The following is a 123,341-nucleotide window of genomic DNA, read 5'->3' as shown; positions in this document are numbered from 1 at the left end:
GGCTACAAAAGAGACATAAATATGAGCGACAGACTTTATCCTCTTTCTGTCTGAATCTATAATATGCATATTATAGATTTATATAATATGATATTGGCCTTACTACAACAGCCATAGTTTTAATATTTTTGAATCACTGTGCTTGTGTGCGCAGCTGAGGACTAAGAGAAATTACATGGCCTTAACGCGCGCGCGCACACACACACACACACACACACACACACACACACACACTAGCGTAGTCGTCAGTTTAGGCACTCACGCCTCTGTTATTGAGTGCCATTAAGATGCTAGCTGTCAGAGGGGTGCAGTGGAGGAGACATAATTATGCACCTCAGCTAGACACAAAGGGCCCAACACCCACACGAGCCCTGACTGCTCCTCTCTGCAACACACAGACAGCCCATTCTCCCACAGGCAGTAGGACTCATCAGGACATCCTCCGCAAGCTGTCGAAACGTTGTGTGTGTGCGGGGGGGGGAACCGAGTAACACAGCGAGAATTTCATCCCAAAAAATGTTCCACGGGCCGGTCGCTGCGTGAATACGTTTAAATGCAGGTTCGGGTGTAATGGGACATGGCGGTGTCCAGAGCAGTTAGCGCGCGAGTGTGTGACTGTGTGTGGTGCTGATGGCTAGGCGGGGTCAAATTCTTTCTCTTATTTACAGTATCTTTCTCTGGGGAACTGGGCAGCTGTTCTGCAGCTGCTGTTTGAGCAGAACCACCCTGAGGTTTTACAAAGCTCTGCTGCTTCGGGCTCATCCAAACCGAACATTCCACACGTCTCCACCTATCAGACGCTGTGTAGGAATAAGAAACCAACCAGTGGAGTAATCAGATTTCACTTATGCTAACAGACCTGAAATTCATGCTGACTTGCGTCATCCAAGATTAAGGTGATGAAAAATGGACATCACTCTTAACGTCATGCTGCAAGGCATTCTCTACTACTACATTTCATTTGAGAAAAACGTATATATGCATATTTGCTCAGGTTCATTGATATAAACACTCACATACTTGCATAGGTGTGTCTAGTCCTTTTTAAGAGGTGCTCAAACACCCTTATATTTAGTCACAGCACCTTTAACAATAAGAAATGGACATTTTTCTCCAATATGCTGAAAAAAATCTTTAAACTATACAAAATATATGATATATTTATATATATATAGCAATCCCCTTGCCTCAGAAATGATATGATACTATTTTCTCTCTCTTACCCCTGCCCTGCTCTCCACAAGGCTGTGCTGAAAATACTAGTTTGATGGTGGATCAAGTAACACAGATGACAATTACTTTGTCGCTCAGTCAGCCATGGTTTTGAATTTTGAGGGGAGAGAGTAAGATTTAGGTGAGAGAGTAAGGTCAAAATGACGTGACTTCATGGTAGTCTGACCAGATGCCCCACAAATCCAGAACAGTTCTGAGTTTAGAGTTGTCTTGTTCATGTGTTGTATGAAATTACCAGTATCAAAAATCTTTTAAATTCATTGCTCATACTTCATTGTATTTTACTTAATAGAATTTGATTTGTAATACTTTGTATAAAAAAAAAATTTTTTAAGTGCTTTTGGGTCAGCTTTAAAGGACATTTTCTCAGATCTGTAGGTGCAGTTACAGTGCTTCTCTGACCCTAAAAACCAGATGTTCTTTCTTCACGAGTGTGTGGCACTGATAGTTAAAAATACTGGGTGCTCACCCCTAAAGCTGCTATCCTGCAATCACCCCTGCACACGTGATAGATCTGATCCCAGACATAAAAAAATCTTTATATGCAGCTCTTGGCATTTAGTCTCAAAGGATACACGATGCACGTATTTTTACAGCATATGAAATGTGTGTCTAGTGCAAGGACATAGTCCTGAACAATGTTGTAGGAGTGAAGACAATGAAGCGGGACATGCAGGAGAGAGAGAGATGGGGGGGGGGGGGGGGATCCAGGCAACACCCAGAGCTGCTGGCAGGTGTGTGTGATGGCTCAGTGGGCCCTGAGAGGGTAGAGGAAGGGTGGGAGGAAGGGGGTAGAATTACAGAGGCTTCTGTGGAGGGACGATCTGGGTCACAGGGTTCCCAGCATCTCCACTGACACACACAGGGGAAAGGAGAAGAAGAAGATTATCATCATCAGCACCATCCTGCCTTTCACTCGCTGGCCAGCCAATAGGATCACATGACAAAAACGAAACAATGATGTCACTAAGCAACTGACAGACTGATTGGAGCTTAAACCAGAACCATGATGACATACAACTTTGAGTCATAACAAAATTCCTTTTCTGTAAGTTCAGTATTTCAGTAAATTAAGTACAGAATCACAAACAAAAGGAGAGGGCAGGTTAAATGTTAACCAAGCAATGCCAGACCCACAAATCTCCCACAAAATAAGCAAATTAAGATTTAAATGCAAAAAATTAAAACGGGGTTTAAAAGATCTTATACTCTGTGTACAGTAAAACATCCTCAATCAAATAATGAAATGTTAAACTGTACATTTCCATCCTATAAACATCATTCAGCTATTACATTTATTTTTAACATGTATGCACATTCAATGGAATCAAAATGTAAATGTTCCATGTTTGATAAATAATGTATTAGTGGGTTAAATAGGTACAATCAAAAACAAATAATATTAGTCATGTCTGAGATTTTCAGGCCCTTTCTTCATGTCTGCTACTATATCAGAGTGACAGAGTGTTTTCAGTCTGTAGCGATAGTAATGACTGACTATCTCCAATCTCCCATTCTTCATATTCACAGTGTGGGTAGACACTGTGGCGTGATGAGCTTGATTATATAGAGGACCGTCTTTTTCATGCAGTTGAAAATGACTTCACTGACACATATACACATTCATTCATACAAAAGAAAAAAAAAAAAAAACCTTCGGGGCATAAAGCATTACACACAGACTCACACCAAGAGGCCTACAGCGAACTGAAGATAAATCCAGTGTCAGTAGATTGTATCTTCTGAAATATGACCAAAGCCATTTTACAAAGGCACACATGGTGCAGACATCCCCTTCCCCCACATTTTACACGAGGTAGAAAAGAGCGTACAGTGAGAAAGAGCAGTGGAGACTCTCTCACCAACACGGCCGCACAGAGAGGCCAGGGTCCACACTACATCCTCTGAAAAGAGCACCCACTATGTGCTGGGCTACTGTCAAAATAGATCAATGAGCAAACACATTTCGAGCCTTGTGGGAGACATTCCAGCGCATTAAGAGGATCTTTAGATGTCTCTGTGGGCTGCTCCCTTCTCCATTAGTACCACTAGAAGCATTAAAAAAGCACAGGAACTGCAAGCGCACACAGAGAATCGGTCAACGTCAGTCGAGCTGCAGGCGTCCCCTTGAATTATTTGAGCCTACTGAAATGGGTTTAGGATATAGACTATTACCATAGAAGAAAGCGGTCAGTTTATTTTAAAAACACTTTATGATTCCTCAGAGACCTCTGAATAAAACATTAATGCCTTAGGTCACGGCTTAGGGCTAGCTACTGGAAACATAAGCCTCAAACTTACAGATGTGCATTCCAAGTGACAAATCTAACAGGAATCAATAGTTAGAAGTCTTTGAACTTCTAGTATCTCTACCCACTGTAACAGAGGTTTAGTACGACAATAAAAGAGTTACTAAGAGTAGCAGTGTGAAGGCCTTCGTCTTCTCCAGAACACTGGTGGCTGTACCTCCAGGTGGATTTTCTGTCTAGTGATGGTCCAAAAGTGCCATAGCTGCCATTTTTTCACAGAAAAAAAAAGACAAAAGAAATGTAAAAATGGAAACACGTGTGAATGAGTAAGATCCATGCCGTCTATTCCAGCTGACTCGAACATGCAGGCGTGCACGAGACAGACCTTCACAACCTCCGTTTCAGTCACCAAGATCTTTGGCAACCCTTCAGTTGAACATTCTTTCTCCTACACACTCATGTCACTTACCAAGTACATTAATCTTACATTGCCCCAGTAGATGAAGATCACACCCACATTCTGCAGCTAGGTCACAATTTTTCTTGCCATAAAAGCAGTGATTAATGCTCCTGTCTGCAGTGAAGCGCTATCTGTAGAGGCCCGTGCTGAATTATTCCTCAGCTGCATTTCAACACTTAGTAGTGTAACAAAAGCAAAAAACAAAAGTCTTTTCTTCATGACTTCTAAAACTAAATGCACATATGCGTATATGAGCTCACCTTCTCTCTGGCATTTCTTCTCTCAGGTCACAGTCAGTCGAGAGGAGGAAACCAGATTGTATCGGTTGTTGACCTCAATTCTTTGTTTAGAAACTGATGAACTGAAGTATAGAGGCAAAGTGACTCACCTGCATGCTGGTCTTATTTGCAGTCCTCTTTTTAAAACTACCCTTCACCAAAAGCCCTCCTTAACATTTAACAGACTTTACAGCTTTAATGGATCCCACCAGCCAGTAAAGTGTACCATAAGTGCCTCAAAATCCACTTACAACTGCATCAAATTTCATTCATCACAGACCAAGTGATTCAGGTCACCACACATTATATAATAAATATAAGTTATTCATAGTTTTAACCAGCCATTGTGTGATGTCATTGTTTATTTGGAACAAGTCTTGTTTTAGTTTCACAAAAATATTTACAAAACAAAAACTAAAATAAAAACATACAAGAAAAAGGTTTCTCACCTTTAAATTCATTGGTCAGTGCTTGCCATTACTTAAGATGTTAATTAAAAAAAAAAAAAAGTTCATTCCCTGTTTCAGAAGACATTTTAACATTTCTTGCAGTTTTATTACTTTGCTACGAGTGCTCAGAAACTTGTTCCCACATGCAGTCAGTAACAAACAGGAAGCTGTATACTCGTCATTTCTGGCACCAAAACGAATGAGAAGGAGAAACAACTACTGCTCTGTGAGAAACGCTGAGACATTGAGCTCAAACTTTAGGATGCATTCTGCTTTTGACAGTCATATGAAAAATTACTGGTTAAAACCACAACTAAAGTATCAAATACTGACATGAGCAACAACAGAATGTACATCCTGGGTTTCACTTAAAGGTTTATAATAATAAAAAAAAACAAAAAAAAAAAAACAAAAAAAAAGCAGGTGGTGTGACATTTTAGGGTGCGAGGCAGGGCCGTCAGGGCAGAACCATGCAGGACAGCTGGTCCGGGCCTGGAATTCTAGTCACAGCTGCACCAAAGAAGCCCAAATCAGAGTGCTGTTCCATTGAGAGAAACTCTCACTAGGGAAGTACATACAATGGTAATACAGAAAATAATATTGCGTCATCAAAATTCCCTTTCATGTCCATCAAAAACTACAAAATTTCCTGTTACAAATACATTTAACCCATAGCAAGTATAGCTTTCTCTTACAAAAAGTCACAGAGAATTGTCCGTTTGCCTAAGGAGGCAGAAAGACACAAGGCTGTGAAAATAAAACCATGATGCTCTCACAAGGATCTTTTCACTTCTCACTGATCTTCTCAGTCAAACAAAATATAGTGGGCTATACTGTCAGTGGTAAGAACAATGTTTTTGTTGACAGTATACTTCAATAAGAGCAGAGTGTTGACTTAAAAATAGTAAAACAATTCTTTAAAATGATCTGGAGTTCACAAAGTGCCAACATTACTTATGATTAACAAATGATCATACTGTTTTGTCTCAATTCATTATGCAAATGTTCTGAATCATTCTGTTGTAGAACTTAGGTTGATGCAACAGCATTAGCTCCTAGGTAATGTGCAAAGTTATGCTTCACTTTTGTAATATTTACTTCTTTTTTTACTCCTTAAAAGAATTATACAGTCCACCTAAGGAACATTAAATGACTTGACTTTATTCTCACTCGCTCACTTCAAGACACTCCGTAAGCGATAAGCATGACCTACCCCGTGACTGAGAGCAGTCACCGGAGCGAGGGTTAACTGGTGACGTAATGCTTGGTGGAAGACTGGCCGTACAGGCCGTAGAAGTCGGGGTGCCGGTGTGGCTGCGAGGCGTCTATCCAGTCACGCATAGACAGGCTCTGGAGGGACTGAGACATGGGGGGCGCGGGGGGGAGAGGCGGGTGTGCGTACTCCTGTGAGCTCACTGACCAAGGGAAGGAGCCTGAGCGAGGGTAGGGCGCGTGCCCCCTGTGGTTGGACACAGACGGCACCCCTGAGCAGTAGCAGTTGTCTACCGTGCACATCAGAATCTTCCGCCCTCCGTACTGGGGCAGCTGCGAGGTGCTGCCGTTGGGGTAATGAGCGTGCGGAAACACCGAGCCGGAATGGCGGGCGGGCTGAGAGCCGGTCGCCGCGCCGCTGCTCCCCACGTGCTGGGCCGAGCCGCAGGGCCCCAGGGCTTGCTGCGAGGACTGACCCTCGCTGGGGGCAGAGCCCGGAGCCAGTCCCAGGCACGGCTGCTTCGCCCCAGGGACGGACGAGGACGAGGACTCCATGAAGCTGGAACCAGCCCTGCTGCTGCTGGTGCCGGCGCTGTCGGCGAACGCCACGGAGTGCCTGCGCTTCTCCGCGCACACGTACGCCGGGATGGTCTGGAAAAAGTTCGCAGGAGCACTAAAAGGAGCTGACGCACGTGTAGAGAAAAAGAGGGGAGGGGTCAAAAGTCAACACGAATGGGAAGAAATATGTTCAATTATGCTGTACCAAAATACATTTTAAAAACAGCCGTTTAAGCATTTTTTATATAATTAACGTTTGAAATATGCATGCATTTTTTATTCATATCTACCTTCAAGCATTTTGCAGAGGTTTTTCTCCCTCTTTGAGATCTCCGAGAGAAACAGCTTAGAGTTGAGGCTGCCCACTTTGTAAGGTGGAAGAGAATTGCCCACAAATGACTGAGACCTGTAGGGCCACACATGACAGTCAGACTACCTGATGTTGACATTTGAAGATCTCTCACAGATATAGGGAGTCAAGCATGAGTACACACCACGCAAGTTCAGAAAGGTTCTGCAGACTCACCTGTCCATTAATATTTTCACAGATTTTGTGTTCTAAAAGAAAACAGGGGGAGAAAAAAAAAAACACCATGTAATTTTTGTAGTGTAGAAGTACTATGAAGTCCAATGTCATCAGAGAATCATTGTGAAGAGTTAACAGAGATCCCAGGTAATTCTGTAGGGAGTGTGTGTTAGTCATTAATGAGAGTGAGCAGGTGACCGTCCAGCTAAGAGTCACCGCACCTGGTAGCCCTTTCCGTTCAGGACACAGAACTACAGGACTGACAGTAAATGCCTGAGAAAGCAACAGCCCATTTTACCCCCATTTGGACAATATATTCTGCTCAACTAAATCGAGCATTTCTGCTAAGGCTAACAGTAAAAAAAAAAAACACGCGAGAGATTTGACTAGTGGGACAGTACCCATTCCACTCAGAAAGAACAGGCGTAATTGTGCTTTTAAAACAAACGAGAAAATCAATAAGAATCCACTGTCTTAAGCTTGTATGTAATCTACACTCTGAAAACCACTATTAAAATATCACATTTAAAAGATCAATTTCACTGTAGTGAAACTACAAACTTCAACAGTAAAAAAAAAAAACCCAGAAAGAATAAATGTGTGTCACCCTCATGAACTTAATATCCTCAGCCTTATCGAAGACCATCTGAATGGAGCTGAGAAGCTTCTTGGCCTCCTGTCGTTTCTGGTTGAGCTGCAGGGACTGCGTGGAGTTCTCCTGACAAAACTTGGAGTGGGCCTGGTCCAGCACGTCCAGGGTCTTACCCAGGTCTTCTTCCAGAAGCTGCTGCATCTTTTGGTAATGCAGCTGAACCTCGTCTTTGAGACGCTGCACCTTGTCCTGAGGAGTCAGACACGAAGCACAGAATGGCTTTTTTTTTGATCAAGAAGAAAATTTATGTTTTTCCGTCTGCCACTAAGCAATTTGACTGTAACCTTGATAAAAAAAAAATTCACCATAAAATTCTAAGAGATACAGCAAGGTGTTTAGTAGAAACATGAATTTTGACAAAACAGGTTTACGTCCATTAAGGTTTTAAAACTGGTTAATGTCGATTTAGCACAAATGATACGGCAAACAACCTTGGTATAAAGTATAAATTAACAGTTATAGGGTCCAAAAGATAGTATGGAAACACACCTCAACAAGACATTTGTCTGACTCAAGCTTGTAAATCTGCTCTTCTATGTCCTGGACTCTGTCCTCAATACGGTCCTGTTGCTTCATCAACGTTTGCTGTAGAAGAAATGAAGAGGAGGATGTCATTATGCCAACAAGGGAAATACCCATCCTAAAATAAATGTCTCCCGAGATTTGCCGAAACAAAGATGCACTGAAAATATGGATGTTCAGTCTGTTTTTAGTCCTGTGAGAACCATGGTGGCTTCATAAAATAATTTCCTTATTGTAGAAAATGAATTATGTTTAAAAAGTGCTTTACTATACAACTACCTGCAGATCATTCTTCATAAATATTAAACCTTGCATTTGTTTGTTTTGCACAGATAAAACTTCCAGTATGAAAAAGCTTTTGTTTTATGAAACAGAAATAACAGCTTTCCAAACTCTCTTAGCATAAGACAGTGAAGAAGAATTTCAAATTACTTTCTCTGCCCTTTCTAATTCAATCCTAAACAATAAAGAAACCAATCAACAAATAGCTTGCAATGCCTAATAGAAGTTCAGTGGTAACTATGGAGAGAAAAAAAAATTAGTTTTAATTAAACTAACGCTTGATACAAGAGGCAGTCACAAAGGAGAATGTGGAGGTGCTGTCATGGCAACAAAGCTGCTTTTTAATTTATGTGTATTCAGGAGAAGAGAGAGGGGGGGAAGAAAGAGTAAAAAGGAAAAAAACTAAAAGCAAAGAGGGGAGGAAAAAGAAGAAACACACTCATTTCACACTATCTTTCCCCATTTTGTCTTTGTCGGCCTTTGTGTCAGAGACAAATCGCCGTGGCCCTCACTGCGAGTGTGCTGGAGCAAAGCTCTGTAATGAATGCAAGCTGGCAGGCAGATAAAAACGCTTGCAGTACGAACCTTAAGCACACTGCACTATCCATGGTTTAAAGCTTTGGAGAGAGACTGCTACTTATTCAATGACATGACAATGAATTTTTTAACACTTTTTTATGCTTTGTAACACCCAAAGCTCCTAAACTGGCATCGCCATACACACTCGGGGCAAATCAGTCACGTGACTGTGCAGACACCCGAACAGCACAAACAAAGGCTCCCTCACTGGCCTCTCTCACACACACGGTTCTGCTATCCCAAAGGAATGGCACTTCCTCTGCATACTGTGAAAATGTTATGATCAATAAGACTGAATATGGATATACCAACAAAATAAGACTTGAAAAAGGAAGGAAAGGTTAAGGCAAGTTCCCCCCAAAAAAACTGAATAACCACTCAATCAACATGCTTGGCTATATTCGTCAACCTTTACAGAATAAGAACACCGATCGAGGTTTGGCCTTTTTATACTCAAGTGCAGAGCTGTACCGGTTCCCTACTTTTAAACAGTAAGCAGCCCTCATTGTTGGATTTCACACTGCACAGTGGTGGAAAAGTGGCTGAAAGGTCTTGGGAGCATGAAACAAACACCATGAAACAAACCCCATCAGCCCAGAGTGGAGGGCTCTGGAGTGATGCTCCTCAATCACGCAATGTGACCGCCTCTGATAACAGCTAACTCCACCCTCAGCACAAAATGAACCACATCAATCACTTACAGGGACTTGCACAGCTGGGCTATTTCTGTCCCAGACAGTTTTTGCAAAACAAACGAATTCATAATGACAGTGTTCTTGGTGACCCTATGATTAAGGAACCAGTATTAGATTAACATGGACTCTATCTTATTAGTGCAGTATATCGCTAATATAGCCTAATATATATATTGTGAAAGTGCATGACAAATGGTACCTACTTGTGGGGGAAAAACTCAGGACAGAATTGATTTGAATGAGATTTTAAGCACATATGTTTAGCCATTTTTAAAGAATATGCATTTCTCTTAATGGCCAAAAGTATTTGCCAAATCATGCTTCAGAAAAGTAACAGTGTGAACTATATCTCTCAGGAGATATCCCATGTTTAACAGCATAACAGCAATATTAGTGTGTGTATATGTATATATATGTGTGTGTGTGTGTGTGTGTGTGTGTGTGTGATATATATATAAAATTAGGATGCCAGATTTACACTTAGGCTCTTTAAAACACATGAAAGTGCATAATATGGAGTCTGCAAAAAGTAAATGGTGTTTAATGTGGATCTGTATGAAACATGTTCTCCACATCACAGCACAGACACTTCAAGCTATTCCAACCAACAAACAGGAAAAGCAGGACGAGAGACAAAGGCCTTGCAGCTTTAGGATCTGAGACTATGATATCATTGTAGTGACTGATGAACGTGGGCTGCTGGCAGAAGCACAGAGGAGGGAACCCAATGGTGGAGCTGGGGTATTGCTATGCAGGGATGTTCCCCTCTCGTGGGGCAGTGGGGGGGGGGGGGGGGGGGGAGCTTGGAAGCACCATAACTGGAGGGAAGCATCTCCTGCCACCAAAAGCCGGGTGAGCAGATGACTTTCATCCACACTTTCAGATACCCCGGGAGCCTGCCATTTCAACCATATGCAGGTACCAATGTGTTGGATGCAAATTTCAGCTGAGCTGCATCTTATAGATATAACCAATTTACACTTTACACCGTGTTGAGAATTGTTATTTGCTAGCAATCTTAACACTCGTGGAATATTTGTAGAGTCCAAGGCAATCGTTAAAAGGTGCTCTCTGACAAACCTTAGCATGAACGAGCTTTTCGCATTCAAGACATTCATTAACTGGCCAATGCTTTGATGACATATAGACCTACAGCAAAAAATAAATACAAAGACCTTCTATGCCACAGTCCATTAGGGTCAAACATAAAGAATCTCCATTATGCTGCAATAAAACCTAAAAGAAATACTGGGATTGTTAACAGCAAATGCAATCCAAATCAGGCTTTTCATTCATCCGTTCCACAGAAAATAAGACTCCTCATTAAACGTAGTCCCAAACCCTGCTCCCTCCCCAAATGCCATGCAAGGATGCACCTGCACTGGAGAGATAAGCCCAGAGGAGAGCTCTGGTATTGTTCACAGGTCTACCCAATTGTTTACTATTCAAATGAAAGCCAGACAGATGAGTTAATAAGAAAAGCTTTAAAACAGCAAATATGGTAAGAGTAAATTAAAAACAAATAAATATACATTTAAAAATGATAGTAAGGAAAATAATTTATACCATACAAGGTTGAAATGAATGCCATATTGCTATAAAAGAAACAAAAAGTAGGACATACTTAAACAAGACACACAAGGTGTAACTAAACCCCTAAAATCCACCATAGTCACTCACCCTGATATCACTGCGCCGCACCTCCACGTCGCAGACCGCGTGTCCGTGGTTGACGGCACACCTGGAGAAGCAGCAGTACTGGCACACGGCCACGTGCTCCGTCTCGCAGTGATACAGTCTGTACTCGTCGTGCTGCGGGCAGCTCCAGGCTCGCGCGTCGCCCGCGTCCACCAGCAGGTGCCCGGCGTTGGAGGAGGGCTGCTGCAGGTGGGTCTGGATGTGGGACTGGCAGCAGGGCGCGTTGCATCGGAGGCAGATCTTCTGTGCGGGAAGCGGTGGTCCGCGGCGACAGAGAATGCACTGCAGCACGGCCGGAGTCTTCTCTACGTTCAACGCGTTAAACTTTTCTACTATATTTGACAGTTTGTGGTTCTTCTCCAAAGTGGGTTTCTGGCTGTAGGCGTTGTTGCACTCCGGACACCGAACCATTCCCGTGTCCTTAGCCCAAGCTTCGTTTATACAAACGCGACAAAAATTGTGTTTGCATGGCAGCTGAACCGGCTCCGAAAACACATGCAAGCAAATCGGACATATAAGCTCCTCTTCGAGACAGTTCTTCCAGTTGTCTGCCATGTCTTGTCACCTTTACCCAAATCTTTTTTTTAAGTGCTCACATGAAAAATACAGTCCTGTCCTACTGAAGGAAACTTGCAGGACGGAAGTCTCTAGGCCCACTCTCACAGGCCCGAACTCGCAGTGAAGTTTGTTCCGATGAACAAACTGGCTACAGTACAGCTGGCGACCACGCAGCACATCAGATTATCCCACATTATACCACAGCTACTTTCTCATTCTTGAGTGCCAACAGAAGTCGATGGAGTTTATATTATTGCCAATCAGAAAGATTTCCCCCAGCTACATTGTGCCATTTAACCATAATAATGCATAATCAAGGTTTCTTAATGCTATTTTAGAGCTCTTTAAAGCGTTAAGGAGTAGGCTAATCCGTGTACACATCTGGATTATACGCCTGATCAGTTTGGTCTGTTGGGACACGCTGACGGGCCTATGTTGTTCAACTTGGGCTTCTGAACGTCACGGTTGTACGAGTTTATCTCGTACAGTCAGTTTGTAGTTACGGACATATAGCCGTTTACTTTAAATTCGTCCATAAATCGAAGACTAATCCATTGAAACCAAACGGTCTAGTTAACCCGATCTACCAATAACGGATTACACGGTTCTCGTGAGTGACGTAGCTAAACTAGCTAGCTCTACTAGCCTAATCGGACTAGCACGATAATATAATCCGAGCCCATTAGCTGTCCTAGCGAGACAGCTATCTTACTTTAATTTAACTGAAAATACCAGATTGGGTAACACGTCCGATCAGTACGACAGATATCGTACTGATAAATCCCCAGTTCCTGATGAATGCCTAGCCAACTTGGCTAACGTAGCTAGCTGGGTTAAGATATGTAGGTGTTAGGCGCTCACTAATCCAGCACCATAGCGACCCGTCTACAGACATCCACGACTACAACAAAGACAATAACATAAACCATACACTGACTTCTGCGTTATACAGTAAAAACCAACCAAACCGGCCGATCTGTTCACTTTTCTTTCCCAACCGGAACACAAAAGGTGTGAGCAGTCTGCTGTAGGCTCACTGTCTCGAACAGGACGGCCAGGTTAAACAGAATCTGCTAAAACACGCAGATCTCTGTGTCGTCATGAACCCACGGAACCTCAAACATACGGATTAGAATCTATAATCTGTGTAGTCATAAACACACGGAGCCTCAAACATACGGGTTATAATCTACAATCTCCGTGTCGTCCTAAACGCACGGAGCCTCAAACATACAGATTATAATCTATAATCTCCGTGTCGTCCTAAACCCACGGAGCCTCAAATGTACGGATTATAATCTAATCCCCGGGTCTCACTGAAGCAGCGCGTTTTTCTTTAAACGTTATTTGAACCCAGCCGCAACTAGCTAAGTGTGCAGTTCAGAAACACACTGCCCAATTTTTGGGGGGCAATCCTTTACGTTTTAAAGGGAACCGATACCGTTCTGTCCGTCCAATTCGGTCCTGTCATCTGCCATCTTGCGTTGCTCTTTAAAAAGAAAACGTCTCTGGTTAAATGAAGTCTCTTGTTTTTACTGCACACGAGGCATTAAAGACAGATATGTAAGAGCGTATCTCCTCAAATCTGTCGTCGTTAATTCCTGAGATTATCCGTCCATGGATTGCCGATCTAAAACGGTGCTATTTCACCATGTTCGCTACAGTTTATGGACCCCCTCGTCTCCTTTGAGGCTTTGATGAGGACAGGAACGCAGACACTTCAGTCTCGGAACACGCAGCGCACGGTCCCACCCCCAATCACCGCTCCACCAATCACCTGACTGCTCACGGCATCCATACAGAAAAAGGAGGCGCCTAAAAAGGAAGAGTCGGGGTTTTATTTAAAAGGGCAACAACATCCACGAACAGCAGATATGGTTTAAAGGTCCACACGTCTAAAGCTCACTGACTCAAAATCCGAGATATGTGCCTGTGTTGAGGCATCTAAATGAAATAAATAAATAAAAAACACTGATGAGTGTAAAAGTTTTGACGATAGTCTCTCGTCCTCGACTGATAAAATAGGAATGTATAATGGCTCCAACACATTTCATTTCGTTCACCCTGTTCATTGTATTTATTGCGTTTAGATGACAACAGTGGATGTGTGATGACTATGAAACTAACTGGAGTTCGCGTAGTTTAAGCACGCTGAGTCACTATAAGGGAAGCAGTAGATCTATTTGTGATAAGACAGGAAATCGGAAATAACTAAATAAAACTCTGAAATATATTATTCATAAAATTAGAGACTATTGACAATAAACATTTAGGAAGCTCTGTAAAAAAAACAACAGAGTTTATAATATGGATGGATCCATATATATTGTAGCAAATTCTAGGGAAAGGCATTTTGTTGCCAGTTTAAAAACGTTTCGCACACTGCTCACACTATGATATTGCCCCTTTAAGAAGGGTAATTGTCATTACCCCGAAGGCGATCTATTCAGGGAATAAATAAGAAATGAATTATGGGTATTTTCTGAACTAGCCACATGAACACTCTTTGAGAGGAAGTAGGTGTTTGTCTAGTTACCCATGGAAATTACAGAAATGGCTCAAACGTTTTCGTTTTACATTAAAATGAAAATTACAGTAAACAGGTTAATTGGGGTATATAATTGCCAATGCATTATCAATATTTCTGTCTTTCTCCTCTATTACGTTGTATGAAAATAAGTAAAAAAGGGATAAACGTAACAGCTTTGAACTCAAAACACTAGAGCCTCATTTGAAAGCTAACAGCCAAAGCTGATTCTTATAGACTACACATTATAGTAGTTGCTAATTGTGCTGGACTCCAGCCTTCTAGATAGGAGTCAGGCACCACTGGTTTTAGGCATGTTGTAGTTCTAGAAACTGAGGTGAAACTCAACAGTGGTGGTCTGGAGTTAGTGGCCTAACCATGCTTGTATGATGAATGTTTGAGTGTGTGTTCCATGAGATCTTTGCCAGAATGGGATTTTGGCTCTTTATTTGCTTTCTCCGTCATTCACTGAAGGCCTTTATTAACACAAAAATGTTTTTAGTAAAACACCTGACCCTCTGACACCAGTGTACACAAGACATCCAGTTAAATAAAAAAAATTTAAATTAAGTGGTCAATGTCAGTGATGTTATGGAGACATACTTATATAGCAATAAGTTGTTTTAATAAAAAATAACTATTTTGTTAAACTTGTCACATAAAATCTATAGGTGCATTCCATTCACCCCAGTAGATACAAACACAAAGTTTGAAGGAAACGTCAAATAAATGGGATGTCAGAGTTCCCACATATTTCTGTGCGATGACACTGCATGACATTTCAAAGGGCACTGATTAGAGACCCTGTGGGACAGCATATAGGATGTGGAACAGAACTGGCTAGAAATGCTTAATTTGCCAGCTCTGGAACCAGCTAATGCGGCTCACCTAAATTCTAAGACGTTTGACTGTGAAATAAATGTTAACATGCAGTGCATCTATTAGTAGAAAAAGAATTGTCTAGAGAGTATGTGCTAAGCACTAGATCCCCCGTCAGCCTCTCCTTTTCTCAACATGATATCCAATTTTTTTTAATGAGGTGAGGTGATGTCCCAAACAAACAAAAAAAAAGCTCTCAGGCATAACAAAGAAAAACTTGCTCGGTGTATCTTTATTCATTACAAAACACATTTTGAACAATGCATGACTTAATAGCATTCTTGGAGTATTACTAAGTGAAATCAAAATTTTATAAATGTCAATTCCTGAGTCACATAACGTTTTAACTGAAACATAAATAAGAATTTCAGGCCTGTAATTGGTAAGAAAAAGGTACACACCAGTTATTGAAAAAACAATGAAATATTCAGGAATTTGTCTTTTGTGACCGTTTCCACATGTAGAAATCACAAATACAAGTTGTATAAATGACTTAATGCCTTAATAAAGCATGATTTTTTCTTTACACAAAAGTACTTCCATCTAGAGATTTTATGAATAAGTGTCACAGAATAATCTTTGATAAATCATCTGAGATTTCAGTTAGCATGCTCATTTTAAGAATAGTTCATGTGAAATATTTAGTATAAAAATAGATACTTTTTATCTTAAAGGAAAGAAGCAACGTGAGGTGAACAAGTTGTCCAAAGTTAGAGTACCACTAAAATCACCAGGAATGTAATGACTGTTGATCAGTTAAGATTAAATTGAAACCTGATCAAACTATGATCACAACATACTGCAACTCCTTAATGGTAAAGAAAAACTACACAAAGACCCATGCAGTTGTTATCAACCAGGGGTGGGTTTCCCGAAACGTTCGTAGCGCTAAGTACTTCGTAACCTCGTATGAAACGTATGAGGTTAAGAAGTACTTAGCGCTAAGAACGTTTCGGGAAACTCACCCCAGATCTGGAATGCAATCGAGCACATACATGAGCTTTAAGGGGAAACGTCCCGTCATATTGTAAAAATGCACAATGAAGAGTCAAACACTGGTATTGTCACACAACGCTCTGTTCAATTTAGGGGCTGTTCTACCCAATTAGTTTTTCTTTCTGTGCAGCCTGTGGGGAAGAGATGGTACTTTTCCATATGCTCCCAAGATTGTTTTTAACAGTTCATATTTGGTCCATAGTTCACAGAGTTAAATAAATACATACATGCAGATAACGTCTTCTTGTAAGAAAATAAGGCAGGTTTCATTAAAATCACATTGTTACTTATTAAGAATAACACCAGACCCCATCTTAAGTGAGTCGGAGGCAGTGAGAAATGTGGTGGGCAGCATCAGATGGCCTTCACATCACCGAGGTGACCGTGGTGGGCACCCTCTCTCAGGGCCTTGATGCCTTGTAATTTGCGACCATGAAGGGTGAAACGAGACCATGCCAGCAGCTGCAGCAGAGCACAGGTGATTGGCACAAACACCAGAAGGTAGAAGCAACCCTGCCGCAGTGGGACCGAGCTCTCCGCACCTGGCACAGGTGCAGCCGGCACAGGGTCCTTGAGAGGATTCCTCTCAAAGATGTCGTAGCCTGAACAGAATGAAAATGTGTGAGAACAGTGAAGATGAATCTATCTTCTCTCACCTCTACCTGAAGAATGACGTTGCCTTGCTATGAATTTGTAGTTTCAGGAAATACCAAATGTAAACCATATACAAAACATGCGTTTCAATTCAAATTCACCAGACTCTAAATAAAGAAAGGTATGGACATGGGTGGCTATATTTAAGCACAATAGTGCAGACAGTATACACATGCAAAAGTGAAATGAAACCATAATGAAATATCAGTATCCACCTTGTACTACCGATTAAAGTTGGATTTTCTGCTTCAAGCTAGTACTAGAGATTTAGTTTTCTTCAGTGGAAATTGCAAGTTAATACTGTCCTGACTGTATAAAAACAATAAACAGGATGACTCCTGCAAAATAAATGGGATAGATGTTTCTGTGCAGCAGGCTAAAATGAAAAAAAATTTAGTTTCCATAAAAAAGTATTGTGTTTAGATAACACCATTAACACTAGACCTCATGATGTTGTGCAATGTGATACTGGATTAAATTTTATGAGATTTATAGATTAGGCATGAAACCTAAAATATCAAAAATTGCAAAAATTCTCTTTTGAAGTGTGATGCCATTAATAAGAGATTGTGAGGCCGCTTCTACATTGATACATATTTTTATGTATACGTACATAAAAAAATTAAATTAAATAAAAAAGAACTTGCTGTCTCCTGATTATCTTGCACTCCAATGTTTTGAGAGCACATGATCATATGATATATCAGGATCTACCACTGATCACATTAGAACTAAATAAAAAAAATCCTATAGGTTTTTGCTAAATGTTATTCCACAGCAGAAAGCTACACTGGCATACAGGATACGTGCTATGATGCCAGGACAGATGCACATCCTCATAAAGTAATTACACAGAATAATAAATCTGTGACCACTTTTATTGCAACACCAAATCCAGACAAATGATTATAACCACTCATACTTACCGGTATATACACACAGCAGCCAGGTGCCAATTAGGGGTGCAAAGGTCTGGCCGGGCTTTGTTACCAGGGCAACCATTCCAAACAGCAGTGCAGAGGCTGCATGTTGTCGCCGGTTCAACACAAAGTCCTCATCAACTAGGTCTGTGATCACCAAGTTCAACAGCTTACAGGTCCCTTCTGTAAACACCCGATTACTGTAGAGAAAGGTTTACACTTATGACCCGATTTAAACTCAGAATTTAAATGATTTATATATGTATTTCTATACATACAGAATGATACATCAATAATTAAATACATTTAAAACACTAATGCTGAACACTGTAATGTTGAGAATTTTGTGACGTGATTCCTTTTCTGAGGACCTATTACCTTCACTACGTAATTCTTAAGATAGACGCAACATAAGGAATGCTTTAAATTAAAATCCACCTATCCAACTCAGATTACCAATCTACACATTAATTTTATTGTAAATTTGAATATCAGGTTAAAATAGGTAAAAAGCAAACACCTACTCTGATAGTGTTTGGATGTGCACAATAGTGAGTGTGATATGCAGTTCGCACCTGGCAATAAAGAGGCAGAGCAGGTAGATGTGGTCTGCTCCTGCTACCAACATCACTATGCTAAGGCCAAGCTTCAACAGAAAAAGCCAGCGGATAACTTGATAGACACCCATTCTTCGGCACAACGTCAGAAAGTAAAGGTTGTTGAGATGTGGAGCTATGTATGATATGCCTAAAGGTGTTGAACAGGAGAAAAAGTCCATTAAGATGATACTTAACATCTTAAACAGCTCATATCCAAAGAGAAACAAGGTTCGATTCCTAGGATTTAGTGAAGAGCCGTTTAGTGCCCTGTAGCCGTTTTAAAACAAGCACTACTAGAGAATCATACACAACTGGCAAACGCTGAAGCCTTAAAAACGACATTAGTTAATATGAGCTGCTCCTTACTGATCAGTTGGTGAAGCAAGTAAGGTTCATATGCTCAGGTCAAATAAATACCAAACAAAGGGGAAAGACCATCTTATCAGAAACATGCTCATACCCAGCAGAAAAGATCCAGTAGACGCAGAGATCTGGTCTGACAAGAGGTGCTCCAGAAACAGAGGGAAGAAGTTGCTGTTGAAGTGGCAGTGAAAGACCTGCAGAAATAAGGTGGTGATATAACACGATGTCGTGCAAGTAGTAGTTCTATCAAAGCTAACTGCCTATGAACACACAACATCGGGAGTACGCCAACAGTATTTACCTGTATAAGGTTCATTGAAACAAACCACATAAAGTTGCTGTGGCGTGAGAGCTGCTTCAGGTACTCCCCGAGAGAGATGGGCCTCTCGACTGGGGCCAGGGGTGCATGACTAACAGTCAATCTGTTGACACAAACAGTGACGGAGACACACATGAACAAAGGCATAATAACAAAAACAAGAGGCACAAAGAAGAAGCAGGCAGATAAAGACAGCAAACAGACTAAAAGGATTAATCTAAAATGCCAGCCTGTCAGAAAGGAACTCACAGGAGACTTGGCCAGCTTGCCTGTAACTTGAGGAGTCTTTCCTCATCTCTCTGGCTGTAAGACTAAGTGCCTGTCCTACTCTCTCTACGTTGCTTACACCTCAGGTACACTCAGCCACCTCTCTTATTACTCCAAACAGTAGCAATCTATAAACCTACTTCAGTAAGTTGGGGGTGTCAATTTTACACCCAGAGATGCGATTTAGTCACTTGAAGCTTCAAACCTCGAAAACACTCAGCTTCTTCTGATTTGTTATTTGTATAACAACTTGTATTTTTCTATCATTAGTAAATCTACCGTAATTGATTTGTTTGATTGTATTTACTCGCAATTTGAACACTTAACCAGCATTAATGATGGTCAAATGTGTGCCACGCGTGTCAAAGGCGTGTGCGTGTGAGCGTACTCTTTAAGGAAGTCCCCTTCGGCCTTTTGTGCTCGAACTTCATTCTGGAACCTGTGACGCAGAAGACGAGACACCACAGCAAAGCCCATCATGGACATGGCCGCCAGCGTAACACAGAAGATCCTGAAGGACACAAAATCCTCCTTGTCCCAGAACAAGTAGGAGAGGAAGACGGACAGTGAGCCCAGCGCGCTGAACAGGGAGCTGTGGAAGTTCAGGCGCGTGCGTTCGTCTGCGGACACAGCCAGGTCGGCCAGCAGGGCATTGTGGTTGAGGTCCACCAGTGTGAGGAAACCATCGTAAAGGCACAGGCAGAAGAGAAACTGCAGGCCAGGGTGGGCCCAGGCCACCCAGAAGGCCAGGAAAGAAATGGCAAAGAGCGGCCCATTCCTGGAGAGCGAACGCAGACGCTTCAGCACCACCTCCGGGGAGGAGATCTTAGAACCGGACCTGCGCCAGACACAGAGGGAGAAGATTTACTTCTTTTACGATATGAAAAATACTCTTTATAAATACTTCCACTTGTGTATTTAGAAGGAGATTCTTCATAATACTACAAATTTCTAATACACTGAAATATTCAGCAAATTTGTAAAATGTTTTGGATTGTGTGAGTGCAGTTAAAAATCTGCTAGTTCTTACTGGTTAGAGCTAAGGAAAGCGCGGTCACTGAGCCAGCCAAACAGAGGGTCGTTTAGGCTATTCCATATCAGAAACACTGTCTGAGGCAGCGAAACAAAGACAACAAACCAACTGAGTAACTGAGAACAACAACAGAACACTGTCACTTTAGTCTTTACTGACGATGCGAAATAAAGTCTCAGAGATACAAATACACCAATGCACATTATATCATCCTTATCGATACATGTACCCTTTCCTCTATAGACACATTGCAAACCAACTTACCTCACCAACCCAGAAAGAAAGTTTGTCGATCTTGTAGACGGACACGAAGGTGTCCACATAGTAAAGCAGGAAGACATTATGGAGGATGGAGACAAAAAGGGAGAGGGAGCCATACAGCACAGCCGTGGAGACGCCCAGGCAGCAGATCCACACCCTCTGTCCCATTCTCTTCACATTCTCTCACTCTCCCCCTGCTTCTCCTCCACCAGCAGAGCTTCACTCACTCCCCAATTCAAGCAGGGTATGGTCATTGTCCTGTAATGGAGACAGTGCATTCTGTGACTGTAACTGTCTAAAACAGCACTTTTTAAAACTTATTTAAATGTTCCTAATAACCCTTTTTTCATATAACGATGATTGATGATGAACATTAGAAAATGATGACTATAACCCAAATTATTTAAGTATTTAAATGTTTGAGAGTTGTATAACTCCAAGCAACCCAAGCCCATAAACAGACAATAAATTCCACAAAATAATTTCGCCCACTGCAATGAAGTTGCTTAATGTTTACATTTATATTTACATCTAGGGCATTTAGCAGACGCTCTTATCCAGAGCGACTTACAAAGTGCTTTGCATTCAAAGAATTCATCCAACATAGTAACATAGATAGACCAGAATTCAAGATGCCATTGAAACAGACTACAGGAACAAACTACAGGAATCAATGTCATTACCTAGTATTTTGATTAAACAGGCTTACTTAAACAATAATTAAACTTTTACCAAGAAGCACAAATAACCAGAGGTGGACATTCAAGGTTCAGAAAATAAAACTCCTTCCCAGGATTCTATTCAAGCTTGCTGGATTTTCTAATTAGTGCAAGCCAGGTAAAATTAGTGGCAATAACACAATCCAGGAAGCCTGAGCAAAATCTTGGTGAGGACTTTTACTTTCTGAATATGGAATGTCCACCTCTGCAAATAACCATAGATAAACATACAATTCAAGAACAAGGACACCAAGTGTTCTCTGTCGAGTTAGTGCTCATTTAAGTACTCAACAAACAGGTGAGACTTCAGTGTATGTTTGAAGACTGCAAGAGACTCTGCAGTGCAAGCATCTAATGGAAGATCGTTCCACCATCTTGGAGCCAGGACAGAATAGTCTGGTATTTTGTCTTCCGTGAGACTTTAAACATGGAGTAATGTTACACATCTACTTTAAAACTGAACAATTGTGTGCAAGGTGGAACAAGCACCTCTGTGCCATAGACCATGTAAGGAGATACATTTGTGTTTCAATTGTTGCATTTAACCCAACAAGAAAACCATAGACAAGCATTCACCATACTCTTGGCACAAAGATAAGAAAGGCATTCTTGTGAAAAATGAATAACATCTCTCAGGGCAAGACACCTGACATCCACAATAAGCAAGTCAGTACAAGCTCCAATCCTGTTTAAAAGCACACAGCGGAGAGTGATTTTTATCAGTTACACAGTCATAATGCATAAATCATATTTAAAGTACAGATTAAAACAAAACTATTTCAGATATTTACTACTCCTATTTAATTCCAATTTGATCCAGACCGTAAAACAAACCATCTCACTGCCCTTCCTTGGTTCGCATTGCACAGTGATATCAATCTCTCCTCATCTGGTAGAACAGGTGGTTGTCTTCTAGTGGCCGTGATAGAGAGCTCTCTGATCTAAACATAGATCATGTACAGCTATGAGAGAGAACCCTTGTATATTTATTTGAGTGAGGAGAAACATCTGTTATCTTTCCATTCTACCATTATAAACATGCACATCGTTACCTGTTGCAAACTAAATGCAGCAATTCGGTATTGCAACAGGTACACGAAATATCTAACTAGATACCTAGCTAGGCTGTTTATTTGTCTAGCTGGCTAGTACATTTGAAATTACTTTGGTAACTACGTATAAAAACAACAGATTAACCACCTCATTAACTAGTCATTAAACATTAGCTAGCTGGCTATCTTTAATCCACTGCTGATAAGGCTTGAAGTGCCATCACCATCAGACTATCTAACGAAAACTGGACGCAAAGGGTGTTATCTCCACTTCTAGATTAATGTGAGCTAGCTAGCTAATCCACTGACTTCCGATGCCAACTTGTTAAGCTTTTTAAATGGATACCCAACGTCGGATTATTCTAACTGTATGAAACTAGTAACTAGTTAACACTAGTAACATAATTAGATAAGTAATAGTGGCGATGAAGTTAGTAAACGTTAATTAAATTGTCACCTACTTGTATCGGTAGGTTAGCTAGCTAGTTCACCATAGCAACTATCCGGTTTCACATCCGCGTTCACGTCACCAGCCGCCCAGCTGGCAAACGTGTACGACCACCGCGCCCGCGTCTTACCATCACGGTGATAATCGTGACATACTCACCGGGTGTACTCAATGACTGTGTTACAGCAACCCAAACGACAACCGTGCTCATATCTGTTCACAATTAACAAACACACGAAATATCCACCACCCCCCAAAAATCGACGTGCCTTTTCGCTCCTAGTGGCGGAAACCCCAAAGCTAAATGAGCGCATCTAACCGTGACGTCAGAAGACCGGGCTCTGCCCCACCTCATTAATCCTTATTTAGTTCAGTTTACATTGTTTCCTACCAATTTTCTAATACTATGCTAAGACTAAACTAGCTTTTACTTGTGCTATTTTGTACTAGCTAGAAAGGGGAAAAAAACTAACTTGTTACTGATTTGTCCTATACAGTATGCTATTCATCTTAATGATCTGACTTACATCACCTGTAAGCGCTAGTCCGGATCTGGTCATCAGTCCAGAGGTCACAGATTTCTTTACCAATACTGTATAGTCCAAATGTGGAACAAATGCTTATTTCAGATATGGTTCCAAATTAGATTTTTATTATTTCCATTGATGTACTCCAAATTCTTTACTCAAGATATATCCACTCTTGTCAGAATATGGATGATTTGATAGATTTGACCAACTTGTCTATTCATTTTCTATCTACTGCCTGTTGTTTAATGATTTTTTAAATTAATCAATGAGTTCTTTACCATACCATTACCACATCCTAACTGTACATAACAGTATTAAGTGACATGGATTCATACACCAAACAAATCCACAGCTGTCCAGAAATATTCAGTGTTATTTTCAGTTGATTTTGGCAGTGTTTTAGTTAAGTCTGATTAATCTAAATTGTTACCTCAGCCATCCAGTAAATAAATATAAAACTGATTATTTACGTCCCCTGATGTCATATGAGATTATGATCTCCCAACACATGCCTCTCCCAGTTCCTAACACCTGTTTTTTTTTCTGCCAACCTTCCCTAAATCAAGCCTTACATCAGGAGAGAGATAATGTGACTGCAGCAGTATAAAGTGGAAGACCACAAATATTTTTGAGGTAGGAGGTCACACTTCTGAAAAATCTCTGATGCTTTAATCACTTTAAATGTCATTGGAGAAAATCTTAAGTAATGGGATAATTCAAAGCCTTCAGGAACAGGTCCAACATAATGCTACAGGTCCAACTTAATGTCTTAAAAGATAGTCTTAATATGGACTGATGATAAAACATGCACCACCTTTTTCTTGGATGTTATTGTTTGTTATTGTCCTTGAATCCTTGGACCGTTGACTGGTACTGCCTCAGTTCTGTAGGGAGTGCTGTCAGAGCACTCCTAAAACTACGCTATATTGTACAGCTTGATTCGACAAACTTTCAACAAGGAGGGCTGTATGCTGTCAAATCCGATTCAAAAATCGTGAGAGCGGAAAATCACTTCACGTAAGGAAAACTGCTCACTCATGCAAGCGATACTACCCATGAGCAAAAATGCTGTCACGCACAAGAAGAGCTGCTCACACGAGCAAAAATACTCTCACTTGCGTAGAGAGCTTCCTCGCAGGAGTAAAACTACTCTCATGCGAGGAAAAAGCTGCTCGCACAACAAAAATTTCACACCTTTTCCAATCGCTTTTAAGTTCCTGCTGGCGCAGCAGATCGGACTTATTTTAACATACACAAAGAAACATTTGTGGATATGCCATTTGGCAAACAATATGACAAGATCAGTGATATAATATTTTTTCCACAAATGGATAATCAGTAAGGCGGCGTGGTGGTTAGCGCTGTCGCCTCACAGCAAGGCGGTCTGGGTTTGATTCTTGGTCTGGGCTGCTCTGTGTGGAGTTTGCATGTTCTCCCTGTGCCTGTGTGGGTTTTCTCTGGGTATTCCGGTTTCCTCCCACGGTCCAAAGACATGCGTGTTAGGTTGGTTGGTCACTCTAAATTGCCTGTGGGTGTGCGTGTGTGTTGGCCATGCGGTGGACTGGCGACCTGCCCATGGTGTACCCTGCCTTTGCCCGGAGTTGCTGGGATTGGCTCCAGCCCCCCTGTGACCCTGATTAGCGGGATTAAGCGGTTTGGATAATGGATGGATAGTCAGTAAAGCCAAACAATACATGCTCAATGTGGTTCAATACAGGTACTAGTCATGTTGCAGATATCTTCCCATAATTTGGTAGAAAAAGGGCAAGACCAAAATAAATGGGAAATGTCCTCAGGATGAATTCCACAGAAAGAGCAATTCACTTCCATGTCCTTTATAAACCGTTGTAAAAAAACTTTTGAGCAAGCAAGGTCCAGATCTCTTTCCAGTCGAGGTTGTTAAAGATAGTGTTCCAATAGGCCATTACTACACTACAGGAGTAGATAGAACATCTTTCTGAAACAGTAAGTGTATACGATGATTACTAATGCGTGATGTAGAGAAACTAATTTTCCCTATTTCAAGATTAGTTGGGTCAATGGGTAATAATGATGGATCATGTCCTTTTGCACTTTTAAATAGCATAATCACTACAGCAGATATAACATTTATAACAGTGCAGAATTCAGCCAATCCTGTCTGGGTCCCTCCCATGATCTGCTGTGCGAGCAGGAACTTAAAAGCATGCAGAAAGGGTGTGACAAATTTTTCTTGCACGAGCAGCTCTCTCCTCGTGCGATAATAGTTTTGCTCGTGTGAAGCTAGGGCTGAATCTAAAATGTCATACTTCCCTCCTATTCAGTACCCCAAAGCAGTACAAGATAACAGGCAGTATGTCTGAGGTTATGAAAAGTGCCCAGTCGCCTACTGAAAGAACACACAGCTTTAACGGTTGAACTGAACATACTGCATCAAAATCTAGTGCCTACTGCTTAAGTATGGTATTTTGGATTAGGCTTAGGTTTAAACTTGACATCTTGCGACTGGCGTGAGGGTCCGCATGGCAAAAATTATGCAATCGCAGTGGCTCCGCCCATGCGTGAGGGCCCTGCCCATGCCGCACGTCAACGCAATGAACAAAGTCATGTTTGGAGGGTTCCTACACCTTTACAAGGTGGAATTCAAGCATTTGTACAAAACTTTCAAGGTGCATTTGCAATATTTTCCAGCACCTTGAGCTTAGTTAAGTTACATGTTTATACAAATACACATATACTCAAAATTATTTGAAATAATTAGCTTTTTTATCACATTAAAAGAGATGGTACGATGTTTGGTAATAGCAGAAGAATAAGTGTATTACATAAGCTTGTTGGCATATTAATGTATACTTAAAATATATGCTAGTTTGGTTATGATTTGTTCTGGTAGATAACTTAGTTACCAAGCTAGCATATATTTTAATGCTTGTTAATTTTCAAAACGCCCAATCTTAACGTTGTCACGAACTGGAATAGCGGGCTGAACGCAAGTGCGGACTGAGCAAAGATTTATTAACAACACAGATAAACTTATACAGAGCACACAGACCTGACACCAAGAATAATCAAACACCAACAATAGGAACCAAATAACACTAACAGAAAGAACTGGGGAAACATGGTTAAGAAGAAAGACAGACATGAACAAGCAAACAACTAGAGAAACCAAAATCACCCAAAGTTCTTCTAAAAGAGAATGCAAATACACAAAACAGGGAGTACATACAGGCTAGTATTAATGACACAGATGAACAAGATCGCAAACAGCATACAAACAAGTGGTACTTACAATAACCGACAATACAAGAGTCAAAACACAGGACTAAACAAGAAACTCAACAAGACATACCAGAAAACAATAACAAGGGGCGGAGAACAAGGCAGGGGTGTGAAGACAGACAACTAGAAATTTCTAAATAAAAGGCACAAACACACAGAGAACAAAACAGAAGACATGACTGACAGGAGGGAGGCGGGACCAAGTGACAAACGTCTTCACGTTCTCTCATGTTTTGCCCTGGAATTACAGGGGACTTGTATTTTTTAACATAATACAATCAATCGATTCAGTCAGATAGCTATTTGTTGTGAAATGAAATATAGTTACAGTTTCAGGCATTTTTAAGTACTTTAGCCAAAATTCCAGCACTTTTCAAACCTGGAACACAATGCAACATTAAAATTCGTCAGGTAAATATGTTCAATCCCCTGTTTTTAAGAGCTGTTTCTTTATACTACCACATATTGTTTCGGAGAACACTGCAAAGAATGTGACGCGTCACATATGAATGCTTTCTGTCAGACACGAAAATATAACTGAGCCTTGAGGAAGCTCTCTCCGTGTGCAAGAGTATTTTTGCTCAGCCCTCTCCTTGCACGTGATAGAATTTTTGCTCGCAGGTAGTATAATTTGCTTGCGCAAGTGATCAGTTTTCCTCGCGCCATTTTCCGTGCTCGCTAATTTTGAATCGGATTTGACTCCATATATTTGCCTACATAGGTGGCGTTGCGTACCACAATTCAACCTTTAGATGGCGACCGAGTCAAGATGAAGGATGCGTGAGCGTGCACAAGGAGCGCGCGAGAGTGTACGCACATTTATAGAAATGAGTTACAGGAGCAGGCATAAAACATAGTTCCAAGTAGGCTGGCCGACACAGTGAAATAATAACTGATTAATTAGACTAATGCCTAATGACCCTATACGGAGACAGGCGGTTGTTTCATCCTTTTAATAGGTTGCCAAAAAGCGTGCAATCCAGATGGACAGTTACACATTCAGTTAATGCAAACAGTAAGTTAACATCTGACCTTTTAATTGATGTGAGGCAAATGCGATTTCTAGAAATACCTAGATATGCTTGTTTAAGTTAGCTGTGTTTTGCAGCTCAGTGTTACATCGCCTAAGCAGCATGAGGGAAACGCCAGGAGGGGCGGGGGGCAGCGGCGGAGGTACTCAGTGTGTCTCTACAGGCGTGTCCTCACCTGGGACAGGGAATCCGATGTAGTTGCGCTACGGTACAACGGATATTGCTGTGGGTTACGGAAAGGCGATCGGTTTCTAGAGGACTCAACAAAGAATTATACGGAAACACTGCATTAACCATTGCCGTTGGATGCAGGCTGGCAGGTACAGTAACTGGGAAACGCATGCATGTTGTTAGTTTTTGTGTAGCGGGATCTATGTAAGATGCATTTAGATGTTTGATTCGCTCTTAAATCACTGCCAGTGTTCCACAATAATCTTACTGAGCTAAAAAACACGCAGGTGAAGGTGACTTGTAAAGTGTGATGGAAGTGCCCTTTAAATTGCCGCAGTGGTGTGGAATCATGCCTAATGCAATACACACAAAAAGACGGTACACGTGGAGTTTTCTGGGTTATTTCTGCGCGAAACTTTAGTTCATTTAGCTTTGTGCGTGCGGTAACTAGTCAGTTATTGCTATTTAGGTCATATACAATCGTAGTTTATTAAATAGCCTATTATTGAAGTGATGACATAATCCGTTCTGACATTTCATCATCTTTTAACTTAATAATCTATATGGGGTTTAAAGTGCAAGTGTCTTTTTGGTCACTTTCTGTATTGTGCTGAAGGAATGTCGAGTGTTCCCTATAGGCTAACCTATGTTTTGGCACTGTTTTCATTAAACAGTCCAAGCTGATTGACGGTCCAAACTGCAAAACAATATGTAAAAAAATAGGCAAGTTAACTGTAAAGGCATAAGAATGCCTGTCAAAAAGTGCAAGAAAGCTATTTTTAGCCAGCCAGATTTATTAAATTAATTTCGTTAATAATCACATAGTTGCCATCCAGGCTTGTAAAGCATTGGGTCTAACAGGGTAGCTGCTGATTGTAAACTGTAGTTCTTGTCATGCTTAGATGTTATTAATGAGAATGGTGAAATCACACCAATATTGTATAATGGCCCAATTCCATAAAACATATGTGTATTTTTTAATATTGTTGGTGCCTGGTTTCATCATTTTTAGTAAATATATAGTTTAATATTTTTGGGAGGCAATGAAACACAACGTCCATGGCATACAATACACAAAAGCAGTGGCATATTTGTGTAAGATACATTGTGGTATTATGAATCTCTCTTTTGAATCAGTATATTTCTGTTTCTTATGCTGCTGGGATTAATGCAGATGCTCTGAAAACAGATTGGCTGCTGATGTTAATAGAAACGCTGTAGCCATATTTTCTTGTTAAGAGAATGAATTGTGTAGGAGGAGCTGCTCCTACATTAAAAATGCAGTTTTAAGCCAGCATCTTCAAGAGATTGCAGAAAAATTATTTTAGACCTTTTGCTGGGATAATTCACCACAAAAACATACAATGCTGTATTGGAGGCATACATTGTTTTTGTTTTGGAGGCTTGTGCCTATACACTTGGACTCCTCAGCTCCTTTGAGCTGTGTGGGGGATTATCTTCCTTAAGAAGGTCAGTACACATTTAGTGTATGACAGACAAGTGAAACATGAGATTATATCTTGAAATATCAACCTTTCCCTTGTAATCCACAGCAGTACATCCCACGCTGGTCCTGGTGGTTAATTATGCATGATCTATGTGTGTTATTTCAGGTCAGTCTCCTTTCCAGGCCTTCATCATGGGAGCAGGTTCAGTTCTACATAATTCAGTAGATTTCAGTGAACCTCACATTATTTGGGAGATTGCACTTCTTCCTGAATTGCATTAAATCATTAAAACATCAGTCAGGAGTGACTGCTTGGCAGGTTAGTTTTGAGTACGGCAGTGGACCAGACGTAAAGGTAAAATCAACACAGTCACAAACAGACAGAAACATTCATAGAACTAGCACTCATGTGGCCACAGTCCTGTTTACATTCACCTGATTTAGCAGAAGCCCATATCTACTGTAATTTCCAAAACTGCGTAATTGTCTCCTCCGAAAGCCTATTTAACTTAAATCAAGTCAAACTCGTCTTGATTTAATGAAGTTAAATGTTAATGTTCAAAGTGCAATTAGATATGCAAATCCCCCAAATATGCACATCATAAAATAAAGTATGTTGTTGTTCAGTTATTTATTTAATAATGTTTTAATTGTCTTGTCATATGGGTATTTCTGGTCAGCAATCTCAGTATTAATGATTATTATTGGTGACCTGATAATACTTTATAATATCCTCCAATAGCATGATGTAGTTAGATTAGTGCTCTGAGATGGAGAATTCACAAGCCATAAAAGCACACAATTTGGTTACTGTATTTAAAGGCCATGTGGAAATAGGTTTTTGGTTTGGTGGACAGATGGCCTTATCAGAAATTATTCTTTTATCTCTGTCTGCAGTGTTTAAACAATTAATTATACATTTTGAGATTTTATTTTAGGAGTAAGCAAGTTTTAGTGGTAAATGCAAACCTTTTGATATTGAGAATAAATAATTTGACCCGTCAACCTTGTTCTAAAACCTAAATTTTTAAACTTCAATCTGTGGACAAAACTAATATATGTGTCCCAATTCAGAATGAGTCCAGATACAACTAAACCAGATTTGTCTGGTATGTAAATAGATTTTGGTGTTTGAGCCAACGGGTTCACCTCTGTGTACCCCTAGCTCCCTTGATTGTCTAAGGGTGACATTAAGACTACCCTTGTCCCCCAGACCAAGACATGCAGTGCTGAGCATAAGACATCATCCATAATATGAATATGTGAAAAGTATATGGAGGAAAGATGAATCTACAGAGAAATTAATCATTATTAAACACTATTCTGTTCAGTTTTTAGAGAGTACAAAATGCAATGGAAATGAAAATAAAATGATGACGAAATTACTCAAATCACTACAATTCACGAAAAGGGTTAAGCTTAAATTATCTTCAGTCATGACCTTTTTAATGCTTTGTAGTGTGATTGCTCATTGCATTCACTGGGAAAACATTTTCTTACTTACGTAGCTAGGCAATGGCATATGACATTCAATAACCGATCCTCAAATGACAGCTACAGCGTCCAAGTGTGACTCATTTTCTTGTGAACTCATCTTTGATTATAACTAATTATTTATTATTTTTCTTGTTTTTTTTCTATACAGAATGAAACTTGACAGCAGGAAGATGACTTAGCAGCCAGTAATAGCACTGCTGAAAATCTCGTGGTCTCAGAAGGATCTGAAAGGACTTTAGCCCCATCTGTACTAACATTATGGCTGTGACTGTGGAGCTTCAACGGTCTCCCATCTCACTGACTCTTCTCTGCTGTCTCACACCCATCCTGTGGGCTTTCCCCTTTGGGCCTCTGCTTGAGCTGGACGTCATTCCCAGGATCACTGTGCCCATCAACGGTATGATCAGTCTCATTAAATAAGCCTATATAATAATAATAATTGCAGTATTACTGCATGGTGTGGATTTGAAACATCACTGAGTGGGAAATTAAATTTATGCACATAATATGCCAGCAATGCAAGTTTTATTAATCCCCATTAACTTTGTTATAGTTTAACTTTGAAATCCAAAGATTGTGCATTAATCCATCATAATACACTATATTACCAAAAGTATTCGCTCACCTTCCTTGACTCACATATGAGCTTAAGTGACATCCCATTCCTAATCCATAAGGTTCAATATGACGTTGGTCTACCCTTTGCAGCTAGAACAGCGTCAGCTCTTCTGGGAAGGCTGTCCACAAGGTTTAGGAGTGTGTTTATGGGGATTTTTGACCATTCTTCTAGAAGTGCATTTGTGAGGTCACATTGTGATGTTGGATGAGAAGGCCTGGCTCTCAGTCTCTCAGCCTGGCTCTAATTCATCCCAAAGGTGTTCTGTCAGGTTGAGGTCAGGACTCTGTGCAGGCCAGTCAAGTTAATCTGCACCAGACAAACATGCCATCCTGTTCCCACAAATTTGGGAGCCTGGAATTGTCCAAAATGTCTTGGTATGCTGAAGCATTCAGAGTTCCTTTCACTGGAACTAAGGAACCAAGCCCAGCTCTTGAAAACCAACCCCACACAATAATCCCCCCTCTCTGCCGAAAGCTGGTGACCTCTTCGCACTATGCGCTTCAGCATCCGCTGACCCCGCTCCATCAGTTTACGTGGCCCACCACTGGCTGAGTCATTCCCAAATACTTCCATTTTCTTATAATACAGTTGACGGATGACTGTGGAATATTTAGGAGCGAGGAAATTGGACTGGATTTGTTGCACAGGTGGCATCCTATCACAGTTCCACCCTGGAATTCACTGAGCTCCTGAGAGCGACCCATTCTTTCACAAATGTTTGTAAAAAACAGTCTGCATGCCTAGGTGCTTAATTTTATACACCTGTGGCCATGGAAGTGATTTGGACACCTGATTGCGATAATTTGGATGGGTGAGCTCACACGGCTCTTGCAGCTCACACGGCTCTTGCTGGACCCACGTAACAGTTCAAAGTCTGCTGTGCATCCACACATTCAGGAGTGTAAGCACGAAAAGAACATTGGTGGAAGTGAACAAACAGCTGTGATCTGACACGCACAAAATTGTGCTGAGTGATGGGTAAATACCAGCTAAGCCGGAATAACGTTCCTAGTTTGGGATAAAGCCAAACATTCTACTAAATCTCCAGACTCTCCAACTGCTGCCTGTTCACTGTGTATAAGCCTTACAGCTATAGCAATGAAGATGAATGTGAACGGAGATCTAGAGAACATACAGCATTTATTCAGTCAGGATATTCGGTCCATGAAGTCAATAGAGATCTATTCAAATGGGTAGCATTTGTGCCTTGTCAATCAAAATAAATGATTATGTTTAAGTTAGCCTAGCACATGCGATCATACGTATACTACATGGTTGAGTAAGTAATCAAAATGTAAAGAGTAAATGGACAATGAAACATCAAAGCAATTACAGCAAATTTGCCTTACTTTCATTAATCCAATGAAGTGTCATCCAAGACAATACAATTAGCTCAACAGTTAATATTAAATTGAATTTAGGATATTACCACAATACTTGATATGCAATAGAAGACTACATAGTATTGAACTGATAATGATATTAAAAGCTTGATGAGTGATTCTATGTTTTCAGATCATCTTATTTTCCCTCATGTTTAAGATGTCCTTGACCTACATTTGAGGACAGAGAGTTTATGGAGTGTGTGTGTGTGTGTGTGTGTGTGTGTGTGTGTGTGTGTGTGTGTGTGTGTGTGTGTGTGTGTGTGTGTGTGTGTGTGTGTGTGTGTGTGTATGAATTTCAGTTCTTGAGGTCTCTGGGTTTAGTGATATCTCCCATGCTCCAGATTGTCTGCTGTAGTGCCTAGCAGACCTGAACTAATGTTGCAATGGAATATTAAATATTTATCCATAACTTGTCTGGAGTAACAAGCAGGGGAGATGAGCAGGGGAGGTCTTGGGAGATGAATCCTGTTTCTGATTATAGTAGCTGATCTAAAGTTAAAACATGATTATTGTATGTCCTGTGTATGTTTTTTCACTGTTTTCAGGATTGTCTGATAAGACTCCTCTATGAATAGCAAGAACTGGGCCACTAGAGTAAGAGAAGATCTGTATGTCGATCTGAGTGTAAGGACGGTGAGATCTGAGAAAAGCCTTTATTTTCTGATGATTGATCAGCTTCATTTGATTTTGATATTTTGTCTTCCTGGGGAGATGTTTTTTCAGATTACAATTAGCTTTCACAATTCTCACCAGCGGCTGTGAAATGTTGTTTGCGAAATTAATAAAGGCGCCCGTTTTGTTCAACCCTTGAAGCAGAAAAAACATACCTGTCTTCAGGTTCTACAAGAATTGTTTAGGATTTGAAAAAAAAGCATGCCCAAGTGTTTTTCAGAGTGGCACGTGTAGTATAAAGGAGCCTGAAGTGTAAAGAGTATTGAAAAGATGTTCTGCAGTGACTGCCAAGAGGTTGAAGGCTCAAATCTTAACTGGTGTACCCACAAAATGATGCAGTAATATGTATGGAGTGTTTCATTTTTTGTATGAATTATATGGGGATTTATTCATGTAAAAGGGGTAAACATTTGCTTATGTTTTTGACAGTAACATTTGCGGGATGTTACTGAGTACATGGTGTGGCGCGTCCCCAGTGTCGGAGCATGAGTACACCTCTACAGTACTCATTAGGTATGCTGCTGGCGGTTTTTAGGCATGTCACTATTGTGATGGTGGGTCCCAGCACACACAACTGCCTAGTCCGCCCTCCTGGGCTCTGTTTGGAACAAGGGGATAGAGTGAGTCATCACGGACACATGTACATGTACAACCACACACACACTAAGCCCACACACACACACACACTAAGCCCACATCCTCAATGACATGTGAAGTGGCTGAAGACAGACATGGTTGTGCAGTGCACCGTGCTGAACGTGCTTGTCCCAGGAGCAGATCAGATTTTAGAGAGACAGGTGTGTAGGGAAACAAAAACAATAGTGGGTGCAATTTTTGAAGCAAACTAGAAACAAAACAATAGCACCAGAGCGGAGGTGGAGGGGTGCACACGCCCACATGCAGTCACACTGGTTTACTCGACTTGTGTGCACATGTTACGTTTCACCATTTCGGAACAAAGGTCAGGGTGAAGCCTGAATGCTCGAGCCCACATTTATCAGCAACTGTGTTAGCATGCACGCGTAAGCACAAACAAACAGAAAAAGGTTTTCAGAGGAATTGATTGCTGAGTTAACCTAGAGTGTTTCTATACAGTATTTTGCTTCCATGACTTGCATGTTTAACTCTGGTTAATGTTTGAGATGGCTTCTTTTGTAATTAGGGTTCACACACACATAGTGTGGGAACCCTATTGTAATTGTTAGGATTTTTCTTTCTTATTCTTTGTCCCATTTTTTGACCTAAAACGTATTGTGCAGCCTAGACCGTAATGCCTAGAAACCCCAAACTTGGCAAAAAGGTTCAGTTAACTCCAAGGACCAGATTCCCATACAGGGACCCAAATTGGCCTGATGGTGGCGCTATAGCAGACCATATTGACTTTTTGTCCATATCTCCTACACCGTAAGTCCTAGAACCAAAATTCCAGTTCCTATACATTCCTTGACTAAATTCAATAGGACAATTAATATACAACCATTAAGCTCCGCCCACTTAGATTTCGAGTTAATTTGCATAATGTGCAAAATCACACACATCTTTGAGCGCGAACTAGTCCCTGGATTTTTCACATACATGCACATATGTGGTATCAAAACGTTCAGAAGAGTCTGAACTTTAAAATGTATCCAACAAAAATGCTAATTTCTTCACTACCTAGTCAGTATAAGCCAATCAAATGAGGGGGCGTAAATTCAATAGTAAATTTTGCGCATATGGAGCTCTAACTTAAGAAAACTTGCATGTAATGAGATGGCACTTCACAGACAGCTTCCCTGTGAGGGTCTGGGGCAGCTCGCAGAGGTTGCCATACCTCACCTGCTAGGGGGCGCTATAACATGCAAAAATTTGCCCCATGCACTCAGATTGGCCGATCCACATGAAACTTGGCAGACATCATCTATGGGCCTCTGGGAACCAGGTCCTAAAGCAGACACTCCATACTTCCAAAATGGCTGACGTAATCGGCCAATCAGTGATCGGCACGCGTTTGACAGGCTTACCATTGGTCGATCTGCACGAAACCTCTTGGGTGTGGACAAGTACACGCCCCCTATGACATAATCCAGCCGGGTGTCGATTGGCCACTGGGGGGCGCTATTGCAAAAAAAGCAAGTGTATCCCCTACATAATTCCACTTGGGAACATGCAATTGGACTCTTTTGATTCCTTGCAGTAGTGCGAACAACTTTCCCATTACATGTCCTATTAAAAAATGCACAGTTTATTTACAGTTAATAATAGTTTGAAATCATCACTTTTCATACTGCTCCTAGGATTTTCATACTATCATGTCAAGCAAAGTCTTATAATACTCTACAGAGTGTGAAATCAAAAAACAATCCAAAGATTTTGGATTTGAGGACACTTATACCTGCTAAAAAATTTTTTAATGGACAGCATCAATACATATAATATTCATATTCTTAAAGCTCTTTCATATTTTATCCAATTCTGGCCAAAATGCACAAGCCCATTCAGAATCCCATCCTGAACAAATTTGTCAAGTTTCATCTAAATTGGTTATTGTATGGCTCTACAGTGCAGTATTATATACAATGCATAAAAATGCATGTAAAGTCCCTCTGTCACCTTCTCCTTCTCACACGCACGCAAGCTGAAACTCACACTCTCAGTCTCTCTCACACTCTCACCCACATTCCCCCTCCCATCTCTGTGCCCTAAGTAAACATTGCTCTGGCTACCTAGATCTCTCTGTGTCTATTAACCAGGCACACACACATACAGGAGCAAGCAGGCCTTCCTATAGCATTCACAATGACACTTCTCTAGCCATACCCACCCATATCCCAGTGACTAACAGATGCTCATACAAACTGACATTTGGCTTCTTTTTTGTCTCTCTCTCACACAAACACACAGACACACACACCTTTATACCTATATGTATGTATAGTTTCTATGTATACTTATGTATGTATGTATTAGTATATGTTGTCATAGTTTGAATACATATACTACCACACACACACACACACACACACACTTCTACCTAAATGTATGTATAGTTTGTATGCATATCTATAGTATATGTATAGTATATGTCAGTCATACCAGTGATGTCAGTCATATCAGACATGCCAGTCCAGTCATGTCAGTTATATCAGTCATGTCAGTCATGCCAGTCATGTTCTGCCAGTCATGTAAGTCATGTCATGCCAATCATTTCAGTCCAGTCATATCAGTCCTGTCAGTCAAATCTTCAAATCATTACAGTCATGTCAGTCATATCAGTCATGTTAATTTTGTTCGTCATGCCAGTGATGTCATTCCAGTCATGCCAGTCATATCAGTTATGTCAGTAATGCCAGTCATGTCAGTCATGCCAGGCTTTGCAGACTACATTCATACTTTGAATACACAGGCAGTCATGTTAGGCGTGCTACGTGTACAAGGAGTGAAATAACAAAGCATAGTCTCTGGCTCCCTCAATCTCTCTCTGTCAGTAATATAGAGGCCCAATCATGTATAGACAAGTGCAGGCCTTCCTATACTGTTCACATAGATGCAGCTCTAGCCAGATGTGCTATTTTTGTGTCTCCCTTTCTGACACACGCTGATGTCATCACACTCTACATCTGTAGAGCACACACTGGCCAAACCCAAACAGCTTTTTTTCACTTTTAGGTCTAAAGGACCTTTTGGGCTTCCTTTTGCCTATTGAGGCCAAAATGCCTATTGGTGTGTGAACCCGCCAATCGCCGCTTGCGGCTATATTATTCATTTGTTATTGTATTAAAACAGTTTTTCCATTTGCTTTAAAGGATACAAATTGACCATTTACATGAAAATATCCTGCAATAGATTATAAATAAATCTGAAATATATTCACTTTCACATTCTGTCACATTTTTCATTTTTGAAAAAAAAAAAAAAAAAATCAATATTTAAAAAAATAAGTCAGTGTTTTTGTCATGTGGTCCTTCCTTTTGCCCAGAGGTTCATGAGATCAGTATTTGGGATGAGGACAGTTAGGTTTTGTCTGTGTGTGTTTTAACAGTGTTCCAGGACCATGCAGGTCCAAGGACATTCTGTATGAGGGCCTGGGGACATGTTCACCAGTGCGTCAGCCCCCTGTTCAAACATGGCTACATTGTGTTATATCAAAGACTCTCTCATTCTAATTTTATCATTTACCAGGGGCTTTGAGTTTTGTGCAGAAAAACACAGACACGGGTTGCTTTATGGTTTAAGGTCTTAAATAATTTCTAGACTTTTTTGCATCTTTGGCTTGTGCTGCTGTGGGTATGTGTATGTGGGTGTGTGTGGGCCGGCAGTCCTATGTTTGTCTTTTGACCACTGCACGTCAGGACGGATCACACCAGACTGCTGCCTAGAACCACCTCTCTTTGTTCAGCTCCACTGCAGTGCCAAAGCTTTAACATGCTTGCATTGTGGAGAATTAGAGGTTTTAGTGGCTTATTAAGTAAATGGTGTATGGGGGAGGGGTGTTGGTAATGGGAAGATGGAGGTGGGGGGGGGGGGGGGTGTTTGAGGGACATCACATGGCCTGATACTGCCAGCTTCTGTCACTCTCACAATACAAGTGTGTCTTTAAATATTATTTAAACATATAATGTGCAGTGGCATATGCTGTATGAATATTTCAAATAGACTGGACCAGCAAGTTGCAGGAAGTTGTTTTCTGCCTGTCAATAATAATGATAATAAGTGTTTTATAAATTCACATCTACAGGTTATGTCTGTATAGTTATTTTGTCTCATATTCCTTGTTGGCTCAGCCTTATTGATGAAAACTGAATCAGTTTTGACTGAGTGTATTTAAAGCGTGGAAGAGTGGTGTTTGGTCTCGCCTCAGTGAGCTGTGGGTCCTCTGCTAGAATTGTGGATCAGTGCTTGTGGCAGTGCAGAGTGTGGGATGGATGGTTCAAGTTTGAGGTAAGGCAAAAAAAAAAGGTTTAAAAATGAGCATGAGTCATCTCGATGCAGATTAAACATCTTCTTCCTCTTCTCTGCACTTTATGAGTGCTGTTCCAGTCCTCCTGGTAATGCTACTAGAGCTCTGGCTTTGGAGATTCCACCTGATCCTCTTTCATTTATTGGCGGATTCAGTTGTGTGATCAGCTGTGGCGCAGATCATCTCTTCGTTCGTCTCTGAGAAATTCCCCCCCTGAGTTCTGACACTGTTTGGACCAATCTGGTGCAAGTGTGCCATTATGTTGTTGACACCATTTGGCCATGTGAGTCCTTATTTTTTAACTGGGTCTGGGACTGTTCGCAGGACTCCTGGGGTGTAATCATTTCCATGGCTCAGCTATAAACTACAGCACTCTGCTACTTGAGGAAGGAGCTGGGATACTGTATGTGGGGGCCAGAGAGGCTTTGTATGCTCTGGACTTAGCTAATGTCTCCGCTACCCGCAACGGCTCTGCTGTGAGTACTGCCGTTTGCTCCTGTATCTTTGAGTAACTGTTACACGCCTCTGTGATGCTCACTTTTCTGTCTTCATAACAGATTGACTGGGCTGCATCTGCAGAGCAGAAAAGACAGTGCTTAAGTAAAGGAAGAGACAATCAGGTATAGTCATATACTCCCACATGGAGCTGAACTCTATTAATGTCTCCCCCTGCAGCTCCTCATCTCAATAGGGTTCTCTTTAAATATCAACTGTACCTGAGGCAAATTTAAGCTCGTTTAGTTCTCACGCATTTGCTATATCTCACCCACTTCTTCCCATGAACTCTACTGAATAAGGCTTCATTGATCTAAAATCATATGTTGGGAGCGGGAAACTGGTACGAAGAATATACATTTTATCCTCAAAGCTAAACTTGTACAGAGCGGCAGTCTTTATTGAGCCTTCCATAGTGATTCATTCTCCCTGTGGCTCAAGGCTTAAAGTTTTAGCTTTAACATACATGCTATTCTATTCACACAGTGGCCAGTCCCTCTAAACGTCCAATGAGAGTTTTATAGGTGGATTTGTAGTGCCATCCAAAAGTAGGCCTGTTTCTAGTTATACTTTTGTAATTTCCAAGAGTCCGTGTACATGAAGTAATTGTTTAAATGCTGTTCTGCCACAGACAGAATGCTACAATTACATCCGGTTCCTGGACCGTTATAACGAGACTCACCTCTACACCTGCGGGACCCACGCCTTCCGCCCCCGCTGCGCATACATCGTGAGACCAGCCTGCTACGCTGTGCTGAAATGATGTCTGGCTGAGTTCAGCAGACCTCAGACAAAATGTGATATCCTTTTGTGTTGTTCCTTCCAGGATGTTGAGCGTTTCAGCTTTGTGCGTTTCGAGGAAGGCAGGGAGAAATGTCCTTATGACCCAGCAAAGGGTTACACTGGTCTCATCGTAGGTAAGCAGCGTCTATTTGGAACACTGGACAGTCACTGGAAACTGCAAATGTTTCTCCCGACAGTTGTTTTGCTGCGTGTCTGACATGACTGAACCTATGTTAAGGTGCTGTTCACTTTTTTAGATGGTGAGATGTACTCAGCCTCTCAGTACGAGTTTCGAAGCAACCCTGACATTCGACGCAACTTCCCCTTCCCAAACCTCAGGACAGACGAGGCTCCGACAAGATGGCTGCTGGGTACGCAAAGAACTCCCTCAAAAGTATTTGTGAAGTCTTTTAAAGCAGTTAATGTCTCAATAAGACAAGGCCACCGTTACCGCGTACAATGCTTATAAAGACCATAATTGTTTGGTTATTGTCTGTGTGGCAGCTAAGCCTACTGTGTTCTCTGCAGAGGCGGACTTTGTTGGTTCAGCATTATTGAGGGAAAGCATCAACAGCTCCACTGGGGACGATGACAAACTTTATTTCTTCTTCACGGAACGAAACCAAGAGCAGACCGCCTACACCAGTCAAACCAGAGTAGCCAGAGTGGCCAGAGTCTGTAAGGTACTGGCTTAATACTCATTTGGGAATTTCGCTATAATCTAACTTACAATTTAAAAGGATTATTAAAACACTTGACTTCGACATAATAGCACATACATAAACATACATATTTGTGTTCTCTGAATTGTTTTGTGTATAAATGTGGTTTTAAATATTCATATTACGCTTGTCCAGTTGATGTGAAAGGGCTCCATAACATGTGTCTGACACTACCCTCATTTCAGTCTGTCTTCTTGGGAGCTCTGCAGTGTGCACTGTTGCCAGGCAGCATAGACCCTGCCTCAATCTCTAAGCACATAGACATAGCCATACACACACACACACACACACACACACACACACACACACACACACACACACACACACACACACACACACACTCCATCTTTTCTTTTTGCTGTTATAGCCCATACCTTAATTTCGTCTATTTATTATGCCTCCTTTTGCAACTGTGCCCTGAATCTCTCCCACTAAACTAGGAGTCTCATCAGCTCTGGCTGTGTTAGTATTCTCCACTGTTTCACTCTGCTGGTTAGACCTCACTTCTCTGTGAAGCAGGTCAGGTCCCTCACTGGCTGCTTTGGCAGAGCAGAGGATTCCAAAGCAAAGTAGGCCACACTATGGGAACACACAGCACGTGCACTCATCAACACCTCTACACACACCAACACACACAAACATTTCTCATATCTCTGAATCTAGGTTTTCATTTGCAGGATAGGGCTTGAGAAGTTCTGAAAATAAACTATTTTTACATACACTTTGGAGTGATGTTAAATTGGCATTAAGCTGCCGATCGTCTTTCAGTAACTTCTTTGGTCATTTTGGTTGATTTCAGTCCATTATAATCAAATCCATTTTGTCATGAGACACAATAAAATGGATAACCATGACTGAAAGAAAGGAGGACCTTTACACGGTTGGGATTCCCAATTTTCTTGCATCTGTTGGATAACACACATAATGACATACCAGTCTGAGGCATTTATTAAGGGAACTGTTATGTGAAACTTGTGATTAGCCATTACAATGTAGTGTTACCTTCCAGCACTGCAGGAGTTGGATAGAATCTGTTTTACAGCATATGTTGTTATCTTAATTTGGACGCAAACTCATGTCCAAAACAGTGGTCTCCCAAACATAATGCTCAATGTAGGCATAACTACTTTACCAGAAGGATTGCCTGTTGCTTTGTGTACCAATTCTTAGAGGATTATGAATTGTGAAAAAAGCTATTTGATGGGAGAAATGTAAGAGGAAGCAAATTTGTATGGTTTAAGAAATACTGCAAACATTTCTCCACATGGCTTAAACACAGGGCAATCATTCCATATGTATCAAAATTATAAAAATGATTATACTGTGGTTTGCTGCACAAAAGTCGTACATTGTGGTTTTAATACAAATTATTATTTTAGTTGTATATTAGTCCTGTTGCTTCCTCTGATTCATCTTGGTTCATAACTAGTAAATACCTTGTAAAAATATACTGTGTGTTCAGTATTATTGATTAGGAAGAGACAGAGTAATTTAGTGGGACAGTTCCCTACTGGTCAGAGCACTGCAGGTTATAAAAATGATGGATCACTGCTGTTTGCAAAACCATACAGATTATTCCTGATTTACTTCATACTTCTTTTTATTATGAAAACAGCAAAGATATTAATGCAGTAAAAATACTTTCAAATCAGTTCAAACTGAGACTGAAATCAAGACACCTATAAAAAATGGAGGCCATCTCTAAAAATACCCCCGATAAATAAATAAATAAAAATATAAACAAATCTGTTGACAGAAAAATAGGACAAGTTTGTGTTATGATATCAATGACGTAATTTATCTGTCAACAAAAACCAAGCAGGAGCAAGGAAAGGGTTTTGCAAATGAGTAAAAAATACAGTCCAATGGATGCTTTATTGTAAAAGATTTATTATAGAAATTGTATGAGATGTATGCAGTATTTCATGGAAAAGATAGAAGTTCCAGTTGTTTTTGCAGACTGCAGCTTCTGCGATAATTTGGAATATCTCTGGATTTGCTTTGTGCAGCTTCACAGGTCAATATCAACTATCGAGCTGAGACCCTGTTACTATCCTCTAAGGACCAATGACAAACTGCAAGTGTAGAAAATAGGCCTCATACTGACACCACTGATGCCATAATGCAGAAATCATTTCAAGCAGACATTATGCAGTGTGGGGATTACATCTTCCTCCAGTAAGTTTCTCAACTCAGGAGAGAAAAAAGACTTTTGTCTGTTGTATAACGTTCTGTACCTCAAAAAGTAGAAGTTTAGATTCAAGGCCTGGAAAAGACAATCCTACTTCACTAGAGAATTGGTCCAAGAAACGCTGGGGTGGTGAAATTCCTTCATAATGAGGCAGGGGCTTTAAAACTATTTTTGCAAAATCCTCCACTGAGACTCTACCATTTTCCTACACCTTTCTCTCCTCGTGAGTGTGGGAGTAGAGTAATTGTTGTGGCTCAATCTAGCTCAACGCTGGCCTATGAAATGGTCCAAAATGGTACACCCTACCTAGTAAATACAGTTAGTCCACTTCCAAATGCAGCCCACAGAAATAAGTGTCAATGGTGCATAATAAACAATGTGCTGCAGACTGGGTCTCTATGTCGAGGCTGCATCATTTATCAATATAGTCCCCATAAGTAATGACTGACATTAAGGTAACTTGCAAAAAAAAAAAAATTTCATATGCAATGCACAGGTTATTCCTCTAAAGAAAATCCAACTTAAATGATTCACATTTTTGTTATTGTTACATTACATGTTTTAAGTAACAACTTGTCTAGCAGGTATTTGTTTAGATTTCAAACATTGTAGCAAATATATTTGTACGACCTTGAAAACAATCGATATTCAGTCTTCCCCTCCCCTGTTTTGGGTCAAAGAAGGATTTTGGAGCCAAGACTTTTTGTATTTTTCCAGCATAACAATCAGGGGGTCGGGAGTTACTGTAGCACTCAGCAGTCACTGCAGGCACTGTACTTGGTAGGGATGTAATTAGAGTGAATCTGCTTAAACAGGCACAGTGTACGCCTCAACTTTTACCCTCAGCCCCTAAACATTTACTCTCACCCCTACTTTCAAAAGATGTCCCAGTAATTGCCTTTGTCAAGATATTTTCTCTCTCTCTCTCTCTCTCTCTCTCTCTCTCTCTCTCTCTCTTTCCTTTCTCTCTGAGGTTTTGAATGTATAATTCATTAATTTTGCCATTGTTCTTATCATGGTATTTCAACATTCCATCTCTTTAAAAAGAAAATTATTAGCATCGTCTCTTTAAACATGTCACTTTTTCATCTAAATTTTATAGGGTGACATAGGAGGTCTGAGGACTCTCCAAAGGAAGTGGACGTCCTTTCTGAAGGCGCGTCTGGTGTGCTCCGTGCCCGAGTACGAGTTGCAGTTCAACGTGCTACGCAGTGTTTTTGTGCTGGAAGGAGCTAGTGTGCATGGCAGCATCTTCTATGCTGTTTTTGGACTTGAATGGTGAGAGAAATGGGTCACATTTATAATGCAATTGACCTTGAATTAGTCACTGAGGTAGAACTGGTTGTTTAAGATAAATTATATGTTATTGGGACTATTTAAAACCTTAATAGAGTATGTGGAGTATGTTGATTCCCTACTTAGCTTTTGCTTATGAGGAATTATCTTCAGTAAAATCCTGCATACTGGTTTATAAGGTGGATAATGTAGTGTAGTGGGTAACTGCTGCCTCTCCTTTAGGGGATCGGGGTTCAATCCTTCTCTGCGTAAGTGCTTTATGCTATGCTGTTAGGAGTCCTTAGGCACCATACACACCTACCTCAGTAACATGATTGAAAATTGTAAGTTGTTGTGGATTAGAGCGTCTGCCAAATGCGTTAAATGTGAGGTCTCTTTTAGGCGTATTCCAGAGGGTATGGGAAAAGATGTTCCCTGCCCCACAATGTTATCTCATTAATGTGATGTGAACAGAGGCAACGTTAATCTTGTAAAATGTGACGTACTGTTGGATTACCAGCCAGAGGTGTTATAATTGAAGAGGCTTTTAGAAAAACGGTTTAGGGAGCATTGCATTAACCAGCCCACATACGCAGCTCCCCACATGACAGAAAGAGAGTGCAAAGGACTGCAGCAGATATGTAGGAGCAGAGGTTAAAAAGAGGTGGCAGTGAGTGTATGTCAAACCCTGTCAGACTGACCTTTTAGACTGTGTAAATCTCTGAGAGAGCGTAACTCAGACTGGCCCAGCTTTTACGTTGTACTTTCACAGTAATAGGGTTGGTCAGTACTGCCTGGGCTAGCCATTTTGGATTGTGATGTGTAAATGTTGTCATGTGAACTCATGTGAAGTTATATGAAGCGCAGTAGTGTTGTGATCATTCAGTTATGAATATGATATATTAACAAACAATGGTAAAACCAATTATACTTTGAAAATGATATTCAGAAGAAATAAATGTCAGGGAATACGTTATCACTTCTAATATACTCTGCAACATAACTAAATAAACACACCTAAAATCGTTATTTACTCACCAGACATCTTTATGTTCTTGACAGTGATTGAGTTATACATGAAATTTGACAATGGTGGCAGTTACAGGTTATACTTGAAACTGTTTATTATCTGTTACTGACAAGTAGTCGCCTGCCCAACACCTCTTTTCTCTCTCTCTCTCTCTCTCTCTCTCTCTCTCTCTCAGGAAAAATGTTAAAACATCTGCGGTCTGCCAGTACTCCCTCAGAGATGTCAAGGCTACATTTGATGGGCCCTACATGGAACTCCAAGACTCAAAATGGAGGGAGTACACAGAGAATGTTCCAGAACCTAGGCCTGGCTCAGTGAGTGTCCTTTTTTAAAATCAGTCAGACTTTAACCAAAATTTGGAAATGTTCAGTCTATATCAATTTCTCTTTCTCCCCCAGTGTATAATGGATCAACATCGTGCTCAGCTCATAAATTCATCACGTGACCTTCCAGACAACGTGCTCATGTTTGTTAGGAGACACCCTTTGATGGCCAGAGAAATTCAACCAATAGGAGGGCGACCCCTGTTGTTCAAAAAGAGTGTTGACTACACCAGGATTGCTGTTCAGAAAGTCACAGCCTTGGATGGGAGAACCTATAATGTGCTTTTTATTGGAACAGGTGCCTTAGCCTCTTTCACTACTCTTAGTATTAGTGGATTCAAGGTTGAATATTATTGATATACAGTATAAATATATCATACTACATATCGTATAAGCACATTGTACGTTCTATGTGTGTGTGTGTGTGTCTGTGTTTGCTCATGCAAGTACAGATGAAGGCTGGCTCAATAAAGCTGTAACAGTTGGTGATCAGGTGCACATCACTGAGGAACTCCAGCTGTTTAAGGAGCCACAGCCCATAAACAACATAGTTCTTTCACATAAACAGGTACAATAACTGATGCCACAAACCTGCTGCTCACACTACAAAGCTGCACCTGTCATTAGGTATATAACGGCACCTTATTATACTCTCAGAAGTGCTTATTTGGCCTGTCTCCCCATTATGCTGAAACGGATGCATAATAGAGACACAATAAAGATGCACGTAGATGACCTTGGAGGTGTTATGATGTTTCATTTTGGTGCACAGAGGAGTGTGTATGTGAGTGCATCGTCCGGAGTGGTACAGCTTCCCTTCTCCGTGTGTGTGCGCTACACATCGTGCTACGAGTGTGTGTTTGCCCGAGACCCACTGTGTGGCTGGAACGGGACACAGTGTGTTGACATATCATCCTATCCGGACACGTGAGGGCCAAGATTTTAAATATTTATTTTTCTTTTGACCACAATCAGTTTAAACACACATGTTGTATTTGTGTAAATGGTTGTCCATGGGAAAAGTCATGCGTTGCTTAGGAATAGAATTTGACATGAGAGCAGCTGCTGTCTGTTTCCTTTTTCAGGTCTAATCTAATCCAGGATGTTCAGATGGGGAATAGAGGGTGTGAAAACATCACAGCTGATGGTGTGTATCTTAGTATCTAAGATTTGGCTGATATTAAAGTGAAGCTTTCTCACATTTTACATCTGACACTTATTCAATGCCAAACACCAGCCTAGATTTTAAAGACCATAGTTATGTTTTGTATATGTCTCCAGTTGAATATAGTGTAAAAACTATGCAAATACCTAAATAACTCAGTATGTTGATGAATGTTAATGAGATTATGTGTTTATATAGTACGGTGGTGCAATGCTGGTATTTATGTTTTGTCTGCCAGGTTCTGTGCCCCAGCGCACTCGGTCTGTGATGGCAGGAGATGATGTTCTTCTGCAGTGTGAGATCCGCTCCAATCTGGCGGTTCCCCGATGGACCCTGAACGGAGAGCAGCTGCAAGGCTACGGCCCGGATGGAGGCTACCGGGCCGGCGCTGACGGACTACTCATCGTTGGGGCTCAGGGCAGACAGAGCGGCCGTTACTGCTGTTACGCTGTGGAGAACGATGTTTGGATTCCCGTGCGCAGCTACATGGTGAGGGTGCAGCCTGTGTCGAGACCTTCGCTCCATCCGCCCACAGACCCGACCGCTCTGCCCGAGAGTTTCTTCACCACCGCCAGTGTGCTGCCCACTCGGCCCCATGGAGGCCCCACGGAGCACTCCCCGTCCGTCGCATTCCCCTTCGGACCGGAGTCCCAAACCAGCCGACACAAAGAGGCCTTGTACATCTCCCTGGTGGCTGTTTTAGGTGGGCTGTGCCTTGTGCTGACCGTGGTTCTGCTGTACATCACCTTCTGTCTGCACAGCACCCCTAGTGGTGGGAAGTACACTCAGCAAGGGACATTGGTTACTGCTCCGACGGATCGAAAGTGGAGCTCCCACATGGAGCTGAAGACCATCTCCAGCCACTGTAATGGGAGGACCGAGCACGGTGGGGCAGCTTCAATGGACGGAGAGTTCCTGCAGATAGTTCCCGGCCAAGGTTTCGACTCCCCTAGCGAGGAGCCCCCTCCTGCACCGCCACTCCCCATGCCACCGCCCCTGCCAAACGCAGAGTATGCCAATGGCTTCTCATCTGCCTTGCCAAGTGTTTTGAGGAAGATGAACGGAAACAGCTATGTTCTTCTGGGGCAGGCAGACTCGGATATGACTTCTCCTCTCTACCATTCCTTCACAGAAGAGCTCAACAAGATTTTAGAGAAGAGGAAACACACGCAGCTGGAGGTACAGCTAGACGAGAGCTCTCTGTAGCCTATCTTCCCCAGTTTAACACACCAGGCACCCAAGAAGGGAAGCTGAACTGTTACCTGTTCTTTTATTCAAATACAAATACCCATGGTGGTGTATGTATTGTGCTGTTTTTGCACTGTATCCTGATGTACACCTCCACTATATCAAATGTGTACCTGCAGTGTACAAATTTTTTGAACTTTTATTTTTAAGTAGTGGGTCTTGTGAACTATGTTGTGAAACACATTTATTTCATCCACACTAGTAGGGGAATTGCCTAAGACAGAGATGGCATTCTCCAAGGACTGCTGACCAACAGCATGACTCTTGAGCATAAGCATGCAAACACAAAAAATGAAACCGGACACTGCAGATTACGGTTCACAGTTTTAGACCCAGATGTTCTTATTTATATTTATGGTATATTGCGTTTCAGTGTCTACAGATTGGATAAAAGCATAAATAATTGAACACTGTATGTAATACAATAATTTTTACAATAATTTCGATGTGCCACATATGTAACGCTCATTTCAATGTTGTTACTTTAATTGTATTGACATGCATTGATTGTGAAATCACAACAATGGAGGATTATAGCTGATGTGCTTCTTTGGATATCCCTGTATAAAAAAATCATTCACAGCATGACTTAAGACATCCAGGAAAACTGAACTCGAGTGCCAAATTGAAACAGCAATCTTTAGCCAAAGGATCATGTAGGAGGAAGAAATGAAACCAAAAACAATGTGTTGTCCACAGGAACATGTATGTGCAAAATCAAGAGGATACCATTTGTCTTTTGTGCTGATCGCTGCCATTTTTACCACCTTTTTTGTCAAGTGTGCAAATGTTTGGTTTTTTTTTTAAAGATCCTACGGTGTACAGAGGCCATAAAGATGAGTGTCAGAATTTTATTTACATAGATAAAAAAAAAAAACCTATGAAATTGTTAGGAGAGGATTCTGAAGCAGTGTGTGCATAAAACCCCTCACGTACCTTCTAGAGGACACTGCAGCACTGCTGAAGTGTCCTGTCTTGGCCTTGTGCCACATGAAGCAAAATTGCTGTAATTATAAAATAATTTCCTTGGTCTAGGTTTCCTTGGTCTACCTTGTGCATTTTATCCTTAGTTCTGAGCTTTAGTTTATTGATGTAATTTCACAGTCTGCACAGTATAAAGTACACTATATCACAGTACAAGATCCTCCATAGGTTTTTACAGGGCATGGGTTTGTATCTTATGTCAAGTTTTAAGTAGTCTTGTACAACCATACAAGTACAAGTATAAAAACATGTAGTTGTTGTGTGATTTTATCAATGAGTATGTTAACTTCACGTTATATTTTTAGCTTAAAACTGTTACCTAGGTATTAGCGTGAAAGCTCATATTCTGGATCTACTAATGTCTGTCGAATAAGTGCTCTGAGGAAGGCCTTTTTTAATCCTGTCTTTAAAATGTGTGGTTCTCTTACATGTGAAACACAGTTCTGTAGATCGGATAAAGCATTTTTTGCTAGCATTTCATCTGCAGCATTAGTGAACTTGAGCAGACAGCTAGTTCTCGTGTACCTGATGTACTGTATGTAGTGAAGCACATACACTATGACACTATGACCTGTTTTGCACTAACCTTTTATTCGGCTGCTGAATCAGCTTTTGCACTCGTCTCTAGGGCTCTCACCGCTTCACCTAGCTGACAGCATCAGCACTGCTTGGCATGGAGTCTTTTTTTGTATAGCAGAGCTAATGGACCACCACATATGGCTAACTTGTTCATGACACTGAGCAGACGACTCACAATGGAGACAGGGAGACCTAGTTCTAGCATTTCGATTTTCCCCCCACATTTTTTTCTCTTGCTTTATTCTTCAGCCTCCAGCAGCTTGTTTAATGTGACTCATTTTCCTTGCAACTGTTTATGACCCTTTACCACTTCATAACTGTTCACATTATACCAGGCTTAAAGGAAAGGCTTATGTTTTTCATATTCATTACATCATATTCATTTTCAATCAGCCCAAGTCATTAATGAGAGGTTTTAAATCAAGCTTCCTATTTTTGTTTTGTTTTACTTTGGTGGAACATATGGAGTGAGGATATTTTTGTAGGTTTGTGTCTTGGGTTTCAGGGTGGTAGGAAAAGATACCTTGTTGCACATCTGTTGTGTCGTCCTATATCAGTATTAAACAAAATGTCAAATGATCACAGAAATACTTTTCCTGTGAAGATAATTTCTAATCATATATATATAAGCATTGGAGGATTAAAAGTATGCCCTTCAGTTTTGTGAACCCCATTTTATGCCCTGAAGTCAAAAAACAAATATTTAATGAAAAATATATTCTTTCAAAAGCAATCAGACTACCACCAGCCCATTTTGTGTCAGTCTTGTATGTACATAGTTCATCAAGCTTTTCTAGATGCGAATCAGTCCCATCTGATTGTCCCATATGTAGCTGTTACCTAGCAACAGTGCTTAACTTAGAATTTTCTTTAATCCGCAGAATAGGGCAACTGGGTTTTCACTGGGGACAGATGATGTGACTGGTGTGCCCTGGCTTTATCTGGCTATAATAAGTGTAATGTATTAATAGATATACCACCTGCAGGGACAACCTGAAACTGTGAAGTCTGTTTTTTTTCCCCACAGTCGACCACCTCCTCCTCCAGCTTTTACAACCCAACTCCCTGCATTTGAAGCTTAATAAGATGAATTAATTCTGTAACTGATTCCACAAAAAGGATAATTAGGATTTAGGAAGAACATGTAATACCTGTTCATGCTAATGAGTTTGCCATCCTGTGTTTCAGTTTTTAATATTAAGCACATTTAATACTATCCCTTTTCTTTCAAACGTATGTCATGTACACCTTCATTACTACCCCCATTAGATTATGTGTAAAGCACCAGTTAAGCAGCTACCTTATTTCACACACATAATTTAAGAGTTTTCTATTCCAGTGTTCAAGAAATGACCAAATCACTTCACCAGTGACTCACCTTCAGATGTACAATGGGTGGTTTTAACACTGGATAAAGCTTATATTAGCTTTACTCAATATAGGCTATGGCCAACAAAGATATCTCAGAACCTCTAAACCTACCAAGAACAGAGCAAAGCTGGTTAACAGTCAATATTTAGTGGCATGTTAATGAACAGCACTGAGTACACCAAATAGTATACTTTATCTATATATAAACAAAACTTTAAAAAAAGCCATCCTGATTATTTTTACATGGTCCTGTAAAAAGCAGTTAGTAACCATAAGGATTGTGTTCAACCCCTGTATAAATAGAACTTTATAATTATGAAGTCCTTATTCGGCCTGTGGGCCAACTGGATCCTTGCTGGGTGGTCGGTTGGTGAAGGGATGCCACTGTCCTTGTATACTGGGGCTGTCCGTATGGAAGGGCTTACGGATGCGGATAATGTCCAGGCCTGATTGGTTGGACATTTTAGTAATCAGTTCTGCAATCTGCTTCGACGTTTTATTGGTGACGAGTTCTTCGGTCACATTACCATTTACTGTAATGAAAAAAGGGAACAGTTCACTTAAACCTTCACACTTTATCAAAAGTGTAGTACTAAGGACATCCTTAAGGACAATTTTCCTAGACCCAGATCAAGCCCAAACCTAGAGAGAAAATAATTCTAATTCAATCTAAGACGAATGTAGTTATGCACAAAGCAAATCGTACTTACGATATTCAGCAACTACTTTTGGTACCCTGGAGGTGTGTGGAGACACGTAGACGACAATTCCTGGGTTCTTTCTGGCAAAGTCAACTACACCATCTTCAATAAACTCCCTGCCAAAACCCACACACACACACACACACACACACACACACAAATAAAACAAGTGGCACAGTAACTGCAAATACAGTACTTTCTAATATGTTTTCATCATTTCTAACACACACACTTACAAATACGAAACCGTACCTGACTCCTAACGAACTCTGCGCTTTCTTGGAAAACATGATGGACACACGCTTCAGCTGACAAACGTAGCGACCCACTCCATTTTGAAGAACGCTTTGTAAAAAACGACTAGGAGTGCCTCGAGCAGTCATGTCAACCCTCCTATTTTTGACTATTTCAATATAGAGTTTATGAAGAAAAAAATCTCTCCGAACACAAGGAATAATAAATATAATGTCGACCTATGTTAAAGGACGACCATCCAACTGCACATGCGCAGTAACCTCTTACAGGTTCGATGACAATAGTTGTCCGGGGGGAAAAACGAGTAGAAAGTAGTTCCTACATAAGAGTATTTTTTTCGGCAACATGAACAAACTAAAATTAACAGAATGTATAGCTTTTTATAATCCACGGGTGGAGATACTTAAAACTGTCAAAATCTAACAAATTAATTGTAATAATTTATTAAAGAAGGCTTGGCGTCACTAGTGCTATGTTTCACACGGGCTTATTTTGGAATGCAGACACGAAGGTTATTGGCGGGTGAAAGATTTTCAACGTGGAAGACAAACGCTTTCTATGTTTGCAGTACAGTATTTAATATTTTAGCTAGCTAACTTTATCGCGCAGTTCATCTATTAACATGTTCTCGGTTTGGGTGAAACGTGATGTTCTTTGTTGTCTTTAAAGTTGGCACGTGTTCCTTCGGGCGTGGGTATGATGGAGGCGCTGGTTGACTAGCGGTATTGTGTTACGTTATCTAGTTTATGTAAGCAGTAAAGAGTTTGTTTTAATAATGTTACTATTAAAAAGAGTGAAACAGAATATTCCATCATTTTGCATGTTGTAGATCTGTTATCGAATTAGTAAGAAATGTGGGCAAGACCTTCTTCGAGTCTTGCAGCCTGTATCTTGAGGGCAGGCTGTATTTTTAGACATGCTCAGTTTTCTTCACCGATATATCTTTACTACCTTAAGGACCCCTGCTTGCAGTATTTTGTACGGAATCACACTTGGTATCACCGTGGAAGAGCAAAGCCTACAGTTTTAAAGGATTTTATCAGAACATTAAAAAGAGACACAAAGTCTACAATAGAAGTTTCTGTTGATCCTGTCACAGTAACGGACATAAAGCAATATCTACGGTCCAAGAGTATTCCCTTCCATGATGGCTTTAGCTGCTTACATGCTCCCAGTATTTTTGGGGGACCAAAATCAGACTTACTTGATGGATCTGGGAAGGAAAGTTATTCTATGTTCATTGACAAAACTACTGGACAGTTTCTCTGCAAGGACACACTGGTAGAAGGAACATGGGAAGATTTGCAGGATTGCTTGGAGGTGATGCAGAAAGAGGGGCATATCTCAATCAGTCCTGACGTGCTGCTGAGCTATTCTGAGAGCATAGAGGAGCAGGAGGAGAGAAAGACGGAGATGAAGGAGGTTAGTAGAATTTGGAGTGCCTCTCTGAATCTCACAGATCTCCTCGAGGAAGATGTGCAGCTCGTTAAAACTATGTTCCAGATTAATAAGCTCACCGGCACGACCCTGAAAAAGTTTGTGGTGAGATACTTCAAGCCCACCAAAAGTCTTGTGTTTCCTTGGTATAGTTTTGGAGGCTCAAGCCTCCGTGGCATAAAACTACTGTCTGCTGCGACTAAAGAAAATGGGCAGGTCTTCTATACGGAAGCTACTGTTCCCAAGTCGGCCAACTACCACAACCTTTTTGGGCTCCATTTAGTGGGACGTAAAGATGCGGAGGTGGTTCTCACTGGAAGTGAAATTGACAGCATGGCGGTGAGTCAGGCCACAGGGCTCCCGACGGTTGCCTTGCCACGGGGGGTCAGTTGCCTTCCACCAGTGCTTCTTCCGTACCTGGAACAGTTCAGGAAGGTCACGTTGTGGTTGGGAGGGGATATGCGGTCTTGGGAGGCTTCAAAAATCTTTTCAAGGAAACTAGGCCTGAAGCGTTGCTTTCTTGTGCGGCCAGGGGAGCTACAGCCGTGCCCTAACGAGGCACTGGTCCAGGGAAGGAACCTTGCTCGTATTATTAAGGCCTCCATCCCTGCTGCACACAAGTCCATAGTGTCCTTCAAGCAGCTCAGAGAAGATGTTTATGGGGAGCTGGCCAATGTGGAGCAGGTAGCTGGGATAAAGTGGGCACGTTTTCCTGAGCTAAATCGAATCCTGAAAGGACATCGAAATGGAGAACTGACTGTTTTCACAGGTATTGCACATGCATGGTGACCTGTAGTATTTATTCTATAAGTATTTGTTCTCTTATTGCATAATGTATATCTAAAATTAACGTTTGACATTACTAAGTCAATTGACTGAGCACTAATCCACACATTACATTAGATTAAACATAACTTTTTTACTCTGTAATATTTTCTTGTGTTTCTAGGGCCCACTGGCAGTGGAAAAACCACTTTCATCAGTGAGTATGCCCTTGACCTGTGTATGCAAGGCGTGAACACACTGTGGGGCAGCTTCGAGATCAAGAATGTGCGTTTGGCCAAGATCATGCTCACCCAGTTCTCCATGCAAAGACTGGAGGAAAACCTTGAGCAGTACGATTCCTGGGCAGACAAATTTGAAGAGCTCCCACTGTACTTTATGACCTTCCACGGACAACAGAACGTTAAGTAAGGGTTGAGTATTAATGTCACTTAAGTCAGAATTAAGAGCATGTTTTAGTGAAGACTCTAGAGTGGCTGGCAGTTTTGTCATTTGGAGTCACCAGTGAGTGGCAGTGAAAGCTGTTCTCCCCACTAATTCTGCTTTTCCCCGCAGGACAGTCCTGGACACTATGCAGCATGCTGTTTATCTCTATGACATCAGTCATGTGATCATTGACAACCTGCAATTTATGATGGGCCAGGAGAATCTGTCTGTAGACAAGTGAGACAAGCTTTACCTGCTTTAACAGTTGGTAAAATGTATTACTTAAAAATGATATGTTATGCATTATATCAGTCTTGGTGTGCAACTAAATACATTTTGTGACTAGATTGGTGTGATGTGTTACTGTCCTAGGTTTGCAGTACAAGACCAAATTATTGGAGCTTTCAGGAAGTTTGCAACACACAACAGCTGTCATGTGACCCTCATCATCCACCCTAGGAAAGAGGAAGATGACAAAGAACTACAGACAGCATCCATATTTGGCACAGCAAAGGTTAGTACATTCAGCTACAATGTTGCTTATTTTACTACTTAATTAAAATTATGTGCTTGATTCCATGTGCTTGATTTTCATTTATGGAGCTCATACGAGGGAGTATCTACAGAGAGTTATGCATTGGAATTTGGAATGGTAATCCTAAATGTGATGCTTCAATTACTGACGAATAAATCTTCCTTGCTCACAACAGGCCAGCCAGGAGGCTGATAATGTGCTCATCCTCCAGGAGAAGAAGCTTGTGACGTGTCCAGGTCGCAGATGCCTGCAGGTAGCCAAGAATCGCTTCGACGGGGATGTGGGGATCTTCCCGCTGGAGTTCAACAAGACCTCGCTAACCTTCTCTGCCCCAGTCAAGAGCAAGCAAAAACTGCGCAAGGTCAAAGCAGACAAAACGGACAACCCCGAGCAACCGGAGACCGAGGTCCAGGAAAACACTGCGAAAGCCCTGAAGCCCACAAGGGCTTCCAAAGGCTCCAAGACTGTGACGAGATCGTCAGCTGGAAAATGTGAAATAAGTGAAGAGGGAAAGAAACAGTAGTGAAAATACATCAATGAATGTTCTGATAAATGATGAATGCAGGTGTTGTCACAGCTTAAACATATTAGGCAGATGACTGTGTTGGCTTCATCAGAATGTTAGTTTTACTGTAAATTGTCTGCTTTTTGTATTATGAGGTACTGTTTGAGGTACTGATGGTTATTACATTTCTGCTGTTTAATTAGTTTATGAATAATAAGACTGATTATTATTGACTGAAAAGAAGCCAGATGTCTTTTGCAGTACTCTAGCAAGAATTGCTGTCCAATTTTATAGATAAAAATTCATAAATATAATTGATCCACTTTACATTTATTGTTAAATGTACTAAACATTTCATTGTATATGAATGACTACTTACAGTATCACATTATTTTATATACAATTTGTAGCATACTACTGTATGTAAAATGGATTTTCCACTCTTTTAAAAAAAATAAAATTTCAAATGTGCGTATATCCATTTCAAAAACACTTTTTTAAATGGATTTTTAAAACATGCATAAAATGTTTTATGCTATTTGGTGTGCAAAACTGGAAAAAACTGAAATTAACATTGAATGTTTTCAGGATTATTTGCAGCAACCTTGAAACATCCCTACAGTAAGATTCCGATATTTGAAATATTCTTCTCTCATACTCCACCAGTTGTATAATGGAGTATTGAGGTGGGATACAGAACTAGGATAAACATTGACTCATTCAATAGAACTAGTTTGGGTTGTTTGATGAGGCCTTAAAGAATCCAACCCGTAATGGGTACTTTAATATTGTCAGAGTACTGACAGCGTATAGTGTTTTTATGGTTAACTCAAAAAGCTTTGAGGTGAGGAAGTTAGGCGCTGCTGAAGTGAACTGGATTCTCATGACTGCGGTTTGTTAACACAGCTCATGTGATCTTTTTTCCACCAATCAGATCACCCGTTTCCCATACAGGAAGTGTTTTCGCTTGTTCGGTGAAAACAATCCTTTTTCATTTATCAGAATGTGTGGCTTTTAGCGTGTCTTAAAGTATTATCCGCTTTATGGTTATACATACGTTATTTGTTAATTATACCTTTAAAAAAATAAGCTTAGAGTTTTAAAATTTTATTTTAAAGCCAAATCTGTCGGAGGTGCAATACATAAACTGGAAACATGGCCAGACGTACATGTGAACCAGTGTCGGGTGTAGTTGCCGAGGCGCGCCGGGTGTACCAGGAGACCTTCGGGGGGTCTGCAGGTGTGGCGGTCTGTGCTCCCGGGCGTGTCAATCTCATTGGAGAGCACACCGATTACAATCAAGGATTGGTTCTACCAATGGTAATTAATAACTGCCAACACCACTACTTTTCTGAAGTGTTACTCTAAAAAGTGCTTATTTGCTCTAAAAAAGAGAAGTTGAAAATGAATGTCAAGTTTGTGACCAAGATTCGAGTTGGTTTGATGAAGTAACAGGATTGCCATTATAACACCAAGAATCAAGTTTTTATATGAAGATGGTGGACAAAAGAAAGGATAGGAGGATTAAATATTTTTTAATGAAAGTGAAATGCACTTTGATGCTCGAGTCTAGCTGCTGAGTGTAAACTGGGAAGCAATAGCTTGCCAATTCATTGGAGCATCAGAGTCAGTGGGTTTCTGTAGGTGTAGGAGGGACACAACACAGAGTTGATGGAATAGACCAATGCCATGAGCAGGAAGTGCAGTTCAGTGCTTGGTGTGAGCACTTGAGTCTTTATTAACAAATCTGATGTTTGTAGCTTGAGGCATCAAGGACTCAAAAACAATGGATTTCTGTGAGAGGATGCAGAGATACAAATAAGAAAAAGAATAAGGAGATTGTAGGAAAACAGGTGGATAAGACAAGCAAAGTGTTTTAGAGGGCATCATATATAAGAAGGTGTTATATAGAAGTGTAAAGTATAAAACATGGGATAAATAAATGTATGGAGAACAGTATGCATGGAAGGATAGAAAAGGCATGTCATTTAAGAAAATCAAATTGGAGTAACATTATATTCCTATATAGATTAAAATTATACTTTTGCAGTACTTATAGACATTTAATTAATCACTAGTAAATTATATCTAAATTATAAGTATAAGTCTTACATATTGTAATTGTTTTCAGGACAGACTTTAAACTAGCACATCCTTTAATTCTATGGTAGTATCAGGATCGCTCATGTCATGTTAAACTCTGTCCAAATAATTACAGGCTTTACCACTGGTGACAGTTATGGTGGGCAGCAAAACCTCTGGCCAAAGCTGCTCTGTTGCAACCACTGCAGAATCTGCGGATGAGCCCAGGAAGGTGGACTTTGACCTACCAACAGACACTGCACCTCTGATAAGAGTGGAGCCAGCCTGGGCCAATTATGTTAAAGGAGTGGTGCAACACTACAGAGGTATGCTTAGCTTTTCCAGAGCTCTTAGGAAGTGCTTGACTCCGTGAAGAGATATTCAGATGTTTTTGTTATTTGTATACACGTGTTTATATTTTAAATAGAGACTATAGAACAATAAAAAATAACGTTGCATACCACTTGGGTTTGTATACAGCTCGCCCCTTGCCCGCGTTTAAAGCTGTAATAGCCAGCAATGTGCCACTAGGGGGCGGACTATCCAGCTCGGCTTCACTTGAAGTGGCTGTGTACACTTTCCTCCAGCAATTGTGTCCAGGTAAGAGGAAACTGGGTTACAATTAGGTAATAGATGTAAGACAATGGCTTTAAGTTACAATAGTGTAACTGTAATGCAACAGTTGTTTATCAGTAAAATAATCTTAACCGTTCACACCTCCTGTAACAGATGATGGGGATAAAGTAGCAAAGGCATTAGCATGCCAGCAGGCAGAGCATACTCATGCTGGGATGCCCTGTGGAATAATGGACCAGTTTGTCTCTGTGCTAGGCAAAGAGGGCCATGCACTGCTTATTGACTGCAGGTAGAATGCCTTCTGCTCAATCAGCCACTGTGCTCAGACCTCCTTTTAATGGCTTGTGAAGTCCTATGCAGTTCATGCACTCTATCTCTCTCAGATCTTTGGAGGCCAGTGCTGTTCCTATGGCTGATCCTGATGTGGTCATCCTTATCACCAACTCCAATGTGAGGCACTCACTAACAGGAAGCGAATATCCCAGCAGACGCAAGCAGTGTGAGAAGGCAGCAGCCATTTTGGGCAAGAGCAGTTTAAGAGAGGCCACGGTGCAAGATCTTGAAGGTGAGAATAATGCACACCAAACGGCAGACACAGGCTGTAGAAACGTGTGTTGGGCTGTATGTGCAGTCAGAATGACTCATCTTTTAATAGATGCCAAAGATCGTTTGGACAGTGAGACATACCGACGAGCGCGTCATGTGATCGAGGAGATTGAGCGCACAGCACGGGCAGCTGAGGCGCTAAGGGGAGGGGCTTATCAAGAGTTTGGAAAACTAATGGTGGAAAGCCACAATTCCCTCAGGTACGCAGCAATGTACAAGACCATTACATGCAGGAAAGGTCAATATGATAAACAATGGGAATGAATTTTGAGCAGAAACATGTGTTTTGTCATACCTCACAAAGTCCATTCTCTTTAATATAAGGGAAAGAGTTTGTCCTCTTTTAGTAGCCTAATCAATTAAAGAAAAGCAGTACTGGTGTCACAGTTAAACAGAATGCAAAAAGCTGCATTTTTAAATGAAAATGTAGAATGTACATTAAATATTCTTAGATATAATTTGGGAAATATCCTACAAAATACACAATCTAGAATATAGGTTAATCAATAAAGTTAATAACAGTACCATTAGAATAATACCAATAATAATAATGATAAATATAATAATAATTTATACTTTTAGAGACCTGTACGAGGTCAGCTGCCCAGAGTTAGATGCGCTGGTAACTGCAGCAATGGATGTTGATGGAGTCTTTGGGAGTCGGATGACGGGTGGAGGATTTGGTGGATGTACAGTCACGCTGCTCCAGGCAGAGGCCACAGAGAGAGCTATGAAGCACATAGAGGTATATGGAAGTTCAAATATTAATGTTTTGACACTTTGCCTTGTTTGTCTTTAATTCACTGTTTTTGTCATTTTTTTAAACAGGGAAGATATAGTGGATGCCCCACCTTTTACATAACTACACCATCAGAGGGCGCTCGCGTCCTCAGTGTGTGAGAACTTGTTACTGGAGCAAACATTCCGACAGCTAAGCATGTGTAGTTATCGGATTTCTATTAATAATGAATTAATTCCAACCCAACATTGTTTATGGTTTATACTGATTAAAATAGCTTTTCTTGTCTAAATAACACTTTCTCTTTGGTGCACATTTAAAACGTTTTTTTCCTCAAATAAAGCATACTTGTTCTAGTAATGTATTATGCCTCATTTTTAAAAACAACATAAAATGTTATAGCGAAATGATAACTTATTCTCTTACTGTTTGCTACACAGTACAGTCACAACCATTTTAGAAGATACTACAACTTTGATATAAAAATATATATTTTATTATTATTATTATTATTATTAGTAGTAGTAGTAGTAGTAGTAACGCTATAGATTTATTTAGCTAAATAAGAGTGCCAGGTAACATATTTAAGTAAATATAGTTTAACATAATATAACATGACATAAATACGCTCTGTTTTGACACGACATTACACGCCCTCTTCTGGACAAACGCTGCATAACGTTTCCGGAAGTAGGTATTTAGGGAGGAGCCCTATCTCCACGCCGATAGCTGATTGGCTCTGGGTATGTGGGGGGCGGAGCTCACGTACAGCGGCCTGGGGCTGCAGCGCTGGAGCGGAACCTTTACGTGTCTGTGTGTGTGCTAAAGTTAGGAGAAACGTCGAGAATCTACAACATAAAACCACCGTCCCCATGAGTCCTACACGCGGCCCGCTGACGGGGTTTCATATGTAAAGGAGGTTTCGGTGGACGGCTGTGATATCCGCACACACCGCCGGGACGAGGAGGTGCGCGAGGACCGCGGTGAGTTGACGGGGCCTCCCGGTGCTGCTAGCCCGCTAGCTCCGTTAGCCCTGTAGCTGCGGACCGGCCGCGGCTCGCCAGCCGGACACCCGCTGAACGGACGAGTAGTCACCCGTCCGCGCTTCTCGGTGAGCCGGCCGTGCGGCTGGTTCGTAAACAGTCGACGGAGTGACCCGGTTCGGCGGTGGGGCGGTCCGGTGGGCCCGCGAGCCTCTCCGCCGTCGCTAGGAGACCCGGTTCATCCTGTCGGAGCGGCGCTTAAAACACACAGATATGAAGTACTGTAGTCAGAGTACAGGTGATGAATGTAGCTTATAATGTACAGTGAGGAAAGACAACAGGGAATAAGGACATGATAGAATATCATCAGTCTAATGTGTGTATTCATCAGTTGTAGTTAACGAGGTGTGTCTCCGGCATTACACCGCGCTGCTGGAGTGGATCCACCGGTTGGTCAGGTCTGCGTAGAGATGACAATCACATCCGCCTTCAACCTGCTCCTGTTACTCCGCCGGTGTGTCCCTCTAGTCCTCCTCCTGTTACCCCGTCCTTGTGTCCCTCTAGTCCTCCTCCTGTTACTCTGTCCTTGTGTCCCTCCTGTTACTCCGTCCTTGTGTCCCTTCAGTCCTCCTGTTACTCTGTCCTTGTGTCCCTTCAGTCCTCCTGTTACTCTGTCCTTGTGTCCCTTCAGTCCTCCTGTTACTCTGTCCTTGTGTCCCTTCAGTCCTCCTGTTACTCTGTCCTTGTGTCCCTTCAGTCCTCCTGTTACTCTGTCCTTGTGTCCCTCCTGTTACTTTGTCCTTGTGTCCCTCCTGTTACTCTGTCCTTGTGTCCCTCCTGTTACTTTGTCCTTGTGTCCCTCCTGTTACTCTGTCCTTGTGTCCCTTCAGTCCTCCTGTTACTCCGTCCTTGTGTCCCTTCAGTCCTCCTGTTACTCTGTCCTTGTGTCCCTCCTGTTACTCTGTCCTTGTGTCCCTCCTGTTACTCTGTCCTTGTGTCCCTCCTGTTACTTTGTCCTTGTGTCCCTCCTGTTACTCTGTCCTTGTGTCCCTCCTGTTACTCCGTCCTTGTGTCCCTTCAGTTTCCTCCTGTTCGTTATGCAAACTAACACACGTCCATGGCCCTTGTGGCGTGTAGACCTGCTCATTAACCTTACTGTAAGATTGTAAAGGTGTTCAGTTCAACGGTTTAAAGGTTTAGGTGTTCAGTGTTTCACAGAGGGTTCACGCATATGGGTTCATGGAAATAAAAACCTCGTATTTATGTAATGCTGGACGGTGATTTTTTTTCTCCGTTTGTTATACTGAATCCCATGCTGTGTAGAGAGGGACATGGTTTGTGTGTGAGGGCACGTTTACAGCACTTACAGTGTGTAGGCTGCATTTAGCATGTGGGAGAGGCTGCCTGCCTGCTTGGAGATTAAATTAGACTATAAAAGTGGCTAAATTGTTACATGGGTGAAACTCAGTTATACATGCAACCTGAAAATGAGACGGTGTGTTTTGTTGTGTTATTATTTTTGTTTGTTTTTAAGCTTTTGTAGAAGTTATAGGAGGGTGTATATATATTGCAATATGTGATGCCTAGAGGTGCTGCCGATCCTTCCCTTATCTCTACTAAAGACGGCATGTTCATTTCACTTGGTCTGTCTGTTTTTTTTCCTTTTACTACATCAGCAAAAGTTCTTCCAGTCAAGTTAAACTCCACTAAGAGTTCCAATATTGTTCACTGTATTAGATATTTGATACAAGTATGTGCTCATGTATAATGTCACTAAAGTGTTTCCCAGACTCTGCAATGCTAGTACCAGAATGTTTGAGGTTAGTCAGAACAGAACACAGCCTAATGTTATGCAGCATTGAGAGTAATAGGAAAATTAAACTGTATTATTGTTGGATGAGTTGGTCTAGTGGTCATTCTAACAATTTCTTTGTGAGATTCTGTGGCAGCATTGGGAATAAAAACCACAAAAGCTTCTTCTTTTCAGTCCCATAAGTTACTCCCACTGTTCTCCAAGTTCATGACATTTATAAAGTGACACACGTTTAATTTCATGCGTCTTTTTAGAGCACATCAGGCAGGAGCTGAGGCTAGTTTACTGTAGTTTGTGATATTTGTGTTGTCATTTATTTAATCTCATATGGTTTTTTCATAGAAGACAGGAAAGAGATGAGTCTGGGGACTGATGTCCTGTGAACCACACCCAGTTGCTGTTCCTATGTCTGTTTATCTGAGAGGGGGGTGTAGTTGGAGGAAGAGTGAGTAAACGAGGGCTTTGCACATCCGTGGTAACGTAGGCTGCGACGAGTTGTTAGCGAGTGTGAAGGCGGCGATCACTAAGAATAGCGCTGTGTGCTGCCCGGCGAGACCTGGAGGAAGTCGGCTACTTCCTCATCCTCCCTGCACATGCTTGCCGAGGCCACACAGATGACCTGAACATGTTCCTGCTGCTGTGGTCACTCGCACCGTCCCACTCTTGCTCGCCGAGTGCATCTTTGACACCGAATTCTTTAAAATTTCCCAAGGCCTGAAAACCACAGACGTGTGACCTATATTGCCTGTGTTCTGGTGACACTTTTAAGTCAAGCCTTAAACCTGATCAGACATTTAAGATCTCTTTTGTTGTTGTTCCCACGTGTCAGTTGGAAGCTGTGAGGTGTTTCTGATTTGAGTAGGCTAGAGTGTTCAGCCCCACACAGTGAGGAGAATGAACACAGTTGCTTTTACTGGGGAGCTTCCTCAGGTTTCAAACAGGACAACACAGAGTTTACATTGCTTAACTGTAGCCAGCTTCAGTACAAACAGTTATCTCACCATAAAGGTGCATATAAATTGAATTGTTTTGCGTGTAAACATTTTAGCTGATCTAAAGCCTAGGAGATCATTGTGTGAGTGTGTGTGTTGATACAGATTGTCTGAAGCTGAGGTGACTGATGTAGTGTAGACTGAATGAATGAGAATACTAACAGAACAACGGTATATGGAATAGATCACTAAATGTAGCCTACCATTTAGCCTTTGACCTTTTAAACTTTGATGCTTTGAAATGTTCTGATGTTTCTTGTGAGTTTTGTCATATTGTCTTTTGAATGAATCTGAATAGCAAAAGTAGATCATGAGATTTGAGAAATTGGGGGTGTTTATTGATTGTGCTTCACGTGTTGGGACAGGTTACAGTCTTGTCTTCAGCCCAGATCACTTTTACTTTCAGTCAAACATCATGCCAAGAATGTGGTGATGTCAGGGTTCTAAAGGACAGTGAAGTTGTGGTAGGCACTGTAGTCATTCAGAAATGCACACACCTCTGTAGTCCGTTACAGTCATTTGTAGATCTGAACATGCATCAGACATAAACCATAGCCGACCAGAGCAACTCTGTGTTCTAGCACATATTTAACAAGCTTGTCTTTGATGGAAAAATACAGGTGTTTTTTTCTAAATAAAGTTCAATAAAATGTTAATCTGATTTGACCTCAATAGTTGGACTTTTGTTTAAGGCCAAAGTTGTGAAGTTGGGAGTGGCAGAGATTACACCTTATATGTATTCAGAGATTACACCTTATATGTATTCAGAGATTACACCTTATATGTATTCAGAGATTACACCTTATATGTATTCGGAGATTACACCTTAAATGTATTCGGAGATTACACCTTAAATGTATTCGGAGATTACACCTTAAATGTATTCGGAGATTACACCTTAAATGTATTCGGAGATTACACCTTAAATGTATTCGGAGATTACACCTTAAATGTATTCGGAGATTACACCTTATATGTATTCGGAGATTACACCTTATATGTATTCGGAGATTACACCTTATATGTATTCGGAGATTACACCTTATATGTATTCGGAGATTACACCTTATATGTATTCGGAGATTACACCTTATATGTATTTGGAGGTTACTCCAAGTGTTAGTTGTCCTTGGAGCAGGTGATGTCTCAGAGTTCCCAGTACTGGTATGGACATTCAGATCTTGCAGTTTTATTGTTTCACGTATTGGAATATTAAAATACTGACGGGGTGACTCTCTTATGTTTGGACAGCTTTAAATGTTTGTTATTTAAGCATAATTCTGCTTAGTGGCAGTTAAACATGGTGGTGTAACACGATGATATGGGTGGCTTTGTATGTCGGTCAAGGTCATTTTTCATGACATGTTCATCAGGAAACCCTATGGCTGTTGATTCCTAGAAACACTGGTCTCCCTGATCACTGAGTGTATCGCATGCACACACAAGAATCCGCAAACAATGATCCACAAAGCCCGAAGTGCCTTGCGGCTGTGCTTGGGTGGACCAGGCTGGTCGTTTTGGGGGAAAACAAAACCAAAAACCACTTTGTTGACACCCGTCACATGTATGTTTAAAACAACACAGGTCTTCAGTTGTGTTCAGGTGACTGGGCACTTCCTTTGTTAGGTACGTACCGAAGCTTTGGGAACAGTCCAATCCTGGTCTAGTATATAATAGTGGCAGTAATTCTATTCGTATAGTAATTGAGCTGAGCTAATTAGCTATTTAGGCGAACAGCTATGTGGTGCAGGAATCTAAGCACTTTATAACCGTAGGCCCTGATCTCGGAGCTGATCTGAGGCGTCTTCTCCTGAAGGAGCTCTGGGTTTAGTATCCCCTTCTTGGGCCTCCTGTCATTATTTAGTGTTTTCACACTGGTGCTCCCCTCCTGGTCCTCCCCTGTTACATTTACTTCCATTATTAGATGAATGTGTTTCAGTACTGTAGCATGTACAGGCTGGAATACCACCATAATTTATCCCGAGCAAATGCAAAAATGTTTTATTTCTTCTTTTTTTTTGCCAGTCCCACTTCTACTGGTCTTCTGCGCCGCACATTTTCTAAATGGCTTCAGAGGCCGAGCTCATTCTGAAGTAAAAGACCCCCCACTCTGTCATTGTCCCCTACCCTGAGGTTCACAGGCAGCCTTTCTGTCCCACGCCCCTCTGGCCCCTCTGGCCCCTCTGGCCCCTCTACCTCCTCTGTCCCTCTGAATGAGGAAGGAAGAGCATGAGCCCTGCCCCTGGAGACCGGCCCGACTACCTCCCCCAGCCACGGATAAATAGCTTTAGCTAATAATGCTAGTGACTGTGAAGAGGTGTGTGGGTTGAGCTGAGCTACCTTGCCCCATGGAGGGCTTGGTGAGGTGGGCGTGCTACAAGGTGGCAATGGCTGCTGCTTCTTCTCACCTTGCTCACACGGACATCTGCTGTAGCCATCATTTCAGAGAGCTTGGCTTACTTTGCGGAAGTCTTGGGTGGATAAACATTGACTTTTTAGAATGGCTATCATTGGACGAGAGGCTTTTGAGCATATGAATATAGTTTAATCTCTGAATATAGTGCATTCTCTGCCACTTCCTGTTCACTTCAGTGTGTGTTGCCATAAAACGGTAACATAATCAGTCCCTGGCGTTAACGGTTAATATGCCTCTTGTTTATGAACCTAAGTTATGGAAAGCGCGCGGGAAGAGATGTGCCTTCACGCGCAGGGAGTGTGTCGTGTAAAAGCCCTTTCTTCCTGAGACGGAACTCCTTTTCACATGGACTCTCGATGCAACAGGTGTTTTTATCAGCTGCTGTTTGTGCAGGGTGGTGGGGGTGGGGGTGGTGGAGAACTCGACTCCGTACTGCAGGAGAACAATAGGTGCTTCAGTGGAGGCTGTGCTGACCTCCAATCCCCTGTTCTTCTGTGGGCCGTCCATTGGGAGTGGGAGGCAGAAAGGGAGGGGGGGGGGAGTTTCACTCCGCTCGCCCGTGACTCCTCCTCTGGAATTCCTGCCTTTCTGAGTATTACTTTATTTATTACCTGTTTTATTGTGTGCAAAATCACTTCTCTAGTGTCTTTGTTTTAAATCTGCTGTGGTTTCCAGTAGGTTTGTGTATTGGAAGAAAATTTGCAACTTCCTTCATTCTTTGTTCTTTCTTTGTCTTTCTCGGGCCTGGCGACTCTGCTTTGTCAGGTGGTTTAGTGAGAGAGCGTGAAGGAGACCAAGAGAAAGAGGGAGAGAGAGAGAGAGGGGGGGGCACCGCGAGGCCCTTGCTCGTCCCGGGAGGATGAAGAGGTTCCGGCGACACGGGCACGACTCTCAGAGGGACAGACTGAAGCAGGAGCTCTTCCAGTTCAATAAGGTGTTTGATACTCGCACGTCTGCTCCGCTAAAATCTGGTGTTTTGTTTCATTGACGTGAATACTACTTTAAACTGACCAGTGTCAAGGTCTGCTTTGTGTCAGCAAAGCTTTCTTGCTTAATAGAGAATATGGTTTCTGTGTTTGTGTAAAGAGGACATGCTGTGCTTTAATGTCTCTCATGGTTTCTCCTCGGTCTCCTCTCTCCAGACTGTGGAGCATGGGTTCCCCCATCAACCGAGTGCCCTGGGTTTTAGTCCCAGTCTGGGACTCCTGGCCATCGGTACCAGATCTGGAGCTATCAAACTGTATCCTCTTCTTTATGGAAACGTACGCCACCTTTGCCTGTTTTAGTGATCATATATACCTCAGGTAGAATGTGTGTAATAAATCCATATAATTTAAGTGCCCTCACCAAGAGGGACCCTTAGGCAGAGAAAATTCAGTGTAGAAATTTTCATTAATTTCCAGTACATCATCTTAGACACACCTATGATGGCTGTGCTCGGTAAGGGTGTGTGTATGTGTGTATAATGTACCAGCATTCCCACGGGATTGCATAACAGCTGTCTGAAAATCACACAATGTTGCACAATGTGAATTCTTCCCTATTTAGGATATCCAGACTGTCTGAACTCATAGTGATGTGCCATAGTGGTAATATGTATCATAGGTTGAACCTTTAGTTAAACTCTTATTTGTGTGTGTGTGTGTGTGTGGCCCACCGGAGTCCTGTGTGTCCCTGTTTACGATGTGCGTGTGTTTATTTGATAACGTGCGTGGACGTTGGTTTCTTTTACGGCTCTCGTAGCTACGGAGCTCCAGGAGTGGAGTTTATGGGACTGCATGATGAGAATGCAGCGGTTATGCAAGTGCATTTTCTCCCACACCAGGTATGTCTTTGAACAGCACCGCCTCAGCTCGCGCTGGCGTAGACCGCCCTGGCTGCTTTCTGCACTACATTTCTTCACTAGAAGATATTTCCCTTGGGGGGGTTTTCCCCTTAATGTGTGCGCAGGTTGAACTGGTGACATTGCTGGATGACAATAGTCTACACATGTGGACGCTCCGAGCCCATAAAGGTGTATCAGAGCTGCTGGAGATAGGACGCTTCACGCTCTCAGGGCCTCCTGGGTGAGTCAGGCGTGACCTCACAAACACCTACACACACACTCACACACTCGCACTGTAATGCTTATTCACCACACAAGCTCCTGGCCACGCCCACACCCACATGCCCAGTTAGACTGACTCATGCACACCTAAACCGTGGTGTGAGACTCCCACACACGGATGTACTGTGATAACAGATAAAGACGTGGTCATGGAAAAGTCCTATTCGCCAAATTTTAGTAATGCAAATTTTCTACAAGAATAAACAATAACCACTCATGCAAAATGATAGTTAAGAGATTATATTTGTACAACCTCATGGACGGGGTCGAGCGTAAGTGTTTAAAATGCCTAATTTGTACACACATCAACAGATGAGTAAGAACTTGTCAAATCTTAAAGCGGTTGCTGAAAGGTTGGTGCCGTGACCCTGACTCTGTCCGCCGTGCTGGTTCCCCCGACAGGGCCATTCCCAGCGTGACCCGGGTGACGGCCGTCCTGGCCCACTCCTCGGGAGAGCTGCTCCTGCTGGGCACGGAGGGTGGCCACGTGTTTGTGGTGGAGGTGCCCGGCTTCAGGGAGCTGGAGAGGAACAACATCAGCGTGGAGGACGTCCAGAGCAGGTGCTTGGGAGGGAGCACTCCCTCACTCCTTCAGTCCTTTACTCCCTCACTCCTTCAGTCCTTTACTCCCTCACTCCTTCAGTCCTTTACTCCCTCACTCCTTCACTCCTTCAGTCCTTTACTCCTTCACTCCTTCAGTCCTTTACTCCTTCACTCCTTCAGTCCTTTACTCCTTCACTCCTTCAGTCCTTTACTCCTTCACTCCTTCAGTCCTTTACTCCCTCACTCCTTTAGTCCTTTACTCCCTCACTCCTTCAGTCCTTTACTCCCTCACTCCTTCAGTCCTTTACTCCCTCACTCCTTCAGTCCTTTACTCCCTCACTCCTTCAGTCCTTTACTCCTTCACTCCTTCAGTCCTTTACTCCTTCACTCCTTTATTCCTCACAAGGATGGCTCCTCCCACTTATGGTTTTCATTTTCTTGAGCCGTGGCAGTAATCTGTAGTCAGCAACAAAACAAAAAAACAGACTTCCTTACTATTCTATACTACACTGTACTAAGTGAAGTTGGCTCAAGCTACCAGGAGTGAAACTGAAGGGCTTCTCTATAAGGCAACATGTTGTGTTTTTTTTTTTGCTTTCTCATTCGGAGTTATAGACCATATATCTATCTATAGATATATGGGGGGGCGGGGGGTGACCCCTGGTTTATTCAATATTGACGGCAGCCTAACTTTTTGATTGACAGCTAATTGAGCAATAGAACACGAGAGAGAGTGTGTTATCGTGAATATATGTACATGCCGTTACTTGACAACGTGTCCGCGGAGTGATACAGAGAATGAGAATACCGTGCTGTTATCACACATATCTGCAGGGTTAGAACACTTCTCAACCAGTCGGATTGTGAACTAACTGTTGTATAATTGGCGAATAATCATTTAGTGTTAGAAGGGGAGGAACAACTGTGAATTTTGATTGGACATAAATTTAAGTAGATTTCTCGATGGGACCAATTAGGTTTACAAATTTATATGTAATTCATTGGCCCTTTGGCGAGCTACTCGGAAAGGGGTGGCGAGCTACTGGTAGCTCGCGAGCGACGTGTTGGAGACCCCTGGTGTAATCTAAACATTTAGACCACTTTGATCTCACTTGTCTTTTCACACTTTCTCCTCTGGCTCTGACATTGCGCTTGTAATTCAAAATTGCTGGAATGTTTCAAATAGTCCTGCAGGAATGTCAGTATGCAGCATTCTTGTGTGGCCTACATAAACAGCATGCTTCATTTTGTGTTTTTTCTCCTGTGTTAACTTAACCTCCCCCTCCACACACACACACACAGAGTTCCTGAGGAATATGTGGGCCGTAGAAACCTGGAGTGTGTGGAGGCTCTGCAGGAAAACCCTCTCAACCCCCGGCAAGTGTTGATTGGCTACAGTAGAGGCCTCATGGTCCTGTGGGACCTCGATCGGCGCTGTGCCATTCAGCACTTCCTGGGCACGCAGGTACTGCATAAAGGCAGCAGACAACACCACAGTCCTTCACAGTTCAGTCCAGCACCATTTAATGAGGCTTCACACAGTCGTGTGGTGAATGTCCTCTGAAGTGTTGTGCTGCTGTCCTCTGTAGCAGCTGGAGAGTGTGTGGTGGATGGAGGACGGAGGGAACATTCTCAGTTCTCATAGTGATGGCAGCTACTGCCACTGGTCGGTGATGGGGGAGAACCCACAGACGGAGCCTGAGAAACAGGAGACCCCATACGGTACGTGTGCCATCGGTGGCTTTGACGGTCGTGTCACTTGTGTTCTTCTTGGTGTTACTCCTCAAAAATGACCCTCTGTGTTTTGTGCCCAGGCTCCTTCCCGTGCAAAGCCATTACTAAAATTCTACAGCTGTCAACAAGGCAAGGGTACGTATATCGATGAGGGAGGGTGAACGTTTGTCTGTTCTGATCCTTGCAGACTTGAGACAGGTGTGTTTGCTTGTGATGTGCCATCATGACTCACTGCGGCTGGTTAATTTTTAAACCTTTCTGGGAGCTTCATACGTTTCCCTCCGCACCGTCCAGTCAGTCGTCATTTATCACGTACTTTATCTTAACTATTGTTTATTCTGTTTGTCGTTCTTCTTGGCTAGCATATGCCTCTTCTTGGGTCTGTGCCATGGCTCTGTCCCTGCGTGGTGACATCAGTGGAGTCTCTGGCTCAGGCTGTGGTTGGACAGTTATATTCAGTCTGTCACGTGTTCTGTCCACAGGCCGCCCTTCCTCATTTTCAACGGTGGCATGCCCAGAGCCAGCTACGGAGACCGCCACTGCATCTCCGTCATACACAGCAAAACGCACGTCGCCCTGGACTTCACCTCCCGCATCATCGACTTCTTCGTTATCAGAGAAGGCGAGCGGCACAGAGGTAGAGAGCCGGTTCCGTATAACCCGGACCGCCGAGTCGCCTCCATCTCCACTAGCGATGTTCAACAAAGACGCTTGGGGCCCTAGGGGGCTCCTGGCTTGGCCAGGAATGAGTGTGTTGTGGTGTCCCACAGGAGACCCGAGCGCTCTGGTGGTGCTGGTGGAGGAGGAGCTGGTGGTGGTAGATCTGCAGAGCGAGGGCTGGCCCGTCTTCCAGACGCCCTACCTGGTTCCCCTACACTGCTCCGCCATCACCTGCTCTCACCACGTCTCCGCAATCCCGCTCAAGCTGTGGGAGAGAGTCCAGGCGGCCGGCAGACTACAGACCACGAACTCCTCCAGAAAGGTACGCGCACGGTGCCCTAGACTGCCGCGGGCACACGCCAGGCAGAGTGATGTAAGAGTTTGATCGTGTTTACTGACAAACGTAGGAGGAGACACCGTAGGCCAAGTCTGTCCAAAACCACAAACAGTGCTCACATTATTCCTCTGAAGGAAAGTTGGCTCATGTGTTGACCTTTCTTTGATTGTTGATTTAAAAGCATGACCTAAACTGTCACATGTCATCTTAATGATTTACTTCTTTCCATAATAATTAAACCATTTCGTTATTTTTTTTTTTTTATTGCTTTTTTCCTTCCTGTCTCCTTTTCTTCGTTTGCTCTCTTTGTAGCCGTGGCCAATAAACGGAGGGCAGAACCTTGCCCCAGACCCTCCCCAGAGAGACCTGTTGCTAACCGGGTGAGCAAACTACACCTGCCGTTTCAGTAAAGTTCACCACAGAAACACACACTGTAGTGTTGTTGCTCAAACCTGGCCCAGTATCGCCACACCTCTGCTCAGTCCAGGGTTCCTTCTTCTCTGGCTTTAAAGTTCAAGCACTGTTTAGGCTTAGTTTTACTAGATTAGAAAACACAGATTAGTAAAGTAGTCTGTTTTACTGTCTCGTTTTGTGTAGTAGAAGAGAGAATATGGGCAAAGCTCCTTTTATGAGCTCATACACTTTTGGCTCAAGATATTGGTGCAGCAGTCTGGATCACTGTGTTTTACAAGCACAGCTGTCTTTATGTTTACTGTCGAAAATAAATGGAAGAAGGAAAAGAAACGTCAATATTCCCCTGGAATGTTTCTAAAAGGTTACAGCAAATTTACTCTGTAAGACACGTTTGAATATGTGTTTGGATATGAGGAAGCAGCGCGCCTGTTAAACCTGTTGTGTATTAAACACACTGGAATCCTGCTTTAATTGCGCAGCCACGAAGATGGAACGGTCCGGTTCTGGGACGCATCGGGTGTCTGCCTTTACCCCATGTACAAGCTGAGCACAGCTGCCGTCTTTCACACCGACGCCGACCCCAATGACAACATGAACCAGAGCGCCGAGGGCGAGTGGCCCCCCTTCAGAAAGGTCAGAGAACCTTCCAGTGCGGAGGTCTTCTGTGGTTTGACTTGGTTGTGACTGCACGGTTGGTCTTTACTTTGGCACACTAAGGTCTTGTGGTTGATGTGGTTGTGTTTAGGTGGGCTGCTTTGACCCGTACAGTGATGATCCTCGTCTTGGCATCCAGAAGATTCATATGTGTAAATATAGTGGTTACCTGACTGTAGCAGGAACCGCCGGACAGGTAAATTTGAATTTTGCCTCAGTATTTGCATTTAGCCTCATTTTTATTTATTTATTTATTTTTTATGTAATGTGCCATATTTTTGTCAATTGTGATTTTTACACCCCAATCGAAATTTGTCCTCCGCTTTTAACCCATCTGTGCTGTCAGAACACACACACACACACACACACTAGTGATTACTAGGGGGCTGTGGATCACACGTGCCCAGAGCGGTGGGCAGCCCTAGCCCGGCGCCCGGGAAGCAGTTGGGGTTAGGTGCCTTGCTCAAGGGCACCTCAGTCATGGCCTGTCTGGGAATCGAACCCACGACCCTCCGGTCACAAGACCAGTTCCCTAACTGCCAGGCCATGACTGCCCTCATTTGTGTGATTTCTGTATAGTTTACCACACCCATATTCACATTTACTCTCCTATAGTTCCCTTTTCATAGGGAACATGGTCAACATGCTCATTTTAGTCATTGTTTAGACACATTGTCACATTTTTTTTTACCAATGTAGGGGTCTGAATTCTTTGAAACTGCTGGCCACCAGCATGGGTAGACTGACCAAGCGTGGGTAGACTGACCAAGCGTGGGTAGACTGACCAAGCGTGGGTAGACTGACCAAGCGTGGGTAGACTGACCAAGCGTGGGTGGACTTGCAAAGTGACCAACAGCAGCAGTGTGAGTAACTGAAGAGGTCATCTCTCAGATCCTGGTGCTGGAGATTAACGACGAGGCGGCCGATCAGACGGTGGAGGCCACCGTGGTGGACCTGCTCCAGGGCCAGGAGGGCTTCCGCTGGAAGGGCCAGGCCCGGCTGGACGTGCGCGAGGAGCCGGTCACCTCCCCCCCAGGGTTCCAGCCCTTCGCCCTGGTGCAGTGCCAGCCGCCCGCGGTGGTCACGGCCATCGCCCTGCACTCCGAGTGGAAGCTGGTGGCCTTCGGGACCAGCCATGGCTTTGGTGTCTATGACTACCAGCAGAAGACCAACGTACTAGTCAAGTGAGAGAGGCTTGTTTTATTTATTTTTTAAGTTTCTCTACGAATGACTCCCAATTGCTGAGGCTTTAGTGGTCTTTTCTGTGTAAACGTTTTTGTTGTTGACATTTATTGCCTTGTGACTTGTAGCAACACTGTCTTGGAAAAATCCCTGATAATTGTTAGTCATGGGCAGACGGTTCCTTGGTTGGTGTTGGTCACCATGGCCTAGCAGAACATGCATTAACTCGGAGTGGAAAAAAACTGATTCATTAAATCCATGATGATGATTCCGACTTCAAGCATTGTTTCAAAACCACCAGCAACACCACTACCACTCAGTACCTCTGTGAAATGTATAAATGCTATACAAAAAACGATATATATATATAAATGATATCAACATTTATTTATAGCTGTGAATATTATACATGTATATTATAATTGTATTTTGTTTCTTTTTACTGTCTTTGCAAGGAGTCTGATTGGACTTCCTTTTGGAGCTATTTTTCCTGACGGATGTGTCTGCCGTAGGTGCACTCTGAACCCCAGTGACCAGGTGGCCCTGGAGGGCCCTCTGTCCCGTGTGAAGTCCATCAAGAAGTCCCTACGCCAGTCCTTCCGCCGCATACGCCGGAGTCGTGTCTCCATGCACAAGCATCACCCCAACAACCCAGCCAAGGTACCTCCGCCTCGGTACCTCCGCCTCGGCCTCTGGGTCCTAGCTCACCTCATTACTTCATAGCTGGTTAGGAGGTGCATTTAAGCCTTTTTATTATGTGAGAGGGGCACGTTTTGATTTTGCACATCTTCATTAAGTAGGGGTTCAGGATCATGTCTGTCTCAGAATATCAGTGCTATGTATGCACATTTATTTATACTGACAATATGCAGTATGCAAAGGTTTAGTTAAGACAGTTTTCTTTATTGGGGTGGTGGGTGTATCCATCAGGGCAGTCATGGCCTAGCGGTTAGGGAACTGGTCTTGTGACCGGAGGGTCGCAGGTTCGATTCCCAGACCTGAGGCCATGACTGAGGTCCCCCTGAGCAAGGCCCTTAACCCTCAATTGCTCACATTTATAAAAATGAGATAAAAATGTAAGTCGCTCTGGATAAGGGCGTCTGCCAAATGCCATAAATGTAAATGTAAATCTTTGAATGATGGCTTTTTTGCCAGCTGCAATTAGAATATTTAATACATACTTACCATTGATTTGTGTAGATTTTGTAATGAGACCAAAATACAGAACGAGAGATGTTCTGCAATATCTGATTTAAGGAAGTATGTAGTTGTTGATTGTAGATCCACTCTTTGTTGCTTTTAGATTATTTGTTGTTTAAATCACTCTGTTGATTTTAAATGTTTGTTTACTAGTAATTCATGCCTCTGTGTGTGTGTGTGTAGCTACAGGAGATAAACGCTCGTCTGGAGGCGGAGGCTCTGCATGACATGGAGCTGGCCCCAGTCCAGAGGAAGATCGAGGCCCGGTCCGCTGACGACTCCTTCACCGGCCTCGTCAGAACTCTCTACTTTGCTGACACTTTCCTCACTGACAGTAAGTGAAGATTTAAGTCATAGCGTTGTTTCTTTGCTTGTATTATGTTTTAAAATAATTTTTTAAAGAAGATTTTTAAGATTTTTTGTAATTATGCTATAGTCCTGCTATGCATTAACCGGCCTTTACCACATTCAATGATGGTGGTGATGATGACCGTGGCAATCTCTTCCACAGGCTATCATAACACGCCCTCCCTGTGGGCAGGGACCAATGGGGGTGCTGTCTTTGCCTACATGCTCCGCCTCCCTCCTGTAGAAAGAAGAATGGATGACCTCATAATGGCTTGTCCAGGTAAAAAACTCTTATACACACAAACACATGCACACATCCAGATATTGTCCAGTCTCCTAATAAAATCATTTGTATTCCTTTTATACCATCAAGTCACTCACTTAATACAAACATTTATTTATAATAACGGAGCCTCTCTCTCTCTCTCTCTCTCTCTCTCTCCTTCCTTCCTTCCTTCCTTCCTTCCTCTCAGTTAAAGAGATCCAGCTGATGCACCGGGCCCCGGTCGTGGGTTTGGTGGTGTTGGACGGGAGAGGTGCTCCCCTGCCCGAACCACTGGAGGTGGCACACGACCTCTCACGCAGCCCTGAAATGCAGGGATACCACCAGCTGCTCGTCATCTCAGAGGAGCAGTTAAAGGTGAGGGCGCTCCCGCAGAGACCCGCAGGACAGTAGCCACGCAGGACCGTAACCCCGTGTGATTGGTTGTACTCCTCCATATATATGTGTGAGTGATTTTTCAAAGTGATCAAACCTCCACTTAAAACCCTTCAAGGCAACTCTGGACTCCAACGTGAAGAGCTGCAGTTATCCTATAATATCATTATTATTATTATTATTATTATTATTTTGTTCATATGTGTAGAATGAGTAAGAGAGACCTCACACACACGATTCATGCAGATGTAGGTAAATTTTAGTTTAAATGTGATGCTCACGTTTACACCTGATTATTTTCAACGTGGGCATGCCTGGCGAGCTCGCTGTCACTTGTAATGCACTGAACCAGAATGCTTCTAACCAGCAGCACGAGCTGTTGTTTACTATACCCTCCTGACTCATTAGTGTTTTTGTAAATAGTCCCTTGGTGTTTACAGTAGCAGCTGTGATTAATCGATCGATTTATTTAATTATTTTTTAAAAATATCTCGTGGTGTTTGTTTCTGTGTATTTCCACAGCTGTTCACACTGCCTAAGGTGAGCAGTAAGGCAAAGCTTAAACTGACGGCCGTTGACGGTTCGCGGGTGCGTCGAGTGGGTGTGGCCTGGTTTGGCAGCAGTCGGGTGGAGGACTATGGCGAGAGCGGCTTGGTGATGCTGACCAATCAAGGGGAGCTGCATGTCATCTCCTTGCCGTCAATCAAAATGCAAGTGCACTACCCTTGCATTCGAAAAGAGGATGTGAGCGGGATTGCCTCCTGCGTCTTCACCAAACATGGCCAAGGTGGGTCTCGGGCATGCTTTCTTGGGTTCACCTCAGCCGCCACGTGGATTGTTCACTCCAGGCCACCATTTCTCGAACTAACGCTCGCCACGCGATTGGTAGTGCGTCAGTGCCGTAAAACTAGTTCGCCCAGGAGCAAATTCTGTGGTGAGTGGCAGCACCCTCTGAATGTATAAATAGTGCTGTTGACGTGCTGTTGTTCATTTTGATGGTGTATCTTTTGGCACCGGTCTGCTACTAACGAGTATCGTGTTGAGCTTAAACATAGCTTTGCTGTGTGGAGAGTTTTTATATGCTGAGTAGCTAGTTGCTAACTCCACAAGACACCCCACCCCCAGCTGCTTAGTTAGCAACAGCTAGATACAGCCTGTTGCATGATTATTTACATGATTAACGTACAACTCTTAAGTGTTCTTCTGGTTTTTTTTCCTCCACTTTCCACTATTAGTAATGCTTGAATGAAAAAAAATCGCAATGCTGTTTCATGTCTTGATTCCCAGGGTTCTACCTAATCTCTCCATCCGAGTTTGAGCGTTTTTCGCTGTCTGCGCGCTTAGTAGTGGAACCGAGAAGTTTGGTAGAGGCGCCCTCCCAAACGAGGCCCGCCTCACCCTCAAGCCCCTCCCACCAGGACCAGCTCGACGGTGCAGCCGTGCAACACAGGTCCGTTTGCCCACCACATCCGTCCCAGCGGCCCTCAGCTCAGAGACGGAGCGAGCTGCTACGGTTCTTTTAGTAGCATGCTACCAGTTCTGTACGTTCTGTGTTGTCAGCAGTGCACAAATAGTTTTTTTTTTCATGTGGTCTCTTGGTGTGTTTTGTTTTTTTTGCAGGAACATTACAAGGAACAGTGAAAACTGTGGTGAGACTGCTGTGATGACGTATGGGTGTTGAGTGTTCGTCAGAAAGCACGCCATCAAATACTAAAACCTGCACGCTGTCCGTGTTTCATTGGACATTTCACTTAATTCACTTGTTCGTGCATCATTGTCGGTTTTTTTGTCATTTGATTTGGTGCATGAATGAGCTGCTGGAGTGAAAATACGGTGTATTTTTTTTCTCTAAATAACTTGCCAAAGATGTTTTAAAAAACATCTGTGACTAATGGCTAATTTCAGGTTTTTACATTACAAATATGGTTTTGAATTATGCTGTAGTCTCATTGCCTTTAACGCCCTTTTCAGATCTGCATAATTCTTCTGCCAGTTTCCTTAAAGAAAAACAATACACAATTAACTAGATTCAATACAATTACATAATAGCCATGTAGTTATCATATAATTATAGTTATTATAATAGAATAATTACAGTTTACATACTGACTTCATTTATAATATGCTGGGCACAAATTCATGTTTAAGATCGTTTTCAAATTTCCTAAAATAATTCCTTCACTCCAGCAGTTTCTTCACTCCATTCTCAGCGCATGCTGAACAAGTGAAAAGTGGAATTATTTCCCAAGACACAGATGTCTGTCTTTCTCACCGAAGACGATCATAACCGAAGAAGCTTGTGTGTTTGCTGAAGTGTTGCTCACGAGCTTTCTCTGAAATGCCCCAACTGCTTGTTTGTTCCAGAGAAGGCAGCTAGACAAGTAATGGAGCATGCTTTGCTGAATGATGAGCGTGAGTACATCAGTAACCAGTGGCATGGTGGCACCTAGCAGCCAGAATGCATAACGATGGCCATTCAGCCAGTGGCTGCCCACAGTTTAATAAGAATGTTGAAGCAGTATTAGAGAACTCTTCAGTTTCTTTCCATGTTGCTTGCTTTGTGTCTTAATGTGTGACGTGCAAGAGAAGGCACAAGTAATGTGCCCAGCTCTACGCATCTGCACCAATCCTGACTTGTCCAGTGTAGTCTTTTGTGTGAGCATGATCCATAACAGACCCATGCATCTGCACAGTAACATCATGGTTTTGTTTCATGTTTGTGCTGATGGTTCAGTTCAGTGTTTTGAATCACACGTATCTCTTGAACGCAACGTCACATAACCGCTTGATCCGAAGTGTTTAGTGAGGTTTTTCCATGTTCTATCACTACCACAGAGGTGCTTCAGGAGATCCAGAAGTCACTAGAAGGTGATCCGATGTACGTATTTCCATCGGGTCTTCATTCAAAAATGCTGTGACCTTTTGTGATTAGCATTTATATTGACCTAGAGCACCGGCCCCGTTCGTATGCTTTCAGGATGTTTCTGGAGAACAGTGTGAAGACCAGGTCAAAGCCAGGCAGGGTGCTCAGTAACGGAGGTAGGCCTTGGTGTGCGCTCACTCACCGCAGCACTGTTCACGCTTTCGCCGTGCCTCATAAGTGACATTCACTGTCCTTCCTCTCTAATGATAGACTGATCCTCGTAATCCCAGTGCCTACACGCCTGCTCCGGCCTTGAAGATCTGAACACTACTGCTACATTCACTACTGAACCATATGAAGCCCGGGTGAGGGAGAGAGGGGGGGGGCAAGAGGGCCACCGCATGTGCCTGCCAAGACCAGCCACTGTATCTCCATCCAGTCCTTGTACAAACACACCACCACTAACCTCCACCTTTCACCACGTGCCCTGCCTTAATGTGGGTCTGCAGCTACACCAGCTCACGGTGGAGGCGAGGGCATTGTTTTGTATGGTTAGTTTAAAAAAAAAATCTTTTTTTAATTTTTATTTAATTTTTACACATGATTTTGTATATGTGATTTGAAGACTAAAATCATAATCAACGGTGTGTCTCACAAGGGAAAAGATACCAACAGTCATTGGACATAAATTGGGCTATGATGAAAAGGCAGTTTTCTACTAAAAAGTGCAGAAGCCACGTGCTGATGAACCACATGTATATGGGAACACTTTGAGGACTCTAAAAGAAGTAGTAACACCTTTCCTTCCTTTCAGACGGAAAAAAGTGCATAGTTACATTGTAGGTACTTTTCACTACTGTGTAGCACACATGCTGTAATTCTTAGGGGGTGCAAATTTCTAAGGGGCTTGTGGGTTTTAATCTTTTATAATGCCAGCTTTTTTATGCCAGTTATGCATTATGTAATTTAGGAATGTAATTTGAAGATATTGTAGTCAAATGTTTAATATATATGTATATGAAAATCTGTACCTGTTTTAATGGTGTATTTTCTCATCTAAGGAAATATTTTGGTACTGTCTCTGAATGCTTTCAGCATTTCTGGGGTCTAGAATATATTTTTGTAGTCAAGTGATCCTGTACAAGAACACTATGGTTTGTAATTTGACACTACCGTTAAGTCTGCTAAGTAAAATTTTAAAATCTTCCCTACAACTGTGTTGTTTATTGGTTCATTTGTAAGATATTTACATTTAAAGAGTTTTGTGGATGCAGCCTATTGTGAATTTCTAACCTATTGACTCCTGATGCTCTTTAGGTGTTGGGTATAAAAGTGGATTTGTTGCCAAATCTATATTAAATTATTATCATAAATTACTTAAAACATAATCGAATTTATCATACATTTCTCATATATCACATTTGGTATATGTTTAAAAAAAGTCGCATGCTGACGTAACCAAAGGTACGTCATTTCCGGCGTATACGTTTATTTACTACCGGCTTTTTGGTGTCTGCCCGACCTGTCCAAAATTTTAATAATTTACTGTCATGGTTCTACGCCAAAATAATGTGTTTGTCTAATATTTCCGTCGGTTGGACCTATAGTCTGTAGTAATCCGCCGGTTAGTTGAACGGTCATGTGGGTCTTCGGCTACGGCTCGTTGATTTGGAAGGTGGATTTTCCGTTCGAGGAGAAGCGCGTTGGGTTCATAAGAGGCTTCAGCCGCAGGTTCTGGCAAGGCAGCACCGACCACCGCGGAGTCCCCGGAAAGGTACCGACCACTTGGGTCTCCCCGTTCGGTGTCAGAGCCCAACACTTGTGTGAACTGCTTGGTGGGTGTGCGGCACACGGGGGTTTTCTTAACGCCTTTTCACGTTCTTGTCTCCAGCCTGGACGGGTGGTGACACTAACTGAAGATCCAGAGGTAATGGTACCAGTAGAACCATTAACATAATGTTGGTTAGAGATATTGAAATAAATGTGGTTACCACCAGGTACCTAAAGCATCTAAAACACAACCTTTCTTGCCTGTGTAGGGCTGTGTGTGGGGAGTTGCTTACAAGTTGCCTTCAGGAAAAGAGGAGGAGGTGAAGAGGTATCTAGACTACAGAGAGAAAGGAGGATACAGGGTGATGGCAGTAACATTTCATCCTAAAGATGAACACGAGCCCATACAGGAAACGCTGCTCTACATCGGGTCCTGTGACAACCCAAACTACCTGGGTCCGGCACCTCTGGAGATGATTGCACAGCAGATCCTCAGGTCCGTGGGTCCCAGTGGTCGCAACACGGAGTACTTGTTTGAGCTTGCTGATGCGCTACGGGCCCTGGTGCCTGAAGACTCAGATGATCACCTATTCGCCTTAGAGCGGATGGTCAAAGGGCTGTTGAAGGACACCGCAGAGACAAAGTCAAGCTGATTTGCTCAGATACACGAGGAATTGGGTGCTTATTTTGAGGTTTATCCACAAATTCCCAAAACAGTTATACTACACTGTACTTCAGTGAGAACATACAACTACAGCATAAAGTCAAACAAATGTTACATATGCAAATGTTGAATAGCCTTTTCTTGTAAATTCCAATTTGCACTTCATGCAATTTATATTTAGAAATGTTGGGTTTTCATGTGATGTACATGACTAGTATATTACAATTATTTTACTCAGGAAGGAAAATCTGATAGGCTACCTGAACTACCAGAGGATGTTATAACTGGAGTTATGGTGGGTGTAAAGGGGCAATATACTTAATGCAAAGTAATTTATTACATGCAAAATGTGCATATCAACCTTTATTGCAATGCTAAATGTGTACCAGTTCAGGTCCTTTGTTGCCATTATGCAATATTACAAATATCTCACCCTGCCACTGATATCTGATAATAAGGCATCTATACAACTGTTGGCTTCTGCCCTAGCAGTCGAAATGTACCCAGAGCCAGAACAACTGGTTCTTCTTTAAATGAAGTAACTTGTAACATTAGAACAGCACGTTGTTGGAAACATGAGTGTGTGGAAAATGTGTCATAACTGTACAAAAGAGAACACTGGTTAAAAACTTTGCATTTATTGGCCTTTTCTTAGGTAAAACAAGCAAACAGTACATCTAAAAAAATAGAGAAAAATCACTGCAGTTTTGGCACTACGCAACAGTGAGTTTAACATTGACATATTCCATAATGCAGACCAAAACCTAACCAGCGCTCACTCCCAACTGGAGTTGGAAGGATGTGATCTGAAGCTCTTCGTGGTTGGGCGAGTGTGTATTTCACGAGCGTGTGTTTCACGAGCGTGTGCTGCTGTACGGCTGGATCACGAGGTGGTGCAGGAAAAGGGGGGATGACTGTGGAACGTGTTGTGAGGTTCCCCAGTCACATGCCACATAAGCAACCTGGACCAACAGTGCTGACACACAGTCATAACTCTGAACTGTGCACACACACACACACACACACACACACACACACACACCAACATGCCCATGCACTTCGCATCTCTTCACGGACTCGTCAACACACATTTGAGCTCATTCCCAACTAGCTGATCATTTTGAACCAGAACGTAGCCTCTCTAGAACTAACGAGTAACACACTTATGCATAAATAAACGCATGTACAGAAATACATACACATATACATATATAAACACACACTCAAACGTATGGTGGCATGTGAGCTGAGCGATACACAGTAGCCATCCAGAGCTACCAGTCTAACATGCGACGCACGAACGCAAAACAGCACGTCCGTTACGTGGTAGTGCTGGTTTATAGCAGTTCAGCCCAATAAAGTCCTACTACACTGGAAGTTCTCAGCATCTTCTGGAAGGTTTCATTCACACGTTGAGCTGCCAGATTGATAGCTAGACTTCATTTGGCCGTACTGTTTGGGGAGGGGTCAGGCCACCACCTGCTGCTCCACTGCAGCCAAAATCAGAAAGACTGCCCAGCAGCTCTGTAGCTGACCCCGTCCTCAAATGTTATCAAACGTGACCGGACGTTGGGAACCTCTTTTCACCGAAAAGGAGATCAGAGATCCACAGGCAGCCTGTCCTTATCCATGCATTCTGGGAATAAACAAAAAACAAAAAAAAAAAAAACCAAACAAAAGCTGTCTGTACAATAATATTACAGGCTGCAGGCCATTCATCCCTGCACTGGGAAACCTTAAATATTAAGTATAGCCAAAATGCAAAATGTGGGTTAAATACATACATACAGTACATACACAATCACCCCTTTATCCATTTGTCTAAATTCAAGGTATTCTCTGTGCCTGTGTTCACTCCTATCTGGTATGGGATCTTAGTCCACCACCACTTAAAGTGTACAGGAGGTTCAGAAGGTCTGAAATGAGCCCCGGACAGACCCGGTTCACCCGTCTAAGCATAGTAGCAGGGAGACACCAGCAGGTCGGTCAGCACCACCAGCTGGTCATCCGTGAACTGCTGCTTGTGCTCCAGCCAGTTGTCATGATGAGTCCGGCGGAAGTTCGACAGGGTCTTCTTCACGGTCATCTGAGAAGAAAAAGAACACACACACACACACACACACACGCACACACACACACACACACACACACACACACACACACACACAGGGGCAAAGGTTTGAGCTCGATCGACGTCTTGACGGCACTCCAGGAAGGGGCTGTAGAGGAGGGTGGCGTGGTAGCTCACCTCGATGGGCTGGGTGTCGTTGAGGTGGGCGCTGATGTCCATCAGTAGCTGTGGCATCCAGGTGGGGACGTCGTACGGGCTGGAGAGGATACAGGCGCTGAGGCCCAACACCCCCGCGTGTCGCCGCACCAGATCTGAACACACCACCACGCAGTTTAGAGCAAATACGAGTTGATGAGCACGTCAGTAATTAGGGCAGATGGCCAGCACCTTACCGACTGAGGGTATGGTGTCTACAGCAGAACCCAGGTCTCTCTTCCTCTTTTTGGGCAGTCTGGTTTTGCATAGAGCCTCAAAGTGAGTCTGCATGGAGTCGTCCATGGTCAAGAAGTCACACTGCAGGAAGCCACTGAGCGTGGTGGCGGCCATCTCCCTCACCTGCGGGAAAAGGGAGTCAGAACGTGCGTGCACAGCAAACACGACGGGCGCAGCCAGCAGGGGGCGACGTGTACCTCCAGCTGCTCGTCCTCCAGGAGTCTGATGACCAGCGTGCGGATGTTGTGGACCACCTGCTCGGTGCTGAGCACGGTGAACAGGTTGTAGAAGACCATTATCTGCAGGTAGGTCAGCACGGAGAAGCGGGCGTGCCAGGAGCTGCTGACCGCCATCTGCGAACACACGCTAGGATCAGCACCTCCGGACCCGTGTGCACCAGTGTGGGGGCGTGAAGGGGGCAAAGGGCAGGCGGTCTGCCCCAGCAGGGTGCGAGCTCACCTCAGTCAGCACAGCCAGCACCAGGGGGATCTGCTCTGGGTAGAGGAGCCCCTGGGACATGAGGGACAAACAGGTCCTGGCGTCCCTCTTCAGCTCATCATAGCTGTCGTCGTTCTCCACCGGAGCTATCTGTGTGTGTGTGTGTGTGTGTGTGTGTGTGTGTGTGTGTGTGTGTGTGTAAGATGAGTTGGAGAGAACACAGCAGACAGAAAATGTGATAATGAAAATCAAAGACCAAAAAAATAAAAGTGTGAGAGAGAGAGAGAGAGAGAGAGAGAGAGAGAGAGAGAGAGAGAGAGAGAGAGCCAGCGAGCGAGAGACAGACAGACACAGAGAGCGAGAGAGCGAGAGAGAGCGAGAGAGCGCGAGAGAGCGAGAGAGAGAGAGAGAGAGAGAGAACCTTAAAGAGCAGAGGCAGGAGCTGGAGCTGCTGGGGCACTGGGGTAGAGAAGGAGCGCCCTGCACTGGCCATCAGCCACTTGAGCACGGTCTTCAGCAGCTTGATGGCCTGGGTCCTCTCGTCCTGCTCACCCACTCCGTTCTCCTCCACCACGTGGTTCTGGATCTCCTCGTCGGCCTCCAGCAGGGGCTTCAGCTGCCCCATCACCCGCTCCGTGAACTCAGCAATGCGTGGGGACTTGGTGGGGCCCGTGTTGGGCAGGGTCACGTCGATCATGAAAATGTACGTTAGTACACTGTGGAGAGAGAGGGGACGAGGGCAGAGGAGGAGACGGAGGAGAGGAGACAGGAGGAGTCACAGGAACCATTAATAATCTTACTCAAACCAGTAGCTCAGGATCTCATTTGAAACTGAAGGTGATTATTTGAAGAGGTCTGTCCCATGGCTCACCTGCCGATGCGCTCTCGCACATTCTTGTACACCTGTGTGAGTTTGGGCTCCAGGTAGGTCAGCAGTTTGTGTAGCAGCTCAGACACCCGCCACTCCTGCTGGGCCAGACCTCCCTGCAGCACGTACAGATGACTGGGGGGGGGGGGGGGGAGACAGAGAGAGAGAGAGAGAGACAGGTTCTTAATCTTAACTAAACTTCTGCAGTGATGAAGATTTGATTTACATTTATATATTTTACAAATATGATGGTTTTTTTACTGTTTAGTGGAATTACTGGAGTAAATGGTTCTCAACTCTTACCAGGCATCTACAAAGGATCCGCCCTCCCCACTGAGAGGACACTCCATGAGCAGGTCCAGCAACCAGTGCAGCTTGCGTGGGTCTCTGCTCTCCTGGGAACCCAGAACAACTGACCGTTACCTTCACGTCCTCAGTGCAGTGCTGGGCGTACAGCAGTACAAATGGAGCGTGAAGAGAGTACAGTGGACATACGCAGGCCGTCGCCACGCACGTGCCCCAGTCTGTGTAGGTCTCCACGGTGATGTTGGATAGGGCTGTTCGCATCAAAGGAATCAGGAACTGCCATAAACCCTCCACCTTGAGAGAGAAAATGAGAAATGAAGGTGTAATCACTCCTCGCCGAGCGCCGCTGCGTGTAGCTGGTGGCGATGGAGCCAGAGAGACTCACCTGGGTGAAGCTCCAGTGTTTGCTGCCCCTCACCAGGCCGGCGATGATCTCCGCCACACAGCGTTGCCTGCTCTCGTGGGAGTCCGTGACCAGACGCTCCATGTGGGGCTTCAGCGCGGGCAGGAAGGCGTCGCTGTAGTTCCTGAATAGGCCCTGCGAGAAGAACGGTCAGAAGAACGCTGAGAAGAACGCTGAGAAGAACGCTGAGAAGAACGTTGAGAAGAACAGCCCCGGGCCAGCGTGGCGCCTCGCGGTCCCTGCGGTCGTGTACCTTGAAGAGGCAGAAGCGTCGGGGGTTGAACTTGTCTTTGCCCTTGCGGTCCTCCAGGGACAGGAACCCGAGGAGCTGGGTGAGGAACTGTGAGCTGGAGAAGTGGCTGTGGACGATGCGCTCGCTCTGGAACGGGAAAAGAGGGGGTTAAAGCCGGCGAGCTCCCGGAAGCCGCTGGGCTGCACATGCTCCTCTCGGGCAGCGGGAGGTGGGGTAACCTCGTTCATCTCCTCGGGGCTGAGGTCTTTAGGCTGCTCCTCCATGGGAGCGTACAGCATCAGCTTCCTGCAGGAGGACAGAGAGAGAGAGTAAAGGCGAAGCTCGGAGCGTCCAAGACGGACTCAGGTAGGGTGCCGGCCCATAGGAGACACGTACTTCGGCCAGCAGTAGTAGCCCCAGTGGGTCTTCTCCACAAAGCGGAAACTGTCCCAGTCCCGTGGGCTGCGTGGCAAGCTGTCGTCATGGTACTGGAGCCAGTCATTTCCCGGTCTGTCTCCCACCACCAATTCCTCCGGCTCGGTCACCCCACCTACCACAACCCTCCTGCTGTTAGCATGCTTACATCCTTATAGTCAATCGCAGGGAAACGGACCCATGCTTTCATATAGGAACCTAAATTTCAGTATCTGAACTGCGGTTACTGAATACTGGCAGCTTACTGATGTCGCTGGGCGTGACGGCCACCTTCTTCCGAGGTCTCTTCAGCTGTTTGAGAATGCCCGCCACAGCAGAGATCGCCACCTAAAGGGCAAAGAGAGAGGTGCAGAAGGTGACGATGTAACAGCACTGCGCTGGAACGGCCCTGGGGTTCCGGGGACAGTCGGGGGGGTCACCTTGCGCACGATGAGGGCGTCGTGGTTGAGGCTGCGGACGAGGAAGAGCACGGCTCGGGCGGGGAGAGGGTGGTCGTCCCGCAGCAGCAGAGACAGGAAGCCGATGGCCATGTGCTCAAACTTCCACGGCCTTGAGAACGACCGACACGTGCGTTTACACACAGATCCTGCTCTTCGTTTTATTTTTACGAAGAAACTCTTTTATTTTACCTGACCAGAACAAAACTTACAGGTCACGGTCATCCAGGCATTCCAGGAGGTCGTGAACCAGTTTTTCGTACTTCCTGCACAGAATGGATAGTTATGAAAAACGAAGGACAACGGACGCGGTGATAGCTGGGCGTGGCTCTGGCTGGGCGATGTCACTCACTGCACTGCTTCCAGGTTTCTGGCCTGCTGCAGGGCGAGCCCCTCCCCCAGCTCCTTTTCCGAGGGCGGGGCCTCGAGAGGGGGCGGGCTGGGCGACTCCGCGATCTTCTGGCCCAGCTCCAGCGCGCTTTGAGGCACCTGGGTAACACACGCGCCCGTCAGAGCTAGGAGAGACGCGCAGGACTCCACAGCACAGCATGACGGCCGCCCGAATCACCTTAGCGGTTTATCGTTTATTCTAGGAGGAGAGGAGGCGGAGCTTCTCACAGTGAAGTCGATGCCGATGGTCTCGTACTGGCGGTGGATCTTGTCTGCGAGGTCGTCGAAGAGCCTGACGATGGAGGGCTTCTCCAGGGAGGTGGCCGGGCTGAGGCCCGAACGCACCATGGCTGGCCAGGTCGCAGCTATGCAGTGCCAGTCGTGCAGGTTCGCCAGACACACGCCTCCATGTTTACCCAGCAGGCAGTACAGGGCTCCCTGAAATCAGCATGGGTTAAAAAAAATGTACCACAATGATAATAACATCTAGAATTTTTTTATATGATAATTTATCAAGACTTCTTAACACACTAAGCATTTAACAGTGACCCTGAGCCGACGCCTAAAAGGTCACGTGTGAACAGTGTTAATTTCGTTGACTAATAATTTGTCATAGTTTTCGTCAACGAACCTTTTTTTCATGACGAAAACGAGACGATAACTAAATAAAAACTATACGAAGGGATAAAAACGATGACGAAATTAATGGACATTTTCGAATAAAAACCGAGACGAAAATATTGGCCAGCAACGACATTCAATCAGACCTGATTTAGTTTAGTGAAAGGTAGGGATAAGTTAAGAAGAGATCCAACCATAACTACTTTAGCGTACATGGAGAGGCGGGACAAACCGGGTAACCGTCCAATCAGAACTAACATCTTCACATCGCACAGAACCCGTTAAGACCATACCAGCCTGTGAACTGTGGCCACTCGTGAAATTAAACTCGAAGTTAGGGAGAAAAATAAGAGGCTATATATGGACACATTTCTCCTTTGACTTGGAGAAAAAGAAGACAGTGTGTAAACCATATGGGACAATGATGTCGGGAAAAATACAACAAATGAAACGGCATCTGCGGGCTATGGCATTGTTGTTTTTACGGCACCCAGTTTTATATAGAATGTAATATGCATTGTTCATAAACTCCATATGTTTTCAGGTAGAGTGGGCCTACTGGTCATCAATGTTTTGTTATTGTTATGCTCAATAATTATAAGTTCAGGTCAATAAAGTTTTTGGAAATTAGTTTTTGTATATATTGCACATACAAACAATAATATTCTGTAACTGATTAATAAATGTTTCATTTTGTGCAAGTGTATATAATGACTATTACACCATTTATATTTTAGTCAACTAAATTCTTTTGATAGTTAGTCGACTAAAACTAGACTAAGACTAAAAACAAATCCAATTACTAAATTATGACTAAAACTAAATGGCATTTTAGTCAAAAGACTAAGACTAAAACTAAATCAAAAATTGCGTGTGAAGGTCGCGGGGGCTGCGAGGGTCACGTACCTTCAGCTGCTGCTGGCTGACGTCCGTTCGCGTGGGCTCCAGCAGTTCCAGCACTCGAGGCGTGATGTCCCGGCAACAGAAATTATACGTGCCCAGGGCGGAGAACAGCGCCGTCTGGGCCTTGCTGCGGACCTGGGAGCAGGCGAGACCATGCCGGCGCCGGCCGTGAGGGAAGGGTAGCTACTGCCATGTGGATTTCCGGATTCCTCCTTCACTGCAGCTTACCTGACTGTAGGTGCTGATGGACAGACGCAGAAGGTCTCCGAGCAGGTCCTGGTGAATGGTCTTGTATTCTAAACCCTCCACCAGCAGTTTACGCATCTGCCAACGAAAGTACCACGCATCAGTCTTTTACATACACACTTATGCGCTATTCTCTGATTAACGCATGATCGATACCTCGTGTTGGAGAAGCACTCGGTCTATGAGAAGGGCGCGAATGTGCTGTTTCTTTCCATGCAGCTAGGACACACAAACATTTCAAATGAGGAAAACGCTCATCTTGGGTATTAATGGCATATAAAGCTAAAGGAGCTTTTTTGTTTTGCTGTGAAGGGCTAGACTTGGAACGTTTCTTTCCAGACAGACTAAACAGTCATTAACTCACTCTGTTCTCCATAGACTTCTTAACCAAAGTAAAGCTCTTCCACCGAGAGTCAAACTCATGCTTATGAGAGCCTCTGAAGTGCATCAGGTCATTGATGATCTAAGAGAAAACAGGGCGGAGGGAGGACCGGTGAGGGGAATCAAAGGCTTCTGCGTTTCTGTGCAGAAGAGGCCACAGTGAACTGATGCGTCTAAAACACTGCTCATATTCACCTTGATTATGGAAAACAGGGATTTGGTGTCGTCCTCCGAGTGCTCAAGGATGTAATCTAAACGACAATCAGCATGTTTAACTGTAGTAGTAGCGCCATGTAGCTACAGACAAGGAAGTCGGCTGAAGAACAGGACTGGACTTACGGAGCAGCTGTCTCATGACTTCACAGATTGCCTCTCTGTAGTTCTCTCTGGAGTTATCTGTGGAAATACCAACCACTTGGTCAGAGGCTAGACAGACACCTGCTCTAAAGCACCGTAATGATCAACTAACGTCTACACCCAACAAGGGAAGTCAGGAGAAGAAGCGCTGAGACGTATTTGAGCTCACCATAGTCAACCCCGATATACAGCTTAGTCTCCTCCAGACTAACCATGCTCTGAACTCTGAGAAATAGAAAATAATCATGAGACTGCATTGTCCACACGTACTACTTCTTGTAAATAAGAGTACATGTAATAAAGCAAGGTGAAGTGCGTACAGGCTGGGCACCAGGGGGCTGTCGAGAGGGGGCAGCATGCATCCGGCCCCCAGCAGGCAGTGCTGCACGATGGCCAAGCTCTGAAGAACATCGTCCCTGGAACAGGCGGGCGGGACGGTGCAGACATTTTAATTACATGGTACAAACAAGATTTCTTTGTTCATCACGCACAGTCAAACTAGAAATTTAGAGGACAACTCTGGTGGAGCCAGACCGTTCCTAACCAGGCCGCTAACCGTCCCCGTACCGTCTCCGCTATACCAGCTGTATTCCACCAGTATTAGTTGTGGGTAACCCCACACCCCCTCTGACCTGCTCATGTCCTGCTGACCCTGGGCGTAACTCTGCAGGCGTCTCAGCTCGGGCTGGAGCAGCAGGTCCAGCAAGTAGAAGACGAAGTTCTTCTCCTCGGCACTGGGCACGTGCCACTGGATCCGCAGGTCCCACAGGTCGCCGGGACGTCCCCAGTCCTGCAGAGACAGGTGCGTACGTCACACACGCGAGGAGGGTGCGCAACACACACACACACACATTCCTGCACCCTGTTCCATACCTTAATGGGCAGGTATTGGGATGGGGGCAGGGTGAAGCCCCCCGGGACGCTGCAGTAGTCGGTGGGGTAGGTGAGGGCGGTGGAGCGCAGGACGTGGTGTAGCAGGTTGCAGGCCAGGCTGTAGCCCTGTTTGCAGCGCAGACGCAGGGCCAGCTGCAGGATCTGCACCAGCTGCGTGCGGTAGGGGAGGAGCTTCGCTCCGTCCACACGGGTCACCTGAGTGACGGGAGGGGGAGGGGCCGAAACTCTTCAACGTTCTCCGCGTTTTCATTCACGCTATTTCACTTTACCCGTTTTTTTCCCCGACTTTGTTTTACCTCAGAGAGCAGCTGGAGGTTCCACAGCAGCTCCTTATCCAGCTCCTCGTCGTTCAGCACGTCCTCGTCTGTAAAAGTCAAAAGCGCAGAGTGGAGCCCACAGCTATACGCGGTCACACACAGAAGGGGGAGAACAACCGAGAGAGAGAGAGAGCGAGCCGGACGTACTGGCAGTGATGTGCAGGATGGCGGTGCAGCAGTGGGGGACGAACACTTTCAGGCACTCGGCGGGGTGACACTGTGAGAGAGAGAGAGAGAGAGAGAGAGAGAGAGAGAGAGAGAGAGAGAGAGAGAGAGAGAGAGAGGAGACACGGTTGCACGGCTGCCGAACACAAGCGTTACGTGTGCGGGTCGTGGCGGGTGCGGACTCGGACGGCACCTTAGCTGCTGCTCGGCACATGTCGGCCACCATCCGGCCCGCCACGCGCGTCTCGAAGATGTTGCTGGTGGCGTAGTTGAAGACTTTCTCCAGAGCCACCTGTCAACACGGTGGGCGACAAGGACGAGTTCAAGTTAAACGATGCGGAAAGTAGAAGCACCGCGTGGGACTCGATGGGAGGCCGACGAGCTGCGGAGGGAGGCGAGGTGGAGACCTTGAATATCTCCATGGAGCACTGGGTGAGGATGGTGCTGAAGGTGGAGGACAGACCCAGCTCCACCAGACTCTCCAGGTGGGTCATCTTCTCAGTCTCCGTCTCCTCTCGCGTCTGCTCCAGGGTGCTGCTGTCGATCAGGGCAAAGCACCTGCACACAGAACACGTAGGTGAACGTGGTGATTGTCGTGGTGGTGGGTGGAGTCTAAGAGATTAAACGTGACAGCATTAAGCAGAGTTAGAACACCCACACACAGTCACTCATTTACCTGTCCATAAACTGCAGGACAAAGTCCTCAAACTCGGCTGAAGCCGAACACAGCTCTCTTTCCATCTAGACAAGACAGAAGACTTGAGATCACCCGATTACAGACGGGCTACACCCAGTGACATCCATCAGACATGGATCACACACACGAACAAGTCCTCACCTCGGTCAGGTCATTCTGCTCATGGAGGGCAGAGGAGCAGTCTACTAAAGGCACAAGTGTGGTGAAGGTAGCGATGAACTGGAACGTTATCTAAGATGGACACAACAGCAACATTTCTAATCAACTCAGTGAGAATCTTTTGCATCTATGTAGCCAACAGATCTAGCAGCTGTGAACTCGCTGTCCAGAGCTTAAGTTCTAGTGTCTTGACCGAACTGCCAGATGTTTTGATATACAGGTTGTATAGGGGTTCCATGTGCGTTATTTAAGAACATACCATGCACTTGCTGAAGTCATTGGGGTCGACGCCAGGCAGCGCCCTCATGAGCAAGGGCAGGACGTGCGCAGGGCCTTCTGGGTAGTGGCGGCCACCGCTGAGCAGACTGCGAGCCATGCCAATCATACAGCTGAGGGTGGCCGTCAGCTGGTGGGGTTCAGTCAGGGTCTCCATCGCAGGGTATGTCCTGTGGAGGGGGAGCACGTATGCGCGCACACGCGCACACACACACACACAGTTTACCACAGACAGCAGAGAGAACAACGGGTCAGTCCTGCCCCCTCCTCTCCAGCAGGGTCAGCCACTCACTTCTCCAGCACGGGGGGAATGACCAGCTCTGGTCTCATCAGCGCCAGGTTCTGCAGCGCCTGGGCGGCGTCCATGCAGCCCGTCTTGCTGAACATGGCCATGAGGACGGGCTGCTTCATGCTCTCCACGAAGCGGGTGACGTCGTGGTCGGTGAGGCGGTGGGTGGCGGGCACGGGCGTGATCCAGCACGCCTTCTTGTAGCGCTCACGGTGCAGACGCCGCACCACGCTGGCCGGCAGACGCTGCAGGAGCTTCATCAGCTTGACCTGCACGACCACCACACACACACACACCCCTCTGTGTTTATCACCTCTATTAGAACCTTTAAAAGTATTCTCTCTCAATATTTTCTCAGCTTCAGGATGACTGGATGGTATCAGATCCCAATAATGCTACCCTTATATTCAGATTTTATAAATGATTGAACTGGCTTATTAATTAGGCTGCAAACACTTTAAAAGTGCTTAAGTCTTTAATGGTATCTGTGACATGTTTGCTAGGAAACAAGCCCACGTTTCTCTATAGTGTTAAATCTCAGATCTTGCTGGTTACTGATCTGTCTTTTCCATCAGTCAGCATTAAACCTAAGAACTTCATCACATTTGTTAATATTTTACTACCATTTAACCCCAACATAGTGTCCAGTTAATAAGAAATGACCCTTTTGCCAGTATTAACACCTGAAATGACTAAATTTACTGTTCCAAGGTCAACAGGTCACTGTTGTCTTTTAATCAAGATGTTCTTATTGTAAACTGGTACCAGCAGTACACAAGGCAGCTTTTCCCTTTTTATTCATGTGACACAGCTTATAAATGGCTTTTAGAGACCTACCTAATAACCATTACTAAACACCTTTATTAAACCAAATGTTGCACCATTACTAAACCCTTTGTAAGTGTTATTTTTGTTATTTTTAAAACTGCACCAAAGTAATACAAAATTAACAGCATGCCCTGCGTGTTGGTTTGTTAGCTATGCAAACTCAGGGTCAGATAAAGCAGGAACGTAGCTCTGACACCCGGAGAACTGTGCGGCTACGCTGCTAAGGGCGATGAGGAAAGGCCTGTGTTGCTACAATGGACTGTGAGCAATCAAGCTCCTTCAGAAGGCCATCTATCCAGCACATGTCAACTGCTGGGAGGCCATGTGCAGACAGTAAACAGAAACCTGGGCTAACTGAACCGACCAATGAGTGCTCAGTAACGAAGCCCCGGGGGAGGGAACGGGTCCGCCTGATGTTTACCTTTAAGGGCCTGTAATATATACACACAGACAGACGGGGGGGGGGGTCTTGACAAATAATTAAACGGCCCGTTTACAATTATCGGAGAGCTCATCTGAACCAATCAGAAACTTAAAGAGTTCTTAGCAAGGTGCAGCTGAACATTAGTCCAGTCACTCACCAGCCAGCGGCCATTGTTGGAGGGGTGGTAGAAGGAGGCGATGCTACTGAAGAGGCCGTTGAGCTGCTTCTGGGCTTGGTTCTGAGCCCCGCCCTAATTCAAGAGACCACGAGGGAAATGTTAAAGTCTTACAAGAATATGAGCCAAACCTACATCCAACTCTAGAAGTAACCATGACAGTCACACACACACTAACCAGCATGGAGGAGATCCAGAGAACAACATGGCCAATGTCGTAGGAGTTGGTCATGTACCTGGGCACCACCATCTGACTGGTGCCTACTGGCAAGTTGAAGCTCCGTAGAACTCTGGTGAAGATCTGCCCATGAAAACAAAAACAAACAAACAAAAAACAGTTGGAATACACTGCCAATAAACACAAGGAGAACTGAATAAATGACATTTACTGCATTACCTTGGGAATGTAAGGGTCCCAGTTTACATAACCAATGTTGTCATTGGCTAAACGGGCAAAAAGGTTCACAAGGCTCTAGGACAAAAACATCCAAAACAGTGCTCAGAAAACCCAACGTGTTGGTTTCAAACCATGAATTACTGGAATATTCAGTCAAGTGTTCAACACAACAACAAATACTCACCCCCTCCCAACTAGGCAAATTTTGTACTGAGACCCAAAGACCCATGAGTTCATCAAACCATAGCCTACACACACACAACACATACTCATCAGTGTTCAATGCAGTTGGCTTGGGTGTGATGACAATAAGGGAACCCCAGCAATTATTCTGCATTTAAATAAACGAGCGTGTATTGGACCTACTTGAAGCCTTTGTGGTGCTGCTCAGGGGGTAAGATGGTGGGGAGAAAGAGTTCAAAGTAGCTGATGGCTTTCTGCATAGTGACATCAAATGGGCACAGTAGAGGTCTCCACTCGTCCAGCATCTCCTGAGTGGCAGACACCGGGAAATATCTGCACACAACACACGCACAAACACACACGTTCACACCCAAGTATGTCTCAAAGAGTTCAGGGCTCAAAGCGAGCTGCTGATGGCAAACATGTTTATTGTGTGTGTGTGTGTATTAATGTAATGGTCAACTCAGTACTATCTTAAGAGAAGGCTGTAATCAGCTCAGAAGGAAAGCCACACACAGGGCCACACACCAATGACCCCATCACATTAGTCTACATTACATACAGTGCGGTGGAGATTACGCTACGAGGCGACGTGAGCGTGCCCGTGTACTCACAGTCTGCAGCTCTTCACCAGCATCTTCAGCACGTTCTCCACAGAGCTGCGGGGGGGGGAGAGAAGACATGGAGAGAATCGGGGGAGGGGATCAGTGCAACGTCACGTCCGAAGCGCACGATGCTAATAATGACTGAAGGGACTCTGCGGTAAGAGCACAGGATGCGATTAGGCCGCGTGCGAAGCAGAAACCCAGCCTCCGTGCTTTTGGGGGCGGGACTAACGGAACGCCGTCCAGGCCCAGAATGCACTGCTTCCACAAGAGCCCAAAGCATGTGTGCAGCATGCCAACGTAGGAGGGAAGAGATTTGATCTCCATTTTTCAAATCGTAAAATGGTTCCCAAAGTATACATGTATACTAAACTAAGCTCCATTATGTCTAAGCTGTTATCTTGAAATGACATTCAGTGAACTTTGTTTTTTAGAACATTGTTTTGCTGTAGACCAGCTGTGCCCAAGTCTGGTCCTAGAGTCCAGCACTGTTTGGTGACTTTCCTGCTTTTACAAGCCTGCAGGTGGGTAGCCCTGCTGTAGGTATACATTTACATTTATGGCATTTGGCAGACGCTCATTACTTGGGGAAAGTCTGCACAGTTCAGTAATGCCAAAACCTTTGGGTACAGCAACATATGTGTAATCGAGGCAAGAAGTATGGTTGTAGTTGCCAGTGTCCCGGTAAACACACACCTCATCTCTCATGAAACACCAGAAAACAAACTCAGCACATTCTCTGTGCCACGAGGACATGGTGGTGATGGAGGAGGATGTAGTGGTGGGGGCGGGATTTGGGGGGAGGAGTTAAAAATAGACTCTTTACTGACACTAGACACCAAATGGAAAACTGGCAAAACTAACACGACCTTTTAACTTTTTAAAACTAGGAGAGCAAGAGCAATCTCGCCCAGCTTGTGTAATCAGAATTCAAGACTGTAAATATAAGCAATGGTTAAAATTTATAAATCGCCATTCCTGAACCTAGGCTTTACTGCATAAATAAATCTTTTGGATATCTGTTCAGAACAATGTTTTGATCCATTTTAAATGGGCTTTTATCCCACCCTGTTAAAAGCCTTTCTGATTAACTCTCCTTTGTGTTGATCCAAGCCACAAGAGTGCATTCAGCCACTTCAACACACTTAAGTAAAACAAGGAAAATTATTACTGGCACCTCTATGGCTGTGATTTAAACATGCATGCTCTATGTAAAATTTACCACGGATTACAAAATCCAGGACTGGATTTATAATAATGGATAATAATAATCCCTTTAATGAGAGCAGCTAGAAGCAATGAGAGACCAGTGTCAATGTTATTTACGACAAACCAAATGTAATTTCTGAAGAAAACCACCACTCTATTTTAAATGGTTTTTCATCCCACTCTGTTATAAGCTCTTCCCACGAACTCTACGTTGATACAAGCTACATGTACGTGAGCCAGGAAAGCATATTTGGCTAAATATTCTCGCCTAACATACAACTCTGGGCACCAAAGATTGACCAACTAGGTTGAGACAACCAACACTACAGCAACAAGGAGCACCATTTTAGACACAGGTCAAGGCCTAAACACAAGCCATGTTGAGGACTAAGAATGGTTTCTGAATTTGGTGTAATTTAAGATGCATGCAATTAACACCAAAGGTTGCCCTTGAAAAGTACAATACAACATATAAAAAACACTGGCTATGCTTACCGCTTGCGCACATAATTAAGCATTTTTTGTTTAGGGGAAGCTTCTGCTCGATAACTGAATGTGGGAAAAGGAAAAATGCATAAGCCAACACTAAATACATCATCAACTGATATCTTACACAGTAAAAACCTTCAAATGGGCATTAAGACTGCTTTTTAAAGGTTGGAACAAGAAGAATTAAGGCTTTCAAAGACCAACACTCAAATTGAAAATACACCAACAAGCCACAAAGAGCTGAGTTTTAACCAGGGCCTAACTTGCATAAAGCATGCACAACATTCAAGTGGTGGTTTGTTTTTTTTCATGACTTCATCTTTCCTAGCAGACAGACCTACTTAAACTATTAACTCCAATTCCCAAGCTGTCCCATGTGTGCATACCAAACAGAAACTGTTTTCATGACCTGCCAACGTCAATAAGGAACTCCTCAAATAGGAACCTAGTTGTCTCATGAATATTAAACTTCACACCTGCTATCCACAACATAGCGGGCTACGTCTAGAAAGTGGATAACTCCAGGCAAGGCCAAAGTGGAAAAAAACCTACTTTGGAAACCAGTTGAGACCAAGATGCTCTGTTTTGGAATAAAGGATCTTCTCATAGAGTTCATATAATGGCCTCCAAGGTAACTCCAAGTCATCCTGTGAGAGCAGTTCTTTTTTCCTAATATTTAGAAAGAAGGAACACATTTAACAGAAGAAAGGTTAATGGCAAAATATAAGCATGTCCATATGACTATGTAATTTGTAACGAGCCATTTTAGTCTGTATACTTGAGTAAGTTGATGAGAAGTCGTGCAAAACTCTGCATCATACTGATCTCCAGCGTAGGGATGGTGACCAGCTCATACAAGAGCTTAACAAAGAGCACATGGTCCTCTTTACTGAACTTCCTTCCATAGAGACGAAGGTACCTGTCAGAATAATACAGAGAAGATAATAGTGGTGAGAATCCAACTCAGAGAGCTGGAGATGTATTGATTTTTTAGCCAAAGATGAGATATACCATTATAGCACATTTAACCTCAGTCCTTAGGGCTAACCAGAAAATCCAAATCCTTACTATAATCCACCTTCCACTACACTTCATAACTATTAATGGCTTGCATCAGGTTGCTGAGAGCTGGGATAGAGCTAAAACGTAGACTTTCTGGTGGGACCCAAGAAATAAGGTGAGATGCACTACAGTAAGGTCAGGTGCATGAAGGAGATGATGGCAAAAGGAACCAATTAAACCACTGATGTGCAGCTTAGACAAGAACCTGCATAATATGACTCAAAATTCAAACATTACATGAACAATCCGGAGAAATAAGATGGTGAGAAGCACAAACGCACCTGTGTCTTCACATATTTAACAACTATAGTACTCATCCATGACCAATAACCATAGTGCTTTTGCTTCAGGACTGAGGTAACTTGCTAGCTTGAAAAATTAAACTGTTACCTATGACAGTGTTACCTATGACAGCGATAGCTAAATTACCTTTTGACAAAGATAAGTTTCAGGAATGAACAAATTACCATGAAGTTGGAAATAAATGATAAAACATCGAATTGTCTTGCGTATAGTATACATACACTTCCATGTTTTCTACTTGATACAATAACGCTGTGCACTTGGGCTCTCCATTAACAAAGGCTACGGCTAATCACTGTCTACAGACGGCTAGCTGAACTACACCAGAGTACTTCTGCTGCACCACTGTAGGTGAGCGGGTCAGATAACGTTACTTCACTCATTTTCTGAGTAAATACTTAAAAATACTTTAAATTCACAGAGTCCTGCTAGCTAACTGAGCTACAACCTGCTAGCTAGCTACTAGAAGTGGACCAGGGCTAACTAGCGCGGCTAGCCGGCTTAGAGCTCGAGAGGTTACCTACGTTCCCTATTAATAATAGTTTTATCTACGAATAATCGCGTTATCTATGAATAATCGTGTTTTCTACGAATAATCGTGTTATTTTTAAATAAACTATCATTTCCCCCCGACACACAGCTAACGCTAGGCAGCTAGCTAGCCGGTCACTAGGCAGTTAAGTACCTAGCTGGCGAACTAGGCCCGAGCCTTCAGATCACACACATTCTCCTTGTTGACGATCATGTCCTCAACTTTCACCGATACGAAGGAAAACACTGAATTTACAGTTTTTATATTTGGTTTTAGTTACTCACGTTGAGAGCTTCCTCGTCCAAAACAAAACTCCGGGCCATAACTCTCTGAGTTGGACAGCCCGACCCAAGTTACCTTTGATTTTGGCCAAAATGTCATTAGATTCATTGTCTAGTTTATCTGCATAAGGAAGGAGTTTGTTATAGACGATGTCTTTTTGAGGAACAAAACCTAATGTTTCGGCCTGATTCTTTTTCATATTACGACTCCCAGAATATCCTCTTCTGACTTGTGTGGCTAACGTTATTTTCTTAGTCCTTGACAAGTTCTCCTGACAAATCTTTTATTAAAAAAACTCGCAAGTCCACGTCTACAGTTCCACTTATTTTGGCGATGATCACAAGAGCTTAGCAGTTACTTCGGCGGACCTCAGTCAGATACGTAACGTTGGCTTGAGTCACCCACATTTAGTCTCTTTACAGTCCTGTACACAGATTACAAGCCATACGAATACCATACCGGTGGTAGATTGAACCCCTTCACCCGACAAAGGGCGCCCCTCCCTGGTGCCTGTCTGTTAGTTCACCTTAGAGAGTGAATGAAAAGCATGCCACATCATTATTACTATATATAGTAATGACTTCAGCGTCACTGAGCACAAGATGACGTACCAAATATTTACAAATATAAGGCTTTATTTCAGTAAATATAATACTGAAATAAACATGCAGTGCTCATATATTGTTTCATGGTTATGGACCGGAAATGTTCATACAAAAATCTCGAATGAGAGTATGGATATATAACCATCTGTTATTTAATCATTCCAAAAACTGATAACACAGCTAACAAAGTATGTCATGGGAATGTACACCACAAATGTCACCTGAACGTTTTCCAGTAGGATGGCCATTACGTGGACTCCATATCTCACCATATCCTGCCTTCAGACGTCTCCATGGTTTAATATGGTACAAATCAATCAATCTAGGGTTTTCACACTTCTTTATTTGTTTATTTAATCATGGTATATAAGATTTCTTCAGTAGTTTATCAATGCTAATTATACAAATAATAAGATGAAAGTGGTACACAGACCTTCAATAGAAACAGATTTCAGGCAGAGGACCTTAAGCTGTAGGCTGATGAAAGACCTCTATGTAAAAATACCCTGTAACTGTGGAAACCATGTGCACGAACAATGATCTATGAACTATGGGCAACAAAACTAACCATTAAGTGTGGTGGACCACACAAAAGCCCAGCCTGCCTGTACTCAAATCCATCTTCAACGTGCTACAGTACTACAGTACTGCTGTTGAGTATCACATACAAAAATGTGGACATACACGCTTTTCCAGGAATTAGGCCAAATACGCAGTCTAACCTCAAAGTCCACATCCTGCATCTTTTGCAACCAGCCTTAAATGTCACGTTGTTCTGTGCAGCCAATCTCATGTGCTGACTCATTCCCAGCCAATCAATTGGCCTCTTTGTCTAGAGGATCAGTTAGTTATAGGATAAGCAGATTTGACCTCCTAGATCATATATATTCTTATTCAGAGCTAGCCTCCCATCAGCATCTCACAGACACATAATGTCAATTGCACCAAACTGTAGAATACATAAATTGTTTATACGTTGAAAAACCCTTGTCTTTTAAAATTATTTAAAGCAAGAGTTGTTTGTAAACTGCCAGTATGTCAGTCTCTTGGAGCTACTGCAGTTTTATTTTTATTGCGTATGATTGCATCATATAAGGGTAATGTCACTATTATTATTATGATAATATAGATTTATGTCTAATCAACAATTACGTTTAATGACAATTAGATTTACAAAGTATAATCTAATCTCAATGCTGGCAGAGAGATAGCTCCTTGACATAACCACTCTAACACCATAAATACATTAGAGGACATTTTTAGCACTGATTTCGATTGACTCAAGTGACAAGCAGTCTTAATCCCTTTAGACCCAGTAACACTTCCATTCTCCATCACTGGTCCTGTCTAAAACAACTTTGACATGACTGCCCTCTAGAGGAAGTTCCAGGGTTGTCTAAGCTTGCCTCAGAAGCAGGGATAAAAAAGCAATAATGTACTTACTTCATAAAGTCAGCTCTGTTACTAGTTACATTCCACATTAAATATTTATGTTTACAGCAATGCATAATACATACAGAGGTAGGCTACATTTTGAATACTTTGAGAATAAAGTAATTCAGACAGAGAACATTTGCATATTCACATCTCCATTTTCTCATACTTTGATCATGTCATATGACTGTGCCAGATTTAGCAAACATTTGACATTTCAGTAAAGCATCATAATTGACCTTCTTACCTTAATGAAAATGATTAGATGCCCCAATATGCTTTTGCTTTAATTGATTTGTTTGGAAGTGTCATTCATTAAAATGTCCTATATATATAGGATGTTTGGTAAAACTTTATTTTAGCCAAAGAATATATACAATATGTATTATCCTTGAGATACTCATGCTGTTTCTGTTGCTCAGAGACTAAAAAAATGTTTTTTTCAAATATAATATTCCTGAGTTGCAAACCCTTAACACGAGTCACAGACACTGGTGAGCAAGCACTCACATGTTAATGTTCACTTGGACTCACACTTAAATGTATTTGATTTATGAACAGATTAATGAATTATTGTGATTTAATCAACAGCAAGTACTAATGCCAACACATCATTAATTAATATAAATAAGTATCAATATGAATCATCAATAATAATAATTATTAATAAAGTTATTTCTCCAAACCATACATATTGGTTGCATGTTATTCAAACATTTGGTCTTTTGTTTGGTTCCTAATCTAACAAGCACTTATGTTTAGTTTCAATATCAGCTTTAAATGCTCTATGACAATTTCTTCCTTACCTGGTAGTCCTCAAATTTTCTACTACATGAAATATATATAATAGAGAGAATTCTCTATTGTTGCCAGATGTCGGTTTGTGGGTTTCCCCTGGACCGTTTGTCATGACCTTGGCTTACGTTACTGGGTCTACAAAAACTACATGAACATGGGTCTGTTTCTATTTCTGTAGAATATAGTATTTCATTAAATAGCCAAAGAGAATATAACCCAAAGCACATAGCAGTCATAAAGGTGGATTTTAGTGACATAATAATTTGTAGCAATATTCTTGAACTTAATGTTTTTTACTAGCTACTCTGTCCCTTCCAAACTATATCCCTTGCAAGCTCATCTTTTTGTCACTGGTCTCTGCATACTCATCTGAGGTGTTCTCCGAGTCATTCTCATGCTCCGATATGTTCTCCTTTTACTCACTTTTGGTATCTTTTGGAGACATTTTCATAAAAATGTTATTCAAACGTCCTTCATATAGAAATCTATGCCATATGGGAAATATGAAGTAACTGTAATAATAAAAAACACCACTTTTTAGGCTGGAGAAAAGAATTTTCGACTGTTGTTAAACATCCTAACAGTTCAACGGAGCCAAAAACTGCATAAAGAATAATGACTGAGAGTTAATATTTAATCTGCTGTTGTTATGCAGGTTGGAGGCAGAATCTAGAGTTTTCCCCTAAATTTATTTTTGCTTTCCTCCTTTTAATATGATTAAGTCAAGTCAAGAGGTTTTATTGTCATTTCAACTACATACAGAGTACACAGTGAAACGAAACAACGTTCCTCCAGGACTTTGGTGCAACATAAAACACAGTGCAGACAGAACATAAGTGCAACACAAGTGCGGACAGACAGTACAACACAATACAGACAGTATACAGAGTGCAAACAGACACTTCACTAGACAGAGATTAAGCTATCTAGTCAATAATTTATATTTTTTATATATATTAATTTATATATATCTAATCTTGAACGTCCTTTACAGCAGTAATGCATTGACTGGGCTTCGATTGGGCAGTTACTAGGATTTTACCACCAGTACTGTAAGTGTTTTCTGAATAAATAGACAGTGACTGAATCATGAAAGCTGTGACCACAATGATCATGTGTTTTTAAAGGTCTTTATTTCACATACTATTAATGACTAAATTAGAGCGTTTAAGGCCATAAATAAAATTTATTATCTAGCTGGCTCCAGAGTGAACATTCCTCCATAATGTTTTAAGCAGAGTCACTGAGCAACATATGTAAGATGTGGTGGGGGTGGTGGTTGGTCCGCAGAGATATCACCTCAGTGGTCTGATGTCTGATGCTTAGTTTAGCTTGTGGTTGTGGAAAGACTGTGCTATTTTCTGTGCGATGTTTCATGAGGGGTTATAGGAACCTCCGTGGAGACCTCTCACCTGCTCTGAAATGAGTGCATGAGGACCACTCGCTCCTAGACTGACTCGAAGAGCAGAAATCCTCTTGCAGCTCTTCTGATCATGAAGATTGCAGCAGTACCCTTCGTATTCCATTAGGGGGCAGTACAAGTACTCATGTAATTAAAGAGTGAAGACAGTTTCATGCATGTTCTGTATAGAAGTTTATAGATGGTGCCTTTCTTTACAGCCCAACACAAAGTGTATAGCAAAAAGTTACAGTTCGGTAGATCCATAAATGCTCGGCATTTACTTCCATTTTCTTTTTTTAGATGACTGATTGTGTCTGGCATATTTTTGACTGTCATTTGCTTTTCTCAGTCTAGAAATGTTAAAGATTAACTCTGAAAGAGTAATAATAATAATAATAAAGAGTAACTCTGTTCTTTAATGCATAGCTTAATGTTTTCCTGAGTCATTTGCATTTTCTCATTTTAGAAGCAGAACATGGACTGTTTTGTTAACTCAGTGAGAGGAATAAATTGCTCCCTATTAGATTTGATGTCATTCTCTGCTGTCCAGTCAGAAACGAACACCGTCTTTCTAATGAATACCTCATGGCTCTTTTTAAAAAGAAGACTTAATGAGTTCTATTCCACTAGCATATTATCTTTCGTGAGCCACCCTTTCCACATGGAAAATAAGGACATTTCTGAATCTTTTCAAGGCACAGTGCAAACTGACAGAAGCAGACCTGTAGATGGAAAAAACGGTACACGCTCAGCCTGCCTTTAGCCTTAAAGCTGCACTTCATCAGTGCTTCAAAGCTGTGGAAACCATTTTGAGAACCATGTTTTCATTTCCTAAAATACTGAGGAAATGCTTCAACGGCCTTCATCTCCTCGGCTGACTATTATTCAGTGATGCAGTCAGAACCAGCAGGCAGAATCCGCCATGTTGTCTGTCATGGCGGGCAGGACGACGGCGTCAGAGCAGCGAGGGCCGTGGAGATGTCTTCAGATGCCAGGGCAGGTGGCCTGAGTGAGGATAGCAGCATGACACACAAAGCAGGAGCGCCCACAAGCGGCTGCCTACGGGCTCCTAAAGTTCTCAGCAGTGTGAGCTTCTCTTATGGGTTTTTTACTGGACGCGGTTCAGTCCGAATTGGGTTTTTATGACAGGCATTTATCATGCCCAAGGCCAAAACCTGCTTACAGCACATTACGCTTTTGCATCTTGGTTACGTGACACGGCATTTAGACCTAAACTGATGGCCAACTGTTTTCACTTAAGATCGACCACAAATGCGGCCTGGTTCAGATGCCCAAATAGCCGAGTCATGATGGACAATTTAACCATAGCAGGAGACCTCAGACGAGACCAGCCTAACGGCCATAAGCCTTTCTTCATTAACATATTTCTAAGCCTAACATTTGCTAGAGTAGTGGAACATTAATCTTCATATAAAACGAATTCTAATTCAGATTCATATAATCCAAGTGAAAAGTGAAAAAATGTGAAGTATGGACTTCACATGGTACAACCCCAGAGTAAACTCAAAGATTACTCTCTTGCTGCCTCCCAAGATCACTTCCCCAAATCCTGAAAATATATTCAATTATTAATTTATTTTACTTGGCTTCCTAAAATGTTCCAAACCAAAAACCATTGCTGGTCCCTCTGGGCTTTGTTTGGTGGTATGTATTCTCATATGAGGTAATGCAAAGCATTCATTCTGACAGTGAACGCTGTGGAAAACAGATAACGCAAAGTGGTAAGTCTTTCCACACACTTTAGCAGTGTCTGTTTGATTTGAGTACTCATTCAAATAGATTCACAAGAGTACATGCTGGAGACAAAGCAGATGCCCTTTGTCCTGTGTGTTTTTGTCATTGTTTGAGACTCTTTATCTTTTCCCTTCTAATCTTTTGCATAAACTTAAAAAATGCCTTTTGATGTTTTAAAATAGGGGACCCAGGCGGATATATGTACCTATACCGATGTCTATACCTATTTATTTGAATATACAGTAAATTCATTGTCCAGCTTGTAATTGGCCTGATACATCCTAAGTTATGCATTTTGACAACTTCTGTTGGTTTAGTATACTGTGAGACATGGCTTCCTTATTAATAGATCAAATATTTTAGCACAATTAACCTATTCGAAGCACAGATGTTAAAGACTTCTTTCTTTTAGGATGACTTTGGTTTCAAATTTGTGAAATCCATTCATTTCACTTTTTTAATTATTCAAAGTGGAAAAAACATCTCACGATCAAATCCCAGTTTCTAGTTCCCGTGTGACTGGCCCTGCCAAAATGATTGATTGACTCTTACACAGTCGTGAGGTAATATTTCATCAAAGTGTTTTGAATCCACTGGAGAGAAGAACCATAGAAACAAAACAGTAGACACATGGCAGAAATCAAGTAATGAATGCAGTTCAAAGGCCTGAACTCATTGCTTTTCACTTTTAAGATGCTAATGTTCCTGAACCTATGGGGTACAGGAGAGATTAATAGAAAGAAAAAAGGAGGCCCTGTGTTAAGAGATGGTACTGGAAAAATGATTTCAAGCCCAGACCACAGTGTCAGCAAATTCTTCATAACAGACCGTATTTACAACACCACCCAACCCTCTTTCCTCGGTACAGTCACAAACACCTTGGACACCAGCCTCCTTCTGATGCCACCATGACTGGGTTTTATCCATTAGACTTAGCATAATGAATGGTGGCGGCTACTGGACAGCATATCCTGGCTCATTAGGTTAAATACCACATCACCAACATGTCTGTCATACCTCTCCTATTTCATTCACTTTCAACCACATTATCGACTCCGCACATGTAACTACTGCTCGGTGTGGTTCTACTACACCTTGCACCGTTACGACCGTCTTTTGCTCCGCGCCCCGTCCACCCCGATCACAAAAACGACACTCAGCTGATGCTCATTCTCTTCACGGTGTCTGTAGCGTTTAGTCTTTCGTGGGGTGAAAATGCTCCTGATGTGAAAATGGAAACAAAAATGATATATCTGCAGCATGAAGCCAGCTCTTGGCAAGCTGGTTCAAACTATTTTATTACAGTTAATAAAAGCTGCTCTGCCTCTCTAACTTCACCCGTGGTTATGATAAGTAGCTCTGGTGTGGTGGTGTGGTCTACACCCCGGCCTCTCCCCGCTATTATCCTGCACTGCTGGAACTGTGAGACACTACAAGACACACTGCTCTCACAGGCCAACTCGGCAGCACACGGATGCCTGCACTACGCCACTGTGGAAATATTACATAAACACATCTGTATAACTCTGAAAGGTTAAAAATGGACATTTTAGGACAACCTGCTTGAGTCTCCCAGAAGTGTGTATGAATTAAGTAAATCATATTCATCATGTCTGAGGTGGAATGGGTTGCTAGCTTTTGTGAAAGTGTGCTAGTTTTAAAGCAGGAGTATTTTGTAACTGGCTAAAAGGTCTTTGGCCTCTGTTGGCCTTTGCCATGTTTTGACAGCACTAGCTGATCCACAGAAGATTACATGCTATAAATGACCAGAGTCAGAAACTCAGCCACACAAGTCACAGACTACCCACGTTGTGTTAGTCAAACAGGAAATCTGACCAAAGAGGTTTCAAATCAAAGCTCACACGATGTTTCCCGTTTCTTCCAGTTGTCCAGAGTCATGCAAGGATAATTTGATGTACTTTGTTAGTGTATTGTCTTCTTCCATCTTATTATTTCCAGATAGCCAATGTGTTTTTACGCTGACAAGGCAAATAAGGAAGCAGTGACATGTGAAATCTCAGTTGGACGGGACATGCAGATATAAATGACTACAGTATGTGATTCGCAATTGTGGTTTAGGGGACCCGTTTGCCCCCTATTTTGCCTCTACACCAGTTCTAACTGTATTGAGCTGAAAAATAGAGACCTTGAAGTTCACAAGACTTCTGACACTTTAAACTGTTTCTGTTCAGGCTGAAAGATTTCTAGCTGATTGAACGTAGCCTACTGTAACTGGCCACCTTACAGAGGATCTAAAACTCATGATACTCATGATACTCACTTGTATTCATGCGAAGGAGTATATGTAAATAACATGTATTTGTCTTTTCCTACCTTCATCTCTTGTGTGTGCGAACCGTGGCCATTAAACCTGGACCCACTCCCACCCCCCCCCCCCCCCCCCCCCAAAAAAAAATTTGTTTCCTCTCCTAATTAACTGCAATAGAGAAAAAAATTTAGACGACAGTGCAGCTTTAGAAACGCAATAAACAATAACATCTGTACTAGATAACTTCTTAAGCAAAATAAGGTTCACAGCTCCGTGTTGCTCAGAAGCGGAATACGTAAACAACGCGCACGAGGGCGTCAAAGGAATGAATCGAAACTAGCTAGCGGTGGTATGCTAATGTCAGCTAGCGTCGCCAGAGAGGGTGGAAATTATCATACAATTAAGCCCGCCCATTAAGACTGAAGATATGATTTTACTGTCATTTGACTGGTATTGCTGAATTATAACTGCCAGGCCCTCTGTAAACGAACAGCGGGCCCACCAATCACCAAGATTCTGCGGAGGCATCACAGTCCTGATAGGGGGAGACACAGGCTCACAGGTTTCCACTTAACTTAACCCCTCACGGTCCAAAACAGATTGAATAGACATGGGTGAATTATTTATTTGCTTATATTTTTGTAATTGTTTAGATGTCGATTGTCAAACTGTAAGTAGATAAAATAAAATTGGATAAATTATATTATATATATTTATGTTTTAAGAATATTTTTAGGCCCTCTGAGAGGGCGTAGAGGGCCCTGACTGTTCCCCACTGACATGCACACACACACACATACACGACACACACACACACACACACACACACACACACACACACACACACACACACACACACACACACACACATATATATATATATGTATGTATACGTATGTGTGTGTGTGTGTGTGTGAGAGAGAGAGAGAGAGAGAGGGAGAGAGAGAGACAGAGAGAGAGGGAGAGAAATGGATAGAGAGAATGTGAGAGAGAAGGTTGGTGAGAAAAGGCTGCCATGACCAAAGTCATGAAAATGTGCCAAATCAAACTAAATGTGTAAGAATCTGTCATCATGGTTTGCAAAGCTTGTAGACTCAAAAAAGAAAAATACAGTCATTTTCTATTAATTATATAAAAAAAAACATTAAAACTGTTGATTCATTAGAAATTCCTGTCATTATTTATACAATTTCCTTATAGTTAGGTAAGCTAAATAAACTGTGCAGTTTTTCCTCTTTCATAAGAATTCCCGCTGTCTTACTGTCCTCATGCTAACAAATGATCTGGCATTGCTGTCATGCTAAAAAGGGGAAAGGAAAGAACCTAATACTACTATTTTTGAAGGCTTGTGAAATAATATATGGGTATATAGCTCTTGTGATTAATTGTGGAAGCTGCCAAGTTTAAGCTTCCAAGCTAGGTAACATCATCTCCCAACTTTCCACAAAAACTGATCAGTTCCAGAAGTTACTGACAGCAAAATTTGAGGCTACCAAGAGAGATCCTCTTGAACCGGTTCTGTTCCTCTTGACCCAAACATTTCCCAACGCAACAGCGTACGGGAGCACGGTAGTGTGCCACTGTCCTGATGTACGCTGTTGCATTGATTACTGGTGTGTGGCTGTAGATGTTTGCAGCTACCGCAGCTGTGGATGAATATAGTGGGTCATCTGGCAGAAGCACTGTTAAAACTCCAAGCACAAGCAGCACTGATGGAACAGGCCAGGGTGCCACCAGTCCAGAGAGACTGCAGTGGGAAGATGGAAGCACTAGGTCAGCAGCACGAGCAAGTCTCAGCTAATCACAACATACATTTCACTGCATTTTCCACTGTAATTTGTTTATTTTTCCTCCACTCTGCCTTCAGCGTGCCCTGTGAGCCACACTTGTGGCATTCGACCAACCCCCCCTGACAACACACACCCCCCAACCCCGCTAACCCCCCCCTCCCTCGCAGATCCCCCTCCCCCTCTCGCTGACCCTCCCTAACCATACAAACTCAGTGAAGACAGAGGATCGCTGCCGTAATGTTCGTGATATGTTATCTTAGCATCAGGTCCAGGTTGACGCTGTGTTCGGAGGCGGCCAAAATGGAAAACACCTGCAACAATCTTGGAGATTCTCTGTCTGAAAACTCTTAACATCTGGTTTCATCTGAACTGGATGCAGATGGCAGATCATTCGTAATGCCCCGTCCACATCTCCAACTCTCGCTTCTGTCTCCTCCTTTTAATTTTTTTTTCCTCATTTGAATATCACGTGGAACGTTCCTTTCTTGCTCTTGACGAGGACAGACAAAAACAAACAAACAAACAAAACAAATCAACCAAACAAAACAAGTCTGAATATCTCCGCAGTAGCTGTGGTGATTGATGGAGGTGTAGCTGTTTTCATCTCCAAATGTTGGACAAAATAAACAGCCATAAATCTAAGAGTGTGCATGCAGGGGATACTGGCCCAGGAGAAGGCAGCGAAGAAATCCGTGAAAACTTTATGGCAGAAACAACATTAATGGTTTTGGATGGTTTCAGTGACTCAGTGGGATAGGACGAAGCGCTAAAGCCAGCAAACGCTGACTGCATGTCCCACGATGGATTGATCCCTCTTTAAGGAATACCTTAACCCACAGGTCAGTCTGGCATACCAAACAGCTTACATTTACACAGTGATGTAACTTATTTAACATATGGCTATAACATCAAAACAATTATTCATTTTTTTTAATCCAATGAAAAAACAAAAAAAATGGCAGTGTCCCTCTCGTGGATTATAATACGAACAAACCATTTTTGTTCTGTGTCTTTAAGAGTGTCAAGCCATGGAAAAGGAGAAGGATTCGAACGGAACACCACCCCCCACGGCTATTACTGTACCTCTGTGCACCTCGAACCGTCAACTGCAACCCATTTCAACTCATGCTGTGTTTTATTGTTCTGTGCCAAGCAATGTATACATAAGGCCCCAGAGGCCACAGACCCAGAACAAAAATGAGGTTGGGTAGTGGAGAGCCCGTGTAGAGGGTTGGTACAGGGGGCATGTGATGGAAAGAATGGCTTGATGTCAGCAAGGTCTGATTTATTTCTATCTGGAAAACATTTATAAAAAAATTTATAATCCATCTGACTTCCACAGGTGGCATGAAAAAAATTCAATTCTAAAATAGTATGCTTTGCGACATAATTGTTCTTTGCTAATGTATACAAAAATTTATTTGCTACAGAAATCTTTCAGCCATCTTGATCTACTCTTCCTTTATTTGAAAGGTGATGAAAAAACCAATGTTGTACTACCTACATTGTCCATATTCATTCTATTCTTCCTCTTTCTATAGACTTTCCCATTTTGATCCTTCTACTATTAAATATATTAGATATACAATTAGTCTTCTGGCTATGTGGTCAACACATTTTTTTTTCAGTGTTTGATAAAAATCCAAAACGACCCCAATAGCACAACAATGTATTGTTCTAGAAGAAATGCAACACTCCGGTCTGAGGCCTCGCAACGTGAATGTGTGAAACATACAAGGCCAAGTTTGGAGGAAATGTTGGCCTGGAAAAGTTTGTTCTCGGTAGTCTCCCAGCTTCCTCCAGAGAGCTCTTTTTTAATGATCTCTTCCATCAAAGCCTGGCTGACTCTAGCTGTGTGGAAATGCTTTGGCACGAACACACACTTTCATGATTACTTCATAAATCCAGCACAACGAGTACACAGAGTTATGATGATTGAATCCAAAGTTCCTGGAGTGGACGGAGGCCTGTGACTGTTGCATCAGAAATCATTCTTCTGTTGAGGACATGATCTATTATAATCTTTAAACAAAAGCAAAACTTATTCCTCCCAAAGCAGGCATCTTATTAAAATTTAAGTTCAAATCCTTCTAGGTTGGCCTGACTTGGCTACTGCATGTTCATATATCCTGGTGCAGAAAATATTCTTAAATATGACTCACCAGATTTTCACCAGATTATAGAAACAGCTACATAGAAAAGAACACACAGAATGTGTAGCCCACACTACTGTGCATGCATTTGTATAGTGGACAAATAAGATTTTGTATGAAAAGTGTGAAAGTAAGACTGATCTCTCTGAAACTGTAATGTTGAAACGTGATGATAAATCTCACAGTTTCATGATGCTACTGGATTGTAAATAACTAAATAGTATCAGTACACTTCACAATTAAGAAAATGTACATAAAATTACAAAATCTGAACTTATGTCACCTGAATACCTATATGCACATGCATGCAAATTATGGATAAATTGAAAGACTCAATCTACTTAAGCAGCAGGTTTATTGGCACTGAAATCAGAAATGTAAAGGAACCGCAAGAAGAGAAAATAAAACTATTAAAGGAAAAGATGGGTGATACTTCATCATGTTCTAAAATGTGATTTATAACTTGAAAATTAGAGCAGCGTTTCTCATTACCAAAGCCAGCAAGTGTGAAAGCGAGGAAGGAGGAAATGAGCTCATTGATCTCTACTCTATGAGGCTTGGGCTGCTGGGATCTTTCTTCCTGGTACACATGCTAAACGAAGTGATGTTCAGCTGGGAGCTCGAGACATGTTAAAGTAATCATGCTCTGGACGTGCACCCTGCCTGGGGGAGTGGAGTTTGTGTTCCTGGTAGGGGGATTCATGCTCTCTCTGAAGGCTATACCTGACTAGCAGGATTAGGATCTGAAAAGCAGATTTTATGCATACATGCAAGTCTGGTATCTGGATCTATGTCAATTATCATAGTTTCCTGCAATGCACATTCTGAGAAAAGTTGCAGGTTGCATGCTGCAGGCAATTAAGGTTGACTGGGGATCAGTTATAAGGAATTAAGACTTTAGAGTGCCTAATCTATAGTAACTAATATTGGTCCCAGTTGCTCCCAGAATTATATTTCCAAGAAATGCAGGGACAAAAATCTCTCATCCCATTGCACACCCCTAACCACTCCAAGCTCTCAGTGCTCTGGGTGCAATTTTCAGATTTCAATGGATGCAAATATGGAAAGGTGCATGCATAAACTAATAAAAACAGTCAGCTGACTGTTACCATACCTATTAAAACAGTGCTATATAGTTGAACAAGTTCTATTTGTAATGCCAATTGGACAACAGGGAGGCCCCGGCTTTAGGATCAGCTAAGGTTTCTTGAAAACTCATTATGAGTCTGTAGCATGCTAATCACAGAGCGATTCCCTATTGGGTAAGAAAAGTGCCCATATACCTGTTGTCTCATTTAGTATAAAAGCTAAACAACATAAATGCAACCCAAATCCAGATCCAGTTGGGTTTTTGTCAAGATCAACTGCTTTGGGTCCAACCATAGCTCACTCTGGTTTTGCTGGGGAGAATGATACTGTTACTGGATGGCCAGACATGTTTGGAAGCAAATGCTCCATGCAGTTAAAGCAAAAGTGTAGTTTCCTGTCACATGGTTTAAAAAGAGCTGGCCTTCATGAGGTAGTAATATCACCTTCTAACCTTGGTGTATTTTATTTTAATGACCTTATCCTTGGTTTTATATTACATTTAATTGCCATGTTATATACTATATTATGTGTATGTGTATACGTTGGATGCAAAGTAATTGGATTTCATATTAAAACTTAGATTTTTTGACACTTATTTCTGTCTAGGGATCTGCTATAAATTTATGTGAATTTCAAAAAGACATGACTTGTTCAGTATCATCACTAAAAGTGTATTTTTGTGAGAGCTTTGCTTTTTAAATTTTTTTTTATGTCATTTAAAAGCTTTTGAATGTTTATAAATGCTTTGGCTTTTGCCTTTTATGTTTGGAAGGACGGTAAAGTAAAATTTTTATGGCAAATAAAACCAGCCTAATATTTTATTTGTTTCAAGGAGATTTCAGTAATCACAAAAAATTGCACATTAAAACAGCATGATTTTATATTGGCATTGGTGACTAGTCAAGGAATTAGCTATCAAGTTAATTCATCATTCATCTTCCCATCATTGTACGGGTTTTTCATTTCAGGTGACAGTGATTTTACAGTCCAGATGTTACCATACAAATGTTCTTATAGTCTCAGATGAATCTAATTGTAATTGCCAGGTATGCCTCTGATGCAGATTGGATCAGAACCGTGTTCCTCTGACCATCAGTGCAAATCATTTCGGATCGCAGTGTTGTCGGAAGAAGTGCTTTGATACAGCTGCAGTGGGCTTTCACTGGAATGTCTTTTTCCTTCCATTTTACTTTAAACATCTGGCTGACCAAATGAAAGAATGGGATTTATGAGGACATCCAACCTAAATCACGGAGAACTTTCTCCAAGCCGTCATATGCAAAGACTCCTGCTGCAGAGCACTGGGTAAAAAGACCTCAACGATGTCTCTTCTCAAGACAGGTGTTACACCATTCAGATATATGTGCTCTTCTGAGTCAAACATGTACGACACGAAGATGAAAGGAACTGCACGCAAGTAACACTGCAGTTGTATGATGTCCAGGAAAGATGAACTTGACCTGAATGGCTGTAAAGGGGGTGTTCAGTAGCACGAGTTCTTCCTCCTCTTTTATCACAAGCTTGCCGTCTTCAACGAGTACCAGCGCATCACCACTAGGTTTGGATTGCACTCAGTACTTCAGGTCAGAGTTAAAACAAGTCTCTGCTACCAGGACAGGCTCCACACACCGAGCGTCACAATTAGATCTGATGTGCTATGCTCAGGTACATGACATTCAAATACAAGAAGCACATGAATGTAAAGTCTTAAAGATTTGGGTTAGAATAAGGCGCAATCTCACCTACGCTTATAAGATGTGTGTTGGATGGTCACTCAGTGGATAGTCGGTGTTGGAAAAACTGATGCATATTATTAAGTCTGCACTCAAAATCTCAATCAGTGGCAAACCACAGGAACAAATGCTTTATTGTGGTGGTTCTGTGTAACCCAATATGCTGATGAATTGTTTTCAGCAAACAAATTCAGAGTGTTTTTGTTGGATAGCGTATTTGATGTGGGATTTGCTGTGGAATACTTCAATGTGTAACGAAAGATTCTGTGATCAACATGTGACGTATTGAACAAAACACACTGTTGCTAGGGTGGAATATTTGAATTTTGCAGTTTTGATTTGATTGATTTGATTTGAATGTTTAAATGTTATTTCACAACTGATGTTTATGCATCACTATGCAATATTTTAGTCCAACTGTAAAATAAATGTAGATGTTTGAATTTATCATAACATTTTTCTTTTTTGACAAGGGCTGCTCACATTGCATGAACAACCCGTTTACATCTGTTTTTACATTGTGTTACTTTACTATCTGAGGACCAGCTAACACACAAACAGACAGCCAACTTGCTTTTTAAAGCTAAATAAACACATAGAATATGCCCCACTCTTACGCTGATCAGAGAAATTACACCTTAGTAGGTCAAAATGAAGGCCTCGACACTCTGCTGAGTAATATTACTACTATCATCAATTGACATTTTCCTTTTGGTATTCTTTATTACCTTAATCCCTCTCTAATGTGAACTTTGGACTAAAGAATGAAACAGACTATCACACTTCCACAGTCATTGAAAAATAGCATGAAACTGGAAGGGAAGAAGATTGCTGTTTGGATCATTGCATAGAACAGATGCTGGTGATTTACAAACCCAGCAGAGGCGGAGTTTAAACACTGCTATGGTTCATAAGTGCTATGGCTGCCATTTCTGCTGACAGCAGAAAGCATCCACAACTGTGTCCACTGGCCTTCAGAGGTGTTGCTGGCTTTCATAGATGTTTCCCACACACTGCACACACACACACACACACACACACACACACACACACACACACACACACACATGACAGTGCAATAGCTTAAAGGAAGCGGTGGTTTCAATTACAGACCTGAAGAAGAAAGTCTAGACACCGCATGTGTCCGACACGAGGGCCCACGCATGTGCCTGTCTGTCTTCTGTGCGTGGAGAGTCCAGCTTGAGCCAGGGAACACAGCTGCGCAAACCCCATTCCTCCTGTATCGTTCTCACGGAAACATCCCCTGAACTGTGTTACTGTCCCACTGATTCCATACAAAACAGATAAATCCAGGGGGGAGGGGGGGGGGGGGGTAGAGGTGGTTTGCACACGCTGCCAATCTATGTTCTTTCACCTTTTCCTCAGCTTAGCGTTTCTGCCCCAGATGACTAAGTGACCATGGTTTATGTGAAATAATCATGTCATTAGCCTTATCCAGCTGATGAAGTGATCCAGAGAAATGATGCAGGAGGCGTGGATCCACCCATGCACCCACACAAGCCTCGGACTCCAGCGAAGCCTCTAGACATGTTACAGAGTTCACTGGGGTGTGTGAAAGAAGGTCCTCCCTCCCTTATTTTCAGCAGGGTACAAAAACTTTGGAACTGTCGATCAAACTAAACTGCTCCGTGGAGAGCCGCTCCAGTGCCACAGGAAGCAGTTCCTGATGATGTGATGTGAAGGTCGATCTAACATTTGGCTTGAGTACATACGCTACAGGGAGTTGGAGTTTCTTTTTTTTAATAAGGGCCTCGTTGAGAGATGGGAAGAAAAGCTTGTTTACTTCTCTCTCTTACCTTCCACGGGGTGGAGCTCTGTGTGTGCAGCCTTTGTATTATCAATCAGTTTATGTCAGTTTGCTTGCATGATTTGTAGTGTATATAACATTTGGAAATCACTCCTTTCTCCATGGTCATTTTTCACACTCTGAATGTGCCTATATCACTATTCTCACTGTGGGTGAGTGAGGGTATGAAGGCTATGACTCACCATCTCCAGTGTTTCTCCACAGGAATGTTCCTTCGCCTCTCAGTAAATCAGAATCCACATCTGGCTTAGGTGCTGCACCCCCCCCCCCCCCCCCCCCATTTTAACACCATGACTGTTCCCTGTGAAGTGTCTCCTCTCCAATACGGCCCCCCTAATTAAAAGGCTAACTGCATACATCTTGCACCCTTGTTATCAGATCATCAGACCCCAGGAGTCAGCTGACCTCCCATTAAGAGAGTGTTCAAATGAAATCAAGGGATATTCAAGGAATTACACACCTTACAAATGTCCTTTTTTCGCTCTTCTATCCAAACTCATGTAGCAAACATGTGGACCACAAGATGTTTCTTGGTGTTTTACAAGACTTCAGCCAGGAGGACAAATCAAACCAGACAACTCATCCTTGTGAGCACACCAAACAAACAGAAAGCAAATGGGATCAAAGTGGTTCAGCCAGTGTTTGTGAGAGAAATAACATTTTATTATTATTTTTATTCCACTTCTGGGTTCCTGATCTGATATCCTTCTGGCTCTCCAAGCTCACCACAGAGGGCCAGTGTGAGAGATGGATGGTGGATGGAGAGAGAGCATGAGAAGACATGGCTACACTGGAATGTTGAGTTCCACTAGCAATATGGAGAGTCACGTCTGGGTTTGGTTAGTCCCAATTAACCCAAGATTCAAGCAGTCTCAACAGAGGAGATGAAGAGGGAAAGAAAGGGTCCAAGGGAAATAATCTCCTCAACTGATATTTTTGTTGTGAACAAGCTCCACATCACACATTCGGTGGAGCTTAACGTCTGACTAGACCAACCCTGTAGGGATAAGCAAGAAAACGGTGTTTGTACTGTTCAAAATACCCTCTCCTCACACGGGGTTCTGTAAACAGTGTTCTGTGGCTCAGATATCTCTTCAGAAGTGTAAATAGACATCTCCAGAAGACTAGAAATAAGATAAATACTGTATATTTGTACTAGATATAGGATAATGTTGTGTTTTCCATGTTTCTAACCAATGGTTATCTGTCATCTTGACATTAGATGATTTGTCAACAGGTATGTTATGCATAAAGTCTTTAGTTAAACATTCTAAGGAATTACACCTCAAGAAACTGTGACCCCTAGTGACCCCTAATTCCTAATTAGATCTAGCCCAGCCATTACCTCATCTACACCTAGATGACCCCTCTGGAAATATATCACTCTCACATAACTAGCTTCAAAGTTTCTACTACAGTCAATAAATTGAAATGGGAGATTATACTCAGTGATTAACAGCAATTATCAGTTTTATAAAACAATCAAGTTTAAAATCATTTTGAGGTGTAGGTAAAGTTAGTGAAGGTAAACAGAAGAATGATAACTGAGCAAAGCTGGTGAGTTTCACACAGTTTTTGTGGTGTTTTTACCTATCAGATGTAATAATCCACAGACAAATCACAGTTACTGTAACTCTAATCAGAACTTTCTCTGAGTTTTAAAGTTAGTCCGTTTCCAATGGGCCTTTCTCACTGTGAGCTGGCATTAACTTAAAACAAACTTACATCAGTGACACAAGATATTCTGTAAACTATGAAAAAATGGCGTGTGACACAACCTGTCACAGAAATGAATGCAGTGAGCAATGTGTGTGATGACTGTGATGACTGATGAAGGTGAAGGAACCTGATCGTGTGACACCGAGACCTCTGCAGTGAGCATCCTGCAGGTATCCTGGAGGTCCTGCTGCACCCTGAACTAGTCAACTATTTTGGGAAGTTATTTTAGCAGCATGAATGCCAGGAATGCATACATATGGTGGGAATTATAGGAAATAGCATGGCAAAAATGTACCAGTTTACTAGCTCTTGAGCGGCTATTCCTGGTTCTTCCTCATATGGGGAGGAATAGCTCTGTCCCACTTTGTTTCTCAGATCTGGAGGGAGTAGGAGATTGTGTACATTAGGTGACATATTTTTTGAAGTATTTATTTCTTCTACTTGTTTAGGGACAGTGAATCAACCATTCACAATTTCTCAAGCATGTGTTCAGACGGCAGCTGGCAGACCAAAGACCATGAAACTTCACACAAAATGCTTTATGGAATGATAAGCAGTTCACCACATCCATTTGAAATAGTAATGTCTTAAAAAATACAGTTTTGAAATAAAGTGACATTTTGAACTCACAAACCAGATTTTAGTGACACTGAGAAACAAATTCTCTCTCTAAAGGCAAAAAAAAACTCTATGCCCTTTTATGGTAAGGAAATGTAATGGATTAATGAACAACACTTGATATGACAAGATAAACATTTATAAATATGCATAAATACCATGGACAACAAACCTGGACAGGACAGGAATATCTACCCCAAAGACCTTAGCAGGACTAATCAGTTTGGCCAAGATAAAGACGCGGAGGAACCCTCAGGACACTGATCCCATGACATAATGACTCCACCCCTGCGCAAGAAAGAGCAGTCCAACAGCTGGGTGGTGGTTCCTGCTTGGATTTACTGTTCAAAACACAATGAACCACCAGTTCTGCTCACATCCAAGAGACTGCGCAGGATTCAGTGACCACAAATGCAATCAGATGGTCAGATATGATTTCAGTTTGTTTTTGTTTTGATTTTTGTACGTTTGTTTGGTTATTGTGGTGATACAAACTTTCACTTAGAATGGAATGTTCTCATAAGGACTAAAGCATAATGTAATTTACAATAACTGAGCTCTTTATGAAAACACTTACATTGTTTCTAGACAAGGAATAGAAAACAGCTATTTGTCACTTTAAGTGAGATGAGAGTTGAGGCCAAACTGTCATTTTCAATAAGAATTTGTGAGCTGTTATTGATGCATATGGACCATTACATTGAACTTGTAATGTATTAGTTTGCTGTGCCTGTTCACTTTGCATCAGAACTCATAAATCCATATTCATGACTATCACAAGAGTGAAAACTAACAGTTCAAGGGGGAAAACATAGAAAGATTTAAATTAACAAATTGATGGAAACTAAAACACTTTGTCAATAAAAAGTAGTCTGACATTGGCTGACTGCATCCTCTTTTTCATCATTAATAAAAATGCTTCCTTCGAATATCAGAAATGTGATAATTTCGAGTTCAAATTGGAAGGACAGAGAAGCATCTCTGCTTGCTATGTAATGTTATATATTCAGGTCACTGCAGTGGATACTTATTTTACAAAGTGCTTTAAATAGAAGTGTAATTCAATGGAAAAAAGCTTGCCAAGCCATATTGAGGTCTTAAAAACACTGAATGCTTAAATAAACTTAAGGCTTGAGATGGACCAAGGCAGAATCCTGGTAATCATGGTGATCATTTAAATCAAAGGACTGATATGCCTACTCTTTTGTTAATACCTGTTTATATGCTAATAATTATTTTCAAATCAAGCCTGTATATTCCTGACAAGATTGTTCAGTCTGTTTTGTGCATCAGTCATACATGCTTTCCTGATTTCCAGTTCTTTGGACTGGAAAAAAGAAAAAAAAGAGGAATTGGAAAAAAGAAAGAAAAACAGCAAAAATAATTTCCCAGAAGTTCCCTCTAAGAATCCTCATCATTCATTACGCATAGAAAAAGTAGTGCAGGAATTTACACTAGAAGAGAAACAGAAGCCATTCATCTAACTGGAGATTCACTTTGAACTTTATTTTTTGCCTGAAACCAATGTTGATTGATTCACCATATTATTACTCCAAACCCTAAATGCTGTGTGTTTGTTTGCATAACTGGCAATCATATCGTAACCAAAAGATCATCTTAACAAAGACATTTTTTAGTTAAACCGAACTTGCAATATCAGTACACAATTAATGTGTCTACTCTCCGATATAATCACGAAATTGCTCCTCAACACTGTATTCTATGCACTTCTCTCTGACAATGAACTTGGACTCAGATATGAATAATGAAGATCATCAACACGGAGGTCAAATGACTATCTGGCGCAGTCCGCAAAAGTGTGAACACAACCGACCTGTAAAACTATGATCAGGTATTAAGTGAAAGAAACACTCATAGAGATCTGAATGATGATCTGAGTGTTTGTTCAATCCTTTCTCGAGCCCTCAAGCCAGTAGAGTGAAAGTAAATTCCCATTTGAAAAGCATAATGATCGCATGAATGTTTTGAAACCCACTGATGAACTACAGTGAGATACATTTTGGATTCTAGTGAACATTTTTACATGAATGAAATTTCACTGTTCAGAAAAGGAGTCAAATCCTATATGATGCAAGCAAAATCTATAGTAAACTAGTAAACAACAACTGTGACGAATCACTGCTGATTACGCTTGTTAATCCTGGCACTGACTCGGGAGCCCCCTCCAGTGGCAGCTGGAGGAGGAGCATCCGAGCCAGCTCTAACACAGCCCTCCCCCCTAGGCCCGAGATCTCGCGGGCCCAAGGCGACGATCCTGTCACGGCGGAAGTAGCGAATCAGGGACTGGTCAACGATACAAGAGGCAGGGACCCAGGAATGTTCCTCGGGTCCGTAACCCGTCCAGTCGACAAGGTACTGGTCCTGCCCCTGAACGCGCCGGTGTTCTAACAAGCAATTCAGGGTATAGACAGGACCTCCGTAAATCATGTGGGGGCCGGCGGCGCTGGGACACGGGGCAAACTGCACAAGACCTGGCGGAGACGGGAGACATGAAACACCGGGTGTACTCGCATGGAAGGAGGGAGCACCAGCCAGTAAGTAACATTATTAATAACGGGATTAGTAACGGGAGGTCCTTGGCAGACAGCCAGACATGTTGCCCCTAGCCAAAGTACAAGGCAAGAAGACGGTGTCTAGGATTGAGTCGTTTGGCCTGCTGGAGGTAGGCCAGATTTTTATGGTCAGTCTATACCAGAAATGGATGACTGGCTCCCTCCAGTGCCTCCACTCTTCTAACGCCAGTTTGACAGTGTGTAACTCTTTGTCGCCAGAATACGGTGCGAGAAGTAGGCACAGGGATGAAGCTTCTGACGTGAATTGTTTTTTAAGTCTTTCAAAGGCTGTTGAGCCTCTGATGACTACACAAAAGGACCTGGTGTCTTCTTTGTCAGATTGATAAGAGGGGCTGCTAGAGTACTAAACCCCTTTATAAATCTGCAGTAGAAATTAGCCAACCCCAAGAACCTCTGGACCTGGCGTAGTGAGGCCGGAATCTGCCACTGGGTGACTGCTCGAATTTTAGATGGATCCATGTCCTTGGTGTTAGGGGATATCCTGTACCCCAGAATAGCTACCTCATGGACATGGAAGAGTGACTTTTCCAACTTAATGTACAGGTGGTTTTCCTGTGGGAGCTGAAGGACCCGCCTCACATGCCTGACGTGTTCGGACTCAAAGTTACTATAAATGAGTATATCATCCAGGTAGACGAAGGCATACCGATCGAGAGCCTCTCTGAGCACTTAATTTATGAAGCGTTGAAAAACTGTTGAGGCGTTCATCAAACCAAATGCCATAACTAAATACTCGTAGTGACCTGAGGGATAATAAACACAGTTTTCCATTCGTCCCCTTGTCAAGAATAACACCTGATAGCCATTAGGACTCCATGAGCTGTTCCTCATTACCACGCCCACATTCCAGGCATTCATATACACTGCTGTCACAACACCTAGTCGCAAAGTATTGCCAACTATGTTGCGTACCGAGCGTTATACTACTCTGCTGTTTCTCCTGTGTACTGACCTCTGCCTGTTCCCTCAACCTCATCTCCTGCCTAGCCCTCTGGTACCGTATGGTCTCTGCCTTCTCGTTACGACCCCGGACCGGACGGACCACTCCCAACAAATGGCACTAGATCATCTCCGTTTATGCATTAACATCTCGCATTCTCTGGTTATATCTACCAAATAAAGAGCACTGCGCTTTTGCACAAGGATCCCTCTCTGTTCCCTCCACACAAAATACTTCGCCTTCTACATGGATCCTGCAGAAGCTCAAGCCTATCTGGAGTGCAAGGCAGCCAGCCTCGCTGCGTTGAAGGAGAAGATCACATGACTTACCGAAACGACTCGCAACCAAGGGATTACCATCGTGGCTCTCTCAGAGACCCTCCATCATGCCACCGCCACGCAGAACCTGGGTACTCCTAGTCCCGTAATCACCTCCGTGTTACCCTCCTGTATTCCAGTCGCTGTTCCAGAGCAATATGACGGATCCCCTGAACGGTGTCGAAACTTCTTGATGCAATGTGCATTGTACTTCATGTACCATCCTGCCCAGTTCCAGACCGAACACCAAAGGGTTCATTTCATTGTCTCCTTTCTTACTGGAGAGGCAGGCGCCTGGGGAACAGCCCTGTGGAACTGTGAGGATCCTGTTCTAGAGTCGGAGGGTCGATTCACAGCCCTCATTCGGTCAGTCTTCAATCATCCCGCAGCGGGGCGTGATATCGGCACACAGCTGTGTGAAATATAACAAGGAGGAAGCAGTGCAGCCGACTTCGCCCGGGAGTTCCGCAAGTTGGCTGCAGGGAGTGGCTGGGGAGACTCGGTACTGAAGACCGTATTCCCTTGCGGCTTGAGGGCCGACCTCCAGGTGGAGTTAACCTGTCGGAGTGATGTCCTTTCCCTTATGGAGTTCATTCAAGCTGCTGTAAACGTGGATAAAGTATTAACCACTCACCGTCCCAACCGTGGGAGATCTCCTGTGTCAGCTCCCCGTGTTCAGTCGCCTAGCCCCCTCGGTGAGGCACCCCATGATTTCATCGAACCCGTGCGATTGAGTAGATCTCCCCTCACACCTCAAGAATGGGCCTGTCGTGTCCACGAACACTGCGGTGAGGCGGGTCACTTCCGGGTTGGATGCCCTACTTGTCCAGCCCACTCCAGAGACAGGCCATACTTGCGAGAAGCAATGAACATACCGTTGTTCTCCATTAGTGGCAGGTCCCAGCTTAGCCTTCCCATACTACTCACCTGGTGTGGTATTACTAATCACTATTCGGCTTTAGTGGACTCTGGTGCCGGAGGTGACTTCTTAGACACAAATTTAGCCAGGTCACTACACATTCCCACTGAACCAGTGAAACCCCCACTACAAATAAATGCCGTCAATGGTCAACCTATCGGTGACGGAATGGTGACAGTACGTACCAAGCCCATTATTCTCCAAGTTGATATGTTCCACACCAAACTGAAACAGTTCTACCTGGTGTCGCCCCGAGATCCTGTTATACTTGGTTTCCCTTGGTTAAAGACACATGATCCAGAGATTTCATGGAAGACTGGAGAACTCACCAGATGGTGACCGCAGTGTTTAAAGACCTGTATGCACCTACCTCTCCGTTCCACAACTGTGGACAGTCCCGACACGCCCCTCTCTGGAGTCGTACCTGAACAGTATCTGGAATATAAAGATGTATTCAACAAGACTCAGGCCAGTCTACTGCCCCCTCACAGACCTAGTGCCTGCGCCATCGACTTCCTCCCCGGGTCGGCTTTACCCAAGAGATCCAAGCCATACCCTCTCTCCCATCCCGAGGATGCCGCGATGAAGTCATATATCAGTGAAGCACTGCAGAAGGGGTTCATCCACCCATCAACGCCCCCAGTAGCTGCCGGGTTCTTCTTCATGGAGAAAAAGGGGGGTGGGTTACGTCCCTGCATCGACTACCGTGCACTTAATGCTGTCACCTCAAAGTACACTTACCCCCTTCCTTTTATCTCAGCTTCACAAGAGCGATTAATGGGGGCAACCATGTTCACTAAGCTAGACCTGAGGAGCGCTTACAATCTAATACGCATACGAGAAGGGGATGAATGGAAAAGTGCCTTAGTTACTGTTCGAGGTC

General features: G+C 42.8%; 9 protein-coding genes and 1 long non-coding RNA gene across 20 annotated transcripts; 6 read left to right on the top strand and 4 right to left on the bottom strand.

Moving 5' to 3' along the window:
- Window positions 1-4,564: 4,564 nt before the first annotated feature.
- Window positions 4,565-13,699, bottom strand: trim8b (tripartite motif containing 8b). The gene is made up of 6 exons (XM_076999461.1): window positions 11,376-13,699; window positions 8,107-8,202; window positions 7,573-7,806; window positions 6,966-6,997; window positions 6,730-6,845; window positions 4,565-6,564 (listed from the first exon to the last, which is right to left on the bottom strand). The coding sequence occupies exons 1-6, from the start codon at window positions 11,946-11,948 to the stop codon at window positions 5,915-5,917; spliced, it is 1,701 nt and encodes a 566-aa protein (XP_076855576.1). The 5' UTR covers window positions 11,949-13,699; the 3' UTR covers window positions 4,565-5,914.
- Window positions 13,700-15,571: 1,872 nt separating this feature from the next.
- slc68a1a (solute carrier family 68 member 1a) lies at window positions 15,572-23,304 on the bottom strand. Of its 6 annotated transcripts, none has more exons than XM_076999464.1 (10): window positions 23,148-23,304; window positions 22,323-22,429; window positions 20,773-21,027; window positions 20,506-20,585; window positions 19,864-20,313; window positions 19,191-19,311; window positions 18,987-19,083; window positions 18,503-18,674; window positions 17,934-18,127; window positions 15,572-16,955 (listed from the first exon to the last, which is right to left on the bottom strand). In XM_076999464.1, exons 3-10 carry the CDS (start codon window positions 20,935-20,937, stop codon window positions 16,708-16,710), a joined length of 1,527 nt encoding a protein of 508 aa, XP_076855579.1. In that variant the 5' UTR covers window positions 20,938-21,027; window positions 22,323-22,429; window positions 23,148-23,304; the 3' UTR covers window positions 15,572-16,707. The 6 variants fall into 6 exon arrangements, with proteins under 6 accessions (XP_076855579.1, XP_076855580.1, XP_076855582.1 ...); XM_076999465.1 differs by having other exon boundaries at window positions 22,334-22,429; XM_076999467.1 differs by lacking the exon at window positions 23,148-23,304 and adding an exon at window positions 23,002-23,045.
- Window positions 23,305-27,662: 4,358 nt separating this feature from the next.
- sema4gb (sema domain, immunoglobulin domain (Ig), transmembrane domain (TM) and short cytoplasmic domain, (semaphorin) 4Gb) lies at window positions 27,663-49,993 on the top strand. Of its 4 annotated transcripts, none has more exons than XM_076999457.1 (16): window positions 27,883-28,130; window positions 29,595-29,747; window positions 31,074-31,322; window positions 38,865-39,016; window positions 39,098-39,160; window positions 39,667-39,765; window positions 39,862-39,952; window positions 40,076-40,189; window positions 40,347-40,501; window positions 43,834-44,009; window positions 45,212-45,350; window positions 45,435-45,657; window positions 45,812-45,927; window positions 46,132-46,286; window positions 46,445-46,506; window positions 46,763-49,993. In XM_076999457.1, exons 3-16 carry the CDS (start codon window positions 31,184-31,186, stop codon window positions 47,728-47,730), a joined length of 2,652 nt encoding a protein of 883 aa, XP_076855572.1. In that variant the 5' UTR covers window positions 27,883-28,130; window positions 29,595-29,747; window positions 31,074-31,183; the 3' UTR covers window positions 47,731-49,993. The 4 variants fall into 4 exon arrangements, with proteins under 4 accessions (XP_076855573.1, XP_076855572.1, XP_076855571.1 ...); XM_076999456.1 differs by having other exon boundaries at window positions 29,595-29,783; XM_076999458.1 differs by lacking the exons at window positions 27,883-28,130; window positions 29,595-29,747 and adding an exon at window positions 27,663-27,794.
- An 841-nt stretch (window positions 49,994-50,834) lies between these two features.
- Window positions 50,835-51,953, bottom strand: mrpl43 (mitochondrial ribosomal protein L43). Its single transcript, XM_076999460.1, has 3 exons — window positions 51,660-51,953; window positions 51,417-51,523; window positions 50,835-51,239 (listed from the first exon to the last, which is right to left on the bottom strand). The coding sequence occupies exons 1-3, from the start codon at window positions 51,788-51,790 to the stop codon at window positions 51,031-51,033; spliced, it is 447 nt and encodes a 148-aa protein (XP_076855575.1). The 5' UTR covers window positions 51,791-51,953; the 3' UTR covers window positions 50,835-51,030.
- A 106-nt stretch (window positions 51,954-52,059) lies between these two features.
- twnk (twinkle mtDNA helicase) lies at window positions 52,060-55,815 on the top strand. The gene is made up of 5 exons (XM_076999459.1): window positions 52,060-53,868; window positions 54,049-54,289; window positions 54,438-54,545; window positions 54,681-54,822; window positions 55,019-55,815. The coding sequence occupies exons 1-5, from the start codon at window positions 52,515-52,517 to the stop codon at window positions 55,364-55,366; spliced, it is 2,193 nt and encodes a 730-aa protein (XP_076855574.1). The 5' UTR covers window positions 52,060-52,514; the 3' UTR covers window positions 55,367-55,815.
- Window positions 55,816-56,317: 502 nt separating this feature from the next.
- galk1 (galactokinase 1) lies at window positions 56,318-59,700 on the top strand. Its single transcript, XM_076998551.1, has 8 exons — window positions 56,318-56,668; window positions 57,567-57,756; window positions 57,911-58,030; window positions 58,160-58,295; window positions 58,390-58,571; window positions 58,662-58,812; window positions 59,195-59,357; window positions 59,441-59,700. Exons 1-8 carry the CDS (start codon window positions 56,504-56,506, stop codon window positions 59,510-59,512), a joined length of 1,179 nt encoding a protein of 392 aa, XP_076854666.1. The 5' UTR covers window positions 56,318-56,503; the 3' UTR covers window positions 59,513-59,700.
- Window positions 59,701-60,106: 406 nt separating this feature from the next.
- Window positions 60,107-79,469, top strand: llgl2 (LLGL scribble cell polarity complex component 2). 2 transcript variants are annotated; one of them, XM_076999452.1, is made up of 26 exons: window positions 60,107-60,334; window positions 66,321-66,489; window positions 66,698-66,795; window positions 67,299-67,380; window positions 67,506-67,621; window positions 68,065-68,223; window positions 69,508-69,670; window positions 69,795-69,927; window positions 70,020-70,074; window positions 70,422-70,576; window positions 70,710-70,921; window positions 71,249-71,316; window positions 71,830-71,983; window positions 72,096-72,200; window positions 72,896-73,188; window positions 73,699-73,846; window positions 74,570-74,720; window positions 74,898-75,014; window positions 75,208-75,374; window positions 75,915-76,179; window positions 76,680-76,842; window positions 77,013-77,041; window positions 77,757-77,804; window positions 78,228-78,270; window positions 78,370-78,431; window positions 78,526-79,469. In XM_076999452.1, exons 2-26 carry the CDS (start codon window positions 66,415-66,417, stop codon window positions 78,528-78,530), a joined length of 3,066 nt encoding a protein of 1,021 aa, XP_076855567.1. In that variant the 5' UTR covers window positions 60,107-60,334; window positions 66,321-66,414; the 3' UTR covers window positions 78,531-79,469. The 2 variants fall into 2 exon arrangements, with proteins under 2 accessions (XP_076855567.1, XP_076855568.1); XM_076999453.1 differs by lacking the exon at window positions 77,757-77,804.
- Window positions 79,470-79,711: 242 nt separating this feature from the next.
- chac2 (ChaC, cation transport regulator homolog 2 (E. coli)) lies at window positions 79,712-81,312 on the top strand. Its single transcript, XM_076999454.1, has 3 exons — window positions 79,712-80,029; window positions 80,147-80,182; window positions 80,295-81,312. Exons 1-3 carry the CDS (start codon window positions 79,895-79,897, stop codon window positions 80,676-80,678), a joined length of 555 nt encoding a protein of 184 aa, XP_076855569.1. The 5' UTR covers window positions 79,712-79,894; the 3' UTR covers window positions 80,679-81,312.
- On the bottom strand, window positions 81,309-98,944 carry psme4b (proteasome activator subunit 4b). Of its 2 annotated transcripts, XM_076999449.1 has the most exons (46): window positions 98,498-98,944; window positions 97,095-97,235; window positions 96,869-96,985; window positions 96,323-96,376; window positions 94,628-94,672; window positions 94,197-94,346; window positions 94,015-94,078; window positions 93,831-93,905; window positions 93,612-93,734; window positions 93,416-93,508; window positions 92,010-92,275; window positions 91,701-91,887; window positions 91,424-91,513; window positions 91,262-91,326; window positions 90,993-91,143; window positions 90,779-90,877; window positions 90,568-90,637; window positions 90,400-90,467; window positions 90,083-90,298; window positions 89,842-89,999; window positions 89,530-89,625; window positions 89,379-89,434; window positions 89,192-89,248; window positions 89,048-89,103; window positions 88,836-88,934; window positions 88,628-88,690; window positions 88,454-88,549; window positions 88,229-88,360; window positions 86,930-87,139; window positions 86,664-86,800; window positions 86,524-86,577; window positions 86,294-86,423; window positions 86,120-86,201; window positions 85,836-85,989; window positions 85,679-85,745; window positions 85,461-85,586; window positions 85,190-85,342; window positions 84,994-85,098; window positions 84,802-84,893; window positions 84,502-84,633; window positions 84,052-84,346; window positions 83,652-83,780; window positions 83,390-83,545; window positions 83,153-83,315; window positions 82,938-83,071; window positions 81,309-82,775 (listed from the first exon to the last, which is right to left on the bottom strand). In XM_076999449.1, exons 1-46 carry the CDS (start codon window positions 98,692-98,694, stop codon window positions 82,641-82,643), a joined length of 5,538 nt encoding a protein of 1,845 aa, XP_076855564.1. In that variant the 5' UTR covers window positions 98,695-98,944; the 3' UTR covers window positions 81,309-82,640. The 2 variants fall into 2 exon arrangements, with proteins under 2 accessions (XP_076855564.1, XP_076855565.1); XM_076999450.1 differs by lacking the exon at window positions 96,323-96,376.
- LOC143510278 (uncharacterized) lies at window positions 97,949-110,091 on the top strand. Its single transcript, XR_013129939.1, has 3 exons — window positions 97,949-98,032; window positions 109,290-109,387; window positions 109,566-110,091. It is a non-coding gene; the product is annotated as an uncharacterized LOC143510278 (long non-coding RNA).
- The last annotated feature ends 13,250 nt before the right edge of the window (window positions 110,092-123,341 follow it).

This window comes from Brachyhypopomus gauderio, chromosome 3 (assembly GCF_052324685.1).
Source record: "Brachyhypopomus gauderio isolate BG-103 chromosome 3, BGAUD_0.2, whole genome shotgun sequence".
In the NCBI taxonomy this organism is placed as follows: Eukaryota; Metazoa; Chordata; class Actinopteri; order Gymnotiformes; family Hypopomidae; genus Brachyhypopomus; species Brachyhypopomus gauderio.
The sequence above is the reverse complement of the archived record's forward strand: the minus strand, read 5'-3'. Positions and strand labels throughout refer to the sequence as shown.

What these genes read in the sequence shown, in the direction of transcription:
- trim8b (XM_076999461.1), bottom strand. Translation starts at nt 11,948, where the DNA reads ATGGCAGACAACTGGAAGAACTGTCTCGAAGAGGAGCTTATATGTCCG. An exon ending in TGCGGCGCAGTGATATCAGG is followed by an intron (nt 8,203 to 11,375) that starts GTGAGTGACTAT and finishes TTTCTTCTACAG; the next exon opens with CAAACGTTGATGAAGCAACA. An exon ending in GTGAAAATATTAATGGACAG is followed by an intron (nt 6,846 to 6,965) that starts GTGAGTCTGCAG and finishes GTGGCCCTACAG; the next exon opens with GTCTCAGTCATTTGTGGGCA.
- llgl2 (XM_076999452.1), top strand. Translation starts at nt 66,415, where the DNA reads ATGAAGAGGTTCCGGCGACACGGGCACGACTCTCAGAGGGACAGACTG. An exon ending in GGTGCAGCCGTGCAACACAG is followed by an intron (nt 76,843 to 77,012) that starts GTCCGTTTGCCC and finishes TTTTTTTTGCAG; the next exon opens with GAACATTACAAGGAACAGTG. An exon ending in TGCTTTGCTGAATGATGAGC is followed by an intron (nt 77,805 to 78,227) that starts GTGAGTACATCA and finishes TCACTACCACAG; the next exon opens with AGGTGCTTCAGGAGATCCAG.
- sema4gb (XM_076999458.1), top strand. Translation starts at nt 31,184, where the DNA reads ATGGCTGTGACTGTGGAGCTTCAACGGTCTCCCATCTCACTGACTCTT. An exon ending in GCTGTTTTTGGACTTGAATG is followed by an intron (nt 44,010 to 45,211) that starts GTGAGAGAAATG and finishes TCTCTCTCTCAG; the next exon opens with GAAAAATGTTAAAACATCTG. An exon ending in TGTGCTTTTTATTGGAACAG is followed by an intron (nt 45,658 to 45,811) that starts GTGCCTTAGCCT and finishes ATGCAAGTACAG; the next exon opens with ATGAAGGCTGGCTCAATAAA.
- mrpl43 (XM_076999460.1), bottom strand. Translation starts at nt 51,790, where the DNA reads ATGACTGCTCGAGGCACTCCTAGTCGTTTTTTACAAAGCGTTCTTCAA. An exon ending in CAGAGTTCGTTAGGAGTCAG is followed by an intron (nt 51,524 to 51,659) that starts GTACGGTTTCGT and finishes GGGTTTTGGCAG; the next exon opens with GGAGTTTATTGAAGATGGTG. An exon ending in AAAAGTAGTTGCTGAATATC is followed by an intron (nt 51,240 to 51,416) that starts GTAAGTACGATT and finishes TTTTCATTACAG; the next exon opens with TAAATGGTAATGTGACCGAA.
- galk1 (XM_076998551.1), top strand. Translation starts at nt 56,504, where the DNA reads ATGGCCAGACGTACATGTGAACCAGTGTCGGGTGTAGTTGCCGAGGCG. An exon ending in GCACTGCTTATTGACTGCAG is followed by an intron (nt 58,296 to 58,389) that starts GTAGAATGCCTT and finishes TATCTCTCTCAG; the next exon opens with ATCTTTGGAGGCCAGTGCTG. An exon ending in GAGCTATGAAGCACATAGAG is followed by an intron (nt 59,358 to 59,440) that starts GTATATGGAAGT and finishes TTTTTTAAACAG; the next exon opens with GGAAGATATAGTGGATGCCC.
- psme4b (XM_076999449.1), bottom strand. Translation starts at nt 98,694, where the DNA reads ATGAAAAAGAATCAGGCCGAAACATTAGGTTTTGTTCCTCAAAAAGAC. An exon ending in GTCCTGCAGTTTATGGACAG is followed by an intron (nt 91,144 to 91,261) that starts GTAAATGAGTGA and finishes TTCTGTGTGCAG; the next exon opens with GTGCTTTGCCCTGATCGACA. An exon ending in GGTCAGCAGGACATGAGCAG is followed by an intron (nt 89,626 to 89,841) that starts GTCAGAGGGGGT and finishes CGCCTGTTCCAG; the next exon opens with GGACGATGTTCTTCAGAGCT.
- slc68a1a (XM_076999464.1), bottom strand. Translation starts at nt 20,937, where the DNA reads ATGGGACAGAGGGTGTGGATCTGCTGCCTGGGCGTCTCCACGGCTGTG. An exon ending in TTTCTTTCTGGGTTGGTGAG is followed by an intron (nt 20,586 to 20,772) that starts GTAAGTTGGTTT and finishes TCGCTGCCTCAG; the next exon opens with ACAGTGTTTCTGATATGGAA. An exon ending in GCTTTCCTTAGCTCTAACCA is followed by an intron (nt 20,314 to 20,505) that starts GTAAGAACTAGC and finishes TGTCTGGCGCAG; the next exon opens with GTCCGGTTCTAAGATCTCCT.
- chac2 (XM_076999454.1), top strand. Translation starts at nt 79,895, where the DNA reads ATGTGGGTCTTCGGCTACGGCTCGTTGATTTGGAAGGTGGATTTTCCG. An exon ending in ACCGCGGAGTCCCCGGAAAG is followed by an intron (nt 80,030 to 80,146) that starts GTACCGACCACT and finishes TCTTGTCTCCAG; the next exon opens with CCTGGACGGGTGGTGACACT. An exon ending in CACTAACTGAAGATCCAGAG is followed by an intron (nt 80,183 to 80,294) that starts GTAATGGTACCA and finishes TTGCCTGTGTAG; the next exon opens with GGCTGTGTGTGGGGAGTTGC.
- twnk (XM_076999459.1), top strand. Translation starts at nt 52,515, where the DNA reads ATGTGGGCAAGACCTTCTTCGAGTCTTGCAGCCTGTATCTTGAGGGCA. An exon ending in CACGGACAACAGAACGTTAA is followed by an intron (nt 54,290 to 54,437) that starts GTAAGGGTTGAG and finishes TTTTCCCCGCAG; the next exon opens with GACAGTCCTGGACACTATGC. An exon ending in CCATATTTGGCACAGCAAAG is followed by an intron (nt 54,823 to 55,018) that starts GTTAGTACATTC and finishes TGCTCACAACAG; the next exon opens with GCCAGCCAGGAGGCTGATAA.